The 144,179-nt window shown below is 43.7% G+C and overlaps 1 protein-coding gene across 2 annotated transcripts; it reads left to right on the top strand.

The window, feature by feature from the left end:
• Positions 1 to 60,529: 60,529 nt before the first annotated feature.
• Ly86 (lymphocyte antigen 86) lies at positions 60,530 to 122,233 on the top strand. 2 transcript variants are annotated; one of them, XM_041632807.1, is made up of 5 exons: positions 60,530 to 60,679; positions 89,850 to 89,936; positions 91,017 to 91,145; positions 113,722 to 113,774; positions 119,461 to 122,233. In XM_041632807.1, the coding sequence occupies exons 1-5, from the start codon at positions 60,544 to 60,546 to the stop codon at positions 119,542 to 119,544; spliced, it is 489 nt and encodes a 162-aa protein (XP_041488741.1). In that variant the 5' UTR covers positions 60,530 to 60,543; the 3' UTR covers positions 119,545 to 122,233. The 2 variants fall into 2 exon arrangements, with proteins under 2 accessions (XP_041488741.1, XP_041488740.1); XM_041632806.1 differs by lacking the exons at positions 113,722 to 113,774; positions 119,461 to 122,233 and adding an exon at positions 109,402 to 109,610.
• The last annotated feature ends 21,946 nt before the right edge of the window (positions 122,234 to 144,179 follow it).

Genomic DNA, 144,179 nt, shown 5'->3' with positions numbered 1-144,179 from the left:
CAACCTGCTATTCTGCGAGCTGCATGCTGAGCTGAGCTAGGAGCCAGGAGGGAGTCATTTTTATGGCATTTGAGTAGCACAAAATGTGAGTTTTCTCTTGAGAGGGCTTTTGAGAATTAGAGGGAATTAGTCATAGTTTCCAATGCGAGTATTTTAACAGTTGTGAAATGCTGACGGCCTGACTCAACAATTCCAGTGTTGCTATATGTCACTTCACTGTCTTGTTACTTAAAATTCCATGCTTCGGGAGACAGTGACTTTTTAAAGAACCCAACCAAAGCTGGAAAGAAGAGTGAGATGTGCAGACAAAGCATGGGGAAAATATAAAATTGCTGAACACTGACGAAGCTGACGAACAGTTCTGAGCTCATTAGATACATTTCCTTCTCTTCAATAGTGTGTTTATCTTCTCGGTGAGTTATGTAGTGGAAATGCGCTTATTAAAGTGTGGCTCCTTTTCAGTATACAAAACCAACCCAAATTGGACTGAATATGTTACTAGATATCTAAGTGGATCACACCTTCAGTATCCTTTTGAGTAGGTTTATAAAAAAAAAAAAGATGAATAGATCGTCACCAGACAAAGATGATTAAGCCAATTCAGGAGAACGCTTGTGCTGTTTTTTGGCCCCTTCATTAGGTAACTCCTCATTAACTACCCTAAATGAGCTACAAATAGCTTTCGAGTCCTGTCCTTTATATATGAAAATTAGGCCATTAGTAAGCACATGGCTCTTGGGGTGTTTTTTAAGGGTCTTGAAGGGTTTGAAGTTTTTCAAGCATGCCTCTATGTTTCTCTATTCAAAAGCACATATTTGTAAGGTGGCTAGCCAGGGTAAAGAATAAGCTAAAAGAATCCAAAAGAGATGGTTCTGATGATCTCGGCTGCTTTAACACACTGCAATAATTAGGTAGTCCAGCCAGAGCAAAGGCCATGATGGGAAAACTTAGAGTATAAATAGCTCCAGGAAATGTTAAATGCAAATCCAGAGGAGGCATCCTCCTCTCAAGAGCTGAACAAACTATTGAATAGGACAAGTCCCTGTGTGGACAGTCAGGAACTGTAAAGACAGGGGAATGAAGTGGGAGAGACAACTGAGCCGTTAGGAGGACTCATGGCTCTTGAAGAGGACATGGTCTCTAGCACCTCTGTCATGCTGACACTCACAACCACCTGAACCTCTAACTCCAGGAGATCTAATTCCTTATTCTCGTGGCTACAGGCACCTATCTCAAATGCATAGATCCACACCTAGACACACAGTGATATATGAAAGCCTATTATTGTGCAAACTTCAAAAACATACATATGCACATATAAAAAGAGTTTAAATGGAATTACCCTATACCCATGGATAGCACATCTCCCAGAAGCCGTTAACCACTGGTTCTCAGCCTGTGGGCCACAATTCCTTTATGGGTCATATATTTACATTATGATTCATGACAATAGCAAAGCTAGTTCTGAAGTAGCCATGAAATATTTTTATGGTTGGGGGTCACCACAACATGAGGAACTGTATTAAAGGGTCTCAGCATTAGGATGATTCAAAACCACTGTCATAGGCTAGCGAACAAAAAACTAGTGCCCAGTGTAGATTACTTCTCTTCATATTGGTGATCAGTATGGTAAGCTGATGCCAGTTCATGTATGCAGCAGCCCTGTTATGTCTGGAAAGCACTGTTTTGCTGTATTCGTTCTTATGATCTTTCTTCTCCCTCCACCTTGGGAAGGGGGCAGTGATATAGATGTCCCATTAAGGACTAAACCCTCCAAGGTTTCATTCTCTACACTTTGATCAATGTGGGTCTCTATACTAACCTCCATTTTCTGTGAGACAGAGCATCTGCAAGATAGACGCTTCAGTGAGGGTTGAACATTGCACTAATCTATGGGCATAGGATAAATATTTAGGAGGCAATTTAGTATTGTGTCCATTTAGCAGAATAATATAGTGGTTCTTCCCTGGGGCTTATCAGCTATCAAGTCTTAGGCTCTTGACTCAGTTCAAAGGACTAGACATGAGTTTCATCTTGTGGAATGAACCTTAAATTGAAGTTTGTAAGTGGTTGGTAGCTTTGATAATATTCATGTCACTATCGCACTAATGGTTGCGTCTTGCCAAATCACTTGGTATTGACGCTCACAGTGTTCACAGCTGGTTAAGACTGTTGATTACCTTCCTCCGTGGTAGTGAGCACAGTGCCTTCTGACACTATGAAAGCCAGCCAGTAAGGATGCAGCTGCCAGGTTGGTACCAAGTGAATATCTCCATGTTCTGTCATTCAAATATGTGAGACTTACCACCAAGTTCTGGGGGTTAATCACGATCAGTGGCAATAGTCTGTAATGTTTGGGATCTATCATATCCTGCTGACTCAAGAAAAGGTAACCCACACTTGTCACAGGACTTTTTGTTTGATAGCCTAGAACATTTGGAAGAGGTTATTTTTCCCCAACATAGGGTAATTAATTTTAAACTACATATAGATTTTAGGAAGTTTCTACAATAGCTGGTTTCCATATGGCCTTTTCTAAGTTCTTTAATGTTAGATCAATGGAAGTGCAGAAACAGCCAAGTAATGTTGAGAACATGTGAGATGACAGAAATACAAATGGAAAAGGCTAGAAAATTTTCAGTGACTATACATTTGGAAATCATCGCAATATGAAGGAAAATGTCGACTTTGTGACACATGAAAATACAAATCTAAATTAATTTTAAATCCAAACAAGACAACTAGGAAGCATGGTACATGCATTTAATCTCAGCAATCGGGAGGCGAGGCAAGTGGATCTCTGAGGTCGAGGTCATCCTGGTCTACGTAGTGAGTTCAGGACAGACAGGGCTACACAGAGAAAATCTTGAAAGATAAAAAATAAAATCCAGACAAAAAATATATTATCAAAATGAATATAATTTTCAAATTAACACTGAGGTGTATGGAAAGAACTCCAGAACACACAAAGTAAAAGAAGGTTGATTGCAACAAAATTTAGGATTTCTGTACAATGCAGTAACAATAAAGTTACTACGTTAAATAACAGGATGAGATAAGAGCTGTGCAGCATCCAAAGTGAATCAAGAGTTTATGGCAATATTATATGCAGGGTAATCCCTATAAATTAATAAGAGAAAATATAAGAAACTCAAGTTTTTAGTTTCCAATGACTAGGAACACAAAATTCAGAAGAGACCCAAACATGTAGGTGGAAAAAAAATTACCTACTTTCTTTGATATTCATAGATATATAATTTAAAAACTACCTTATTGCCATTTGATTGGCAAAAAATTGAACTTTGATAATACCAAGTGTTGACGACAATGTTGGTTAATAGGAGCTTCTTATATTGCTCATAGGAGAAAATATTGATTTCCGTTTTATGAATTTGTAGTTCAAATGTCTTTGATCCCTCATCCTGTGCCACTTCCATTTTTAAAAAAAAAACCGCATGTCCTGTCTTCACCGGGCTTGGCTGTGCAATCCATTTCCATCTCATGGTAGACTTCATGTGTCCTTCCCTGTCCCGGGACTTTAAACCTTAGCATGTGGCTGTCTTGGACCAAGATTGTGTTAAGAGTGGAGATGGAGCAGAGGTTTGAAATGTGATCGCATGTTTGGGCTTGAGCCTTCATGCCTCTGCATTTGCCATGAGAAGACCGTTCCCATTTATGAAACCTGAATCTGAGGAGAGACACGTGGAGGAACGCTGATCCACCCTGATCCTGACCTCCAGTCCCACGGGGCTGAATTTCCAGCTGCCCCATACATATATGACTGGTAATAACCTACTGTTTGGAGTCAGTCCACTCGTGACAATTTGTTTCTTAGTGATATTTTGGTAAGAGTTTATTGCTACAGCATTCAAAATATTTACACTATGTATATACAAAAGAATAGACATCACATATTTGAAAGTACTGCACAGCCTCTGCTTTTCCCCTACTGGCAGAATGTCCTCCACTTTGGTGGTGGGGGGAGTTCCAGGCGTCTTCTACCTGTTCTCTATTTCAACAAATGGAATTCTCGCCAGTGAGACCTGTTGGGATCTATAAAAAAAACTTCTTTCCCGCTATAAAAAAATGCTTTCCCGCTATAAAATGAGAGCTAGATGGGCAGCTGTAACCCCTCCTTCTCTGGCTTTGACTATGTCTGTGTGCAGTGTCAAGATCAGTGACAACAATCTTGTGGCCACTGAAGGACACAACACTGGCTTTCAGCAGACGATAGAACAGAAAGATGCAACCCCTGGAATCTTTACCAAGCCACAAAGCATTGAACATGCATACCAATGTTCGCAACCTGTGGACCACAACCCCCTTGGGTCACATATCACATATTATAATTCATAACAGTATAAAAATTACAGTGGTGTAGTAGCAACAAAATGATTCATGAGTGGGGGTCACCACAACAGGAGGAACTGTTGAAAGTTCACAGCATTCGAAAGGCTGAGAACTGCTAATGTATACTCTACAACCCCTGTACCGTAAGACCAGTTGGGATCTTATGACTGAGGCCATTTTTAACCTTCATGCTAAGAACATCCTTAATTACCCATCAATGACCCACTAATCTCAACTTCTAGGTATGCAAATAAACTTACAGCCTGGTGCTGGGTCCATCTCATTATTGCTTTATGATATTGATACTTGGAGGCCGCCTACGTGGAACCCAGAATAACACTTCTCCAATGAACTAGGTAATAATCAGAAATAGTGAGCTATATTCGCTTCAGTCATTTCAATGCATCATTTCGGCAACACAGCATGAAGAAACAAAAGCAGACAGTGGAATGAAAGCTACAGCGTGGTGCTATTCGTGTAAGTAAAGAATGCAGTCCCAAAACATACAAGTTTCCCAGCAATCCCCATACAGTCAGGGAACAAATACGGACATAATTTTAAAAATATGAATCCTATGTGGGTCTAGAAAGATGGTTCAGCAGTTGGGAGCACTGGTTTTCAGAGCATCCTCATTCCATTCCAGGCACCCACATGACTCCTCACAACTGTCTGCAACTCCAGAGCCAGGGACTCTGAGCACTCTTCTTGTCTATGCACCAGACACAAAAGTGGTTCCTAGCCATACAGGCAGGTTAAACACCATACATACAGAATTAAAATGCTAAGTGGCAGGTACTTATATTAGTTATTGCTGCGTAACAAATTGCCCCCCAGATATTGTTGCTTTGAGACAGTACACACTGATTGTCTCCAAGTTCACTGGGTTAGGAATTATGTATGGCTTAGTTTCTTACTCATGTTCTCCAGGGTACCAGAATCCAGGCTGGGATTATGATCCCATCTGAAGATACAGCCATGAGGTGGTAGCTAGAAGCTTTCTTCTGCCCCTTGCCAACATGCCTTTTTCAGAAATCTCACAGCCTCGCAGCTTGATTTCCTCAGAATGAGTGACAGAGTGGGAAAGAGGAGGTGTGAATTTGAAGATATTCTTATACTTGCCACAGTTAATTTACTAGAAGCAAGTCACTAGGTCTGGGTCACGCAGAAGGAGAGAGGATGGCATGGGTGTACATGGACCAAGGAGTAAAATCCCTGGGAACCGTCCACAATGTTCCCTGTTCACCCTTTGGTGTCCTCAACTGCAAGGATGATATAGAATAAAGAGAGGAACATGGCCGATTCAGCTCTGTTACCCTAAGTTTTTTTTTTTTTTAAAAAGGCACAAAAGAACCAGGTTGCAAAAAAAGCAGTGCTGCTTAGATAGATGCCTGTAGACATGCAGCCAAGACACAGCTAATTGACGCTAAGTAATATCTGATCAACTCAGTCTCTTTTTGGAGCAAAATGCTGACTCTGTGTCTGAAAATATCAAGAAACACAGACCAAAAATTAAAATATTATTTAAGATCAGATTTCAAGAGACAGAAATAGGCTGAATGTTAATATGGCTTTTATTGAAATGTAATATCTCAGATCTAAACTTACTGTTAAAAAAATATAATTCTAAATGTCTTGGTATAAATTCAGGTAACATTGTAATAAGGGAAGGCTTTTAAGATTCCCTAGTTTAATAGGTAGGAAATCAGAGATCCAGGTGGCCCTGATTCTCTTAATCATGGCAAGCTCCTCCCCAGACCAGAAACTCTAACTACAACTCACCTACCAAAGTGGAAATGTAATCTTTACCGTCTCCAGATGACTTCTAAATTGACAGTCTTCCTTCCTTTCCCAAGTAATACACACCAAGGAGTTCATTTCATCAACTGGTTCTGTATTTAATGTCAGTCCGCTAACAAGCAAAATTTCAAGTCTCCGTTTTTCTGTTTGGAACTAGGGGAAGGATTCTTTTATTTATTTTTTTTCTGGAGCATTCTTTTCCTGAAGCTTTCTCTCATCCTTTTCATGCTTCTCATCACAGCGTAAGTTCATGAAAAATTAACACCCCTGTTCAGCAGGGAAGCTAGCTCCTTTTAAAAGAATGTTCTGGCAACACCAGGATGCATGTCTACAAGTCTACAAGTAGACCTGTCAGTGTATTAGAGATGCTTCTTCTAGGACAGCACAGGCCTCAAGGGCTGTGGCGCGGGTGACAGTCAACCACACACCCACTTCTCTGCTTCCTTGGTCCTTTCATGGCACAAAATATTTGGGATCTACAAATTTGGAAAATCAAAATAATCCACCATGAGGGAGGAGCCATTTTACTTTGTCAGCCTCCATGACTGTTAAGGACAGACCTGGTATCTTCAAGTCCAAATTCTACAGACTAAGTGATGTCTGCAGTTGATGACCAGAGCAGCAGAGTTTGGGAGGTAAAGTATTCTGCCCATGAGAGTCCTGGAAATGTGTGTCAATTAGAAAACTACATAGTGAAACAAGGACAGGAAAGATAATTCCAGCCAACGAGTTGATAGAGCATTTTATGAAAATCAAAACTACTGGGGGAGTCCCTAAAAATATTTTAAAATATGTTTATTCACAGTTACAATTGAGTATTTGTATTCATATTTTTTCACTGAAAATTGATTAGAGCTCTCAAATTATGTAATATTATTGAAGAGTTACTCTGAATAATTGGCTAAGTACTCCAGCAGATGTTAGTTGATAAATTTGATCCTGGGACTCAACTAGATCCCAATTCTGCAGCTTCATCCATTCCTCTTCCTTCTCCTATCCAAGAGATACTTTGACCTAGCTTGATTCAGATTCATACCTATTGGGAATCATCTCCTAAAGCCACAAAGCAGTCAGATGACTCAACAGCTTTAAGACAACAGAACATGTGATCACGGGGTGGCTGCCAAAACCTTAATCCAGTGCAAGTGAATTTTTCCCCAAATGCCCTCTGGCCATGACTTCCATCAATATCATATCCCACTGGGCTCAGCAAATGTTGTCTCTTCCATTGGCCTTCCATCATTGCTTCCAAGGCTGAAAGCTCTTCAAATTGAGTCCTCCAGATCAAATTAGAAGCCTAGTTAGTAAATGGCCTTTCACTGTGTTTATGACCCCTCCCTCCCCACTGATCCCCTTCTAGATCTGATATTCTATATCTCCTGTTACCCAGCTCCAATAATAACACTCAAATTCAACAGCCAGTTCTCGGGTCTGACAGACTCACTGAGTCCCTAATGCCTCTTAAGATGTCATTGTAGCCCAACACCACAGAATGAATAGTATAAAATACATGGAATATGGGAGTCACCTTCACATTTAACATCCAACATCTATCTCCTCTCTAAATATTTTGCTAGGCCATCTTCTCTTGCTTTAGGTTTTTCAGGTAATAAAAATGAATGAACTCAAGATGTTCATGTCCACAGAGAATGCACACCATAAAAGAATGAAACAATGGGGGTGATATTGTCTCCTTCATGAACCAGACAAGCCATCCAGAAAACATTAAAAGGCCTCCTCTCTCCCTTTCTGGGGTTGCTCAGCAGAGGCACAAAATCCTTCACAATCAGGTCTCCCTACCTCATTCCACATACAAAGAACCGATGTCCCTTCAGCTGTGTGTAAGGTCCAGAGCAGATGTTAAAGTAGTCACTCCAACCCCATGTTGCATTGACCCAGCTATGCTGTCCATGTCTGCCGTGTGTGTGGTCTTAACAGCAGCATTAAAGAGCTGGAGAAGAAAAAGCCATTCTAAACACAATTTTTAAAAGTGATTTTTTTTTTTTTAGACAAAAGCTCCTTTGGCCTAAATTCACCCTAAATCACTCAAAGATTCAATAGAAACTCAAAGCAAACTGCATGTTAATGGATTCTCAAAAGAAAACACATTATAATTGAACTGTCCTATTCCTTGGCGCATACAGCAGCTGGTCTGACCACACATGGAATATTATGCTCTGCTCTGGCACCATATTTTCAGAGGGAAAATGACAAAGTGGAACACAGGCAGGAAAGTGTTCCACATGATAAATGGTGGGAGAAATGAGTGATCTATAATCCTCCTTCAGGGGAAGCAGGAGAGCTGCCCGCGTGAGGGGAAGTGGCTGGCAGGTGGGACTGGGATTATAGGGGATTGGAGAGAGAGACATTTATCAAGCAAAGAGTCTAGTCAAATGAATGTGAATTAAAGAAATGCTGAAATGCTATTTCCTCATTCTTTAAGCTCAGAAAATTGGGATATATACGCATATTATTTTCAAAGCAGGTATCTGTGGCTGTTCTGGTAGAGGAAGTGGGGAAAGCATTCTTCCCAGTCAGTTTGTAAACAGAAAACAGAAGCTTAAGAATCATATATAGCTTCTCAACAAAATTCTTCCTCTGAGCTTATTTTAAGAATGAAAAATGTTTTCAAAGAAGGTTATAAATGAACATTCATCAGAATAATAATTATGCTTACAAAAAATGGGTAAGCTAGGATCTGCAAAATGGCTCAGCAGGTGAAGATGTTTGCTGTGCTAGCTTGACGGTCTGAGTTCAAATCCCAGAACCCACAAAGAGATAGAGAGAGCTGACTTCATAACGTTGTCCTCTGACTCCCACAATACATCTAACACATGCACACACACACAATAATAATAATAATAACAATAACAACAACAACAATAATTTAGAAGTGGAGAAACTAGCTAAATACCCATCAGAAATCTCTAGAACTTTTCCAGTAATCGTTGTATGCTGTTTGTAGTGTTCCAGTCCCTGTAGACTCTCTTGCTCATAGCTCCTGTAATGGCTTGCACAACATGGGCAGTTTTTGTCCAGTCTTGCAGGTAAGGAAGTTAAAAAGCAAAAATGCTGCATTGCTCTCAGTTCTCTGGGGATGTATAGCCAAGCTGGAACTCTATCACGAGCATCCAGGGCTCCGGGCTCCACATCTGTAATCTCATTAGCAGGATTAAAAAGTTACATAATAATGGATATTGGTGTTGGGGAATATAAGGAAGAATTTAAGGCCAGTCTTAGCTAATGAGAGAGAAACCCTCACAACCTGCTAATCCTGTCTCAAAAAAGAGAGAGAAAAGGAGGATATTGGTTAATATTGTTGGTTAAAATGCACCATAACTGTTTTTAGGAACTAGCTGTGTACCAACTCCTCTCCAGGCATTGTCTACTCTCCAGCTTCCTGTGTGTGCCCTGCAGTTCACCTCTGGTCCATAGGGATGCATTCTTCCAACACAGCCAACTGCTCAGTAACCAGGAACTGAGTTGCCATCTCTGGCTAATGTTTACTCTTCTTCATCATTTATTGCACTGCAGGATACATGGATAGAAGGTACTCGAAAGCCTAGTTTTATCTTTGTACCACTTAGAGGAGAAGTGTTTTCAAGAAAATATTCAAAAGTTGGAGCTAGGGAGATGACTCAGTGGCTGAGAGCACTTGCTGTGCAGGCGTGAGGACCAGAGTTCAAATCCCTAGCACACACATAAAAACCCAGGCAGACTGAACATCTATAGCCCCAGCCTTGAGATGTGAAGGTGGGCAGAGCCTGGAATCTTGCTGACACCTGATGAAAATTGTTAAATGAAATGAAAAATTTAAAGTTAATTACTGGTATTACTTTTTCAATTCATTTTAGAATAATTGGGTGGTTGGTGTAATTACCAAGAAAAAAATTCAAAGCAACAAATGTCAATCTCAGGTACCTTTCAAATTAAATCGAAACCTTTATCTCTTTTTCACACTAACTACTTCCTTGAAATGTGTAGAGAGGAATAATAAATACCTTGGATTGCTTTTTCTATTTTTGAAAACATCTTCTTGCAACCTTGGGCTCATTTGTGAATACAAACCAAGGTTTGAAACTCTCACAATTTTTCCCAAGTTCTCATGAAAAGAAAACTCAAAATCATAAATAGCCAGATGAAGAGTTGAGAATCTGTTTATATAAATATCAAGCAGACACAAAAAATACATAGATGAAATTGTCCCCAACAATATGAGGCAAAAAAGTTAGCCAGGGCCACAGGCGTGTCACTCTGAGTCTTTTTTTTTTTTTTTTTTTTTTTTTTTTTTTTTTTTTTTTTTGGCCTCTGACCAAGCTCAGGAGTAGTATGTCGACTTGGTTAACACCAGAAATCATGGGCACCTTCGGAGAGGCAAGAGGACATAAGAGTTTTCAACGGTACAAAGAGTAGTCTGTATACTTCATTCTGAAGCATAGCGAACATCAACTTCAGGGATCCTGGCCACAGCTGAGCTCAGTCTCTAAGCGGTGACAGAGTATACACAGGAACAAGGTTCTTGTACATCAGCTGGCTAGTCCTTAACCCTCAACTAGTGAGCTGCATCTTGGGCGCTCTCGGCAGGAAACACAAACATATGTGCCTGGCGGCCCTTCTAGCAGTCTTTATGTAATTGTCCTTACCATGGGCGCAAGGCCCTCCTTCGCAGCCTCCTGGGTTTTGCGTTTTGTTTCAGCTCCAATTTGCCACAAAGACATCCATTTTGACTCCGACAGTTTCACAAGTATTACGGGAGAAGCTGACAAGAATACTCACAATCACCCTCAAAGAGGCAAGTTTGATTTATAAACAGCTGGTAAGAGCTGAGGGTTACCGCCTCTCTTCGTGCCTTTGACTCGAGAACGCCTACCAAGATTTGTGAGCAGTCTGATGCCGTCCCGGGGTGTGCGCTGCTTCCCAGTGGAAATTCATATCCTCACGGGAACCCCAGCAAGCAGCAATTCCGAGTTAGCTGTCACCCTGGATCACATCGGTTCTCCTCCACGCTGCTTCAGTTCTACACCAGATCAATTCAGATGTGAAAATAAAAGTGTTCCCTCATCATCAGGAAAACACAAAACCCAGAAAGTGAACAATGAAACCCGTGCGCACACTAGCGCTCTGCCTGGCAGACTTCATCCGGACTCTGGACATTGGGAAACACTAGGACCTTTGTGATATATCCTACTGAAAGATATACAACGATACAAACTACACAAAGATAACTGGGTCCGAAACCCCTTTGGTCACCTCCCTGCCATCACTGCTGGCATCTTTCTGTCTTCTTCCACTTCTCTACCTTTTCTCAAAAAGATGTGAAGGTTCAGGGCAGAGTATGTAGCACTCTATTGTTTTTCTCCTGTTAGCCCCATGTGATCATAAATTATATGATTTAAAAATAAAACAAAATGGAGCCAGTTCTGCTAGCAAGAATGTAGCTATTAAAAAGATTTCTTTTCATGCCACTTCTGTCTGAATCGTGAACTCTCAGAAGATAGTTAGGACAACATTTTATAATTAATTGATCGTGTGTGTGTGTGTGTGTTTGTGTGTGTGTGTGTGTGCACGTGCGCGCGTGTGGTTTATCTGTGTGAGCAAGTGAGCCACAGCCTCTGTTTGGAGGTCAGAGGACAGTGCTGCAGAACAGGTTCTCTCTCCTTCCACCACAGAAGGATGGAACCCAGTCAATGGGCTTGTATCAGTCAGTCCTTTTGGCACAGAACCATCACCCCGTCCCCATGGTTCAGTCTTAACAAGAGAGAAGCTGGAAGACAGAAGCAGAAGTTGAGGGATGAAGGGAGGAAAGTGAGCAGCTCTAAGGTACCAGGTTAGCAGTGGCAAAGTTAGCTAACAATCTCTTTGCCATCCCATGATGCTATTTGATTCGATCTTAGTGAGACAGCCGTAGAGGAGTGATGCATTTTCTTTTAATAACGCAAATACTAAAACAAATAATCAAGGGGCAAATTATTTACTTTGTTGATTGTGTTGAAGGAAAGTAATGCAGCTATTGAACACTCTTAGAAATTTTCAATCATCAAATATTTTTGAGCACACAAATATTCCAAGTTAGGTAAATGCCTTGTCTGACCAATAACCTCTTTGCATCATGGCCCTAAAATGCCTTCCCTAACTTATGACGATCAGTGACATCTATTCCCTCATGACTCTTCAAATTTATGAACGTTCACCCTCATCTCAGTCTACCCTGGAACATCAAAATGTCTTAGACACTGAGTCAATTTGTTGGCTGATGAGCAAAACAGATGTTTAAATTTTTGTTCATTCGCTGTTTATTTATCTATGTATTTATGTGCTGTAGCACTATTTGTAAGATTTTCCAAAGGCTAATGCAGCATGATTGCCAGTTGCCTAACAAAGTTAACTATGAATCGATATTGATGTTACCAAACATATGGTCTGTACCTATCAAGGCAATCTTAATGCTTTTCACTTTTAATTGAAAATGAAAATTTACAAATAAAAATGTTTATCCTTAAACCAGTTGTTACGCTCCAGTTATGACCCAATGTGATTATGTTTGTTTACACAGCTAGGTTTGATTTACTGGTATTTACCCTTATTTGTGTCTTCTAACCAATCCAGTTTTAGGGAGAAAGTTTATTAGAAGATTTATCTGTGTCTCCTTGACCTTTGATGGCATTTTGCTTTCTATGTTTTTATATCTGTCTGATTACAGGCATATAAAATTGACTGCACCAGTGTTCATAAATGAATTCATACAATCTTCATCCAATTCTGGAAACAAGATAGCACTAACCAAATGGAATAAAGCTCCTCTTCCACTCTTAGGAAGAATTTCTATAATGTATTTCTTTCCTTTTTGCAAAACATCAGTCCAATCTAGGGAATGGGTCATGCTTAGTTTTTCCAATTGTTTATATTGAGCTATATATTTTTCATCACTCCCCTTCTTTCCTCCCTCCATCCCATCCTACCTTCCCATGATCCCCACGCTCCCAGTTTACTCAGAATATCTTGTCTTTTTCTACTTCCCATGTAGATTAGATCCATGTATGTCTCTCTTAGGGTCATCATTGTTGTCTAGGTTTTCTGGGATTGTGAATTGTAGGCTGATTTTCTTTGCTTTATGTCTAAAAATCACTTATGAGTGAGTACATATGACATTTATCTTTCTGGGACTGGATTACCTCACTCAATATGATGTTTTCTAGATCCATCTATTTATCTGCAAATTTCAAGATGTCATTATTTTTTATGCTATGTAGTACTACATTGTGTAAATGTACCATGTCTTCTTTACCCATTCTTTGGTCAAGGGCCATTTATGTTGTTTCCAGATTCTGGCTATGACAAATAATGCTGCTATGAACATAGGTAAGCACATGTCCTTGTGGCATGATTGAGCATTTTTTGGGTATATAGCCAAAAGTGGTATTGCTGGGTAGGTAGGTTGTTTCCTAATTTTCTGAGACAATCACCATACTGATTTCCAAAGAAACTGTACCAGTTTGCACTCCCACCAGCAATGGAGGAGTGTTCTTTCTACTCCAGATCCTCTCCAGCATAAGTTGTCATCAGTATTTTTGATCTTGGCCATTTTTACAGGTGTAAGATGTAATATCAGAGTTGTTTTGAGATGCATTTCTCTGATGGCTAAGGATATTGAGCATTTCCTTAAGTGTCTTTCAGCTATTTTAGATTCCTCTGTTGAGAGTTCTCTATTTAGGTCTGTATCCCATTCTTTTATTGGATTATTTGTTCTTTTGATAACCAATGTCTTGAGTTCTTTGTATATTTTGGAGATCAGCCCTCTGGCCAATGTGGAGTTAATGAAGATCTTTTCCCATTCTGTAGGCCACTTTTTTGTCTTGTTGAGAGTGTCATTTGCTTTACAAAAGCTTCTCAGTTTCAGGAGGTCCTATTTGTTAATTGTTGTTCTCAGTGTCTGTGCTATTGAGGTTATATTTAGGAATGGGTCTCCTGTGCCCATGCATTGAAGGCTACTTCCCACTTTCTTTTCTATGATATCAGTGTGGTTGGTTTTATGTTGAGGTCTTTGGTCCATTTGGACTTGAATTTTGTGCATGACAATAGATATGGATCTATTTTCATTCTTCTACGTGTTGATATCCAGTTATGCCTGCACCATTTGTTGAATATGCTTTCTTTTTTTTCATTTTATATTTTTTGTTTTTTTGTCAAAAATCAGGTGTTCATAGGTGTGTGGATTGATATCCATGGCTTTGATTCAATTCCATTGGTTTTCTTGTCTGCTTTTTTGCCTATACCAGCCTGATTTCAGTACTGTAGCTCTATAGGAGAGTTTGAAGTAAGGGATTATGATGCTTCCAGAAGCTCCTTTCTTGTATGGGATTGTTTTAGCTATTCTTGGATGTTTTGCTTTTCCATATGAAGTTGAGTATTGTTCTTCTGAGGTCTGTGAAGAATTTTGCTGGAGTTTTGATGGACATTGCATTGAATCTGTAGATTGCTTTTGGTAAGATCGCCATTTTTACTATGTTAATTCTACCTATCCAATAGAATGGGATCTCTCCATTTTCTGATGTCTTCTTCAAGTTCTTTCTTCAAAGATTTAAAGGTTTTTGTCATACAGGTCTTCCACTTGTTTGGTTAGGATTACTCTAAGACATTTTATGTTATTTGTGGCTATTGTGAAGGGTGATGTTTCTCTGTTTTCTTTCTCTGTCTATTTATCATCTGTGTAAAGGAGAGCTACTGAATTTGAGTTAATTTTTTATCCTTTTACATTAACTGAAGGTGTTTATGAGTTGTAGAAGTTCATTAATAGAATTTTTGGAGTCATTTATGTAAACTATCATATCATTAGCAAATACTGAGAGTTTGACTTCTTTTTGGATCTGCATTCCCTTGATCTCCTTTTGTTGTCTTATTGCTCTAGCTAGAACATCAGGTACTATAGTGAATAGATATGGAAAGAGTGGATAATCTTGTCTTGTTCCTGATTTTAGTGGGATCACTCTGAGTTTCTCTCCATTTAGTTTGATATTGGCTTGTTGTATATTGCCTTTATTATGTTTAGGTATGTTCCTTGTATCCCTGCTCTCTCCAAGACCTTTATCATGAAGGGATTTTTGTATTTTGTCTAAGGCTTTCTCAGCATCTAATGAGATGATCATGTGGGGGGTTTTTCAAATGGTTTATATGGTGGATTACATTGACAGATTTTCATATGGTGAACCATCCCTGCGTCTCTGGGATCAAGCCTACTTGGTCAATGGTGGATGATTTCTCTGATATGTTCTTTGATTCAGTTTGCCAGTATTTTATTGATTATTTTTGCAACAATGTTCATGGGTGAGATTGGTCTGTAACTATTTTTCTTAATAATGTCTATATGTGCTTTAGGTATCAGGGTAATTTTAGCCTTTTAAAAAGGGTTCGGCAATGTTCCTTCTGTTTCTATTGTGTGGAACAATTTGAGGAGAGTTGGTATTAGTTCTTCTTTGAAAACCTTGTAGAATTCTGCATTGAAACAATCTGCTCCTGGGCTTTTTTTTTGGGGGGGGGGGGGGGACTTTGGATATCTGTGTCTTTTTTTTTTTAAGCAGTTATAGGTCTATTCAATTTGCTTGTCTGGTCTTGATTTAATTTTGGTAAGTAACATTTATCTAGAAAATTGTCAGTTTCCTTTAAGTTTTCCAATTTTGTGGAGTACAGGTTTTCAAAATATGACCTGATAATTCTCTGGATTTCCTCCCTGTCTGTTGTTATGTTTTCCTTTTCATTTCTGATTTTTGTTATTTGGATATTCTCTCTCCACCTTTTGGTTAGTTTGGATAATTTTTTTTTCTATTTTGTTGATTTTCTCGAAAAAGCAACTCTCTGTTTCATTGATTCTTTGTATAGTTTTGACCTATTAGAATTACACCTGACTTTTCAATGGAAACAATGAAAGTCAGAAGGTCCTGGTCAAGCATTATACAGACATTAAGAGACCACAGATGCCAGCCCAGACTACAATAACCAGCAAAACCATCAATCACCATAGACGAACAAAACAAGATTTTCCATGAAAGAACCAGATTTAACTAATACCCAGCCACAAACCCAGCCCTACACAAAGTACTAGAAGGAAAATTCCAACTTAAGGAAGTTAACTACATCCACAAAACTACAGACAATAGATGATTTCTTAGTTTTTTTAATGGGGAAATTTTTTTTTGTGTCTATGTTCTTTTTTTTTTTATTGAGAAAAGAGAAAAGAAAAAAAAACAAATTTCCTCCTCCTCCCAGCCTCCCATTTCCCTCCCCCTCCTCCCACCCTTCTCCCCCTCCCCCCACTCCTCTCCCCCTCCCTCTCCAGCCCAAAGAGCAGTCAGAATTCCCTGCCCTGTGGTAAGTCCTAGGTCCTCCCCTCTCCGTGCATTTCTAGGAAGGTGAACATCCAAACTGGCTAGGCTCCCACAAAGCCAGCACATTACGTAGGTTCAAAACCCCGTGCCATTGTCCTTGGGTTCTCATCAGCCCTCATTGTTGGCCATGCTCAGAGAGTCCAGTTTTATCCCATGCTTTTTCAGTCACAGTCCAGCTGGCCTTGGTGAGCTCCCAATAGATCAGCTCCACTGTCTCAGTGGGTGGGTGCTCCCCTCGTGGTCCCGACTTCTTTGCTCATGTTCTCCCTCCTTCTGCTCCTCATCGGGACCTTGGGAGCTCAGTCCAGTGCTCCAGTGTGGGTCTCTGTCTCTTTCTCCATCCATCACCAGATGAAGGTTCTATGATGATATGCAAGATATTCGTCAGTATTGCTCTAGGATAGGGTCATTTCAGGTTCCCCATCCTCAGCTGCCCAAGGAACTAACTGGGGACCTCGGCTTGGGTATCTGGGAGCCACTCTAGGTTCAAGTCTCTTGCCAACCCTAAGGTGGCTCCCTTAACTAAGAACCGTGCTTCCGTGCTCCCCCATCCAACCTTCCTTCGCCCCAATCCTCCCCCTTTCCCAAGCTCCCCCCCATTCTCCCCCTCTCCCCCTCTCTCCCCATCTCCCCTTACCCCCCTCCCAGCCCACCCCCAAGATCTCAATTTTCTCCCCGGCAATTTTGTCTACTTCCCATAGCCAAGAGGACAACTATGTGCTTTTCCTTTGGTTCACCTTCTTACTTAGCTTCTTTGGGATCACCAAGTGTAGACTCCGTGACCCTTGTTTATGGCTAGAAACCAATTATGAGTGAGTACATCCCATGTTCATCTTTTTGGCTCTGGGATACCTCACTCAGGATAGTGTTTTCTATTTCCATCCATTTGCATGCAAAATTCGAGAAGTCATTGTTTTTTACCGCAGCATAGTACTCTAATGTGTAGATATTCCACACTTTCTTCATCCATTCTTCCATTGAAGGGCATCTAGGTTGTTTCCAGGTTCTGGCTATTACAAATAATACTGCTATGAACATAGTTGAACAAATGCTCTTGTCATGTGATAGGGCATCTCTTGGGTATATTCCCAGGAGTGGTATTGCTGGGTCGAGGGGTACGTTGATCCCGAATTTCCTGAGAAACCGAAACACCGATTTCCAAAGTGGTTGCACAAGATTGCATTCCCACCAGCAATGGATGAGTGTTCCCCTTCCTCCACAGCCTCTCCAGCAAAGGCTATCATTGGAGTTTTTTATTTTAGCCATTCTGACAGGTGTAAGATGATATCTCAAAGTTGTTTTGATTTGCATTTCCCTGATTGCTAAGGAGGTTGAGCATGACCTTAAGTGTCTTTTGGCCATTTGAACTTCCTCTGCTGAGAATTCTCTGTTCAGTTCAGTGCCCCATTTTTTAATTGGGTTAATTAGCATTTTAAAGTCTAGTTTCCTGAGTTCTCTATATATTTTGGAGATCAGACCTTTGTCTGTTGCAGGGTTGGTGAAGATCTTCTCCCAGTCAGTAGGTTGCCTATTTGTCTTGGTGACAGTGTCCTTTGCTTTACAGAAGCTTCTCAGTTTTAGTAGGTCCCATTTATTCAATGTTGCCCTTAAAGTCTGTGCTGTTGGGGTTACACATAGGAAGCGATCTCCTGTGCCCATCTCCTGTAGGGTACTTCCCACTTTCTCTTCTATCAGGTTCACTGTGTTCTGACTGATAGTGAGGTCTTTAATCCATTTGGACTTGAGTTTTGTGCATGGTGATAGATATGGGTCTATTTTCATTCTTCTACAGATTGACATCCAGTTATGCCAGCACCATTTGTTAAAAATGCTTTCTTTCTTCCATTGTATACTTTTGGCTCCTTTATCAAAAATGAGGTGTTCATAGGTTTGTGGGTTAAAATTCGGGTCTTCTATACGATTCCATTGGTCAACTTCTCTGTTTTTATGCCAGTACCACACTGTTTTCATCACTGTAGCTCTGTAATAGAGTTTGAAGTCAGGGATGGTAATGCCTCCAGACAATCCTTTATTGTATAGGATTGTTTTGGCTATCCTGGGTTTTTTGTTTTTCCATATAAAGTTGATTATTGTCCTCTCAAAATCTGTGAAGAATTTTGATGGGACCCTGATGGGGATTGCATTGAATCTATAAATTGCCTTTGGTAGAATTGCCATTTTTACTATGTTGATCCTCCCAATCCAAGAGCAAGGGAGGTCCTTCCATTTTCTGGTATACTCCTCAATTTCTTTCTTCAATGCCTTAAAGTTCTTGTCAAATAGATCTTTCACTTCCTTGGTTAGAGTTACCCCAAGATATTTTATGCTGTTTGTGGCTATTGTGAAAGGTGAAGCTTCTCTGATTTCCCTCTCTGCTTCCATATCCTTTGTGTATAAGAGGGCGACTGATTTTTTGGAGTTTATCTTGTATCCTGCCACATTACTAAGGTGTTTATCAGCTGTAAAAGTTCTTTGGTGGAGTTTTTGGGGTCGCTTATGTACACTATCATATCATCTGCAAATAACGAAAGTTTAACTTCTTCCTTTCCAATTCGAATCCCTTTGATCCCCTTATGTTGTCTTATTGCTATTGCTAGAACTTCAAGTACTATACTGAAGAGGTATGGCGAGAGTGGACAGCCTTGTCGTGTTCCTGAGTTTAGTGGAATGGCTTTAAGTTTCTCTCCATTTAATTTAATGTTAGCTGTCGGCTTGCTGTATATAGCTTTTATTATATTTAGGTATGACCCTTGTATCCCTAATCTCTCCAAGACTTTTATCATAAAGGGATGTTGAATTTTGTCAAATGCTTTTTCAGCATCTAATGAAATGATCATATGGTTTTTTTCTTTCAGTTTATTTATATGCTGGATTACATTGATAGATTTTCGTATGTTGAACCAGCCCTGCATCCCTGGGATGAAGCCTACTTGATCATAATGGATAATTTTCCTAATGTGTTCTTGGATTCGGTTTGCCAGTATTTTGTTGAGGATTTTTGCATCGATGTTCATGAGTGAGATTGGTCTATAATTTTCTTTCTTGGTTGAGTCTTTGTGCAGTTTTGGTATCAGAGTAACTGTAGCTTCATAAAAGGAATTTGGCAATGACTCTTCTGTTTCTATATTGTGAAATACATTAAGGAGTATAGGTATTAGGTCTTCTTGGAAGTTCTGGTAGAATTCCGCATTGAAACCATCTGGTCCTGGGCTTTTTTTGGTAGGGAGGTTTTTGATAACCTCTTCTAATTCTTCGCGACTAACAGGTCTATTTAGATTGTTCACCTGGTCCTGGTTTAACTTTGGTATATAGTATTTATCTAAAAAAGTGTCCATTTCCTTTACATTTTCCAGTTTTGTGGCATATAGGCTTTTGTAGTAAGATCTAATGATTCTCTGAATTTCCTCTGTGTCTGTGGTTATGTCCCCCTTTTCATTTCTGATCTTATTAATTTGCAAATTCTCTCTCTGCCGTTTGATTAGTTTGGATAGGGGTTTGTCAATCTTGTTGATTTTCTCCAGAAACCAGCTTTTTGTTTCGTTGATTCTTTGGATTGTTTTCTGTGTTTCTATTTTGTTGATTTCAGCCCTCAGTTTGATTATTTCCAGTCTTCTACTCCTCCTAGGTGAGTCTGCTTCTTTTTTTTCTAGAGCTTTCAGTTGGGCTGTTAAGTCTCCAATGTGAGCTTTCTCTGTTTTCTTTAAGTGGGCACTTAGTGCTATGAACTTTCCTCTTAGGACTGCTTTCATAGTGTCCCATAAGTTTAAGTATGTTGTTTCTTTATTTTCATTGAATTCCAGGAAGACTTTAATTTCTTTCTTAATTTCTTCCTTAATCCAGGTATGGTTCAGTAGTTGACTGTTCAGTTTCCATGAGTTTGTAGGCTTTTTGGGGGTAGCATTGTTGTTGAATTCTAACTTTAATCCATGGTGATCTGATAAGACACAGGTGGTTACTAATATTTTTTTGGAACTGTGGATGTTTGCTTTGTTACCGACTATGTGGTCGATTTTTGAGAAGGTTCCATGAGCTGCAGAGAAAAAGGTATATTCTTTCCTATTTGGGTGGAATGTTCTATAGATGTCTGTTAAGTCCATTTGATTCATTACCTCCATTAATTCTCTTATTTCTCTGTTAGGTTTCTGTCTGTTTGACCTGTCCATTGGTGAGAGAGGAGTGTTGAAGTCTCCTACTATTAGTGTATGCGGTTTGATGGCTGCCTTGAGTTTTAGCAATGTTTCTTTTATGTACGTGGGTGCTTTTAAATTAGGGGCATAGATGTTCAGAATTGAGACTTCATCCTGCTGAACTGTTCCTGTTATGAGTATAAAATGCCCCTCTCCATCTCTTCTGATTGATTTAAGTTTGAAGTCAACTTTTTTAGAGATTAGTATGGCCACACCTGCTTGTTTCTTAGGTCCATTTGCTTGATGAGCCTTTTCCCAGCCCTTTACTCTGAGTAGGTGCCTGTCTTTGTGGTTGAGGTGGGTTTCTTGTAAACAGCAGAATGTTGGATCCTGTTTTCGTATCCAATCTCTTAGCCTGTGCCTTTTAATAGGTGAGTTGAGTCCATTGACATTAAGTGATATTAATGACCAGTGGATGTTAACTCCGGTCATTTTTTTAGTTGTAGAGTTTGTGTGTTTCCCTTCTTTGATTTGTGTTGGTGAAGGGTCTCTAGATGTCTGAGTTATTGTGGTCATTGTTGGACTCCTTGGTTAGTGATTTTCCTTCTATTACTTTCTGTAAGGCTGGATTTGTGGCTGCGTATTGTTTGAATTTGTTTTTATCCTGGAAAATTTTATTTTCTCCATTTATAGTGAACGAAAGCTTGGCTGGGCATAGTAATCTGGGCTTGCATCCATGGTCTCTTAGTTTCTGAAGTACATCTATCCAGGACCTTCTGGCTTTCATGGTTTCCATGGAGAAGTCAGGTGTAAGTCTGATAGGTTTACCTTTATAAGTAATTTGGCCTTTTTCCTTTGCAGCTCTTAATATTCTTTCCTTATTCTGTATGCTTTGTGTTTTGATAATTATATGGCGAGGGGATGTTCTTTTTTGATCCAGCCTATTCGGTGTTCTGTATGCTTCTTGAACCTTCATAGGTATATCTTTCTTTAGGTTGGGAAAGTTTTCTTCTATAATTTTATTAAATATATTTTCTGGACCATTGAGCTGCACTTTTTCTCCTTCTTCTACTCCTATTATTCTTAGGTTTGGTCTTTTTATTGTGTCCCATATTTCCTGAATATTTTGTGATGAGAGTTTGTTGGACTTGCTGTTTTCTTTGATCAGAGTGTTTATTTTCTCTATGGTATCTTCAGAATCTGAGATTCTTTCTTCTATCTCTTGTATTCTGTTGGTTATGCTTGTTTCTGTAGACTCTGTTTGTTTACTTAAATTTTCCATGTCCAGCCGGCCCTCTGTTTTTGTTTTCTTCTTTGCCTCCATTTCAGTTTTCACGTCTTGCACCGTTTCCATTATCTGTTTGATTGTTTTTCCTTGGTTTTCTAGGGTATCATTCACTGATTTATTCAGTTCTTCAAACTTTCTGTTATATTTCTCATCCATTTCTATAAGGGCATTTTTTACATGCTGTTTAAGGGCGTCAATCACTTTCATGAAGTCAACCTTTTCTACTTCTTCTTGATTAAGGTGTTCATGTCCTCCCGTTGTGAGGTCGCTGGTTTCTGGTGGCTTCATGTTGCTTTTCAGCTTGTTGGGCGAATTCTTGCCTTGGCGTCTACCCATCTCTTCTTCCAAATGCTCCCTTATGGATCTTCTTTACCGGATCAGGTCTCCTTGCCTACCCAATGCTGGATCTCCCCAACGTTGTCTCTCCCCAATGCTGGGTCTCCCCAAGGCTGGGTCTCCTGGCGCCTAGAGATCAGGCCTCCGTGCTGATGGGCAGGTGGCAAACAAAGCGCCTACCCTGCTTGGTGCAGGCAGGCCAAAGAAACAAAGGAACTCCCGCCTGCTTGGGTGCCCCGAGGATTCGGACCCAGTGCCCAGACAGGCTGGGCTGGGTGATGTTATGTGCAGAAAGAGGGCGGTGGGACAAATTGGGGAGGGTTCTGGATGGAAGCTGGGTGGGCTAGGAAGAAAGAGTAGGTATGCAGGGAGTGGGGGCCCTGCCGAGAGCTCAAGAAGGATAGGGGGCCAAGGAAGCTCTGAACTCCCCTTCCCGGGCTGGCGCCGCAGGGTCAGAAACTCACCCCAACGCTGGGTCTCCTGGTGCCTAGAGATCAGGCCTCCGTGCTGGTGGGCAGGTCGCAAACAAAGCGCCTACCCTGCTTGGTGCAGGCAGGCCATAGAAACAAAGAGACTCCTGCCAGCTTGGGTGCCCCGAGGATTCGGAACCAGTGCCCAGACAGGCTGGGCTGGGTGATGTTATGTGCAGAAAGAGGGCGGTGGGGCAAATTGGGGAGGGTTCTGGATGGAAGCTGGGTGGGCTAGGAAGAAAGAGGAGGTATGCAGGGAGTGGGGGCCCTGCCGAGAGCTCAAGAAGGATAGGGGGCCAAGGAAGCTCTGAACTCCCCTTCCCGGGCTGGCGCCGCAGGGTCAGAAACTCACCCCAACGCTGGGTCTCCTGGTGCCTAGAGATCAGGCCTCCGTGCTGGTGGGCAGGTCGCAAACAAAGCGCCTACCCTGCTTGGTGCAGGCAGGCCAAAGAAACAAAGGAACTCCCGCCTGCTTGGGTGCCCCGAGGATTCGGACCCTTAATGGGGAAATTTTAAGCTGCCAGTTTTAATCTTTAATAATGACTCTAGGATGCTATTTTCCTTCATTCATTTTGGTTAGACATTCTAAAAAAAATCAGAAATTTTATCCTAATTTTCTGATTACCAGCATGTACTTCATCATAGAATTTTTTTCAATCACATCTCTTTTATCTGTGACCATATTCTTTTTTATTACCAGTTGCCTATTTGAGCCACCTCTCATTTTGATAGCACAAGTTTATTGGATGTTTTCTATATTCCTAAGTTTTCAAGGAACCAACTTTTGACACTGTAGGTTATCCCTGGTATTTTTTTGTTCATTCCTCTTCTTATTTTTCCTTCTATTTCCTCGAGCTTCCTTGAGTTCCTGCTTTCCCCATTCACCTTGAAACTTAAGTTACTCTTTAATTCAGTAATTCTAAATATTTCTCTTTTGTCCATATGGGCACTTAGATTCTCCTCTGGTTTTTTCTTTAGTTTAATCCTTGGGTTTGATTAATCATTATTTTCATCTGATTTTGTATTGTCTCTCTGGGTGCAAATCTGAAATTTTCACACATTGGATCATCTAGGGGCATATAGATAGATAGATAGATAGATAGATATAGAGATAGATAGATGATAGATAGATAGATAGATAGATAGATAAATAGAGACAGACAGACAGACAGACAGATAGATATAGAGATAGATAGATAGATAGACTCTCGAGAGTTTTCCTTAAAGTTCGTATTTGGGCAATAGTACCCATTAAGTTGGATTGTTTACTGTCTTCAAGCCTTCTCTACCTTTATTTATGTTTTCCTAACCAATCCAATAGGGGATAGATAATTTAATGGAAGATTTGTTTCTCTTTGACCTTTTGCTGTGTTTGGCTTTCTGTGTTTGTATCTATTTTGCTAGGTGTATATAAATTTATAATTGCTACAAACTGCTGGGGAAAAGAATCGTTTAACATTTCCTAGTTACCCTCTATGTTAGACTGTCTCATCTCTTGCTTGATGTCTATATTAATATCCCGCTTGTCATGGACTTTTTGCTTGTTTCATTTGTCTGGTTTACCCTTTATTTTTAAGCAGTGTCTTGATTATACGTTTATTGTTGTCTAAAGAGTAAACTTGTTTTTTTGTCTCTAAAGAGCAAATAGTTTGGTGTTTTATTCAACCTGATAAAGTTCTGCCTTTAGGTTGATAAGTTTAGTTCCCCTGTGCTTATTGTGAATGTCGAATATTTAAATAAATTCACTCTATTTTGACCATAGTACCTGTGCTTCCTAATTCTGTTTAGCAGCTGAACATTTTCTTTAACGGCTTCTGGACTGAGTTTCTTTCTCTCTCTCTTCATCTGCCCTCCCCTTCCCTCTATTTTCCTACTCCCTACTCTTCCTCCCATTGTGTCAATTTTCTTCTAATTTGACAATGATGACCCGTCCTTTTGATATTTTTAGTAATGTACATGTGGGTGAACACATGGGTACCCTCTTTGGTCAGAAGAGGAAGTAAATTTTACCATATAAACATCGTGCCAAATTTAATTCAATCGCTATTCTCCTCAGAAGTACAAAACTGCAATGCATTGCTTTCCGTCGAACTTAGATGCCATTAGCACAGTTTCGTCTAATTTTTCAAAGCCCTACTAATCCAGAAATACTGATGTTGATGCTTTTAAAAGAATCCTGTTATGGGTCTTCTTCTAGGGCTCTTTCCTTTTTTCTAAAGTAGAAGTTCAGAGTTTCATTTAGTGCACACCTCTTAGCAGTAAGCTTTGACTATGCATGCTTGCTTGAAAACAAAGGGGGTTTTATTCTGCCCGTTTCTGTAGTCTTCTTGTGGTTAGAATCTTGCGCTTGTCTGTTTTTAATACTCATATTTTCTGCTCTAGTGTTCCTTGTTTTCCACTAGTTTTAATTTAATTGGATTAATTTAATATTAATCACTCCCTCATGTTTTGGAAATGATCTTCTTTTAATTGCCTTCAAGATTATCTCTTTGTTTCATACTACAGTGATCAATAAAATACTACGATGACATGTATTTTATGGACCCAGCCTGGCATTTCTGCCCTGTCCTGTCTAGTCTCTCATCTGAACTCGGATTAGGCATGCGTTAACCTTTATATTTCATCTTCAGCGCCTGCATTCCTGTCTCCTGTGATTTTCTAACTCTTTGCTGTATGTGGAGAGCAACACCCTGGGCTTCTCCCTAGCTCATGGAGTCTCTTTAGGATTTGTAAGAAATATGGCACTGAAAACGTTCATTCAATTCCAGTTCAATGATACATACTTTTCCAGAAGTTTTATTTGCATTTGCAAATTTTCAAGTCTTATTTAGTCATTGCTAAGAGCCTTTTGTTTTCTCATTCATTTTGGTGATTTTTTTTCCTTAGGGATGTGAAGTATATCTTTCACTCATTTTGTTTTACTTTGTATGAGCACTACTTGCTCTGTAATTCAGGCTGACCTGGAATTTGCAGCTATCTTCCCATCATAGCTTACTCACTGCTAGGATTGCAGGCACGTACCACCGGGTTCCATGGATATTTCCTGTTTTCTCTCTAAAGGATCTAGTTATGAAAAACTATTTCTGGCCTAATCTCACCAGCTACGGCCTACTTTTTTGAGCATTAATACATTCATTTTGGATTTATATGTAATTGAAATTGTCCACGCGGATTTAGAGGGACTTGCAGAGTGGTCTTCTGAGCTGAGTGTTTTATGTCTGTGTTTGTGGGGTTCATGGGAGCCGTATGCAAACACTTGTCATGATTCCTCAGCTCACTGCCAAGTCCTTCTGTCATGTTTGCTTACAAACACAATCACACTTCAGAAACCTTTGTTGTTCCTCTTTCTCCATGCATTTCCTTCTCACTCCTGCCTTTGACCCCTCCTGGATGAAGGTGGGAAGAGGAGAATGGGGAAAAGAGTCGCCCAAGCAGCAAGACTATCTCTGTGCCAGAAATATTGCTGGACCCTTCCTCCTCTCGTGGGCATTCCCTGTGTGCTTCATAGATTCTTCTGGAAAGGTTTTGGTTGGATTTTTCCAACTGATGAGCCATGAACAGGAATTTAGAGAGAGAGAGAGAGAGAGAGAGAGAGAGAGAGAGAGAGAGAGAGCAGTTTTAGGTTGACATGAAATTTGAAAGGAAGGCATAGACATAGCGTTCAATTCAAGAAGCCAAGGAAGTGGTTCCTCTATGTCTATATCTTCTCGCACCTCATCAGACCCGCCAGAGTGAAACATCCAAGGGCCTACAGACTCCAGCTCTTAGTGTTGTGCCTTCTATGGACTTTGACATGACCCAGAACCAGCACCACACCACAGAATAAATTTCAGTGCCCAGAAAAATTCTCTGTGCTCCACAAGTTTATCCCTCACTCTCTTTTAAGCCCTGGTTACCTCTGTTTTTTTCTCTGTACTCGTACTTATGCCTTGTCCAGAGAATCATATTTAGAATCATGTAGTAAGAATTGAGATTTAAGAGTGACTTTTTTCACTCAGTAATATACATTTATCTTTACATCCTCACATGACTTCTTAGTGCACCTCATACACCATTGTCTTTATTTACCACATTTTATTCATTCACCTCTTTTTTATTGTTTTGTTTTGTTTTGTTTTCTGAGACAGGTTATCTCTGTGTAGCTTTGGAACCTGTCCTGGAACTCGCTCCGTAGGCCAGTCTGGCCTTGAACTCACAGAGATCCACCTGCATCTTCCTCCAAAGGGTTGGGATTAAAGATGTGCACCACCACCCGGCTCCATTCACCTCTTGATGGACATCATAGCTACTGCCAAGTTTGAGCAAGTAAGAATAAATTTGCCGATAATGTCAATAGCCTGGGGCGTAGTTTTTTATGAAATTAAAATTTTACCTTCTTTGACTCCAAACCTACCAGAAGATTTGACTTTTAGATTGGTGAAAACATGCTAGGTTTTGTGACCAATTACCCCCACCATCTTCCAAAGTTTCTAAAGCAGTGATAGCCTTTTGACTGAGCTTCCCTCAGCCTCTAGTATGGGCAAGTTCCTAAGTCACGTGGATGGACTCCATCATCTCCTCGACTTAGACCTATCTGTCCAAGTTCTTGGTCCAGCTCTCCCTCCCATTTGGACTACATCAGTTTCAAGGGGTAGATCTTATGATTCTCTGTGGAAGCACCGCTCCCTTTCTGACAAGGCAGCAACTACCCCTGTTCCACCTCTCCAGCCGGCACCTCTGATCCTCTGGATTATTTGTCTGATATTAAATACTATGGACTAAATAGTACCTCCTGTGGCATTAAAATATGTCATCTTTCTCCAGGATAGTTGTAGGTGATTACAGGGGGGGTATATAATGCCAACAGATAGGTGTGTGTGTGTGTGTGTGTGTGTGTGTGTGTGTGTGTGTCCTAGCCAGACTGGAGACTCTTGCAGCCCACGTCCCATATGGTATAAGGGTGGTTGTCCTACGTTTGCTTGTTCCTGTGGATTGGTTTGCAGGACTCAGCTGACAATGAGGGCTTCATAAGGCTCCTCCCCCTTGGCAACCAGAACTGCAAGTTATGTCTACCCAGAACTACAAGCATGCCAAAATCTTGGCTTAGCTTTTAAGCCTCTTGACAGCTGCTTTTATTTGGCTTCTTGGCGTCTCACTCTTCGCATGAATAGCTTAGAGACTGAGAAATGGTTTGGAGAGAAATTGCATGCAGACTCCATTTTCTTTGGTTCCCTTCTCTCTGTATTCATGGTCCATCAAGTCCTGGCAACCTTGTCTCCTGAACACCAATTTTTTTGATGGAGGCAAGCAATGATCTGTCACTCTCTGCTTTGATTCCACACCCCAGTGACAATACATGACTCAGCAAAGGTTCCCAGGGCACAAGAGAAGCTATGAAAGGACTCACTCAGATGCATTGCTCCTATGCCACCCTGGTCCCTCCAGTCCTGCATCTTTGATAGCTCTTTGATGTACTCAGGCTACTAGTTTATTCTTTTTGTTTTGTTTTGTTTTTTATTTGGCCTTTGGTTCCTTAGTATGAGGCTTATTCTTCAGAGCCAAAAATGGAAGTCCTTCCTCTCCCCCCCCCCCTTGACCTCCAAGAAATACACCAGGTGGCACATTCTCTTATTTGATAAAAATGTCTTTCTGGTGGCTTTAAATGTGAAAGCTAATTTAACAAACAGCAAATATTCACAGTTCACAAATAACACCTCTTCTTTAAAAATCCTGTAGCTGTTGCTCCATCTTTAATTTGTCCACTTCATGTTTCAGAGGGGAACCTAATGTAGGCTCAGTTTTTGTTCTTTGTAGCAGGTGCTAAAATTAATTCAGTTAAACCTCTGAGCAAGACAACAGGAAAGCATGAGATAAGCTACCAGGCTCAGCCCAGGTTTTTCAGAGTAGAAAGTAGAAAGGAATTCCACAGTCCTGAAACCCCAGCCATAGACCCCAAGGAAAAGAGGATGTTGGGAGGTGGGTGATGTAGGAGGAGGATGCTGGGGGACAGGGATGCTTAGAAAACTGAATCCCACACCTTCCCATCTTCCTCCCTTCAAGCACTGGGAGGTGAGATGAAGGGCCAATGCAGACATCACAAGATGTTTCCACCTTTTCCTTTTCTTCAAGCAGAGTCACATACAGGTCCAGAACACCTTTAACTGCTATAGCTCAGCCCTGTCTAGAACATTGCCCTCAGCTCCTCGTTCTCCACCCTCCACCTCCCAGGTGCAGGAATTTCACCCATGTGCCCAGTTCCATGTGGAGATGAAGGAAATTTTCTTATTATGACCTATTTATTGATGTTTATTGAATGGCGATGTTTTTAACAATATGTCTCAATGAAATTAAGTGTGTACAGAAAAAAAAGAAAAAAATATACCAAGACTGTAACTCTGGGTGAATTTTTAAAGTTGTCTTTATTTCCTGCAAACTTATAAGCATGTGCCTTGACTTTTTAAATGAAAAATTGTATTTTTAAATTACCTCCATACACAACAGGGTGTATGTTATGTTTGTGTGAATTTTAAACTTACAGCTATGCAAAAAACAATCCGTGTGACAAAAGACCTGGCTGACCCACAGTCCTCCCCCACCCACCCCACTCTGGAGGGGGGTGTAAAAAAAAGGTCCTCAGTCTAGTGATTTCTCCTGATATATCTGTATCATATTTTTACAGAAGAGGACTCTAAAAGGCCAGCTTCGGACCTAAGGCAGGTCTACCTATCTGCTGAGGAGTTCCAGGCATGCACCTTGCACCCGTCGGCCTGTATTCCTCTCCAGAACTCAGACCCCCCCCCCACTCTTCCTCATCCTGTGCCCAGCTGTTGGACTCATTCCCTTTCAGCTCCTCCTGTCTTCCCCATGTCTCTCCTTGAGCCCCAGTTCCACTCACAGGCAGCCCCACGAACCTGGCCCTCGGCCCACATTCGACTGTTTCATCTCCATTTTGTGAGTCTGACTCTTCAGAGGCCCACAAGCTCCCAGAGGGCGGGGCATGAGCACCTTCGAGCTGCTTTTCCAGGCAGAGCCCAGGCAGGCTGGCTATTAAACTAGACAGGAGCTTTTCCTCATCCTGCCTTCCCCACTTGCCCAAGGCTTGGAAATGAAACAAAGCCAAGCAGACCAAGACACGCCCTGCGGGGACGAGGGGATCAGGAACCCACGTCTCCAGTCCATCTGTAATTAGAGCGGTGGGGGAGGGTCTATCCTTGGCACAGACAGGTCCTTAATGGCTCCTGCCCCAGAAACTGCCTTCAGATCGACAGCCAAGGGAATCGCAATGAAAAATTCATCAGCCTCTTCCTTTCCGCCGCCCAGCTGCGCCTAGCAGATGACCTCGGCGGGAGCAAGCCCACTGTGAGGCACCGTCTGGCCGCTTCGAGGAAGCCCAGCACAGACCCGCGGGGAGCACTGCACCGCTGGGCAGTGTGCACCAAGAACACTTGCCTGCGGGGGGCCTAGAAAGGACCACAGAGGTCTGACAGCTGGGGACCCAAGACAGTCCTTCTCCGACCTTTTGATGCAAGTTCCTGGGACCCAGAGGGTCTCTATCAGGCTGGCACCTGCGGTCCACCTCTTTCATCGTCCTGAAGCGTGCACACACTGCCCCTGACAAGGCAGGATCTGCTATTCTCTGCAATACCAATTGGGTGGGCACCTGGCATCCTGTGAGCTATAAACAGTCTCACCCTGGTGATTAGTACTCCGAACTAGGCCTCTCTTTCATGCCATTGTCTCCCATCTTCCAAAGCCCCAAGCTGCCCCTCGAAGTTCCAGAATGGGTAGAGCCCATAGAAGTCACAGCTACCAACCGTAGTGGGGTGGCCAGGAAGGGTGACGGGAACCAGAGTTGGGGGAATGCTACTGAGTTTTGGAGGCCTTTCCAGCCCCTGCCATCTGGGCACTGCAGACAGACGCTGCGTGGGTCCCTGGAGCTTGCCACCTCCGCGCCACGCTGCCAGCCATACCGCTGCGGCTGGAGAAAAGCACCAGGTCCGCGATTGCTAGACCGGAATGGGGGGGGGGGGGGGAGACACTCCTGAACTCTACATTTTGAAGTTGTTTTCTTGCAATCAAACTTTAATAAGCGCCGATGTTTGGCCTGCAGGCCCCGCGATGTGGTGGGATGCCATGTTGGCCTCTTTGGGATCCGCAGCATTTTTTGTGCTGTTCTGCGGGGGAATCAAATGTGGTGATTAGGGGAGTTTTATATTCAGGTCAGGCTTTCCCGGGACTGGAGAATGTGCTAGATCTTAGGCCAACACCGCCATCTGGTGGTACGATCGACAGGCGCGAGCTGCTGCGGGGAGACCAGAAGGAATGATGTCATGGTCCGCAGTTTTTCTTGGATGGGAGGGGTGGCTCTCTATGGAACTGGCGTGGCCCTGTGCTTTTTTTTCTTGGGTTTGCAGTTTCGTATTCACAGGTGAATCACCAGGTAGGCGAGGGTTCTTTCTAGAACCAATGCTTTATGTTATACTCCATTGTAGAATTGAGTTTAAAAGGAAGAGTCAATGGCTTTGACAGCCTTGAAGCAGGACTCCTTATGTGATCTGTCCTGGGGCCACTCAATTTGGTCTTTTGGCAGCCCATCCCCCAGGTGTTTCTCCCTCCCAAATTCAGCTGCAGAATTGGTTTTGTGTTCGGTTTGTTCTCACATTCTTCTAAGCACCAAGACTGAAAACAAACTTCACACTGCCTATAAGGGCAGGGACCCATTCTCAGGAAGGTCTCCCCAGCTCCCTCAGACACTCTTCCTTTTCTTACCAGATCTGGATAGGAAGTCCATCTCCCAGCTCCCACATGCTTCTTCCACGGTGTCTCTTTACCCTTTGCCTCTCATCTTATCTCTAGCAACATCTGGCAGCAAGCACCGTTCTGTCTTGCTCCTCACCCCACCCGACTAAGTAGAAAAGATGACCTAAGGCTGAGCTGGCTGGCTACACATTTAGGCTTCAGGTGAGGCTGCACTGCAGCGTGGTACTGTGAGCCTGTGTTGATTCCTGCATTGCAGAGTTCAGTTTCCTTCTCTTCGTTAGCTTTTGCCTGTACAAAACTAGGCTATTTCAGCAGCAAATCCTCCCACTTTCCAGACATCCCTTCTTCCTCAGCATTGCCTCTTCTACTTTCCAGTATGTGTGTCATCCCCTTCTGTTCCTTCTACTTTAGAGGAGGGGGAAAAAAAACAAAAACCTTTTGTCTTTTACAAACCCAGGGCATCTGCTTTTACCTGCAATATAAACTATTGGTTGAAAGTAAACCATGGGTGGGGAGAAGAGGTTCCTAAGACAACACAAGGAAGCGCAGAGGAATTGCCACTAACATTCCCAGAAAATGGATAAAGAAACACAATACATATGCATTTAGAAGTATATATGCACAAGAAAGGGAATACTCAGGAGATGGGAGGCATAGAAAAATTTAATGATAGTAACAATAAAAGACTGAAAAAAATTAAAATTCACATAAGTTTCCCAGAAAAAAAATGTGATTAAAAGGCAAAAAGATGGGCAACTTTTAACAAAGGAAAAAGAAAACAATATCAACCCGCGAGGCAAAATCAGCTGCACAACTTGAGGAGAGCAAGACAAAATAAGAGCACTCAAATGGGGTCCTGTATTTTAAAGTCTTTGGGAAGGTTAGTGTGTAGGTACACACCTGTAACCCGAACACTCAGATCAGCCTAAGCTACACAGCAAAACCGTCTCCAAAACAAAAGTCTTTCATAATTCAAAGGGACAAGAGTAGAGCTTAAACCAGGGGTGGGACCAGTCGACTGAGAGCAGCAGCTCTTTGGACCCTCTCATTCGCAGCTCCTGGATTTCAGCATCCCATAGAGGGGAAATTCCCCACATTCAAACTGAAAACCATGTCTGTTGAATTAACAACCATGAGAACAGAAATCATTCTAGCTATTTCAAAGTGAAGGAGATTTGGCATGAACTAACAAGTTGTTACAAGATATGATAGTATACATAAGTGACCCCAAAAATTCTACCAGGGAACTCTTACAACTCATAAACACCTTCAGTAATGTAACAGAATACAAGATTAACTCAAAAAAAAATCAGTAGCCCTCCTCTATACAGATGATAAATGGGCTGAGAAAGAAATCAGAGAAACATTACCCTTCACAATACCCACAAATTATCTTGGGGTAACTCTAACCAAGCAAGTGAAAGGCCTGTATGACAAGAACTTTAAGTCTTTCAAGAAAGAAATTGAAGAAGACACGAGAAAATGGAAAGATCTCCCATGCTCTTGGGTAGATAGAATTAATATAGCAATCTTACCAAAAGGAATCTACAGATTCAATGCAATGCCCATCAAAATCCCAGCAAAATTCTTTACAGACTTCAAAAGAAGGGTACTCAACTTCATATGGAAAAGCAAAAATCTCAGGATAGCCAAAGCAATCCTGTACAATAAAGGAACTTCTGAAGGCATCACAATCCCTGACTTCAAACTCTACTGTACAGCTACCGTACTGAAAACAACCTGGTGTTGTCATAAAAACAGACAGGAGGACCAATGGAATTGAATCAAAAACCCGGATATCAATCCACACACCTATGAACACCTGATTTTTTACGACAAAGAAACAAAATGTATAAAATGGAAAAAAAGAAAGCATATTCAACAAATGGCGCTGGCATAAGTGAATATCAACATGTAGAAGAATGAAAATAGATCCGTATCTATCGCCATGCACAAAACTCAAGTCCAAATGGATCAAAGACCTCAACATAAAACCAACGACACTGAACCTCATAGAAGAGAAAGTGGGAAGTAGCCTTCAATGCATGGGCACAGGAGACCACTTCCTAAATATAACCCCAGTAGCACAGACACTGAGAGCAACAACTAATAAATGGGACCTCCTATAACAGAGAAAACAAAATGGAAAGGTGATGTTTCCAGAAATCTTAATCTAAAGAAAGCCCCCATCCCATTTCAGGAGCCAGTGCTTGGGGGAGGCTGTTCCTGTGACTCTCCACTACTGATCCAGAGCTCCAAGCGTTCATAGTTTGGGGCTGACTATAGCACACAGGAGCTCAGTGCTGCTCAGGACACTGTGGGCACTATTCGCAGGGCCCACTGAGCAGAAAACAATGACACTTGTTTGGAGAGGCCCTGCCAGAAACATAATGGTCTATGATTCCAAATTTTAAAATCCTATTAAGGCTGGAGAAGTGACTTCGTGATTAAGAGAACTTTGTGTTCTTGTAGAGAACATGGGTTTAATTCCCAGCAGGCCCATCGTGGCTCACAATCATCTGTAACTCTGGTTCTAGGGGATTTGATGTCCTCTTATAACCTGCTTATGACAAGACATGTACATAATGCATACAGAGACATGAGGCCAGAACGAACACTCATACATACACAATAAAATAAATAAATCTATTCTAATAACTTCAAAGGAGGTGTGACTTCTAAAAAGAAAAGCCTGTGAATGCCTATACTGGAACACCTAAAGAGAATGCAGTTGTCAGGTGCTCTGTAGAGGCTCTGTAGAAGCAAGCTTCCAGGCCTACCGGTGAAAGGAGACTATAGAAGACTATACAGGTCCTTCTGCAGGCTCTTCCCTGGAAGAAAGACGTGAAATGAGCAAATGTACTTGCACTGGGAGAATAGTTTCTGGCTATACAGGAATAAATTACTAATGGTGATAGGGAAAGCTAGAGAAGCAACACAAATTGAAGGCTAACTCAATAATAAACTCCTAGAAAAACGAAAAGTTACACAATAAAGCAAACATCATCATAGTACACGGTTCAGATTTTCTCTGAAAAATGTTCCTATTGTTATAATAATATAAATGTTGAATATTAACTTTAAAAAATTGTGAGAAATTTTATTGCATTGGTGGAGCAGTTAGGAGAATTGACATAACAAAGATTGGTGGGTTTGGGTTTAACACTTCATTTTCCACAATAGAAACTGAATACAGAAGTACAAACATTAATGAAGAAGCAATTAAGATATAGAAAATAGGAGCTCAACAGTTAAGAGCACTGACAGCTCTTCAAGAGGACCCAGATTCAATTCCCAGCACCCACATGGCAGCTAACTGTCTGTAACTCCAAGATCTGATACCCTCACACACAGGCATACATGCAGGCAAAATGCACCTTAAATAAAAATAAATAAATAATTTTAAAAAGAGAAATGAGAAATGGCAATGTGAGTAGTTATTCATATGTTTTAAAGTACATCCTCAAAGAAACAGCTTACTAGTTAAAATAGAAGTAGAATATGGAAATAGAGCAGAAACAGTGTAATATAGAGTTGTAAGTTATAGGGAGCTACATAACTTTTCTTAATGATGAATTCATCCTTGTCTGTCATCTTATACATAAATTCCAACATTGTCAATCACATATATACAATTTGTATGTTGTTGCACATAAAACCCAATAGGAAACTTTACCATCACAAGTAGGGAGAGACCTTCACCAGAGCCCTCTTTCTCATAGAACATCCATTAGGCACACAAACTTATGGTAATGATAAAATGATGGTGTCTTTGCTGTCAGTGCAAAGCAGTGGATGACAGTACTGAGCAGCATGATTTATTCATGGAGAATAAAGTTGATTGAACAACAATCAATTACAATTCTATTTACCAAGGCATTTTTTTTTTTGAGACAAGTTCTTGCTATCTAACTTAGTCTGGCCTCAAACTCGTATCCTCCTGCTTTTATCTCCGGAATCCTGGGATTATAGCTGTGCATGACCACATTTAGAATTAGGCATCATTCTATACCACAAAATCATATAAGTGCAGTTATTTGGTGGGGCTGGGCAATTGAGAGCCCAGACACTTTCTAGAAGGCTGTCTGGAGCATGTAGATTCAGATCATCAACCTTGCTGAGACTGTTGGATAGCCTTGAAATCTCCATCAACCCACTGGAGTAAAGCTGGTTTTGGACAAAGATACTATCTGCTAAACATCCACCCTCTTAGAGTTCACAAGGCTGTGTGACTTGTCCAAAGCAACAGAGTATGAATGGAAGTGATGAATGTCCCTTCTGAGCCAAAGCACTTAGAAGCTGAGCCCCTTCTGTCCCAGCTATGAGGATGGCTGAGAAGAGAGTACTTCACGGCAGCGGTATCATGGGTTGCTGAGTTACCACTGGCAATGCTCAACTCCTAAGATTACACATCACTCAGGAGACACAGAGTAGTTGCCTTTGACCTTTGAAATGTTGGTATGTGTGTCACTGAAGCCCAATGGATCTATCTTGGCACAACACCTTTTTTCTTTTCTTTTTTTTTTTTGTTTTGCTCATTGGATTTTAATATGAGCTACTAATGAAAGCTATTTTACTAATCTACCACCACAAATTCATAGCCAGGTGTATCTAAACTGATAATGGGTTTATGCTATCTATCGCAGAGGATACTAAGACATTTTCCGTTCAGAAGGTTGATAGGAGAGTACTCAGTTACTTTGGACTCAATAACAAAGTACCACAAACTGAGTTCCTACCATATTCAAATCTGAAATATCCCCCACAGTCTCATGTGTTTGAATAGTTTGTCCCGAGAGATGGTTCTATTTGGGAGCTTGTGAAACCTTTGGGACATGGGAGCTAGCTGCAATGGAGCATTGGGTGGGAAGCCTTGACAGTTCTGTCTGTCACTGCCTCATGGTCTAAACCATGTGGAGAAGCCCATCCCTCATAGACTAAGCCAAGAACAAACACTGTCGTGCCTTCTCACTGTGTTGCTATGCTCACCAAAGTCACAAACCATGCTAATTCCTCCAGGTATTCAGGACAGCAAAAAGTAACCAATATAGCACCTTGTACAGCAGAAATTTCCTTCTCATAGTGCTGGCATGTATAAACGTGGCTGAGTTCAAATGAGGACCCTTTTCTGCTGTGCAAACTACTCTATTGGGTCTGTTTAGTAAGAACACTATCCACAGAGGACTCCGTTCTCTGTATCATTTCCTAAAGGGCCTCCATTTAGGAAGGGAAATTCTTTAGGGAGAGTGAAGATTCTAGCACATAAATTTATGAAGATATATTGAATCCATAATGGAGGAGATGAGGTAGATGGTCACATTAGGGATCTTTTCTCTGTGTGAAGTTAATTGACCTTTCGGGGAACTGAACCCACAACTGAACACCATCGACATGACTCACAGAGGAAGCAGAATGAAATGTGGGTAGAGACGGCTAGACCAGTGGTTCTCAACCTATGGCTCATGACCCACTTGGGAATAAATGAACCCTTTCACAGGGGTCACCTAAGACCGTCAGAAAACACAGATACTTACATTATAATTCATAACAGTAGCAAAATTACAGTTAGGAAATAGCAACGGAAATAATTTTCTGGTTGGGAGTCAACCACCACATGAGGAACTGTATTAAAGGGTCACAGCATTAGGATGGTTGAGAACCACTGTGATAGGCAGTACAAATCGAACATTGCAAGCATCCATTCACAACATTGATTTAAAGAGTGGATGTCCAGTGTGTTTGAGCCAAGTACAATATGAGACTGAAGGGAAAGAGACAATGCTTCGAATTTCCTCAGCATAGCAAAGGCCAGCCACTGTGGAAGCAAAGTTAACAGACCTGCATAACCATATATCAACAAATGTGTATTCTCCCAATGCCACACATGTGTGAGGCCAAGCTACAAAAGCAACTAGAGATGTCTCTCATTGAGAGAACTCTCTGACATGCTCTTTCTGTATTAATTGAATTGAAATAGACCACTGAATAGCGAATGTGCCAGGTGAAAAGCCTGGTACATAAGAAAGAGCAAGCAACACACAGACAGAATGGGACGAGAGCTTCCTGGTGGCGAAGACATTGGTTGGCGGTGATGTCAGTGTAAGGGAATGAGCTTGGCAGGACCTGGGGGATCAATCTCTAGCATTAAATAAAATAAAAACAAACAACTTTGAAGCAAAATAAATTAGTCAAATAAAAAAAGAAAGCTGGGGTTGAGGAGAAAGGAGACACATTTACCAGAACCGAGGTCATAGCAACTTCTGTAGCCATTAAATAGAAGTGATGGCTCAGGATAGACAGTTTAAGTATTGTTCTTCAAACAGTTGGTGGGACAGAGTCTGCCTGGGTGGAAGACATCAGTAGCTAATTACCACCGTAATCAAGAGAAGTAGAGAGTATAACACACATGCCACCCTGATGACTCAAGAATGAGACTGGGTCATTGTGCAAGCAGAAGCCACTGTCCCCAGCAGAGCAGGGTTGGGAACAATGGGCTGGCCACGTGGAAGCACAATAGGAAAGCTACAACCCTGTCACAAGATCAGAGACACAGGAAATATGTTTATTTGTGGAGTCATGTATAAGTCTCCATCCCCATCAAAGCTCCTGGAGAGATCTAAGTATCAATTAAACCTTGACTGTATCCAGTTCAAGGAGACATGAAAGAACCTTTGTCCACAGTTCCTGCAGCCGAAGGGCAGTGACTAGAGCTGGTGTAAACCACACATCCTCCAGGCAGCTCTCCAGCCAAAAGTGGAAAGGTGTGGTCTTAGCCATTCACAGCTTCTGATCAATTCATTGTATCCAGTATCTCTCCTTGTCATAACAAAAGAATAAATCTGCAAAGAGTTGATGAATAATCTCCTGGCAAGAATTCAATCAATAATGGCTGGCAAGATGATTCAGAAGGTAAAGGTGCCTGTTGATGAGCTGATGGCCAAGTTCAACTTCTGGGACCCACATGGTGGAAGAAAGAACTGACTCTCATGCTTCTCTGACATACTCACGTGGTGTGGGAGGTCCTTCTGTCTATGTGTTGCTTTTATTGGTTAATGAATAAAGAACTGCTTTGAACCAGGCAGGGAAGAACAGAATTAGGTGGGGAAAGCTAGGCTGTAGGCTGGGAGAAAGCTTCTAGAATGACTCTTAGAAGTGATAAATGGAAGAGGTAGGGCATTCTTCCCTTGCAAAACAGGAGTCTTATTGAATCCCCCAAATAAAGCATTTCATGGGGGTAGACGCTTTGTTTGAAAACGCTGCTGAGATAATTGCAGATTCAGATGCACAGATAAGCAAGGATCAATATAGAGATTAGTGTTACTACTTATCAATAATTAATTACTAACCAAGAATTTTTAAGAATAATTATATAAGAAATATATAATTTTCACATCTTTATACATACTTATTATATATGTATTTATTCTTATTAAATATTTATCTTATTTATTTTATTATATATTTATATATAAGATATAGAATAAAAGTAAGAAAAATTAAATTTTAATTTTAATAATATTTTATCTAATTCCTCTAAGGTTACATTTTTCAAAACCAGAGTACAATGTGATAGCCAGTATACAGCTTCTTTATCTTGTTTAGATTTCTTTGGTTTTACTTACTGTTCTCTGGGTGTGAGTATAATATGTAGGGGGGTGGCGTTTCCATATATTTTATCAACCCATATATCCCTGTCTCCACCTTAACAGTTAAAATACTGAACATCCCCCAACACTATATGCTCCCTCCTGTTCCCCTTGCTTTACCCTCCTCTTCTCATCCCCTCCCCAACCCAAGACAAAAGTGGCAGCCACCCTGCTCCACTCCTGAAATTTTGCCACACTACATAAATGAATGTGCAATGTTCTACAAATGTTATATAAACATTGTATAAATGTTCTGTTACATCCATGACTGGCTCTGCTGTTGTTACTGGCATCAAGAATATTTATTTATATTATTATTGTACAGCTTCCTACAAGGCTCTGCAAGCATCAGTAGTGCATGCTTTGGGGTTTCCACTGGTGTTTCAGTTTCTGTGTACCACCTCAGAATGTTTAACTATCCACCCGCTGAAGTACATCGTGGATGATTGAAGGACTATTAACTTGCCATGAGCATCTGAGTGGCTAATACTTTTAGAGCCAGTGGCTGAGGACATTCTGCCTATGCTGCCTTGCTAGCTCTGGGTTCCACATGGCAGGCTTGTTCTTCAGGGCCTATACCCAGTTTCTAATAGTTTTTGAATATTGGGTTTTGAGAATTCTTTACAGTGTTTGGATACTAACTCATCTTTAGATATGTGGCTCACAAGTGCTTTCCTGGGCGTGTAGCTGATATTCTTATCTTCACCACCCAGACATTCACAAGTTAAATCTTTGTTTTGATGATGGGCAGTGTACCAATTTTTCTTTGAAGAATTGTGCTTTGGATAGCAAATATAACAGTTTCTTGTCTACCCCTAGACTCCAACAAATACATAAAACTTTTGACAGAAGTTTAACATTTAATAATTTTAGGTTAAATTTCACTATTTTGCTGATTGATGCCCAGCTTCCCCAACATCATTGTTGAGAGACTCTCAGACAAGTTTGTGTGACCCTGTCTGCAGGGTCTCCCCTCAGTTCCATTGATCTGTAGTTGCGCCCTTCCAATATCACCCTGGGTTTGATTACCTGCTACGCGGTAATATTGGCCACCAGACAAGAGACCCCCCTTATCCTCGTTTGTCAAGGTTGTTTCACCTATCTTAGGGACTGCTCTCTCTGTTTCAATTTCATAATAATCCATTTCTATTAAAACATTGCCCTGCTAATTTTGACCAAGGTGCCATTAAAACTGTAGGCCCCATTGGGAAGGATGAACGTGTCTGTGGCTTTTGAGAGTTTTTGCTCTCTGTCTTTAGTTTTCAACGTTTTAAGAGAGGGTAATAGAGGGAGTATAACAATCAACATACATTATGTTCATGCATGGGAATGTCATAATGAAACCCATTTTGGTATGCTATCAAGATGTGATAATAAATATTAAAGTTCCAAACAGGGCTGGAGAGATGGCTCAGAGGTTGGAAGCACTGCCTGCTCTTCCAAGGGTCCTGAGTTCAATTCCCAGCAACCACATGGTGGCTCACAACCATCTGTGATGAGGTCTGGTGCCCTCTTCTGGCCTGCAGGCATGCACGCAGACAGAATATTGTATACATAATAAATAAATAAAAAATATTTAAAAATATTTATTTTTTAATAAATAAATAAAAAATATTTAAAAAAAATAAAATAAAGTTCCAAACAGTGTAGCATATATTTCTTTTATTGTTTGAGGTTTTGTCCTTATCTTGGATGTATGACTTAGTACATTTAGGGAGTTTTTTAATCATTATTTCTTCAAATCCTCTTTTTGACCACACTATTTCTCTTCTTGTATTTAGTGATGTAACTGTTACTCTTTTCTTCTTGTTCAACAGATCTCCCACCTATCCACTCACACACACTTACTCTTTTCTCTCCATTCTTGTCTTCTCCCTGTGATCTGTACTGGGTGGTTCCTAATATCCTGGCCACACAGTAACTCTGTCTATCCCCTGTTGACAAAGCACTCCCCCTGGTGGCCTGTTGTTGTTAGGACTCCTCTCCTCCTTGCTCACCTTTGTGATTACAAAGTCAGCATCTCTGGTCCAACTTCAGGGAGCAATGAGCCTTCCTTGGCTACCTCCTCTTGCTGGGTTGGGGTTTGGGAAATGCCAGAATATCAGTTGGGAGGCAACCTGAAGTTCCTTTGCCTATGTCCTCCCCCCTCCCTCCGTACTTCTAAATTCCTCTTTCATTGTACCCTTGTGTTGTTTCCAGAGTCTGTGCTCTGTTTCAGGGATGAAGAAGAAAAATAAAATGGTCCTACATCATCTCATCTGGATAAAATATCATACATGTTCTCTAGAAGCACACAAATCTTCAGCATCATGAAAGAGATGCCTCTAGGTCCCATCTGTCACACCCTCCCCATCAGACTTGTGGGTCTGAAGAGTCACATATTTGTGGCATGAGCAGTTGTTCCCATACTTGAATCAAAGATGGTCGGACAGAGAAGATGATTAAAAGTGATCTAGTGGCCAAAAAGCCATTGACTGATCAGTTACAATAATAGATCTAGAAAAAAAGAGTAAATGAATTTTAGCAGACTAGGACAGGGAAAATGCCATGCTTATAGAATTAAACTTTAACAGTTCTATCTGCACTATTTGTCATTTCCAAACAAGGAAGGGGGGGCCACTAAGACCAGTAATAGCCTCTAAGATGCAGAGTTTGGCTTTCAAGCCCATTCTTCTTTATTAGCATCTCCTCAGCTCTTGTGAACAGACCCATACTGTCTTTGAGATCCACTAGAGGTGGGCACACTTACTGAGGGCATGGTTAAGATGGAATCCTGGAATCTCACTTTCAGGATCTACTTCCTTGATCGACTTTGGGAAGCACTGAAGAGGATGACCTAGGATCAGAATGGAGGATGACCCTTTCTTGTTCTGGAAGGGAGGACCGAGGACATGCGCTGTCTTCTCCCTGTCTGTGTACGGCACCCACACTTCTAGACTTGCACCAGCATCGTGAGCTTCTCTTCTGTGACTCTTCTGGCTTCCCACTCTCAGAAAGGTGGCCCTACCTTTGATGTAAGCAGAGGAATTGAGTGATCTTGGGTTTGGGTTGACAGTCTCAGAAGTCAATGAAGCCGGGCCTGGGGAAGAGTGGGAGGAAGGCTAAGTGTGTTCCTTGCTGTTAGACACTAGGAAAAGCTTGACACATGGAGACAAATTCTCTTCCAATTCTCATCTCCACTAAGCCAAAATTGAGACATTTATTAAAACTGAATTTAAATTTTTTTTAAGATTTCATCCTGACCGGAAAAAAAAAAAGGCACATACTGCTGGTGCACCCTATATTGCCAGCTCAAACTAACACTGAAAGCTCCGAGGAGGATGGCTGCAGTATGGCTCGGCTGCCCACACTTCTGCAGGCTCCGAGCAGGTTGGATGCAGTGCGGCTCGGCTGCCCCATCTCTGCAGTCTCTGCACAGGGTAGGTGCAGTGCAGCTTGGCTGCTCTCCTCTCTGCAGTCTCAGCTTCTCAATAAAAAATGCAGGTCTGAGCAGCGACTACACAGCTCAAACCCAAGGCCACCTCCGGTCACTTCCTCTCTTGTGTCTGTGCCTGAAATGTTCCGTGGGTGTCAACTTTTGGAAGAAATGTGGCATTTTAAAACTCAGTTCTTCCGAGCTTGGCTATAAATCTTTTATGGAAATTAAAGATGAAAAATTACATTTCTTTTTCATTGGTCTCATTTGTCTAATAAATGCCTTAGGGACTCACAGCTCAATCAATGCTTCCAATCTCCTGAAATTAAATTATCCTCCTTCCATGAGCTGGATAAAAATGACTTAAGTAGGTGGAATAATTTGGCTCTTATCTTGGTGTTATTGGGTGAGTAGCATTATCATCGGTGTTTTTCGCTGCCTGTCATGCTTATTTCAAGCACACTGTGGTGTTTGTGCACAGAAAGACACCAGGACAAAGAGACAAAGATAATTTCAGTAAATATGTTTCCAACACAGTTATTTCAGTAAATAGAAGGTCTCACACTTACCCTTCAGAAAAGGCCACAGACCCACAACAAATGAAAATAGATTTACTGCCCCCAATCAGAGATTTGCCGTACATTTACAGTATTTTTACATGCGATAGGATGAGCATGCAAATTAGAATTTCCAAAGAAACAGCAAATAGATTTCTACATCCCTTGGTAAGAATAGTTTATCTTAAGCTGGATATGGTGGTTCATGCATGCGATCTGAGCACGAGGGAGGTAGAGAATGGAGGATCAGGTGTTCAAGGTCAACTTCAGCCACATAGAAAGTTCAAGGCCAGCCTGGGCTATGTGAGATCTTATGATTAAAACAAATTAGCAATAGAAGGGCCTTCTCTTTGTGAATTTCACTTGTGTGATTGTTGTATTCTTGTTTACCTGACAATGGACATGCTGTGTACTCACATTTGGTCCTGTGGATACAAGTACAAATAATAAAGGAGCCCAGAATTCACATAGTTCATGGATGGAGAGATACACACATAAACATATATTGTTGACACAGCACAAGAAGCTCTGGTGGAGATGAACAACTGGGTGCTAGATGAAAGAGTTGCAAATGGGGGTCCACCAGGGAGACATGGATTCTCAAGGAGCATTCTCCAGGGATGGAAATAGTAAGACTTGTACTGCACTTGAAGGCCACATGATCATAAAGGACTGGACACTGCCCATAGCATTTCCTTTTCCTTTGCTTTTGTGGCTGTACTGCTCTGCTTTGGGCTACACAGTTCTAAAGACCTCCTCGGTTCTGATTCGTAGGTGGAGGGCAAAGCCCCAGATTTGGCATCCTGGTAAGCTCCAGGTGATGCTGATGGTACCGCTACACAAATCTCACTGAGAGAAATATTGCCATTGGTCAGTGTGGGGCTGACAGGTGCCTTTTGCCATAGATAGACTTCCATTGCTGTCCCTTCAGATCCCCAAACCAAAGCCCCTGCTAAGATCTGTGTGTGATGTGACAAAACCAAGGAAACTTTGGGAAGTTAAACTGTGAGTCAATTCTCTTGTGTAAGTGGGATACACACACACACACACACACACACACACACATATATATAATGTGTATATATAGTATATATATGTATATATATACATAATGAAATATATATAATGAAAATGCCACTTTAACTGCAACTTGAAAATTTGGACTTAATAAAACAAATGAAAAATTACCAAATCCCAATTTGAATACAAAGTATCTATTGCAGTCACTATTAAAAAGCTAAGGAAAAAATAGAGCTTAAAATTAACTGAATATAGTTAGTCAGAAGCCGTAAGTGTGCCATTCAGTCAATAGAAAACATTTAGGTATTGAGAATAAAGTTATATCAAAAAAAAAACTTTAAAAAAAAATTATCCAAAAGTGGTAAGTAGCTAAGCAAAATAAAACGTTTGGAGGGGAATAAAGACCAGTCTTTGGGGGATGCAAGATCCTTCCGTTAATGAAGGCTGCATCCCACGAACAAATGGGGAAAGAATGATGGCTGGGAACCCGGCAGTGACAGCAGTGGTGATAACCTAGATAATACCTAGAGAAGCCACTTAATGAGGGTCTTGGTGACAGAACAACTGCTCAGTGTTACCAGTTAACAGTCATATAAAAAAAAAGTTTACAAACCCTTACTGTCCTTGTGAAAAAAAACTCAACAGATATAGGCTTGAGTTTCACCAGAATCCAAAAATTAATAACTAATTGGGAAACTAAAATATTCTTTTGGTAAGTCATCAATAATAACAGTTCAACTAGATCAATAGCACTACTAGAAACTGAATTGTCTTCCTAGTCCTTACCTGGGCATATGCTGCAAGACTGATACCTGAAGACTAGGAAGCCAAAAAGGGATCCAGGTGAGACAAAAGCAGCAAAACCAGATTGCCGAATGAATGAAATATGATTGTTATGTATTTTGCAATATTACTAGGACTTGTTGGTGTTTTGAGTATAATTATTTTAAGGTTAATGATGTATTTCTATCAGTTTAAATATTTATTGTATTTGTACTTTTGTACTTTATTTTACCCAAGAAAGCTCAGAAGTTGAAACATTCTAGGCTCCACTGAGCATGGGCTTGCCTTGCCCATCCTCAAGTGATTGTGCAGCAAATTGAAATAAGGCTTCTACAAACAAAATGAACTTAAGAGATTCTTTATTCACTATGGCGCCTCAGTGCCCAACACACACATGGGTTCAATAAAAACTCATTACAGAATAAATGGCCAGCAAATCCCATATTCAAATAGTATCAAGCAATTATCCAAGCTGAGCTACAAGCATCAGGGGAGAGTTGGGGGGGTGGATCTGGGAGAGCACTTTGCTCCCACACCCCATTTTATCTCTCCTAATTAACCCAAATGTGTTGATCCTTGGAGCACTCTAATGGTGCTGAAGTCTCAAGCCAAAAGGGACAGTCTTTCAAAGAGTTCTAACCCAGAGATGGAGAAGAACGCCCGTGACACAGAACTCCATTTTTATTAAGCACTGAGCCATGAGTCTGGTACCACAGAGGAGAGGGAGCACCTTGCATGGTGCCTCTTGGGAAGGTATTGTGCTCCCCAGGATAGCCTTCCTAATGGTCTCTATATATTAGATTTTCTAACAATTGAATCACATACTCAAACATCGGCTGCTCAGAGGCACTGGCCGCCCCGTGGCTCGACTCCCTGATGGTACAGTGGAAGGATTGTTGACTGGAGCATGGAAGGGGCCTGATCCAGTCCTCATTTTGGGGGCGTGGAAGGGTGTGTTTGTTTCTGCAGGATATTGAAAACCCCATTTGGATTCCTGAATGGTGTATGTCCTATGGATGGTTCTCCTGACCATCAACTACAGTCAACAGGTACATGGGCCCTGGTCAGGAATCTGCTGGTGCTGATGCTGGTGGGCCTGGGTAGTCCCGTGTGGCTATGTTTGATTTCCATTGATTGGGCTACGGAACAGCCAGCCATTTCCGTGGATTGGAGACATAATAATGTTATTGGTATGTGGAAACTATCTGGCAGTTTGTGTTTTATTTTTGCTGAATTTCCCTTCTCCTTGTGCTAAATGTTGGTTTATGGCCAGAGCACATTATTCATTGTGGTGATGGGGACCGCGATCACTTTACGACCCTATTAGCAAGGATTCTCAGGAGTTTCGTTCCCGGAATCCAGCCCAGTGTGGTGTAGTGTCTATCTTCACGGGATAGTATCTCTGTGGACTTCGTGCCTGTTTAAATGGTGGACCCTTGGCTGTGCAGGATTCTACCTTGTTTAATAGCACAGTAAGACGGAAAACCAGAGCCAAAATAGGACTTCTCATGTGGCTGTCTATGGCTAATTATACCTTGAATGATTCTACCCTTAACTGTTCTCAAGTTTTGTGTCTTTTGAACAGCTGTATGGCTAACAAGATGACTGACACTGTGGGCCAGGTTCCGGGCTTGGTTCCTGCTCTGAGTCAACTGGTGCTGAGCCTTCCAGGCCAAGACTTCAGGATCACCGCGGGTGGCTGCTGTTGTCACCACTGCAGCCTCCAAGACAACCAGAATTGCCACCAGTCGGACAACTGCTGAGGCTGGCCCTGTTGACCCCTAGCCAGACAGGCTGCTACTGCCTTTGAGATCCAGAATTCCCTACATAAATTTCGCTGGGGTATTTTTTGGTTTGACTTATAGACCTCCTTTTATAAGAGCAGTTGGAGTATATGGATGACTGTTCCCTTTTCTTTCATCATATTTGTGCCGTGCCCATGCCAATCCAGCCATCCCCATATGGCCTAGGCTTGCTGGACATCTGGCCTTAGGAACTCCTGTAGCTGGAGGGTTTCTCTGCCTCTACAACAGGTGTCAACAGCAGCAACAGAGGTGTAAAATCGTTATTTGCCCAAGAAAGTGGGCTTCCTCTGAGAGCAGTATGGGCTAGCAGGCTATGGAAAGACCAGTGAGCCAGAGACAGGTAAGACAGGAGCCTGTCCACAGTCAACCTAAGACAGAGGCCTCGCGTGCTGAGGAAAGTGTTTTTTATGACGGGTAAGATGTGTCTTTTTAAGTCTCCTGCTCAGTTCTCGGCTCGCGTACCATCCTGTAGTGCAGGTGCTACAGGAAGGGTTCACAGAAACTGCAGCAGAGAAGAGAAAACGAGGAAGAAGAACAGCCAGGATGCGGGGCAGCTGAACACATGTCCTGCTGTGAAAGGGGAAGTGGATGCAAACCACATGCCAAGGCAGGGTGACCCCGATGTGCCACTGCTTTGGAGCAAGCAACTCTAAGCTGTGAGGGCCAGAACAAGATGTACAGCAGCCCCCTGAGTAGAGGAAAACATTCAGAGGGAATGGAGAGAAAGCGAAGCTCAGAGACAATATGTAGTGGGGTGCAGAGCACCTTCTCCTTGTTGCTCAGAAGACAACTTTAAAAGAGAAACCCTAGACCAGTTGTTCTCAGTCCATGGGTTGCAACCCCTTTGGGGTGGAATGGCCCTTTCTCAGGAGTTGCCTAAGACTCAGAAAACACAGATGCTTACATTACAATTAGTAACAGTAGCGAAATTGCAGCTATAAAATAACAATGAAAAATAATTTTATGGTTGGGGGTCACCACAATGTGAGGAACTCTATGAAAGGGTCACAGTATTAGGAAAATTGAGAACCACTGAACTAGGCAGAGACCACACTGGAAGTGAATTTGCTGGCTCAGATGCAAAGTCACACAGCCCAGGACTGAAAAGAAGGCATGTAGAACACAAAATGGTCAGAGCCAGAAGACCAGGTTGGTGGTGGCGGTGGCGGTGGTGGTGGCCGTGGTGTGGGTGTGTGGGGGGGGAGGGTGTTCTAACATTCTGAGTCTGAAAGTACACAGTTTCTCAAGGACTAATTCGGGTCACTTTCAGACAACACTAGAAAACAAAGGTGCTCATCTTTGTCACACACTTAGACACTAGCCTTTGAGGAGCAAAGATGTCCACCTCTGGTACTAGGCTTCCTTCGGGGGTTCTCCACAAGCCTATCTTCCCAGTTCCTTTTCCTTTCCACACACCACACTGACTACATGATCAGAGTTACATAAACAACAGAGAGAGGCCCTCCAGAGCTACAGTGGAAGAATTCAAAACTAAACGGCTCTGCTGTCTTCCAACACTCACTCAACAAAGCACTTCTCACGGCAGATGGGTGGGGTTCCCTCCCCACGGCAGATGGGTGGGGTTCCCTCCCTGCATCAACCAAGCAAGCACCCAGTGAACAGCAGACTGTCTCAGCTGGGGACAGTCCCCAGGTTGAGGCCTTAGCCTCAAAGACCTTTTCCTCCGCTTCCCCATGTCCCCGACAAAGCCCTCATTGAGTACTGTCCTTCTGACCCACTGGCTCTAAATCAGAGAGCTCACACCCCCCTCCTTGAGCTCTGTTATTGTGCAGCTCAAGGAACTCGGGAAGACATATTTACCCAGTTGTTCTGGACGATGCTGGAAAGTCTACAGATGAGCAATCAGATACAAGAGATGCATAGGCAATGTACGCATTAGGAGCACAGGGCCTCCATGCCTGTTCCTTTTGTGTGCCACCCTCCAGAAACTTTCACAAGATCAGCTGTCCAGAGGATACCACCTTCAAATATGGCCTTGGCCTTTGATGATCTCGTTGGCTATGGGTGATCCAGCTTCCTTCAGCTTTTTTTTTCCCCCTCCGGAGTGAAAAGTTGGGACTAAAAGTGCCCATCTTATTCCTGTGTTGGTCTTACTGGTAAAATAAGTTAACCATTCATCATCCATCCTGAAAATACCCAGAGGTGTCTAGTCTTCAGTTATCCACTTTCATGGAAAACACATCCACTGCCCTTAAGGTTCCTAGGATTTTAGAAGCTGTATATAAAGAAACAGGGACAGGGACCAGCTATCTATTTTACAACATCCTAGGCAGAAAGAGGAATGACCCCTTTTAAAGGAATCTTTGGGAGGCAACATTTCTCCTTCAGGAGCTGGAGTCCGGGTTCTTTCTCCTTGTTTTCTCTGGGCTGACAAGTAATTTGAGGCCCGGGGCTTTAAAAGAATCACTCCCCAGCTGCCTGTGACATTTTGAAATCTGTTTCCAGTTTGGACAAAGTGATCTCTTTAGTTCTGAGATGTGAAGGCTATTCCGTAAAGGTTATGGGAAACTGTTTATCTCAGCTTTCCATTCCTTATTGCAACTGATTTTCTAGGCAAAAATACTCAATAGAAGCAGGCTTCTGCTGCCTCTGGGGAGGGCACGTCCATGAGATATAATACCCAGCTGTTAAAAGGTGACAGGCTCATGTCTGAACTCCCACAAAGAATTGGCTTCTGCCTTTCTCTCAAAATGACTGTCATGGCCTCCCCCAGTGTTAAACTATTAATGTACAAGTAATTTCTCCTGGATGTGTCGTCCACTTCCTTCAAGAGCCTGGACCATCATCTTCGCAGAAGGTTCAAACCCTGGATATGCACAGGAGAAAATATGCTTTAGCTCTCACATCTGGCATTGTAGCTTCCATGTGAGTTTATTTCAGTGTTTTCTGATGTGGCGGTTAGCATCTTCCATCTGTTAAAGACAACTAGCCACAGCTAGGAAGCATCAGCATCCTCCACAAAGTCAAAGAAAACTGGCCCCCATGTTTTCCTCTCTCCATGGGAAGTGTTAAAGACAAATCAGAAAGGACGATATTGAAACAGGAAGCTGACTTTTGAAGCTCCGGGGAATGTTATTTAAGGTTTGAGGAAGTAGCATTTAAAATGAAAGTGGCAATCTCTACTTGGTGCCAAGTTGAGTTCTATTTTGGGATTTTCTTTTCCAATTGCACAATCGCTAACTGGATAACTGTGAAAGATGCGGATGCTGAGTGCCCTGTGGTGGTTACTCTATACTGTGGGCTGGACTGAACATGGGGTTATCAGGGAGATGCACCCCAGGGCATGTCAGGCAGGGTATTTCTAGAAATGCTTATCCAAGGAGGGAAGACCCCTCATCAGCATGGACAGCACTGTCCCATGGGCTGGTATCCTAGGCTAAACAAAAAGAAAAAAGTGAGCTGAGCACTAGAGTTCATCTCTCTCTGCTTCCTGATTGAAGACTCAATATAACCAAACACCCCAGGCCCCTGCGAGTAAGTCTTCCCCACTAGGATGCACTGGATCTCTTCAAACTGAGAAGCAAAAATAAACCTTTCTGTCCTTAAACTGCTTTGTCAGGGATTGGTCACAGCAAAGAAAAAGGAACTAACGCATGTGCTCCTTTCACTGCATGTCACAGAATATCAGATTGTAAGGAACATAGACAGATGACATATAGGTAGGTAGGTAATAGGTAGAGATAGATAAGTGATAGATAGATAGATAGATAGATAGATAGATAGATAGATAGATGATAGATAGATACATTGATAGATAGATGACAAAAATAGGGTTCAGCATAAAATATATGCATTATGCACATAGTCCATGGATAATATAAAAAAAAATCAACCACAGTGCCTGGTGTCACTTTTGGCTCTGTGCTCCCATGAACTGGCCCTGGTGCCATCACTTCAGTCAATACCTTTTTGAAATGATTAGCTGTGGGTCTGAAAATTCTGCCTATATACATAAAGAGGTGCAGGAAGCACAGTTATCAAATCTAAGCAGGGAAGAAAAATAACAACATAGATGCCAGGGTAAGTTTGCCAGTTATGTCGAGTCTACTGAAAAAACACCATTCTTCCCTTGAGATTATTTTGCTTTGTTTTGTTTCAAGACAGGCTTTCTCTGTAGCTTTAGAGAGTGTCCTGGAACTAGCTCTTGTAGACCAGGCTGGCCTCGAACTCACAGAGATCTCCTACCTCTGCCTCTGCCTCTGCCTCTGCCTCTGCCTCTGCCTCTGCCTCTGCCTCTGCCTCTGCCTCTGCCTCTCAAGTGCTGGGATTAAAGGCATGCACCACCACTGCCTGACTTTCTCTTGAGATTTTTAACTCTCTTTTCTGCCATCATAAGTAAAGTGACAGCCAAGTAGTGATAGCAAAAGCCTTTAATCCCAACACTCATTCCAGAGGCAGAACCTGGTCCACAGCGAGTTTCAGGATAGTCGTGGCTACACAGAGAAACCCTGTCTCAAAAAACAAAAACAGTTAGTTATAGTAGTTTGGGCTTTCCTTTTCAATGTCATTTTTTGAAAACCAAATTTGGTCTCTTTTTTTCCAACATTTTTAGGTGTATAATTTAGTAATAATGACTAAGACTTTTCCAGAATTTTTTTCTTACCCTAAATAATGTGACCATTAAACAATTCTCCATTCCTCTTCTTTTAAGCCTCTAGTAGCCATGTTTTTAATTTCTGTCCTCATTCTTCTATTCTAGGTACTTATGCTGGCTAGTGTTATGTCATCTTGACAAAGCTGGAGTCATATTGGAAGAGGGAACCTCAAGAGATAAAATGCCTCCACTAGATTGGCCCCCACCAGATGATTGGCCCCCACCATATTGGCCCCCACCAGACTGGCCCCCACCAGATTGGCCTCTACGAGATTGGCTTATAGTGAATTTTCTTGGTTGATGACTCACGTGAGAAGGCCCAGCTCACTATGGCAGTACCACCACCGGGCTGGTGGTCCTGGGAACTATGATATGCGTAGTTGAATAAAGACCCAAAGCGTAAGTGGAAATGCACTGTTTCAAGTTTCTTGTGAATGTATACTATCATCCCTAAGAGAACAGGACCCAACAAAAATGCAAGGTCAACCACGAATCCAAGTTGTTTAGGACTTCACATTTTCTGGCAGTCATGCTGAAAGCATAAAAGAAAATAATTATAGCATAATATTTTACTTAGTCCAGTGTGTCCAAGATATTGCCATTTCAGCATATAAACCAAATGGGAGAAAAAATCACTAGTGAAATGTTTTGTATCCTTTTAGATGAATTCTCTAGAAGTTGTGGTGTGGTTAAGCCGTCGGTCACCCCATCTCAGTTCCTTTTGGTGACTTTTCAGTTTCTAATGTAATTATGGCTATTCCATTGATAAGCATAACAGCAGCAGAAAATGCCAGTCAGGAGGTATAGCTAAGAGGATAAGACAACAATGGGGTGTTAACTACCAACTTCTGCAACCCCTGGAATCACCTGGGAGATTGGCCTCAGCGCTTGCCTTTGGAGATGATCCTGGTTATGTTCATTGAGTGGCCCTGGCTAGGACTCTAGACTTTCCAAACGGAGAAAGGGAACTGACACCGGCCTGCATTCATTCACTACTCTCCGTTCCTAATCTTAGGTGCATTATGACCAGCTGTTCCTGGCCCCTGTTGCCCTGACTTCCCGGCCAACATACGGACAATCATCCTGAACTGGGAGCTGAAATGGATCCCTTTCCTCTCAGGTTGCTTTTACCAGGATATTTTTTTATCACAGCAAGAAGAAAAGAAACTAGGACAGGGATGAAAATGAAATATTTCAGAAATAAAATGTAAACACAGCCGGCAGGAAAGAAAAACAAGCAGAGACTAGATAGGAGAAATAGATGCACGGGTGTGGGCCACTGATCTTTCATCATCTCTAGCTAAAACAGGCCTAGGTAAAAACTCGGTGTGAAGGCTGGAGTAGCTAGTTCTGTGGGAAAGAAACTGAATCTAATATTCGTCCCTGCATTTACTCCTTTCCACGTAGCTCATCTACTTGTTTATCCATTCACTTGGCAAAAGAGAGTTCTGTGGTGAAGGGCACACCTTGAAACCTACAAGCCCAGTGCTTGGGAGACTGAGTGGATGGACTGATGCAAATTTTAAGCCAATCTGGGCTTCGTGGTGAGTTCCAATTTAGCCTGTGCTACAGAGCAAGACCCTTTTTCAGGAACAAAGGGCTACCAGGGTTTTAGTGCCAAATTGCCAACAAATACTCTCCGTACACACTTGGCTCAAACCTGAAAACTGTACCGTGAAGCTGACTCTTGTCTGCAACATGAAACTTCACAGTACAGCTGTGGGACCCGAAGCCACAGAGGTCTCAGTCCACCACCTTTGCAACCTCTTCCTTAGAAGCATCCTTCTTCTTGAGGCTTTTTTTGTGGGGGAGAAAAGCAACTGTTGAGCAATAGTTTTAGTATTTGTTCAAGAGTAACCAAGTTGGTCACGTGCCTCATGCGGCTCTTAACAATAGTCCAGAGGTTAGGGAGAGACCAGGCACTGCAAGCTGCCAAGTAAGTGTTTTCTAGTCATCAAAATTGTGCTCACTGACGAGAGTAGCAGCTGGAGCAATGTCTCTGAAGAAGTCAACTTTTCCCATGCAGCTTCTCAGTTAATCATGTTCAAATAGAGAGGGTGATCCAAGAAAACATAGCATCTTACTTCCAGAATTCTTCATTTCATATATAGAGATATCTATATAGATACATAGCTATATATACACACATGTATATATTACATGATATATAACATATGTACATATATTATAGACATATATTATATATTATGTACATATTATATATAATACATAAATACGTGATAAGCACTGTGTGTTTTGTTAACAGTAAACTTGAGTCTTAAGGAAACCTCAGATTTTCTATGCTCGCACCAGACCATAACAGTTTATTGAGGGATGAGGAGCACTGTGCAGGATGGAGGGGTGATAATGCTTGTTAATGGGATTCTCATTAATTCCTAGTTTTTATTTTTTTTTCCATTTAACTTAACATACGAGGAAAAAGGAATCAATGGCACTGTATAAGAATTTACAAAGGCCGAAGTACAAATCAATGACCAGCATGACACGGTGAAAAGATGTTCACTTGTATGACTGCTGAAAGAAATGTAAATAGACGTAAGGAGACACCAATGTTTGTCTACTAAAATGGCCAAAAGAAATCAACAATAATACACAACTGCTGGGGGGACTGTTAAATTGCCCAGGGTTCTTGGGTGAAAATATGATCATATGTGTCAAAAGCCTTCAAATGTCTGCTCATTCTTTTCACCAAGAATTTCACTTTGAGTAATTTACTCTGAAGAAATAATCACAGCTAAATTCAAACATAGCAAAGACATCCCCCTCAGCATTAGCTTCTGTTATTTTTGCTATTGACGGCTAGCTGAGCATCCAAAGTACAAACAGATGCAGCTGCACAGCAGCAGAGCACACGGTCACTGAGATTCTCTGATGGAAGGAGGCAGATCACTGATGTAAGCGCTGTAGGACAATTATGTGTGTGCGCGCATATTCAAATTAATTTCTCCAGTCTCAGCAATGGAGATTGTGGGATGTTGAGGTTTTCGGTGTTTCCTTTCCCTTTTCCTTTAGCCTCCCTGCCTGAGAACTTCTTCAGTTAAAATGCATGAGAAACAAAAAGAGAAAAAGGAAACTGGCCTACTTTTAGAAAAAGATGACGCTACACTTTGCTAATTTCTTGGGGTGTTACAGACTCTTCGAAGAGGAGAAGTTACTTGTCTCGCCTGGTTTTGTGATTGCCAATAGAGTCTGTAAGTCCACAGCCTTGGCCAAAAGACAAGCTTGTTGGGCCACATTTCCTTGGAATCTCATCCATTCAATCTAAAACGTATTGTTGAATACTTATTGAATGGTAGGCGATGAGCACACAATAATGAGAAGGAGAAACAGAAAATAGCAGAAAGTGTGAACGAGTAAAGATTCTGTGCTGGTTAGTTGTTTTTGTTATTTTGGTTTTTGTCGACTTGGCATGAACTAGGATCATCTGGGAAAAAGGAACCTCAGTTGAGAAAATGTCTTCTTCACATTGGCCTCTAGGCAAACCTGGAGGCATCTACTGATTAATAGAGTAGGAAAGCCCAGTCCACTGTGAGCAGTGTTATGTCTAGACAGGTGGCCATGGGAGATAAGAAAGGTAGCTGAACATGAGCCTAGAGAACAAACCAGTAAGTAGCATTCCTCCATGGCCTCTGCTTCAGTTTCTGCCTTGGGTTCCTGCCCTGACTTCTCAGTGATGGACTTCCCTCTTGTTCATCAGGTCTTAAGTTCAAGTAGAGAGGTGTTGGTTACTGTCAAGGTATTTATGTCACTACTACAGCTTAGATTTATAGTACCATGCTGTCCATTGTTGTGGTTCATTGTTGCTTCTCTCCTTTAGATGCTTTCATGGAAACTTCTGGTATCATAAAATTAGTCCTCGAGGAGGAGACTTTCAGGTTAGTTCAAGCTCAGGAGTCCTGGACCCCGTGTCTGAAGTGATGTTTTCAGCAATAGAGACTTACTTTTGTGGGGCAGCCAAGGGCAATAACAATAGCTTATAATGTTTGGGAAGACCCTTGGACAACCCTGACAAACAACTAGAAAGAGGGCTTCCATGCCTGATGTTGGGGTAGGAAGTTATTTTATCCCTGCTACCATCTTCCAGTCCAGCATCATAGGCAGTGCAGAGACTTGACTTACATGTGCCAAACACCTAGCTTATAGTGATATCTGGAAGTTCTGAAGCCAGCCAGAGTTGGAGGCATACACAGAAGCCAAAGCCCCAGGCTCTAACTGCAATACCTGCCATGTAAGAACCATCTCCCCACTATCTGCCATGCCTCAGCCTTCTCCCCATTCTTTACGATGCTTTTAGTTTCCCATAGGATCTCTCCTTGAACTTACTGAAATTCCTTCAGTCTCATCAGGATGAAACCTTGAAAGCATTCTCAATTTGTGGGGCAGAGTTTTGGCTGCAAATTGCTAATTTATCCCATGCTATAGAGTACAATAATTATCAGTCTTCTCAAATGAGACCTCCATGCCCTGCACATCTGAGTAATTTCTTCTGTTTTAATCAGATGCTGCAATGTGTTGCCCTTTAAATCATTGGGAAATTGATCTAGCTGATGTATAGTGCTTACCTCTTCCCTTGAATAGCAAATGTATTCCTCAACCAAAATTCATTTCTGCTTAGAGTTTGCTATAGAATTTATAGATTCATTTAGAAACAAAATACTTTACATATTATGTTCCAGGAGTAATTAGACATTAATAATGATAACAAATGTGGCAACGATAACAAAATGAGGAGATACTGGCATTTCATAGAAGCCTGCTATGGTTAATCCATTAGAGAAAATGGTTAATGGGAAAAACTTAATGAGCTACTAGGCTTGGAAAATGTGATAGTTTATTGTATATATGCAGCAGCAGAGATGCATAGGATATTTCGGAAGTTCTATCAGAGAATCCTACTTTTCAGTCTTCAAATCTCTTTCTCAGCCAGGAATGGCAACTCATGCCTGTAGTCCCAGGACTTGAGAGCAGTTTACAGTTTTCATTCAGTCTAGAAGTCTGAAAAACCTGCCTCCTCCAACCATAGTGTGACAGAAACCAAGAGACAGGACACAGCGAAAAGGTGCCAGGCTCAGAGAAAGATAGACATTCCACTTGATAGGCAGTCATGGGCACTTAACAATGGGACATGCTCTGAGAAACATGACACAGGGAACATTGGACTACTGTGGGACCATCACAGAGAATGTGACACAGATCTGGATAGCACTGGGGATTGGCTTCACCAAGTAAATGATCGACCATTTCCAAAACTCCTTCCAAAATGCCTGGACATAGCCCTCTAGACTCTGCTCACCGGGCCAAGGTCTTCCAATCTTTTTAAGCTACTCAGAAACAATAGTAAATTCAAAGAATTTGAGTCCAGGCTTTTCCTGCAACACTGAAAACAAACTTCTGGTTTTGACCATGACTGTCATAGTGATAGTGATACACGCCTGTTCTTCCATCCCAAGCTCTGGATGCTTCTCCATATCTAATGTAGACTCTCTTTAAATTTCCGTGACTTTCATTGCTTTAGTAAAGCAGGTCTTTCAATGGTCTCCTTTGATTTTATTCTTCACGCTCACACCCATGGTACAATGGCACCTGACAAAGAGGCAGGCAATGACCACTGAGTTTCTACCTCTGTTGCCCTTAACCACTTTGACTTTGCTTTCTAGGTCAGTTGCTTCATGGGATCTCTTCCTGGCAACATTAGCAGTGGATTCTGTCAGGGTCACAGTGAGCAAGGCAACTTAAGATTAAATTAACACAGAAAAAAAAAAACGATGCAAGCCAGCAGTGTGATAAACAGAAGTTGTACTGCTGGCCACCTTTGTAAGTATGGTCAGTTGTCAACCCATATGTGGTCATGCAGTTCTGGACTGTAATAAGTATCCTAGGCCAGTTAGAGGTGGACAGGCACCATTGACTAGAAAGAAGAATGAAAGAACTGCTGATGGTGAAATTAGTCTTAGTGTTCAGAGCAGCACGTAAGAGGGAGATAAAACTGATCTAAACCACCTTCCTTGTCCTAAAAAAGTACAATATCCACACTGAAACTGAATCGCTTTCTCAGGGTGCTGGGTTCCCATGGCATTAGCCTCTAACTTCACAGGAAATTGATTCAAAGGTGAACCTCTTCCCTTAAACACACATACAGAGAGGGGGGATATGGAAGATGATCTAGAGGGGGCTTTCACACTGCACAGCAAAAAAAAAAAATAGAGCGTATTTTGTTATTGTCTGGCTAGGGGGGGGGCAGTTATTGTTTTAAGAAAGGATCTCATGTAGCTCAAGCTGGCCTCAAAGTCCTAATGTTCCTGCATCAGGCTCTTAAGGGTGGAGACTCTGTTCTTAGATATCTTTGGCTCATCCCGCCCATAGACAGGATGCTTCAGCCCACTCAGCAGCCTCCCTTTCCCAGCTCACCTTGCCTCCCTTTCTCCTTCCACGTGTTGCTGTTTCCCTCTCCATCTTTAGACACTCTTTCTTTGCACCCTGCAGGAAAAGGAGGGCATCCCTCCCAATATGACCACTATGAAAGGAGCACAGTGGGAGACAGAGGAAGAGGGCTGTCAAAAAGCAGAGGAGGAATGCCGACAAGAGCAGAGACACAGCCTTTTTAGCCACCACTTGCTAAAGGGGAAGATGATACCAGAGCCTGGCAGCCTGTTCGGTTACCATTTACATATACATAACCATATTTTAAATAGCTATCATAAGATGATTCGAATCTTATTCTATAGTAAGGAACAGGACATTCTCAAAAGAATTTTTGTTGTCTTTATAAAGTTTCTAGTTAAAAACTTGTCTTAGTCACTGTTCTATTGCTGTGAAGGGATGCCATGACCAGGGCAACTCATAAAAAAAAAAGCATTTAATTTGGGGGCTTGCTTATAGTTTCAGAGGTTTAGTCCATTATCATCATGGCAAGCAGGTATGGCACTGGAGAAGCAGCTGAGAGCAACATCCTGATCCATAGGCAGAGAGAGAAACACTAGGCCTGGCATGGGCTTTTGAAACCTCAAAGCCCACCCCCAGTGACACACTTCCTCCAATAAGGCCACATCTCCTAACCCTTCTAATCTTTTCAAACAGCTCCATTCCCTGGTGACTAAGCATTGAAATACATGAGCCTATTGGGGCCATTCTTTTTCAAACCGCCGCACTTGTGTTAGTCAGCTTTCCATCACTATGACACAGTGCCTAAGACAAACGAAAGGAGGACAAGTGCAGTTTGCTTCATGGCTTCAAAGGTTTCAAGGCAAGAGCATTTGACTCGATTGTAGTGTGGGTTGCAGTGGAGCGTGTTAGGATGAGGTTGCAGGTGGAAGAAACCTGATCGTCTGGTGGCAACTTGGAAACAGAACAAAGAGAGGAAGAAGAAGGGTTAGAGTCCCAATATCCACTCTAAGGGCCAATCCTTGATGACCTAATTTATAGGTTCCACTAGCTCTCAGCAGTTCCACAGGCTGGAGACCAAGCACTTAGCATGTGGGACTCCATGAGACAGCTAATATTCAGACCATAACAGAACTCAAGATTATGTCATTAGGGATTGCTTTCTGAAACAGATGGGTCACCACCAGCGGTCAGGGTCAAGTCCTGCTTCTCAGCGCTCAAAACAAGGACGTATAACTCCTTAAAGGCTCTCTCCTCTTTCCTATCAGGAAAAAAAATGCCATCTGTCATGCAAGAAGATATAATTTTTTTAAGAAATCTTCTAAAAATACTTTGTACATTCTCAATGGAATATAATTCATCTCCTCCTGCCGTGAGAAAGTGTTCTCTATTGCTCTGGAGCACTGTTGGCCTTGGCCATGAATCTGAGAACTATGCAGAGTGGGGGTGGGGCTGAGAGTAAGAAAACTCGCCCTTCTGAAGTAGAACAACAGAGTCCGCAGAAGAAAGAACCTTCTTGGCTTTGAGAAGTGGCATCAATGATCCCACCAGAGACCAACAGTAGAACTAGCCTTAATGGAGGCCACAGGCCAATGAGATGACTCAGTGAGTAGTAAAAGCACATACCTCATCAGCCTGGTGACCTGGGTTCCATCCCCAGAAGCTACAGGGAAAAGAAAGAATTGAGTCCCAGAAGTTGTCTGCTGACCTCCACGTGCGGGCACACACATCCACACAGAGAGCCAACACGTTCAGAGACATTCTGCAAGGCTCCAAGGGCCAGGTCCTGTTCTCCTGCTGGATAATGTACTGCTGACTCCTAACCTCAAAGCCACAGCCAAAGCCAGAGGGGAGCCAGTACAGGGAGGGCAAAAGCCTCATTCCAGATCCCAAATGCTATATACAACCCTCCAATTGCCAAATGTGCCTGCTGGCTTCATCCAGCTCTGTCTTCCCTGTCGGAGCCCTTGTGGATCCAACACAGATTCCCTAACTCGGCTGGAACGGAGTCGCGAGGAATAAAACTGACACAGCTTACACGACCATCTTGGAAAGGCCAGATCTCTCTTCCAAGATCTCTCATTTATTCTCCAAACAGCTTATATATCCTCACATGAGTAGAGCGGGAACACATTAGGCCATCTCCTAGGCAACCAGGTGCATGGGCTCTGGTCACATCCGCATCTAGCAGTCAGGTAGGCCATGAATTAGCATCTCTATAAGACATCCTCCAAATTACAAAGGAAGGAAGCACCAAACATCCTGACCAGTTTCAGTCAACACCTCTCTTCTTCAGGAGATCTACATTTCTAACAAAAGAAGCTAGGAGCAGCACATCCTGGGTATTGTTAAGGTAGAGACAGTTTGTCTGCAGAGCTATGTGATCAGCTCAGACCGGGCTAATGGCCTTTGTGCCATACCGAAATATGGGCCTACACTTCCCTCAGGAGCCTTCAAGGATGCACGCTGATGGAAAACACATGGTGGCCTGAGTTTATAGCTCTACTGGGGAACTGGGACCCTAAGGAGGGCTCTTCTGAGCAGTCATGGCACACCTCTTCCTGCAAAAGCAGGAAGTCAGCTTTCAACCTAACCCCCACACACCTACTATTTCAAATGAGAAAAAAACCTTCTGGAACAGTATTCAAATGCCCCTCTTTTCTCTCTGCCTTTGGCCTCTCACCTTCGATTCCCCAGAGCCTAGTATTTGAGAAGTGAAACTGAACATACCCCCCTTTTCATGAGGGGGGAGAAAGAACCTTGGAGGCCTTTTCATTGGGCTTATTTAGTATTTGTCACACACAACCCTTAACCATGAACAGTGTTGCGGCTGCACTCCTTGTGTGGACTCTGACCTCTCCCAGCAGCGGTGGCCATGGCAGAGGGGATGCTTGGCCCACACACCGGGCCTGCAGCAGTGGGGGCTTGGAAGTATTCTACCAGAGTTGCGGTAAGGTCTTGTGAAATGTTTGTTTGGGTTTATGGGGAAATTAAGGCCTTGTGATGTGGACAGCATGAGTACGAAGTAGGTATGGGTGAGGGACGAGGTGCTCAGCAGCCCTGGGCTCTGTCCAGCTGCAATGAGTCTTTAAGGGCCATGGGCAGCTCTTGGGAGCTGTGAGAAGGGAAGGAAGAGGAAGAGCAGGACAGCCTGCTGAAAATAACTAACACACACACACACACAGAGAGAGAGAGAGAGAGAGTGAGAGAGAGAGATATTAACAGTCTAGATGTGTATCCTGGGCCAAGCGCTCAGCCCCGACAAGAACAAATGATCAGCGATCTTCCAACAAGCTTTTATTCCTTTTTTCCCCCAAATCCTGCACCTGGGCTGACTTTCCAGGGTACCCATGGTGTCCAGGGACACAAACTGAGTAAGCGTCAAGTCATTTTTTTTCAAAAGATCTCTGTTCCTCAGCTGCCACCTCCGGAGCACTTGTGATGTGTGCTGCACCGCCCATGAAAGCAGCAAGCACTTTGGAAGTAGCATCCAGTGTCAGGGTTTCCCTGGGAATCAAGCCAGCGGGGGGGGGGGGGGGGTGCTATGGTTGACCGTGTCCTGAAGCATGAATTTGAAACTTGGTCCTCAGTGCCGCTGTTTAGAGAGGTGGCACACAGTGAGAAGGATTCCCCTGAGAGGACTCTTGCTGTTGGCACCACGAGCCAGAAGTCAGGAGCGGGTTAGTTATGAAGTCTGTGGTGCCTCCCCTTGCCTTTTTCCTTCTGTGATATCATGACACAGTGGGGAGAAATGGGCCTTAGGATCCATTTTCAATGGTGAGTAGAAGAGCTGGTTTGTAGAAAGGTGGACTTTAGGAAACCTATGGGGAAATGTGGCCTGAGCTGAAGAGTGTTGGGAGGAGACACTGAGCCCCAGTGTTGATCCCACCGTAAGCTGGGAGTAATGAAAGAAACTCTCGGACAAATAGCTGATCCTGACCTCTGCCACCTAAGGATCTGGCCTGGGAGATACAGAGGGTTAGGGTTAGGGTTAGGGTTAGGGTTAGGGTTAGGGTTAGGGGTTAGGGTTAGGGTTAGGGTTAGGGTTAGGGTTAGTCTGGTTTCTGGGGTAGGCTGTTGGACTCGTTTGTTCCTTTTAACAGGAACACTGAAGTACATTCTAAAAACTAAAACTAAGAAAAGGAGAATGACTGGTTGGATGGGGAGAGAGTTCACCTTGTTATGCTTGCTGTCTTCAGGATAAATGGGAGCCTAGACTGCCGGTGACAAGTTCATTTAAGGTGTGGATTGACACCAAGATCTGAGACACATGGACTAGTTGGGATTTGATTCTCCAGGTCACTCAGTCTCGTGTGATTGGCTAGTCTGTATCCCAGATGCCCCCTCAGACTGCAGCCAAGCCTCCTGTGTCTTTTCACTCACTGAAGAAGAGGCAGGAACATTAGGCCTGCTGGGGGGGAAACGGGGACATGAGGGCTGCCTCACTGTCTGGGATGGAGCATCTATCTGGAGGTGGACCTTCTCAGCAGAGTAATTAAATCTCAAGATAAACCCTGGGCACTTGGAACAAAGGAAAGGAAACATGTGGAGTTTTCATCCAGGAACAGTGGGTGCATCAGCCAATAGAAACCAAAGGATAAATGCTTTTTTGGACGGGATGTCTCAGAGGCAGGGGTCAGGTTCCAGGGGACATGTGATTGGAAGCGAGTAAGTTTTGGATCACCTAACATAAATTTAAACTTGAAGAATGATAAAGGTAGCTGGACAAAACCTTTGAAGGGTCTGCCTGTGTGTGTCAAAGACGATGCCTAGTACTTCATTCGCATGATCTTTGCTTTATGAGTCTAAACATGGGGCCAGAGTTGCTAGCTAACTTTGCAAAGGCTCTCCAGCTAATACTGTACAAAGTATGCTCCTGGGTGACAGAGAAGACAAAACCTCGAGTAAATATTTGTGGAATTAAAGCACATCAATCACTGGCCTCTCTAAATCCAAAAGCCGTGCTCTTAATTAACCCTGGTGTGCAGAATTCTGTTGCTGTGTAGAATCGCACAGAGGAGCATGGAGGAGAGTTCACAGAGAGAACTGCGTGGATAAAGGCAAAAGAAGCCGTGGCATGACCAGGCGGAGTTCAGGGAGCTGAGACAATGATGAGCCCCAGACAGGGGAGCTGTCTGTCTTTGGCTTTGAGGAGCACCTACTTTGGAAAGATCCCTTGCCTTGAGTGGTTACTAGGGATGTGGTATTGCCGTGGAGCCTGATTGTGGCTGAAAATAGGGTTTGGAGCTGGGAGTCATGACAGTTCAGGAAGAAAACCATGACCATGTGAAAACCACTCAACGGGCTCAGCAGAAAGGCAAGTTGAGCGCTAGGAGCTCCTGCAGGGGTGGCCCTGACTCTCTTCTGAAAGGACACTTTTAGGGGTTGACTGTCTGTACACTCCCAGATGCAGAGAGTCTCCCACTCCGCTCCTGGGTTTGTAGGGCAGCAGCCTCATTCAAAGGCTGCCTGGAATTACACTCTGGCCAGCAAGGTTTTGAGGCAGTGTTAGCACCTCAGGGGCTTCTGGGAGCCAACTGTGAGGCCGGAAACGTAGTTGCTGTGATATTCTAGGGTCATGTTTCATTTGTCTCTATTTGTTGCAGTTGTAATTTTAGTTCCAAGAGGAGAGAACTTAAGATAGAAATTGTTTTCTGAATCATTAAAAACAAAATCCTTCAAGAGAAAGAGGGACCATCAGAAATGGTTTTTGAATGTTCGGTACAAACTAAGAAGCTAGATGTGGTGGTTCGTGCCTCAAATCCTAACACTTGGGAGGTAGAGGCTAGAGGATGTGGAAGTTCAAGGTCATCCTTGACTTCGTAGTGACTTTGAGATCAGTATGGGCATACATAATAATACAATACAATAATAATAATAAGTAATTAAAAATAAAAATATCTAAACAGGAAGCGAGCACATTTTTCTGAAAAGCAGAAGTCCTAACTTGTTCAAGTAAGAGAACTGCAAAAAAAGAAAAAGGAAGAAGAAGCCAATGTTGTTTAATCTAAATGCAAGACTATGCGGGAATCTTCCTACATTAATTCATAAAATAATATTTTAAAAAGCCTAGTTATGTGGTACCAATACCTACTAGTGTGTTTACTCATATGCAGCCTTCATTAACACAAACAATATGTGGCAAAGCTCTCCACTTCCTTCTTATGAGATGTTTGTATGAGGGTGACCTCCCAAACACGAGATTCCTAACAGCGATGGCCATGTCTCTGACCATATACCATAGTAGCATTCACAGGTTCCAAAGATGAGGACATAAATATTTTCAGTGACCATTTTCAGCCTACTTCGAGAGACATAATATTTTACCTCACGCAGCCTTGGGTGGATTCAGTGAGAAGGACTACAGGAAAAGTTAGTTCTTTGCATATACCACATGTTTAATAAATCTTTGCTGTTGGTAACTTTATATGGTATGATACAGCCAATAGAACAGTGGCTCTCAGCCTTCCTAATGCAGTGACCCTTTAATACAGTTCCTCATGGTGTGGTGACCCCAACAATAAAATTATTTCACTGCTACTTCACAACTATTATTTTGCTACTGTTATGAATCATAATGTAAATATCCGATATGCAGGATATCTGATATGTGACCCTGAGAGGGGTTGCTACCCACAGGTTGAGAATCACTGCAACAGAAACATCTCTGACTATAGGCTTAATTAAAGGCAAATGAAACCAGGAAGTGACATTTCAGAAATTAACCAGTTTTCAAGAAGTTCAACAACTTTGCCGGATTCTGAGGTATAAACCATGAGAGAAACTTTCCCCCAAATAGCTAGCTTTCTGGATGGCATGTCTAAGCAGTGCCACTGTCCCTTGGTGTAGATGAAGGCCTGGAATCAGGACACACTGCCAAGAGCCATTGTAGAACCTTTTTCCCTGTATGCAGCATTCAGAGGGGCCAGCTCATTTCAAAAGTTCGGTTGTCATAGAAATAAATGAGCCATTCACACCCCCAGGAAATCCTCCGTAACTATTGTTGAGGTGGCTGTTGTGGAGTTTGCTAGAAAGTTTTTCATAGGGGTCAGATTGCAGGGGTCTCAGTGATGCTACCTGGCAAAGCTTGAGAATAGACTCCAATCTTGCTGCTTCACATGCTTTTCAAGGACTTATTTAACAAGGAGGCAGAGGCGATGAGAGGCTCTGTGTCCCGGGCCTGAATAGCTCCATGCTCCCTTTCGTTCTCTCTAATACCTGCAGACAGCTTGGCCATGGAAAATGTCCTTGGAAATAGTCTGCATCAGGGGACTGCCAGCTGAGGCCTGCAGGCCAAATCTCACACTTGGCCTGTGAACTAGGAGTTACTTCTTCGTTTTTAAATGATTGAAGAATTCGAAATAAGGATAATGCTTCTGGTACTATGAAAAACACCTGACATGATCAGCCTCATAAAGGAAAGTTTATCTTGGCTCCTCGGGTTGATGTTTCGGTCTGTAAATGTTTGTGCCTGTTGTTTTGGGCCTTTGGTGAGATGTTCTTCATATCAGGACTGAAGAAAACAGACCACGGCACATGCGGGAAGTGAAAGGGTGAAAGAACAGACCAGATTTCTCAGTTCCCTCTGAGGGCCACCCATGGCCGCCCACGGACTTCTAGTGACAGTCTTCTTGGGGAGACGAACAAACACCACGGAAAGGGAACTAATGACAGACTAGAGTAACCATGCCACCAAAGTCCAGTTTAGAGTCTCAATGAGTGTGTTGGGATTACTCATAGGTGTGTGGGTGAGAGGTGGCTTACAGGAGCCGGGATCACTCAAATGTGGTTTTCACCGAAAGCCCATACCAACACAAGTGAGACTCACAAAAGCTGGTACCCTGGATCTGCCTGCACCACTTGGAGGCAATCCGGTAGGTCAGAGGCTCATCTCCTCAGGGATCCTTACTGCTTACATGACCCTGGGGGTTGGGGGTATCTTGTACATCTGGTAAATTTCAGAAACTTTCTGAGATTTTTTTGAGTTGCTTCTCCCTGAGTCTTAAGGAGCTTCCCTTTAGATCTTTCTGAGTCCTGATGAGCTTCCTTCCACAACTGAGCCAATTATAAGAGATTACTGTACAAATTCCTACCAAGCCCCACCTCTTAAATGTTCTACTACCTACCACTAACTCCACATCAGTGAACAAACCGTTGGCACATAGGACATCGGGAGACATTTAAGATCCACACTAAAGCACTGTGATACATGAAGACTGCATGAAAATTAAATGTATGCCCATAAGTAAAGTTTTACCGGCATGCAGCTTCATTCATTCTTATATGTGTTGTTGATGGTTATTCGTATGCCATAACAGCAATGCTGATTGGTGTGACCTTGACCATGTGTAGCACACAACCTTAGATACTAACCATCTTTATAGACATGGTTGACCAAAGGTGGGAAAGAATCTCTCAAAATTGCCACTGGATCAGATCATCAAGTTCTGGAACTTCTAGGTGGAGAATGGCTGTATAAACAAAGGAACCTTAAAACTACCGTGTTAGTAAGAAATCAGTAGGCTCCCTCTCAGGGAACCATCATTGTTATAATAATCTCCCTCTTAAGTCCCAGCTTTTATGAGTCTAACCCATGTTGGTGTGGGCTTTTGGTGATGTAGCTGCATTAAGTATGTTCTTTTAAAACTAATAGTCACTTAGAATGGTAACCCTCATATGAAAATCCTAGAGGGAGGCTGGATGCGGATCTCCATTTCCAGGTGTAGAAACTGAACCACATATATAGTGAGTAAACAAGATAATATGACTGAGCTTAACACAAACCTAAGAGTTCAAACTCACCCTCTCCTGGCATTCTATTAGGCAAACAGCTAGGAGGAAGAAGAGGAGGAGGGAAATATCTTCTGACTAAAAACAGTTTTTCCTCTCTCCCTGACCTCTATGGGAATTTTTGCCAGCATGAATGGTGTGTTTGCCAGTCAGGACCCTCCTGGGCAGTTGGCATGGTTACATCACAAAGAAGCCTGTTTCCCCCCCATAAACAAGGTTTCCCCGTGGAGTACTCAGTGAAAAAAGGAGGATGCTCTATCATGGGCAGTATGTCGTGAATGATCCCATGGAACCCAGCCATCTCCTGAGAGTTTCCAGGGTCTCCGGTTAGTACTACATCTGGTTCTCAAGCTTCAGATTCTCAGTCAACTTCTACCCTCCTGTCCTCCAGGTCAGTGGTTCTCAACCCTCCTAACGCTGCAACCCATTAATACGATTTCTCATATTGTAGCCACCCCAACCAGGAAATTATTCTGTTGCTACTTCATAACAGTAATTTTGCTACCGTTAAGAATCATAATGTAAATATCTGATATGCAGGATATTTGATATGTGACCCCTGTGTAAGGGGGTCACAGCCCACAGGGTGAGAACCACCACTTGGAGACAACCAGCCTCATTCACATCTGTCTACATAGCTTTTATAAGTTGTTGAAGTTTGCTTTGGGGTAGCAATTTACCTGACCTCCAAAATGTCCCTTAATTATGAAAATCTAAATCCAATCACGCGCATGCACCTGCATAATCCATCAAGGTAGTCAAACAGGACGATTAATCAGGCTTTAAGAATGCAGAACAACGCTGGCAAAATCCCCTACTGAACAGAGGGCAAACTACGAATGACCTACCCCAGAATTCAATGAACAAGGCATAGGGATAAAATGTTCATCAGAAAGTTTTAAGGTGCCCTGGGAGGCAGAGAATAAGGGAAAGGGGGCTGCTTTCCCTAGAACCTGATAATTCTGAATTAAACCAATACCAAAGAAACAATGAGAATATCAAACACCCGAAAGAATCACAGGCCGTGTAATCATTCAGCAATGCTTTCCAACCCTGCACAGAAAGTCATCTCTTAGCTTATGCTGTGTGCAATTAAGGACAATATTGAGAGATGAGAGAGAGAGAGAGAGAGAGAGAGAGAGAGAGAGAGAGAGAGAGAGAGAGGGAGGGAGAGAGAGAGAGAGAGAGAGAGAGAGAGAGAGAGAGAGAGAATATGAATCCCTGGCGATAAGTTTGAGCATGCAGGATGCAGACTGGACAGAACACTACCTAGAACAGGGAGCTGACTTTTCTATCAAAATTTAACGCAGGAAGTTGACTTAGAAAATACAAGAGGCTTAGTAATGAGATGAGATGCAGCTGCTTTTTTTGAGAGCTAGTCAGGACAGATGCTGGAAGGGAAGCAATCCCTATAGATAGTTCCTGGGAGCTCACCACTGGGACCCTGGAGTTGAGTGGTTTCATTTCATGGAAACCACTTAGAAGCCAAGCCTGCAGGGCGGTACAAATTCTCCTGAGCACATTAAAAAGGAGATACTAAGTCACTCAGCGAACAGAGGGGAAGAAAGCCAAGTCTGCGGTTCTAAAGAGGCCTCTTCAGCGGGCAGGAAATGAGTGTTCTAAAGGCTAGCCACTGCCCTTTCCAGCCGTATGAAGTACCCAGAGATGCCTGGCTCTGTTCGTGTTTAGGAAGGAAACTCTTGGGAGAGGCTGAGATGGGAAAGGCCGTGGTGTTCACAGTCAGCAATTCCATCCCCTGGCACCACAGGCAGCACAAGGGCCTGGGCATGGTTTCCGTTCAGGCCTGGGGCAGGTGTGCAGGGCAGGGGACACCAGGGTCTGAGAAAACAGCCTTCAATGAAAACCCCTTTGCGAGCTCCATCTGCACAGTGATGAAGGAACATGCAACTGACAGAGGTTATCTGGACTCTATAGACAGTGGCGTCTGGGAGATCCAGCAACGGGTGCCCCCTTAAGGACCAAGCAACAAGGCAGGGCTCTGTTTGGGAAGAGAAAGATGGTCTGCTCCATGATTTCATGCACTCTGGGTTGGTGCTATGCCTTCCGTAGACTCCTCCTAAGGTCAGATTCTGGATCTATACCAGGTAGCTTGGTGCTAGGGGACTAAAATACCAAGCAGGTACCGGAAGTGTGCTGCAGCCGACCAGGAAGCAAGTGTCTGCACATTTGCATGAGGCTGATGAGTGAGCAATGCACAGAGAACAATGTGCAAATTACCAGGTAGAACAAGTCCCTTGGCCTCTTAACCATGTGGATAAAGCGCCCAGAGATACCTTTGAATGATGGTCAAGAGTATTGTCTCCTTTCCCAATAGCTGAGGCCTTTCTTATCCAAAAGACTTCTCTGCATGCTAGTGACAATTTAGTCCTTTCACTGTGTTTGAAAAATACCCCATTAAACATGGAGCTTTACTTGCACAACTGCTAGGCTAACATTTTGTTCACTTAATGAGTTTTTACAGATGTGCACATTATCCACAAATTTATCAATAGAATTTCCTCAAGTGTTTGGCAGGATACAACCTATTCTTCCTGATTGCTTTAGGACATTGAACAGCAGAAGAAGTGTGTAGCACTTTCACAAAATCATTTCAGTCCTATTTTCTGAAGCTTGTTTCAAAGCATGGGTTCTATGGGCCTAGTTTTTTCTTTCCATCTTTGTATTCACAACTATTCATTTTCTTCTCTTTCTTTTCTGTTTAAAATTTGATATGAAGGCTCACTAATGCTGCCCGGGGATACCCATGATCTCTTGATCCTCCTGCCTCAGCTTTCTGAGTGACTGATGTTGCGGATATAGACTACAGCATCAACATGGTTACTCTTATCTATAAGGCTTATACTTTCCTGTAGTCGTAGAGGTGTGTGCTTGAACATATGTGTATCTAGCATGTTCCAGCTTACAGAATACATGCTTTTGACTTACCAACTGGTTGATTCGGGGCTTGATGGCCAGTCATAAGGTCGAGTTCTCTTTAGGGCTTCCTTCCACTACCTGAAGACCCTTCCCACAAAGCTCCTTCCACTTGGCCACTTTCTCTTTAAAAAGCATGCTGAGGTTTGCTGGGTCATTGTTTTGTGATGCAGTCCCCTGCCATTATCCTATGCCTAGAAGCTTCTGCCTACTCTGGACATCTCAACAACAACAAAATAAATAAATAAATAATAAAAGACAGGAGGTCATTTAGAGGAGAGAACGGAGTTTCTCTGCATGATTAAGCCTCATCTTTATAAAACAGAGCTGACTTGTGATTAGCATTAAGCTGTCTTTCTACTTGTATATTCTGTGACTGCTGGTGATAGTCCAGCTTTCTGTTGACTTTGGGGAAGTGTGCACTGGGGAAAGAACCCAGAGCCTTGTGTGTGCCAGGCAAGCACTTTACCCTTAGCTCATCTTCTGGATGTTTAGATGGGACTACTTGCGCCGATCCAGCCTTCTATTTTTTTCCAAGGCTGTCTGGCTCATTCACAACTCTTTGTCCTCACTCCTACTCATGTACAAAGATAGAGAAAACTTTGTAGTTCTCCCTGGTCTGCCCATATGGGTAAAAGATATTCTGAATTCCAAATAACTGAGAACAGGGCTTCAAGGCACATGAAGCCCTTCGGATGTGACCCAGTTTCCTTCCCGTCTTTGTCGTCACACAGACATGTTTGCTAAGCAATTCCTAGAGACAAAACCATGAGAGGCGAGATCTCGGAGACATCAGAACAGCAGTGTCGTCTTTCATTAAGCACCAGCGACTTTTTATCTTCTTAACGCCATGGCCAGGATCAACAGAGGAGAAAACCCTGCACAGTTTTCCTGACTGGCGTTCTCTGTTTCTGACAGGCATAGCAGGCCGTGCTAGACCACCTGAAGCGCAGATATACAGGACACTGGTCTATTCCATCATCATGGCAGTAGGGAGGAAGAGAGGGAAGCATGCATGGGATGAGGCATCTGAGCAGCTTTGGGGGATCAATTTAGTGTCTCCAGAGGCAAAGCTGATGGTTTTGGCAGTCTGTCTGGGGCTGCTGGAGAAGCACTAAAGTGTGGGAAAGTCTTCACTTGATGACTAATTTCCCCCAAAGTCTGGCATTCTTCAGGGAGGGTCAGTCTTCTGCCAGGCTCTCTGGTAGTCAAACCAAGCAGTCTCTTAGGGACTAGAATAAGGCTGGGCTCTGTAGAGCCTTGGGGATTCCATCTAAACTTGCCCTCGTTGGAAAGAGGAACCTCTCAGCCAGAAGGCAGCATGTTTGAACTGTGCTCACCAAGCCAATCAATGGAAGAACCCAACAGGATCCTCCTGAGCAAGCTCAGCTTCCTCTTCAAACAGAAAACCACCAAGAGAGCTTGCCCAGGTTCAGATCGGAGATACCACACAAACCAAGACCAGAGCAAGGTCTCCAAAGAGCAAAATGTCCTCTTTCCTGGCAGCTCATCTTGTAAAACAACTTATCCAGGTCCCTTCCTGCATAAGACCCTAGAAAACATGAAGTTTTATAATTGCAAATGATCTGTGGACTCAGCTCTAGTTGAGAGCACTATAACCGTGGACTTTACATGAAATGGAATGTGTTATTTCCCCCTTTATCTGTGAAGGACACATTCTGAGATGCCCAAGTAGGTGGTTGAAGTCATAGAATTGTGACCTTTATGTATGCTTGACTTTTTCTACACATGTGTATCCATGACGAAGTTTAATTTATAAATAGCCTGGTAAAAGTGACAATAGGCAACTAATAATAAAATAATTTTAATAGCATACTCCAATAAAATTGCCTGCAGTTCTACACTTGCACATTAGGGCCATCACAAAGTAGGATGGCAATCATTTGAACACAAAACACTCTGACTCCATGACAACCAGTCAGATAGCTGAATAGCTACTAAGCGGCTGATGTGTGAGTCCCATATACAGGGTGGATATGCTGGACTCAGGTGGGACCAAGCCGGATAGCACGAGAGTTCATTGTGCTGCTCAGAATAATGACAATTTAACAGTTCAGAAATGGTTCGTTTTTGGAATTTTCCATTTAATATTATTGGTTCATGACGGTGACAAATTGTGAAACAGAAAGCTACAGATGGCTAAGAGTTACTGTATTTTTCATTGAGCACCAGGAGGGAAAACGCTTGTTTAGAGTCAGGGCTGCCCCGTCTGTGACAGAAACCTCCTTGCGGGCCTCACAACCTAAAATAAACACACACTGTGTCAGAGGACATCTGTGAAAATTATTACAGTGGCTTGGACCCCTGGAGCCTGAAAGTGTGACACCGGAGCCTGCATCTTCTGTTCTTCTCTCCATATATGGAAGAGCTAGCTCCTGACAACCAACCTCAGACATCAGACAATGGCACCAATGCTTCTCCCACCACTGCCCCCTCCCCTGGGGTCATGAGCCTTCGGTCTGAATCACCAATGGAAGATGTTCGAAGAGGGAGACTAACTTCCAGCCAGACCCACACTGAGCCGTTCAAAATCCAAGCAGAGTAGAATAGGCAGGCGGGTCATTTTCCAGTGGCCACGGTGGCTTTTCCCACCTCACATGTGGATTAAATTTTGACTATTAAAGGGTCTCCATGGATAAATAGGGTTCGTGTTTTTAAAACATGCCTCAAGAGAAGACCGACAGTCACTCCTGATGTATTTGATCCAGTGGCTGAACAGAACACAGCTGGCAGGCAAGGATCAAGGGTCCTACCAAAATTGTGAGTGAGATTTCAGAACCTGTAAGCTGAGGGAGCATGAGGCGCCTCTGTGTGTTATCTGATGGCAAGCTTTCAGGGGACTTCCTTCTTGGGGCAGTAAGCCATGGAGGATGGCCAGCGTACAAGGGAGAGCTAGGCAGCCATGGCTGCTCTCCTGCTAAGCCATAGGTCATCTACACTTCACCTCTGTCAAAGGAGGTGGAGCTAAAGGTTTGAAACCTAAGTGTTATCAGCTTGACAAAGTTAGGAATTAAACCATGAATTTTCTCTTTCCTGGTCTAGAGATAATGGATGTGCTACCCTCTCAGATGAAGGGAGGTGGCAGTGAATTGCCAGTCAAACCACAGGTACATGGAGAATGATTCTACAGTACACTCTGTTGCTAAGCCAGGGTACTGATAGGCTGGGGGTATTCCATACATTTTCAACTTCTGATGAGTCTGTAAGGCTGTGGCCCTATTATAAAAAGGGGTTCACCTGTAATTAATGGGGAAGGCTAATTGTGATTTCCAATGTGAAATCTCAGGCACTCACCTCATCCCTAATGGGACTCTGATATGCGGCTCCAGATAAGAGCTATGTGTAGTTGCGAGGTTCGTGATGCCCTATTTCCTAATTTTTTTCAAAAGAAACCAAGACACAACCCACAGATACAATACCCTAAGTTACACAAATGGAAACCATCCTGGTTTTGAGCATAATGAGAAGCAATAAAATGCATCCAAAAGCCTCTCACAAACAACACTGGGTGCCACCATTTGCAGACTCTAGTAGAGAGGGAAGGGTTCAGTGGCGCCGAGCCCTTCTGTACCACACGCCCTCCCTGCAACTCACCCATCTCTGAGGTCTGTTCAACATCTCCAAAAGCCCCTTGACCATCACTCCATCCTTCATATCAAGCAGGCCTCCACATAAATCTTCAAGGGGTCTAAACATAAAATAGCTATGTATCCCTTGTCCAGTTAGCAAGAGTCTCACCAGCCTAACAGCCCAGTGTTCAAGTCTGTCTAGTTCTGTCCCACCCAGATACCTGGAATTACTAGTTAAATTTAGTACTAATTTTAGCACAAATCTATTAGAAAGCTTCTCGATGTTTACGAATGTCATTAAATATTTTTCTTTCCTTTTATTTTTAAAATTAATTTATTCTTTGGCAATTTTATGTATGTATATAATGCACTCTGGTCACACTCAGCCACCTCCTCTTACCCCTGCCAAAACACACTAACTCTCCCTCCTGCCACTAAGTCCCCATATGCCATTTTTCACAGCTTTTGTTTTACTTCATAACTCACCAGGTTTAACCACAGACACTCTCGTAGGCACAGCTGTGAAGCTAACCACTATAGCAGAAATAATCCACCAGTAGCTACCATTACTAAAGACAATGACTTCTTTTTCCAGTAGTCTATAACTGCTAATTGCTCCCCTGTGTGGGGCTCTGTCCCGAGTACACCTACCAACTATGGATGAATGTTTGAAGGCTCAGTATTGTGCAGACCTGGCGTAGGCAACTCCAGTTTGGAGTTCATAAACGGTCAGAATCTTGACATTCTCATAGGACAGCATTTCCATTTAGCAAAGCAAAAGTAGTATGTTTACCCCTAGTACCATGACCTCCCCAGCCATAGGCCTTTGAATAGAGGTCTTCAGTACCAGGCAGGAATTCTTTCTTGTGGAGGGGACCTCTGAATCAATCAGAAATCAGTTGGTTTACTCCATAATCATGCCGCTATTGCACCAATGGGCACATCTTGCCTAGAAAGTGTGTGTGTGTCTGTGTGTGTGTGTGTGTGTGTGTGTGTATCTTTAAAAGAATAAAATATAAGAAAGCACCATAAATTATGCTAGAGATGAACCACATCTGACTTATTTTAGAACAAAATGCACAGCCTGTACTCGATATAAACCAGAAGGATTGGCTTGAATATTGCTGGCGTTAAAGGTTTCTCTGGTCATGACTGCTAAAAGAAGGCGCTGAGTACAGACTGTTTTGAGAAATGGTCCCTAGGCAACTCCAGGATGAGAATGAAGAAGTGAGGTATGAGAGAAAACGAGGGCAATGACGTGACCACTATGGTAAACAAATCGCAGTCCTACTGAGGACCTCAGGAAGACCCTGTGGATGACACCTCAAAATGTCACATCTAAACTGGAAGAGTGGGGGTATTGATCTGTCAGCTCCGAAGAGCTAGTTCCAGAAGCCTTTGCTCCCTGCCCTGCCACATTAACTAAGTTAATGAGACAGGCTTACTCCTATATGAAACAGAAAGTCCTAGGAGTTTGCAGAAGAAACCCTTGGTGGCATTAAATGCTATGTGCTTTAGGTCACTCAAGCTACTAAAACAAAATACGTTAGATTGGGTAATTTATGGGCAATAGGATTTTAATGCTTGGTTATAACTTATCCAGTTGGGCATAAACTCCTTTCTATGGAATGGGCAGCAAATCTGATCAGAAGTCAACTGGTTACCCCCATCACAATTACTCCACCACTGTACCAACAGGTACGTGTTTATTTTATTGAATAACATTGGTTAGATAGATATGATGGCTAAGAATCCAAGGTAAAAGTAAACTTAACATCTGATGAGCATTTGGGCTCAGCTTCATAGATGCTCCCTTCTGATATTGGCCTCACTGTGGAAGGTGGAAGGGGCATACAAGTTTCTTCGGGCGTCTTTCCTAAAATGCTAACCAATCCCACTCACAGGAGGACTAACAACCCCCTAGCGCCCTCAACTTTCAGCACCACTGCCTTGAAGGTTAGCATTTAGACTACAACGCTCTGCAACAATGCCCTTGAATTTCTGAATTGCACACTGAACTACTGAATACACATGAATATATATGTTGATGAACAAGATACTGGTGAAAGAGAGATTGCATCATTCACCAAAAAGATGATCTGCCCACAGGAAAACTGTGTGCAATGGGTAGTTTCTGAAAGCTGGCATAGAAGTCTGTCTTGCTGGATAATACCTGGATACAAGGGATGCCATGGAGAATAAATCATTTTTAATGCAGTGCTGAGTTTGTATTGAAAGGACGAGGAGAGGGCTTCTTCAGCAGCAACGATTTATACAAAGTCAAAACAAAATGCAAAACAATAAAAAAAAATTAAAAAGCAGAGCTAAGAGAGGATAGTGGTGCTCTGAGTCCCCTCCGAGAATGGGGCGCCTTCCATGGACTAGAGCCGAGGTGAATGACTGCAGTAGTTTTCAGCAGAGACCCTGCAGCGCGTAAGACAGAAAGCTGACCCTTCGTGAGCACCCAACCTTCTAAGTGCAGTAGCCGAAACCTTGTTTCTAAAAATGAGTAAAAACAAAGTACTACCAGACAAGGAAATGCATCTTATTCTTCTGCGTCCACTCGGGAAATGTGTGTCTGAGAGGGTGAGCAGTTCCAGATATGATTCCACACGGGCTTGGGCCCAAACGTGTATGTACTATCTTTCTGGTTCGGGAAATGCCAGGACCAGAAGTTAAAGTGGCTCTTGATTGGGAACATCTGGAGTGTATTGGCAGGGAAACAAACATCCTCAGTTTATGTTTCACTGGTATGCAAAAGATTCCATGAGCTCAGAGTCCTAAATCTAAAAACAGAAGGCAACAAATTACGGTTGGCAGAAAACTCAAATGCAAGAAACCCATCCTGAGAAGTATTATAATTTGGAAATACAGACATGTAATATAAATAATAGTATAATTGTTTAAAGAATTGTAAGTAGGAATTTCAGAATATGAGAGACTAAAAGTGCAATATCAATAAATCTCAGGGAAATTTGACAAAATTAAGCCCTTTAGCATGGGATATTTAATTGCTGGAAGAAAGAATAATAGCTAAGCTAAAATGGAGCTTTAAAAACAGCTGGATAGACGTTACCTTACTAAATGGGAGGTGTGCAGAAGCATGTTACTGGACATACATCATGGTGCAACGGAGAGATGGAGAATATGAGCTACCACGAAAGGAACTAAGGAAAAGGCAATTGCTGGGCAGAAACTTGGTTTCTTTTCTAGAATACTGAAAGGTATGCATTTTCCAGTTCAGCACACACAGCAATTCCCACGTAGATTCACAAGAGGGATGCCACAGCCTGCCGAAGGGAAACAAGTTACCTGACCATAAATTACAATTAGGCTGAGATCAGACTTATAAATAGTATTAGCAGCATCTCAGGAGAAGAAAGAAAAGAACCTCCAGCCTAGAATTGTATACACAGTTCAATGAGAGAATTAAAGATCTTTTGGACAAACAAAATCCAGAGTGCATCCCCAGCAGTGACCCTAGAAATCAGTTCTGAGGGAAAGATGCATCGTGATAAATAAAACTTGACCAAATTAATCTGATTTTTGAGAAAATACCCAAGAATACTAGATTGCCTTGTTGAAGTTATCTATTTGTCTCCTAAAGAAATCTATCTAAGCTACCATTCTGCAGTGGGCAATATGTTTGGCAGAACACAAAAAGCTTCTTTAAGATAAGAAAAAACAAGGCAAAATGTCCACCATCGCTTCTATCCAACATCCCACTGAAGGCCCCTACCAAAACAGTCAGATGAAATATGTTTATGGAATTGAGAGACAAACAGAGCATATAGAGATTTTATAATGTGCCTCCAATACGACTGTCCACATGGAAAAATCTAGCTCACAAATCACTGGAGTGAATGGGAGCTGAATTGATGGTTGCTCTGGAGACTGACGTGTTATGCTTTTCTGGGGACACAGAGCATGTGCCCCAAGGTAATTCCTTCTCAGCTGTAGAATATGTTGTTACGTGTACAGGCTACAGCTGATCCTTCTCTTGATTGCACGTTTAGACTGCCCAAGCTGGTGTCCATATAAACTGCTGTGAACATCAATAATTTGTTTCTTTTTTTTAATTGTTGTTTTAGTTGAGACAGGGTCTTGTATGGTCCAGATGTGGCTGGAACTTTCCATGTAGGCCAGGCTTTCTTCAAACTCATGGTCCTTTGTCCTGTCTCTGTAGCCCATGCTTGGTGTGAACAAGCTATTTATGTCTGTTATATCAGAAAATACTTCCTGACCCAGGGATTTGCTCTCTCTGTTTCTTTGCAGCAGAAGGTGGGACAAAGGTGTTTAGCTAGGATGACATAAGACTTGTCTGGTGATGTTCTACACATCCTAACAGCTTCTAAGTTATACCCTGAGAACATATGAACAGATGGCAAAGGAAGGCTGAACAATATCCAAACGGTCACAGAAATGATGTTGAGGAAACAGTAGAAGTTGTCTGGCTTCTTGCAACTGAACTGTGAAGGCAAACCCATCTCCAACTCCTATCGTGTGATTAACTGGGTAGGGTGTCCAAAAAGGTGGGGCTGCGGTCTGCAGTCATTCAATGGGGCAGAATTCTCCTTGGTTTATCTGAGACTCGGCTTCCCAGGTTCTTTTCTGTGGAAGCTTTCTATCTTTCCATGTAATTCTTCATATGCATTTTTTAGCAGAACCATTCTTTTAATCCTGTAAAGAGGAATAGAACGAATAATGATAGAACTTGTTGGTTGGAGAGACAGAGAAATGAGTCTTCTACTTGGTAAGAATTTTGTTTTGCTGGCAGAGAAGCACAGCCTCCAGCAACTGTTCTTTTCCTCCTCCAGCACGGACTTGCAGGAGCTTGTAATCCTGTATACGTCCTGCCCCTGGGACCTTGTTCTCCATGCACTTTGCTACCCCAATAGTAAGATGCAATCAGCAAGGCTAGTTTCCCGGGGAAGCATCTTTCCTCCCTGGAAGGAAGACAGCTCTCTGACTGAGTCAGACATCTGGTGGATTCAGTCTGCCTTGTTTTTATTGAGGTAAGAGATGCAGGAAGAATTCATTTCCCCTGATTTCAGTTCATGGTATCCTGAGAGGAGTTCCCAGAGGACATCTTTAACTCCTCTGGAAAGTTGCACCGTAGCTGTAGGAAGCCTGGGAGTCTACACCTGGGAGATCCTGGGCTTTTATCGGCTATGTCTGCTGCTATGGTTTTCCTTGAATCCAGGGTTTCTTAAATCAGAGGCAGCCATGTTCACAAGCAGCGTCCTCACTGGGCCTCTGAGACACGCTAGCACAGAAAAGGAGCCTCTCACTATGAGTCATCCCCATCAACAGGAGAAGGTGTAAATTGATCTTTTTCCTCCTATGGGTCAGCAAGGGGATTGGAGACGGCAGTGGACAATTCATTGCCGGACATACAGAAAGAACAGAAAACACATCAGGCTTGACCCATGATAGATGCATTTTGGAAACACAACAATTAACACTCAGGCTTTAGACCTTCTCAGAGTGAGGCCAAAAGCATGTCAGAGCCCTGAATACAGCCACGAGAAGATGGCTGCCTGCTACCACGGTCACACTTCTTCTGTGCCCTGCAGTGTTAACAGCCAGTGGCGTTTTAGAGGCAGCATTGAGCTTGGCTCTTCAAGAGCTGAATGGGCATGGAAGCTTCCAAGCCTACCCCGGATGACAAGACTCTCTTGGGAGCCCACTTCTCTAGCAAGGGTTTCTTTTAAGTGGACCCTGCCTGTGGGAGCCTGCTAGAAGGCGGTTTTCAGATGCACTGCCACTGTGGAGAGTAGCTAGGCTGTTTCTAAGGCGAGTGAACACACACTTGCCTGATGACTCAGAAATCCCACTCTTAGGCATTTATTCCAGAGAAATGAAAACAACAATATAAAAACCAGTATGTGAGTGAATGATAGATTTATCGGTAGTAGACAAGTGGCCAAATATCTTGGCCTCCAGAACTCTTCTGGGAACTTTATGGACCCTGTGCAATGTAGATCACTGTCCTCTGCACATTAACAACCCTAGCCTTCTTCATCAGAGCAACTGCAACTAGCTGCACAAGAAATCCTGAAGACCAATCTTATCGACCTACTTTCGTAGTAGGAGAGGTTGAGGAGGAGCAGCAGAGCCTCACCTGAGCTTCAAGCCATCACTCTCCTACACTTCCCTCCTAGTGGTCCATAATTCTGCTTACGTATGTGTGATTTCATGATCTTGGGAGGTGACAGAGGACACATTGTGGAAGGCTAACTGAAGAAGATGGGGTCCATTCACACTGCTATGAAGACATCATCATCTGTGCTGGAGTGAGACTTTTCGGTGATGTGGTTGCTTTGGGGGTCACCTAGGCTCCTCTAAGGAACCCTGTAAACAAGGGTTGCATGCTTTGTATGTAAGCTCAATAAACTAATTAGTTCATTAAGCAGAGCTTGGATGAAATCACTCTGGTGGTGTGTCAATGGGGCCCTACCTTGACTAAGTTCACACGACAGTGAGTGTTTGTGGTGGCGGTTATCCACTGTCAACTTGACTGCATCTGGAGTGAACTGCAATTCAGAAATGGAGGGGACACCTGTGAGAAGCTTTTTGGGGGAATTGGGTTTTTTTTTTTATGCTTGATTTGAAGTGGAAGAATCTACTTCTAGTGCAGTCCTTTGAGGTAGAAGACACACACCTTTGATATGGCTCCTGAGGCAGGAAGACACACCTTTAATCTGGACCATCCCTTCTGCTGGAAGGATATAGGAAAAGGAAACTTTTTCTCTTGTCCTGCTTGCCCTCGCCTTGCTGACACATCCATTCTCTCTGGCTTTGGAACCCACTTCTTTGGGATTCCAACACATACTGAAAACCAGCTGAGACATCTAGCTGGATTCTTGAACTTTCTGTTCACAACCAGCCAATGCTGGATTTGCTGGACTGCCTCCTGTAAGTCATTCCAATAAATCCCTTTTATAAGAGAGAGAGAGAGAGAGAGAAAGAGGTGCATTCTATACGTTCTGTTACTCCAGCCAGCCCTGACTGATACAGTGTCCAAGCAGACACTACCTACCAGTTGCTGCTCTGGACTCAGAGGCCCTGACGAGCTGGGAACACTTGAGGATGACTTAGGCCTCTCCAGTTTGTCTCTGCCAGCCCCCAAGCCTCACACTGCCATTTGCCTGAAACCCCATGACTGCTTCATCTTCTCTGCACCGGGAAGTTCTTACAGATGCATCCCCTGCTGCATTACTCACCGCCCTCCCTTGAGTCTCATTATTTCTCTAATTCTGTCTTCTCCCTTCCTGGAGCAGCACGTTGGGCCTTTCCATAGCTGGTAAGACACTGCTAGAGAGCTGATGCTCAGAAAGTAGAAAGAGAATTTTTACAAGAATTTCACTTAGGCAGAGCTGAGCCTTTCTTCGAAGAATTCTGGAGAGGCCGTCTGGGTAATTGCTGGGAACCCAGTGGCTTGTGTTTAGCTTAAGCTCCCAGACACTGAAACCAGAGGAAATACTGTTTCTCTAGAGACAAAAATCAGTGAAATAAACAGAGAGGGAGAAAGGAAGCTGGGTCTGGGTGGGACCATATGAAGCTCCTTAAATCTTCATAAATTCTACAAATCATAGCATATGGTTTGCAAAGAGACACATTAGAATCTATTCCAAGGTTAAATTTTGAACCTGCAGTGAACCATGGTCTATCTTAAGACTTGTATGCATGATCGTACACCAAGGAAATTAGCAAAAGCCCGTGTGACTTAAAACAGTGGCTTGCAAATGAAATAGGTAGTTGGATCACCTGGGGACTGCTAAACATCTCAGTGCTGAGGCAGCACCCAGACACGGTGAGTCAGACTGGCTGAATAGGACTCAGACATCGGCATACTCAATGATGCTCACTTGGTAGGCGCCATTGGTGGGAGAGAGCATTCTGAGCCAAAAATCATGCCCAATGCAGTCCTCTTTCGTTTCCTCTCATTAGGGAGTATGTTCTAGAATCCTCCAGTGGGTGTGAAGCAATGGAAAATGCTGGTCCTGTGTACACATGCTTCATTCCTACATGGATCCTAGTCACCTCAGCATGTGGTTTCTTTTCTGTATGAAGGTGGCTCATCTTTTCACATGAACTACTCTACAGTTTCTCTGTGGCATGCCTGAACTTTGAGCACTTTTGCTCTTGTGCTTTGAGGTCATTATTAAGTCAAATAAGGGTTATTTGAACAGACTACAGTCCTGAGACAGTAGTTTTTAGAACTAAGGGAACTGCTAAGTGGTGGGTTGTGTAGCCAGTGTGGATACGCCAAAGAGCCAATTCACCTCCCAAAAGGAATGCTTTGAGATTCCACCGCAGAACTCATGATGGCACCAATTTGAAAATTACCTATTGTTCACTTTGGACGTTTTTCATTCAATAATTTTGAACAGTAATTAATCATAAGTGACAACCACTAAAATCAACACTACAGGAAAAGAGAGACCACTATATGATAACCATTCCCTCGCCTGCTGGGAGAAGTCCAACTTCAGTTACTTTGAGGAAGTAGGTTCTAAGGCCGAAAGAGCTGTATGTATTCCTCCCCTTTTCTGTCATTAAAAGGCTATTACTAATGAATTTCATTTCATTTTATAATTGAAAGGACACTAGCAAAGTTTCCAGAATTTTCTATTAACCCAAACACACCTTGACACTCAAAAGCATTACCAAACAGCCTGGACAGCATTGGAGTCCTTAAGCCCTCGATTCACTTACAGCACACTCTGATGATGCTAATGCTGTTTTTATTACATTTGATGCCAAGACTCTTATCTAAGCATCTCCAGATCTCAGTTGAAAACACAAGCAACTGCATTGGATGTACAACTTTGAATGAGTAAATTCCCTATGAGACACTGGGAGAAGAGACTTGAATGGGACTAGAACTATTATTTGAAAGTGAGCCACTGGGGCCCTGCTGTGCTAGTCTCTAATAATGAGATTGGACAAGGGGGAAAAAGAAGAGATCGGGAAAACACAGCTAGATACGTCCACCCACACTATACTTACTTTATATACTATAGTGAATTGAAGAGGGGAGAAAAAGGGGGGTGCAGACAAGACAGTAACTTTACAAACAGAAAAGATGAAAGTTGACTTTGAGTTGCTGTGGAGGCATCATCGCCACTGATGGACCTACGATGACCCTCAAATGCTATCTTGTGAACTGATACAAGAGGATTAACCCCAGGATCAAAACCACCACACAAGAAAGGAAACTTTCAACACACACTAGATTCTAATCATAAACAGAAACACAAGCTTGCAGAATTGGTCACCAGCCAGCCTGGAGGACAAAGTATATCTAAACAAGGTCTGTTATTATCTGGGGAAATAAAACTCAAAGATGCAGAGGAAAGTTTGCTACATCTCTCTTTGGACTACTGGCTGTCCAAGCATACCCAGAAACTCCATCTCAAGCACCAAAGCCAATATTCCCATTGTTCTCAAGAAAAGTTAATTCACTCAAATCTTCCCGGATAGACAAACTGGCAATAGAGATAGCGACCAGGGGCCTCACAACCAGGCCTCTCTTGTAATCATTAGCATCTGCTGAAGTCAAGGCTGGGAACAGAACTCCATTGTCTAATACTTTCTGCTCTCGTCAAATTGGTTGGCTTTCTTGTTTTTCCATTTACATATCTAACCAACTGATATTCTTGATCATGCCCACCAACATAGACAATGGCTCTTTGGATACGAATAAATAAAATACAGTTCCTAACCCGTCACAGCTTATACCCTGGAAGCCAGTGTGTCCAACCTTTGGATATCGCAACAAAATTCAGGTTTGAGAATGGCACAGTTGAGTTACAAAAAAAAAAAATCACCAAAAACTCCCATAGTGCTTAAATAAGTGTATGAGTATTTACTGAGCCACTTCCATAGCTATCTATCCTGAGCCAAGAGGAAGAGCAACAGAGCCTTAGCTTCTATACTGATTAAGGATGATAAAGGTCTGAGGAAGATGCATATAGCAGGCTGTGGGAAGTCAGAGGAAGGACAAAGTAGGGACCCTGAGGGCATCCTGGAGAGGTGTGGCTGAGCCAGGTATGAAGATGTAGACCACGGGAGAGAGATAATCGAAGTTTTCCTATGTAGGTTATAAACCTTTCACAAGTTTATTTATTGGAAATTAGCCAAGCACATTAGCATCCTTGGCCTTCACATTAGCATTCTCCTGGGTCAGCCTGTTTTCTGCTAACGGTGCAGGCAGGAAGCAAAACCAGATCTTAAGGTAAGGTGAGCACTAGCAGGAAGATTCAATCCATTAGGGGGAAAGTTGGTGTTTAGGGCCTCAGAGTGCAGTCAAATAGAAGCCCTGGAGAGGGCATGTTGGGGAAAAGGAAAAAGAGGCAAAGAAAGGTAGATCAAAGGGAGGCAGGGAGCAAAGTAGGATAAAGAAAGGAAGGAAGAAGAGGAGGAAGGGAGTGAGTCATTGCCTTCCCAGAGGAGGTAATGCAGAATTGAAGCTGGCTGGAGACACAGCATGAGGAAAGGAGATGGAGGCAAGGTAGAAGGGCGCTACCCTTCTCATGATGACTTTTTTTCCCCAAGACATAGTTTTTTGTGACTTTTTAACAAGAATTCTTTCCCAGTGAGAGAAAATTGGCCACTTTCCAACAGGGTTTAAAATCCAAGCAATAGAACTAGAGGTAAGGGCCGGTCATACCAACATACACACACACACACACACACACACACACACAAAAAAAAAAAAAAACCTAGGGAATCACCTTGGGGAAAAGTCTCTATTCAGGATAATCTAGATTAGGCTAGCCTGTGGCCATGTCTGTGAGAGATTGCCTTAGTTTCTGTGTTGACTAAATTTACGTCAGCTTGACACAAGTTAGAGTCACTAGAGATGAAGGGAGGCTTAATTGAGAAAATGTCCCAATAAGATCAGTCTATAGGCAGGCACAGACCATTTTTTAAACTAGTGATTGATGGGAGAGGGCCCAGCCCTTTGCGAGTGAGGCTGAGGTTTCATAAGAAAGCAGGCTGAGTAAGCACCATGGGGAGCAAGTCAGTAGGCAGCACCCCTCCATGGGCTCTGCATCAGCGCCTGCCTCCAGGTTCTTGCTCTGTTTGAGTCCTGGTTCTGACTTCCTTTGACGATGAACAGTGATGTGGAAGTGTCAGCAGAGTAAACTTTCCTCCCCGAGTTGCTCTGGTCATGGTGCTTTGTCACAGCCATAGTAGCCCTAACTGAGACAGTTGTCAATTGACTCATTCCACTGTGGGTGGCACAGTTTCGGGAGACAAACCCTGAATTATATCAGAGTTAAGAAAGCCAGTTTTCCAGGAAGTAAGCAAGTGAGGATCCACTTTGTTCTTTCTGCTCTTGGCTGTGGATGAGCTGTGACAAGCTGCTGAGTCTCTGCCTCGACTTCCCCTCAGTAATGGACTGGAATCTGGAACCGAAAGCCAAATGAACCCCTTTTCTCTCCTGCATTGCTTTCGGTCAGAGTCTTTACCATAGCATCAGGATGAAACTAGCACACTGGAGACCTTTGAGTGAGTTCTAAGGACTTGAGCTACCCAGCAGGAAACACAGAGGCTTCAGGAATGTCACGGAATCCAAGACCTGATGACACACATCCACTGGATTGCCTGAGACAGAGCCAACTAGAAGCCCAAAGGGATACCTCCCTACCACCATCTTCAGCTAAGAACTGCATCTCCAGAGGCGTTCTTACTTCTTCCCACCAATTCCAGTTGAAAACCCATCTCTCCCGAACACACACTAGCCAGGAAGTATCAAGGATGTCAGCTTCTAGGCCATGACCCCAGAAAGTACCAAGGCAAGGATGTTGGCTTCTGGGTCACCACCTCAGAAAGTACCAAGGCAAGGATGTTGGCTTCTGGGTCACCACCTCAGAAAGTACCAAGGCAAGGATGTTGGCTTCTGAGTCACCACCTCAGAAAGTACCAAGGCAAGGATGTTGGCTTCTGAACCATCACCTAGTCAATTCAGCTCAGGAGATTCCGGGCAACTAAGAGAGTATACGGCATGAGAAAGGCTCATCAAGACCTTGTTATCTCTAAGCCCCACTGGTTTCTGCAACTCCGTTCCACAAACATGCCAGAATGAAGACAAGATACCATAGTCATTCATAGTTCAGTCATAGAATGAAGAATATGATATCGTTGGCCTTCATGAGTCAGATAGATGCTGTGTGGGCCATCCACTGGAGCATGGAAAACCTACCAATGCAGTGTCCCTGCAGAACGAAGCTCTCCTGGTTGAGAGCAGTCTAGATTTTGGGGTGGAAAATACTAAGAATTGGATCTGCACCAAGGTCTATGATCTCTTCAGCCACGGGCTTTTGACAAGGAATACAGGACCAAACCTGAAATTCTTCCCAGTGGACCAGCCTTCAAATCCAATCAGAAAGTGGTTAGTTCCCCCAATACAGTCACGTCGCTATTATCCCAGTAGGCACATCTTCCCTGGCAGGTCAGTATTGCAGTATGGATTCCAGCACTAGGTAAGATACCAATGTCTTTTCTCTCCATCGGCCTCTCTGGTACTCCTCTCCAGGACTACGAAAGCTAGCTAAACACCAGGAAGGGTGTTTCCTGGTCAGTTTGGAGCTGATTTCTCTATGACTTGCAGCAAGTATGTGATGTCAGCAGCAGTCGGGGTCCTACCAGGTGGATAAGACGGATAACCAAGGGCAACAGTCTGTTCTGTCTGGGAGGCCTCTGCGGTTTCCCTAATCAACAATTTCTAAGGAGGTTTTTCCATACCTTACACTGAAGTCCTACACTTCTCTGGAGGAGCATTGTCCACCAGGGCAGGGTAGTTCTGCTTGAACTTGCAGTGTTAAGTTGAACTTGGAAATTATCTTCCTAACTGGTGGTTTCTATGGGGCTTCTTCATACATCCTTAGCTTTGTTTGGGGGTTGTTGTTGTTGTTGTTTTGGTTTTGTCTTGTTTTTTGCTTTGTTTTGGTTAACCCACCTATTCTCCCTCCTCTTTCTCACCACCTCCTCCATCCCTGTTTAATGTCTTAACCCTCAGCGTTTCCTCTCTTCTTTCTTTGCATATGTGTTCCACTCTCCGTCCACTTAATCTTTTAAAGTTGGGTTGTGAGGTAGTAGGCTTCAACATGGCTTTTCACACCCATTTTTTTTCACCCCAGTTTCCCCCATGCTACCTTCTTATGTCTTCCTGCCCCTAGGACTCCACCTCATGCCCTCTGCTTCATCTATAATCGCCTATTCCCACTCTCTTAACTTGCCCCACAAAGGTCCCTTTCCAGAAGAAAGTAATTCTTTTAGTCAGTGCTACTTCACTAGGGGTAAGTTAGTACCTTGTGGGGTGGGGTGAGGGACGGGTTTCAGAAGTTTCTGTCACATTGTGAATTGTCATAGGGATGCTTTATCACACGGAGAGCAACTGGAGATGCTGACTGCCATCCTGTGGTACAAAAAGGATTATGTAAGACTAAATGTCAATAATCATGAGGCTAAGCTTTAAGGTTGTCAATGGCATTATTCCAAATAACCTTCAATATCCCTTCTTCCAATAAGTGCTAGTATCACATGATATGGCACCCCCAGTTCTGAGAACCCATGCCTGGTAGTGGAATGGCAGGGTATGCAATATACGCAACACAGAGCATACTCCGTGCCCAAATGTTTCCATAAGAATGTACAGGGTATTAACACGGGGTGGGACTGAAGAAAGTGACGTCACCTTTTCCTAGAGGTCTGGAGACTGCATACTTATATCCAAAGACACCACTCTTGCATATAAACTTGAGAAAATTGCCAGGGATGCTCATAAAATCCCTAAGTACTTTTAAAATAATCTTTGTTTCCCTATACATTTCCGTAGAGAGAGGAGACAAGCCACCTGCTGATCCCTTTGTGACTTTGTGTCTTATTAAAATTATTTTTCTAATACTAGGAAAAGGCTTTATTTCTTTCTTCTCCTTTCAGTTATCCTATGCACATCTTTAAAATATTGATAAGCTCCCCCTGGAATTCTGTAACTGTGAACTGAACAATACATATGCCTTTTTTTTTTTCATTTTGCCTTGGATGGCAATTTAAATTAACACACAATTTCAGGGTGCGCTTTCCTAAACGTCTGTTGTTTAGGCGGCCTCTGTTGTCTCGCATGCTGAGTGTGAAGTGTGTAGCCGGAGCAATGGGTTCTTCCCTCCCCATCATTTTCCAATCTGAAAAGAAGTCCTGAGACAGCACGAAAATGTTGAGGAAGAAGTCATGTGAGCATGAGAAAAGAGGGGCATTTTCCCCTCAGGGAATTAGAGAGCAAACCAAAAAGAGTTGGGTGAGAGGGTGCCTGTGTTAGCTCTGCCAGGCTGGAACCGCGTAGGGGCCAATTCCATCACAAGCCTCAAGGACAAGCATGCATTTCTCAGGTCAGTGTGTGGATGGTAGCAGTACTGTCTGCATCATCACCCAGAAACTCACAGTGGAAGCAGGTATGAGGTTGGATTACCCAACGCCATGTACCTGCACAGAAAATATCCCAGGCAACGCTAAGAATGAAATTAACATACATTTCCTCGGATTGACTTATTGAGTACAATGCACAACACTTACTGAGCAGCAATGTGGGTTTGTTTGTACTTCTATTAACACTGAGTTTACATCTTGACTCAGGCGCTTTCTATGTCGGGATCTAGTTAAGTGGATAGAACATCTCTCAGTCTATATGCTGCATTCTGTGCAAGGAAGAAAGCCACACCTACTTCCCAGATTGTTCCTTATTCTACCAGTCTGGATCCTATAGAGGAAGTAATAACCAATCAATTAAATGTAATATAAATAATTTAATATAGGTAATTCACTAATTGAATTGAAAAATTAGACAGACCAAAACAGCAAAATGAGGGTGAAGACGAGTTGCCTCCTTGAAGACTGGAAAAGCGAAGGGCAAAAGCTAGAGGGATGAAAACTTGAGCGCTCAGACCTTGTAGTCTAAGGTGGGGGAAAGGGTAACCAGTTCTGAGACACTATTTTTCAGGGGTCTGGGAACACACAGGGCTGAGCCTGGCTGGCTTAGGAAGGTGCCAGAGAAGCATATATTGGAACCAAGTACCACTGAAACCTGATGAACAGCAAGGCCAGCCCCTGGCTGCAGCCTCTGTTTCACTCTGGTGCCCTGACAGCACACAACAAACAGAGGGGTGATGGCAGAGGTGTAGCCTCACAAGGCAAAGTACAAAGGCTGGATATGGAGCTGGGGTGTGGATAACTGAAGAGACGACCCATACTGCTTTGCACTATGTGCATCTGTGGGGTACCTATCTACCGGAAGAGTGGAGTCATGGAGAGACCCGAAACATAGACTGAAAATCCCTAAAATGTTCTCAGCTCAAGGTGGCTCTCCTCCCTTAGGCCCAGTGAGAAGCAGAGTGGGAAAGGAAGTGAAAAATAGTTCCTGCCTTACAGGGGTCAAGTTTAGATTAGGGGCTGTAGGGTCGAGACACAGAGCAAATCACCAAGTTGGGTTCCTATTGTACAGTTGCCATAGCCTCACATTCAGCCAAAACCAGATCTAATGCATTTAAATATGAGTACACTGAGCATGTACAGAGTACTTCCTGTGCTTCTCGAGCAGAGCAGGAGAGCAATGAGTCACACCGCCTTTGCCTTGTGCCACACGATTGCATCACACTTACGACTATTGTAAGTCCCCTAGGAATGATTTAAAATATCTGGGGGGCGCGGAAGACATGACTCATCAGTTAGAGAGGTTTGCACAGAACCTGTATTTGATTTCCAGTACCCACATGCCAGCTCACAACTGCCTCAAAACTCCAGTTCCAGAGGATCCAACTCCTTCTTTTACCCTTCACGGGCACCTATGTGGTACACATACATACATGTAGGCACTCACACACACTTTAAAAAACAATGACTATATACGCAGAAGGGTTCCATAGGTCCCATGAAAATATGATATCTTGCATCAAAAATTTAGCATCTATCGATTTTGGTATCCATAGACTCCGGGGGGGAGGGGGGGAGGGCAATCCTGGAATAGATATTGAAGGATGACTAGATATATTTATACAGTTTAAAGAGTTTTTCAGGCACAACAGGGTTTATGAATTCAGAGAAGCAAAAGACAATTTTCAAGACAATGAGGAAGCCTTCGCAGAAGGTGAGAATTAGCAAGACGCTTTTGAAATGAGCAAAAGTATACAAGCAAATCAGAGGGCTGGAGATTTGTACTATGTGTGTGTGTGTGTGTGTGTGTGTGTGTGTGTGTGTGTTGCCACCTGGCCTCAAGTCCACAAAAATGGACTCCGGATGTAAAGCACAGCTTGGGTTGAGGAGCAGTAGGCTCTTTTTGCTCCTTATTCTGGTTCATAAAGAGCTGTTTAAATAAGCAAAAGTTATATGTAAAATACAGTATCTTTAGCTCCTGACTGTTTAGCATAATGCCTTGCACAGAGCAGAACATTAAGAGGAGATGTTCTGTTGGATAGGATGGGATGGCCTAAGATAAAGCAGAATTGTAAAGGTACATCTTAACTGAGTACATACCTACATCTCCTTCTGTTCGCAAGATGAATGTCAGGGACTGAAAGAACTTAAGCAATGATGAAAAATGTAAGTAATCAACTTGTCATTCGTGGACTGACGCGTGTCATCAGAGTGAACGTGACAGTGACTGTGGACAGGCTGGGAGGAGCTGCTGAAATGTTTCAGGGGTTTTTAAGTGCGGGTTCTTCAGTGAGTACTGTGAAAATCGTTAGTGCAGATTCGCCGATGAGTTTGCAGTGACTAATCTCTTGGTGTCCTCTTCGGCAGATCCCCTACAGGATTTTGGCCTTTCCATTGACCAGTGTGCCAGGCACATCCAACCATCCCTCAACATTAGATTTGGCATCATTCTGAGTAAGTAGACGTGATTACCTCAACATGAAGCCTAACAGAGCCTCCTCCCCTGCACACACAGTGACTGACGTTGATAGCACAGCAAACTGCACCATTATCCCACCTTCATCTCTCACATCCCCTCTCTAGTTAATACTCAGAGTCATCGACTGCTGTGCTGTGGTATTAAAGAGACTCTGGGTGCTCATTTCAACACTGACAATCCCTGGTCACCGTAAACAGCAAAGAAGCAATTGTCTTGTCCACAGACAAAAGGTTCGCATATTATACCCAGACATGCTCCACCCCATAGCAGCATGATTTGTCACTCGCATTATTTTGCTTCCCAAACAATAATGGAAATTCTTACAATTTGGCAAAAAAAAAAATTTAAAAGGGGGATCTTTCTTCCTACCCTAGACTGTGAGACCACAAACTTCCTGGTCCTTGCTTGGTTGGTCATGCCATTGGAGTAAGCCAGTATGTTTGCTGGTTCCTAAAGTATCTCCACTTTTATAAGACCAGTTTTCACACAACAGAGCAGAAGCATTCAGTAACCAAGAATCTAGGATTCTTCTCAAAGACCAAGAACTCTCATGTGACTGAATCTTTCTAGAACTCTATACAATATGTGGTCTCACAGCATCTGGAGAAATGCTATGGGCAGGGAATCCAAGAGGGGGAAAATGAGTAGAAGACAAAAGAAATGAATAGGAAAAGGGACCAGAAAGAGATGAAAGCTGCCAACAGAGCTTCCTGAAATTCTGTAGGAAGCCAGGAGCAGTATCTACCAGGCAACAGTAGTGGGAATATGCAGGCCCAACCATGCCCTGCTACCATGACGCTATGGAACTAAGGAACTCTAAAAGCCAGACTTGTAGACGTTCCATTGATGGGCAGAGCACTGAGCGTCAGTAAGGAAGTGTAGCCAGTGAGCCACCTTACTCAAAACAGGTAAAGCTTAAGGCAGAAATGCTGCTCTGTCAAGAAGAGACATGGCCCACATCCCTCGCTTGCATCAGGCTCATTTAGACAGGTCTGTTGAGCCTTGAGCGACCTTGCAGGGCAGACAAACAGTGCTGAAGTTGTGCATGTCTATAGGAGAGGACATCAGCAAGCTGTTTCTGGACATAGCTCTTGTCTCAGGAGGCTCCTCTTTTCTGAACTTCTCCTATCCCATCTGTGAGGAGGATCTGCCCAAGTTCTCTTTCTGCGGAAGAAGAAAAGGAGGTAAGCCACCTGCTTTGCTGACTGCTTGTTCCTGACACCAGGGTTTGGGTGGACAGAACTCTGGCTCTCCCTGCTCACCTTTGGGCAACCCACTCCCCATCCATCAGCACCCATTGCATACAAATACCAGGTAATTCTGCTCAGAGGGCCTCCCTTAGCCAGATGTGAGCATTGATAGAAAAGGTACATGGGAGATAGTTCCAATGGAGGCTTTTCCTGCATATATAACAGCATCTTACTCAAATGGTTGGCAGCAGAAAGGGCCGCTAGTTTCCAAAAACCCACAAGGGGTTGGCGTATTTCCAGGTTTCCTCGTCTTCTTTGACTATCATTGTTACATACATGTTTGTATGGGCATGTGTGTATGCTTGAATAAATATAAATATGACCTGCAAAGTCCATTAGTTGGTGGTGTGTATATGGTTTATTTAGGTTGATTACTCTTCAGTAAAGAGGCTCATCCCTGGGAAAGGCTAATTCTCCTTTTCCCAGCAGTCATTAGTTGCCTATAATTCTTTATCTCGGGGTGGGACCCCATGAAATTTTCCCCCTTCTATGTTAGCATGTTTAATGATACTGCCATCATTCCAGGCTTGTTTGAACAGCTGTTTCCCTGACAGGCTTTTTCCTAGCAGACTTCCTGACCTTCTGAATCTCACAGTCTTTCTGCTCCTCTCCCTTGATGTTCCCTGTGCCATAGATACAGGAGCAGTGATGTAGATAAAACAGCAGAGGCTGGGTTCCCATTGGTCTGTTGATCACGGAATTGGGTCCAGCTGTGGTTTTCTGTGATTGTTTGCTGTAAAGACAAGTTTCTCTGATGAGGGGTGGTACCTACACTTATCTGTGTTTAGATAAACTGTAGTCTGCTTATCAAAGATTTAACAACTAGTATCCACATATAAGAGAATACACACAGTATTTGTCTTTTGGGGTCTGGGTTATCTCACTCAGGATGATTTTTTTTTCTAGCTTCATCATTTGTCTATGAATTTCATGGCTTCATTTTCTTGCCTCATTTTTTAAATTGTTTTTATTGAGCTATACATTTTTCTCTACTCCCCTACCTTTCTCCTCCCCTTCTACCCTCTCTCATGACCCCCACACTCCCAATTTACTCAAGAGATCTTGTCTTTTTCTCCTTCCTCTGTAGATCCATGAATGACTCTCTTAGGGTCCTTTTCGCTATCTAGGTTGTCTGGAGTTGTCGACTGTAGGTTTTTTTTATTCCTTTGCTTTATGTCTAGAAACCATTTATGAGTGAGTACATATTATATTTGTCTTTCTGGGTTTGGGTTACATCTCTCAATATGCATGTTCTTTTTGCATGCAAATTTCAAGAAGTCGTTATTTTTTATCATGGTTTCATTTTTAACAGCTAAATAATATTCCATTTTGTAAATGTACCACATTTCCATTATCCATGAATCTGCGGATGGACATCTAGGCTATTTCCAATTTCTGACTAATCCAAATAGAGCAGCAATGAACATGAATGAGCAAGTGTCTCTGTAGTAGGATACAGAGTCTTTGGGTACATGCCTAAGAGTGGTATAGCTGGATCTTGAGGTAGATATATTCCCAGCTTCCTGAGAAACTGTCACGCTGATTTCCATAGCATCTGTTCAAGCTTACACTCCTGTCAGCACTGGCTAAGTTTTTCCTTTCCCACATCCTCACCAGCATGAGCTATCATTTATTTTATTGACCTTGACCATTCTGACTGGTGTAAGATGAAATCTCAAAGTAGCTTTAATTTGCATTTCCCCAGTGACTACGGATATTGAACACTTCTTTAAGTGTTTCTCAGCCTTTTGTGCTTCATCTTTTGAAAATTCTCAGTTCAGTTCTGTGCCCCATTTTTTAATTGGGTTATTTCCAGCATTGTTCTCTGCTCAGGATTGCTTTGGCTATCTAAGAATTTTATTTCTAAATGAATCTTTAAAAATTTTTTCAGTGTCTGGGAAAAATGATGTTGGCATTTTGAAGGGGGCTTAATTGAGTCTTTAGACTGCCTCTGGTAAGATGGCATTTTCACAGTATTGATTCTCCCAACCCATGAGCATGCGAGATTTTTCCATCTTTCAGTGTCTTCTTCAATTTCCTCTTTGAGAAATGGGCCGCTTTGGGGTATTTTGAAGTCTTCATTATAGAGGTTATCTCTTCCTTCATTGGGTTTATTCCCAGATAGCTCACACTTATGATGGCTGTTGTAAATGGGACGGTTTCCATCATTTCTTCTTCAACATGTTTGTCGTTGGTAGATAGGAGGGCAGCAGACTTTTCTATGATAATTTTATATCTTGCCACTTTACAATATTAATCAGCAATAAGAGTTTTCTGGTAGAGTCTTTGAGATCTCATGTATAAAATCATATCATCTGCAAATAGAGATAGTTCGACTTCTGTCCTTTCTTAGTTGTATATCTTTTATTGGTGCTTTTTGTGCTACTGCTCTAGACAAGACTCCCAACACTATATTTAAAAAGTGGGAAAATAGATACCTGTGTCTTGTTCCTGGTTTTAATAGGAATGCTTCAAGTTTTTCCCATCTAATATAATGTTGGCTGTAGGTTTGTCATATATAGGCTTTATCATGTAGAAATATGTCCCTTCTGTTTCAAGTTTCTCCAGGACTTTTATCATGAAAGGATGTTGGATTTTGCCTAAAGCTTTTTCTGCATCTGTTAAAATACCCATGTGATTTCTGCCCTTGGATCCTTTGCATCCACTATATGATGTGTCGCGTTTTAGTTATCTTAACTGCCTTATAGTTATCCAAATCCTCTTACAAAATGTTTAGCTATATTGATATACATGTGTTGAGCCATCCTTGCATGCTTGAAGTAAAGCTGGCTTGATTGTGATAAATGAACTTTCTTATTTTTTTCTTAAATTTCACTTGCAAGTATTTTATTGAAATTTTTTTCATCTAATCCTTTCTACCTGCCCTTGTCGTGGCTACACTTAGCCAACTCCTTCCCTCTATTTCTTCAATCCCTTCTCTTCCCCATCCCTTTCTTCCTCTCTTTTGTGATCCACTCTGTCTTCTTCTGGCTCCATTCCTCCCTGTCTCCCTTCCCCCTTCCACAATGATCAAGTCCCTTACTTGGTGCCAAGTGCTCTAGGGAACCTAAGATGAACGAAGGATGTTTTCTGACTTCCAGGACATTATTGGCTTGAGGAAAGAGATTTATAAAACCGGTTCAAAGTTACCACAAGTGGTGTTTACACTGAGCAGAAATAAACAAAATGCCAGGTCAGCCTATGAGGTAGCTCATCCCCAAGGTGTTCCACCTCTGAGAACTCGAACAAACTAGGGAGCCGAATAAAGAATTGCTTGCCTGATGCCTTTAAAGTTATCTGAATCCTGTAACAAGGTGTTCAGCTATAGGTATTCATGTTTGAATAATATTCCTTTGTGTATGGGTCATATTTTCTTTATCCATTCATCTGCTGCTGGAAACATAGGTTGATTACAAAGTCAATACTCTACAATGAGCAACGTGCATCATAACCTTCACTGCCTTGCATCTCCCGTTGCATCCTGTCTCATCCCCCATGTGCACCTTCAGCATCTCAGCCAAAGGTTACCCCTTTCTGACCACAGTCTGTGTGCTAACAGGTGCCATGTCTGGGGGTCCCTTTGGCCTGTATCATCTGCTCCCATTTGTCTTCCATGCCAACTTAACCCAAGAATCCTTCCTCCAAACCCAACCAGATTAACTGCTTTGTGTGTATGTGTGGGGGGGGGGGAGCAGATGGCAGAGAGGCTGATTAACTATTATGGGGGTGCATCTCGATAGGAAAAATTACTGTTTTGTGATAGGCAACAATTTATGGTTCCTACTTCTGTTATTGCCCCATCTCAGCTTCAAGTGTGTGTGTGTGTGTGTGTGTGTGTGTGTGTGTGTGTCTGCACTCCTTGAAGGCATGATTATTTCTGCTTCCTGTCTCTGTGAACAGGGCAGAGAGCGCTATATCATAAAGAGATAGCGAATGTGTGTTTTGCTGAATTTGGTGTGGGCAGAGGATAGGCTGGATAGGAGGACACCTGTGAACATAGATGAGAGTGTGTAAGGGTGGTTCTGCATGACTAGACACGGGAAGCTCATCGGATCCTCCCATGGAGGAAACTGTCTTGGTTCTCCATGATTAAGAAAACCTTACTATTTATCCTGTGCATGGTTTTAATATAATTAATAAAACAGGAGAAATATTGTTCCCTCAAACAGTTTAAGGAGTCTAAATCTGTTTAGCAGCTCAAAAAGCTTGCCTTATACCTATCTGAATGCTGGGCAGGCAGCCCACAGTCATTTACTTTCCTTATTGCTATGGGGACAATGACTGCAGAGGCAGGCAGAGGGGCTCGCATTTGGGGAATTGCCCGGAAATTTTATTTAGTATTAAACAACCAAATAAGGGATACGCAAGCGCTGCACAAATTATTATGTAAATTAAATAAGCCAGAAAAGTGGAATCTTAAAATTCAGAGGTCTCTTGGGTCATTGTGTTTTTTAACCTACTGCAGAAAGGGCAGTTGCAGTGATTAACACTGGGCTCCGAAGCAGCGAATGGCACCAGGGAAGACCAAAGTCATCAAACCCAAGCACAAGCTGCTGTTTACACGGCAGGCACGAGTCTAAGTCCCTAAGGCCTTGCAGTTCTTCTTAGCAGAGAGGGAGGAAAAGATGCCATCCACTGTGGGTGACACAATCTGCTGCCATCTGCAGGTCAAGGGCTGTGTGGTGCTTACCACACGTTCTTCAGCAACTGGATTCCTCTGGCTGTTCTCTAAGCCCCCAGTCCCTAAAACAGCTGTAATGAATAAAATGTACTGTTCGTCTTCTCTGCTCTGCCTCAGCTACTACGGCAAGAGGGGTGCTTTGGAGCAAAAAGCCAAGTGACAGCCCTTGAACCCAGGGATTCCAACGACTGCCCATTGTTTATGCATTTGGGGGGACGTGTTCTCCTCCCCCACAGAAATCTAAGAGAATCCAAAGAGAAACATGGCATAGTTCAGATTCAGAGGGGTGTGGAACTGAACACAGACACAGCTCATTTTATCCGATCTCATTTCATGGCACTTGGCAGGAACTGTGTTGAACAAATTGAAGACTTGACAGCCCTTGACCGTCAAGTCTCTTGGCACCATTTCTCCAACAGCATGTGCTCACTTTGTATGTTCACACTTTTTTGGCTATAGGGATTTCTAAAGTAAAGTGCATTCATCTTTTTTGTAGACACAGGCTGTTGCACATTGAGCAAATCACAATGCAGTATAAATGTAACATTTATGTGCATCCAGATGCCGTGGTCTACAATCAAACCAGCTGTTTCCAGGAACATCTGTAGAAAGTTCTCAATCAGAGTCAAATAGACCATCAGGGGATCATCCAAAGCCAGCTCCTCTTTCTTCTCCTAAGATCCCTGAACCCCTTCATCCAGGCTCTGAGCTTAGGGAGACAGAAACAAGGCATGAAGCATCTTCTGTGCCACATACTCTCTAGCTTGGGTAACATAAATTCATTTCCGTTCAGTGCTTTGAGACAAGTTGCAAATACTCAATATCAATATTTAAGACTAAAGTGGGTTTGGAAGCATGCTCCTAATGACCACACCCAATTACTGACCTTGGAGACGGAGACAAGCTGGAGAAGTCCCCACCACACTCAGGGACTGTCACACAGGTACAATGTCCTGCCATTGGGTAGTTTAACTTTGCTCTTATCCATATTACTTATCACGGTCACCTTAGCAGATATTAATTTGGGCTGTATTTTAGTTAGACCCCGGCTGCCCTGTGCTGGGATCACAAGCCGCATATAGTTATTATGTATTATTATGCTATCTGAGCTGCAGTATGCCATAAGTCTAAAGTGCAGGCCCATTTTTTAAAAACAATATGACAGAAAAGCATATTATATCATCATTGTTGTGTAGGAGGAGGGAGTGGGCTGTATCCACCGCACAGCTAGCTTAACCCCCGAAACAACCACACAGAAAATTGTATTAATTAAATCACTGCCTGGCCCATTAATTCTTGGCCAACTCTCACATCCTGATCTAACCCATTTCTACCAATCTGTGTAACACCATGAGGTTATGGCTTAATGGGAAAGATTCTAACCAGCATCTGTCTCGGGCAGGAGAACCATGGCATCTGCCACACTGCCCTTCTTCCTGGCATCCAGTTCTGCCTTCCCCACCTATCTAAGTTTTGCCCTATCAAAAAGACCAAGGCAGTTTCTTTATTCAACCAATGAAAGCAACACAAATGCAGAAGACCCTCCTACATCACTTCCTTTTTTCTGTTTAAAAAGGAAAGGAAGGGGGTATGAGGGGGAAAAAAAAGGAAAGGAAGGCTTTAACTTTAACATAGTAAAATTACAAATAACAAAACAATTATCAGACAAGAATTACAATTACAATATTTATATTTATATCTATTTATACAATTCCCTGGAGTCAGAACCAAGCCAGGTCAACCCAATCCCCACCACAGCTGAAAAGCACTTTGTTCCCTTCAGGAAATCATCACAGGTAGCAGTCAGCAGCATCATAGTGCTTGACTGTACTAGGCACCTGCGCCAGAGGGTCATGTGTATTAACCAATGTACTGCTTCTGTCAACCTCACAAAGTATAGAAAGCTTGTTATTGCTTCTATGGTACTGCGTCTTACAACATGTATTCTCTATCCTCGGTTTCCAGCAGCTTCTAAAAGCTTTGTGACTTCCTGAGCCACAGAGGGACTAGGAAAACCTCTTTTGGCTCTATTTTTGTCATGAACAGAGCTACTACAGCCCTTGAACTCTCTTGGGTGACGAGTGTCTTTGCTCTACTGAAGTCCATCTTGGTTGGCTCTGTAGCTGCTCATCAGAAAGGCAGAGTCACATCACAAGCCAGGAACCTCCCATCCTGCCCACTTCTATCTCCTGATAAGGCTTAGGGGACTGACTTAATACCAAGTCATGTCTATGTTGGGGGAAAATGCCAGAAAGAGCCCTAAAGTGTGGGTGCAGGTCCCTGGAGGGCACTGTGCCAAGAGTAGACATGGAAACTCTGCCCACCTCTCCACATAGCCTTCTTTGTGTGTTCACTTATATCCTCTGTGATACCTTTCAGAGCAAACTGAGAAATGTCAGCAAGTATTTTCCTGGGTTCTGCAAGCTGTTTTCGCAAATTATCAAGCAAAAAAAAAGGGGGGGGGGGACTCAGATGAATGCCCTGGCTGCAGTCACAATTTCAAAAGGAAAGTGTGAATATTCTGAGAGCCTGCTGCTTATGGTTGGCATCTGAATGGAGGGGAAAGTCTTGTGGCATTGAGCCCTTCACCTGTGGGGTCAGCGCTAACTGATCAGTGCCAGAAAGGAACTGAAATGTAGGATGCCAGCTGATACTGAAGAAGTGGGTGGGGTGGGAGGAAAGCTCACACATTTAGCAGCCAGAAGTAGAATATTTTGAAGATATAAGAAGAGAAAAAGCTTCACGTTGTTGTTGTTGTTCTTAGCTTTATTTGAACGGATGAGGTAGGGTTTCAGAAAGCCCCCACAAGAAAATCCCTTAGTCATCTTCATAGAAAATCTCCCCGAGGTCTGGCTTGTTGGTTCCTCTCTCTCTCTCTCTCATTTTCTCTCTCTCCATGTGTGCGTGCGTGCATGTGCGTGTGTGTGTGCTTCTCCGTGTCTCTTCTCAGTAGGGTTAGTGTTATTCAATGAGTTTCCTAGACTATCCTATCTCAGGATGGTGAGAGTGGCATGTTAAATAGAGTCAAAAAATAATCATGGGCCTTAATGACCATGAAAATAAATTAGGTTGGAATATGAAGAGGCCTCCTCCACATCACACTGCACTCAAAAAAAAAAAAAAACTGGGAGAAACTTCTCAAAGGGGTATGGCAACTCATGTTCTTTATGTAGGACCACATACCAGCAAGTGTCTCTGCTGGAAATGAACATGGGATTTTGAGCAAAGGCCCAGGCCGAGGTCATGAAGTAAACAATGAGTGTGTGATTCCTCCGCTCCTGATAACTTGCACATCACTGACTTGGTTCTGGCTAAACCTCTGTGAAGTCTAGCCAGAGTAGCCAACATTGGCAATGATCTCACAGCACCAAGTTCATAATTGACTTTAGAAATAACTCAGTGTTTAATGAATTGATTTGTGGGTGTCTGTTGTATCCAGCTATAACAGTTTGCTTTAAATGTCTGAAGGGCTCCTACTTTAAAGGGTCTGTACTTTGAGTGGTGCTGTTGGTGCATAATAGAACCATTAGGATGTGGGATCTAACCGGTAGACCTTAGGTCACTGGAGGTGTGGAACCCCATTTCTCTTCTTTCTCTGGTTTCCTCACTATGAGTGAAATGGATTTGCTCTGAGCATGCTCCTGTTGTGTTTTTACAGGCCCACAGTAATAGAACCATCTGATCATGGACTTGAGCCTCTAAAACCCTGACCCACAATAAATATTTCCTCTTTCTTAGGCTTAACTAGATATTTGTTACAATGAATGAAATGCTAAATGCTAAAGCAGCAACCTATTCCCCAAACCAACGAAATCAAAATGTAAAAGCTAGGAGAGACAAGGGTGTGAGTCATATGTAAAGGCCCTGGGTCCATCTGTACACATAGACATGGGTCCTTTGGGACATCTCTAACAGATGCGGGGCACAACACGATGGACACTGAAAGGACTTAATAATGTCACTCTCAAGTTAGGAACCTAGAGAAGTGCTTGAGACGATGCTCACCCACAAGAACTGCTGATACGTGGGCCTTGTTCCTGTCCAAGACACATTTCATCAAAAATAAAGAACTGGAAGCTATTCCAAAATACAACAGATGTGAATATATGTCACTTTGTGCTCTATGAACGCTACAGGACAAAATGAGTTTGGATATTAAACTCATTAACTTTAAACTCTTAGAGTTTGAAATAAATACCACAGGGACATTTCTTGCAAAGTGAAGAATTCTTAGGCTCTTGGTTGTTTTGTAGGGTGTTTGTTTAACTGGTTGTTACTTGTTTGTATTTGAGGTGAGCTCTCAAGTATTCTAAGACATAGCTGAGGATAACTCTGAACTCCTTATTCTCCTGCTTCTCTCCCCTGAGTGCTGGGAGTACAGGCATGTGCCACCATGCCCATCTTATGGAGGGCTAGGGATCAAGCCCGGGGCCTCGTGGGTGCCCCACAAGCACTCCACCAACAGAGCCAAATCCCAAGTCCCTGAGTAGTTCTTGAGTCTAGAAAATAATTGCTCTCTGGCTTATCTTCTGCATAAATCAACTTTCCTATTTTAATTGTTTGTCCAATATGGTAAATACATCATAATTATAAGAATTTCAATATCCAGGAGATCCACTGAGAGCCATACATAAGGATGATATTGCCCTTGGGGCAGATATTAGCCCTGACAGCAGCTAAGGGCTTGGACCGTGATACTTACTGATTTTACAAATGCAAATAAGTCCAAAGTAGACGTGCACTAGGTGCTCCCTTCTGACTCCTTGTCTTCCTTTCCTTTGGGTCCCATGGTGGGGGGAGGTGTTTTCTGCTGTCCTGGTTCTCACTAAGCATCTACACCTGATTATCATGAGGATCCCATTAACCTCTGAGATAGATACCACAGCCTCACTGTCTATGCCTATCCAAAATTCATCTGAACGCTTCTACCTAAATCCACAGGTCAGAATCCATTTGCTTCTCTCGTGCCTTCATTACTTCAATTTCAGTGTGCTGCTTTTCTGGGTCTGTGAAAGAGGGGCCGAGCAATGCGAACGCAACCTCTTCATTGCCTAGATTTGGAAAAATTCCCATTAAGCACTCTCTGTAAAATACTTCCTACCCGCGCTGCTATAGTAGACGACAAGGCCAAAAAACACCTTCCAGGCAGTACATTGAAGAGCATTAATCTATGCTGACAACCTGACAACCTCCATGAAGCTTGCTGGAGACACAGCACGTCCACAGGCCTCATTATTCACTTGTTTAACAAATGCAAGCCCGGAGAATCTGGTCACTGCGTTCTGCCATAACAGAAGGAGATTAAGCAGCTCCATTTGAAGCCTCAATTATGAAATATGTCACCCCTGTTTTACACATTCACTGATCTGGCTTCTGGGGCCACTTGAGACCACCTGCTTTGGAAAACTCTCTTGCTGCAGGCTTCATGCTCCGATGGTCCCCACACTTTATTCTCAACCTCTCCTCGTCCCAGTTTCGAGTCCTGACCCTCATCAAACCTCTCAATAGCCTAAGTGACAAGATGTCTTCATTCCTCTTCCCATGGATGAACCTAGAAAATTGTCTGCTCTCTCCTGCCGTCCTCATCCCCGCTGTCATTTCGTCACTGCAGACAGCATGTCACCAAAAGCGCTCTTATTCTGGGACAAAGTCTTGCTCTCTGCCTCATCACCCTGTCTGGCTTCTGCAGAAGAGAACGGGGCCAGACTCAGCCCGGCAGCTCTCATTACTGAACAGGTATCAGCTTTGCTTGGAGGCTGCATGTAACTGTAGATGGATGGACCATCCTCAAGATTCAAGCTCATGAAGAGAATTCTGAGAACGTGCAAGCCTTGGGTACCACTGTGCCTACAGAGAGGGTACTCACCCCAGGTAGGGAACCCATGACAGACCAAAGAGAGGATACCTCCAAAATCCAACTTAGTGAACCAATAAGTTTTGGGGGATTGCTTAAAGAACTATGGGTGACTAGCTAATCTCAGGACAAAGAATGACTCAGCAATGCCTTTGTGGACCTTTCTTGAGAAACTGGTGGTGCTGGTCTAGGGACCACACCCTGAGACCCACTATCCTGGTGGACACTCGTGGGTTCTGGAGCCAGAACTTCAGAGTTAACTACTTACCAATTGTGTAACCTTGAACAAGCCACCTACTTTCTGAGCCTCAGTTTCCTCATTTGTACAATAAAGAAAATGAGACTGAACCCATTGGATGATCAAAGGAAAATGTGGGCTAATGTGTATGAACCTTGCTTCTACCGTAGGCATTCAAAATAGCATCCACGGCAGGTACTTGAAGCAGCTAATGACAGATTCCCAAACTTAGGCTAGAAATCCCCAGGGAACCATCAGTCTGGGAGTGGAAGTCTGCATCTTAACGAGGCACCTGAAGAGGCACTGGAAGCCTTGAGGCTTAGAAGCTGAAGTTCTTTTTCCTCACAGGGAGCAGGAAAAATGCCTTTGGTCCAAGCCGAGTACTCCCCAGAGGTCAGCTAAGCCAAGTCTCCCAGGTCTTCCTGTATCCCCGGGGAGAACTCCATTTGCATTTCTGTCGCCTTGCTTTGAACCCTTTCTTATCTTCATGTTTTATTCCTTGTCTGTAGACTTCAAGTAGCTCTGGGTTTCCTAGGCAGCCACTACTGCTGCAAATTCATGGAGAATCAACAGAAGCAATAGTCTTTTAATTGAATGGGTAGAACGACTTTACTCTTGAACTGCAGAGCACAGACCTAGGAATAATGGCCACAAAAGAGTGGACATGAGCAATGGCTAAGCAAAAGGAGACTCCTCTGTGTTAAACAAAATGAAAGGAGAGCCCCCAGTTGTTAAAGAATGGTGCCGTTCTGGTGTTGTGTCTCCGTCCTCAAATTCAAGTACCACTGTATGTGATCCAATTGTGGGTTAAAACTGTCCTTTAACATCAGCCATTTTTTTTTTTTTAGTTTGAGCCCAATATAGGAAGGCTAGCGATGGCCTAGGACCAGAAGCAATTTTAATTTTCTAAGACAACACTTAGCTTCTTTCCAAGTCCTTAGCCGGTTATGAGATTCCATAAATCTAATTCAGTGACTCACACACTTTCACGCAATAATCGTTTAAGAAGCTAATTTAAAAGGACAACTCTCCCTTCCTCCTCTACCCCAGGCTGACCCTAAGGTTGCTGGTATTTGCATTTTAACTAAGTAAACATTCCCTGAACACTGCTGTGCAGGGCCCCAGAGTCCCCCAGGCCAGAGACACCCAGGCCTCCTCAATGCTTATGCTGCATTCTCCATCACGACGACAAAGGACAACGTTCTTGCCATCCCTGCCCAGGTTTCTGCAGATCTCTTTACCTGGGAATCCAGGTGCTCCACCAACTGACAAGATTTATTTGAGTGTGATGCTTAGTCTCTACAGAAATCCAGGAATAGGACAGTAAGAGGAGAGAGAATAAGGATCCAGCCAAGTTCTCTTTGTTGTGCTTCTCGGGAGTTGGGTATTTCTCACATGGAACTTGAACAGCTAAAGCAAACAGAGTTGGGGGAGGAAGCTGCCAATGAGTCTCACTGCTCACAGGATCTCCTTCTCCATCTCTCCTTCATGACTGTCCACTGCAGTAGCTGTCAGCCACTGGGTCTGTGAAGTCCTTGAACTGTGGCCAGACCAAAGTGAGATGCATTGTAAGTGTAGCACACATAGTAGATTTTAAAACTTTGTGCAAAAAATAAAAAAGAATTATTAATGTAACTACCTCATTTTTATATTGGTTACACGCTAAAAATGGTAGTATTTTAAGCAACATGGTTAAACAACATATCTCATTCACCTTACTTGTTTTCCTTTCCTTTTTTGAATACGGCCACCAGAGAAGCTTAAACGGTCCATGGAGTTCACGTTGAATTTCTGTTAGTGTTGACCCAGAATTTCATTGTCCAGAAAAATCACCACAAATCATATGTGGCAGTTCAAAAATGGTTCTATTTAAGTAAATTAAATTCTGTTTAAGTAAATTAAAATGTCAACTCATCTGTTGGACTGGCCATAGTACAAGCTCTTATGGCCATAGGAGGCTGATGGCAGAATGTTCTACTGGGCCAATCTGACCTACTGCTTCATTTGGCTCTGCATTGCTTGTAATTGTCTGTTCTGAATTCATTGGTGTACTTTGCATTAGAAATCTTACTCCTCAGCCCAGTTAAAACCCTCATATTTTCTCTTGTACTCAAAGCCTAGAATATGTTTCTGTCATGGGGAGCACAAATGCAAAGAAGCCCCCACTTGTGACCCTGTCTTAGGCTGGCCACCTGGGTCCTTCCTCTGCTCTTAATCCAACACCACTGTATTGGCTTCCTACTGTCGCTGTAGCAAGTTGTCACAGAAGACACAAGTCATAGTACTGATTTGTTCTCTTGGCATCTGGATGCCACAAATCTAAACCCAAAGTGTTGGTAGAGCTAGCTGTATGCCCTTGGAAGCTTATGGAAGCATCTCTCTTGCCCATTTCAGTCTCTGGGACTGTTAACATTCCTTGACTCACAAGCCTAACTCTCCACTCTGCTCCCTCCACTCGGCCTCTCCTCTTCCTCCTCCCATCCTTCCCCCTCTCATCTTCTGGTTGCGCTGAGTCTATCCAGGAAACCTAGGGTCATCTCTCCACCTCAAAGTTCTCATTGAATTACATCTGCAAAGTCCCTTTGTCCATGTGAAATGGCATAGTCACAGTCTCTGGGGACCAGGATGTGGACATCTGAAAGGGACCACTGCTGTCCAGGCAATTCTTACCAAGAAAAAAAACAACACTTTTTCTGACTTTTGCTTGCAATGTCAAGAGCTCAAGTAGTTACGCATAATCCAAGGAACCTTGAGTTCCATGTGTCTTTGATTAAAATGACTTGTGAATGCCAAGCAACTGAGAACTCCCCAGACCACACACTTGCCCATATGCCCAGTGCAAGATATGAGTTTTTCTGTTTGGAAGCCAGAGCATTGCTTCATAGCAAAAGCTTACCTCACGGGGGCATTACTGTCACCCTTTCTCAACTTAATAACCACCTCTGCTTGCAATATTCCTTACCCAGAAGAAAAACAATTTGGCCTTAAGTCAATGACGTAATTCGTGTGTTGAAACCATTCCTAGTTCAAAACCAGCTTGCTATCTAAAAAGACTGATGATGAGCTTGTCTCTGAATCACTTGAGAGGTGTGAATAGGAGGCCACGACTGATTCAACCCTGGAGAATAACAATTTGACAATTTTGTAATGATCCCTTGCAAGTTCACGGTGAATGTTTTGGAGTTGCCAATAACATTTGATTTCTCTAGGTAGTACAATTCCTTAAGGCGGTTAGAAGTTTGGCTGCATGTGTAGGGGAAGATATCAAAGTAGAACTTACTAAGCCAAAATGAAAATAATTCATATAGGGGGAAAGTAACCATGGTTTCTGTACAGCTGTGGGCTCTAAAGCAGAACTGTGGTTTCACAAAGGAAGCCAATAAGTATTCCCAAGACACCTGACTACACACAGCCAGCGGGATAAGACAAAATACTGGGTATTAGCTGGGGGTGTAACTCAGCTGATAGCATGCACACCTAGCATATATGAGGCCCTAGGATAGATGCCTGAATGACATGAGTCAGGTGTGGTGGCACAAACCCAAAAACCCAACACATGGGAGGTGGACACAAGAGAATCAGAGGTCCAAGGCCATTCTTAGCCACAAAGTGAGTTCAAGAACATCCTGGAATATGTAAGACTCTCTCTGTCTAAGTTAGGGTTTTTTTACTGCTCTGAAGAGACACCATGATCATGGCAACTCTTATAAATAAAAACATTTAATTGAGGTGGCTCGCTCACAGTTTCAGAGGTTTAGTCCATTGTCATCAGGACGAGGGAGCATGGCAGCATGCACGCAGATGTGGTGCTGGAGGAGTAGCCCAGAGTCCTGCATCCTGACTCAGAGGCAGTAGGAAGTCGACTGACTATCACACACCTCTTAGTAATGCCACTCCCTTTGGGGGGCCATTTTCTTTCAAACCACCACACTATCTAGAAAAGAAAATAAAAATTTAAAATCTGAGTGTCACCAAAAAGACTTTAGAAGCAAAAGGCAATATGTTTTCATCATTGACCACTCATTTATGTTATTATTAAGGAAAATAATCCTCTCAGGAAAATTCTCTTTCCTGGTGTTTGGCTTAAAAGTCAGTGAACCAACTCCTCTCAGCAGAACCAGTTCCAAATGAATTAACAGCTGAGTTTCTTGGGCCAGCGCTAGCCTTGGTGTGTGAGCTGGCTAGTTTTTTTGTTTGTTTGTTTTGGGGTTTTTTTTGGGGGGGGGGGGGCTTGGTTTTTTTTATTATTTTCCATAAGCTGGAGTCATCTGGGAGAAAGGAACCTCAATTGAGAAAATGCCTCCCCACGATCTGCCTATAGGCAAGCCTGTGGGATCTCTGCTTGACTAATGATGGATGTGGCCAGGCCCAGTGCACTGTGGGCTGTGCCACCCATGGGCAAGTAGTCTTGAGAATGCAAAAAACAGGCTGAGACATCTATGGGAAGCAACCCAGTAAGCAGCGCTCACTATTCCATGTCCTCTCATTCATTCCTGCTTCCAGGTTCCTGGCCTGGTGGAGTTCTTGTCCTGACTCTCTCACTGATGGACCATTAACTAGAAGTATAAGATGAAATAAACCCATCCCTCCCCAGGTCGCTTTCAGCTCCATCATAGCAAGTGAAACCCTAAGATGGTGTACACAAGGAAAATAGAGCCGTGGTGTGGCCTGTTTTCTAGTTCTATAGCAGAGTCCTTGAACCTGGGTACTTCCTAAAGGAATTAGTTTGTTTAGATCGATAGTTCTGCAGTCCAAGTAAGGATGCCCACATCCGCTGAGGGCCTCATGTTGCCTCATAATGTGACTTAGGAGCAAGAAGAGATAATGAAAGGAACCACTCTGCTGTACTGCAGACGTGTTCTTAGAACAGCGCAGCTCCTACAGAGCCAGCGCACCAATCTCTTAAGAGGATGTTATATAACTCTGAGGACCAAATGCATCTCAAAGATCCCACTCCCTCTTGATATCACGACATCACATGGGTTTGGAGGGAAACAAACTATATGCAAAGCATAGCAGGTACCTTATACCAGGGTGTATACTGCATTGGAGATCCTCCCTGTGGAAATACAGAAATGAGGGACTTAAACTCAAAAACCTAACGTTAAGCAGGAGTGATGGAGAGTTGGTTGGGGGGAGGGAGGGAGGACTCAAGGAGGAGGAAAAGCTTGCCCTCACTGTATCATGGCTCTGATCACCAGTTTGGGGGAATTGCAGCCTATCTTTCAGGATTGTCCTTCTCAAGGTCAGGAGGCTCCTAGGTCAAGGGCATCCTCTGGGGTTTAACATCACCAATTTTCTAGTTCCTCTTCATGTCATCTCTGACACCAAATCCTATGCCCAGGTGGCAGTCCCTTGATCTGGCATGGCGGCTGGATTTCTGCTTCTCTCCCCCATCCTCACATACTCTGCAAGCATATGGTCAGGCCCCTACAGGCCCATCTGAGACTTGAAGCAGATGTGCAGTGGAAACTCCCAGGGTGCCCTTCAAAAGAAAATGAAAGTGGGATAGAGTGATGGCTCAGGAGTGAAGCTGCTCTTCCAGAGAGCCTGGATTCAACTCCCAGCATCCATATGGTGACTCACAACCATCTGTAATTCCAGTTACAGGGAATCTAACCCCCCCCCCCAAACACACACAGTCTGACCTCAACACACTAGGCACAAGTGGTACACAAACCAGGTAAAATACCCATATATGCAAAATAAAAATTCTCAAAAGTGAAACAGAAACAACTTAGGAGCTCTATAAGACAATGGTAAAATCACCCAGAAACATACAAGGCCCTGGTCTAATTCCCAGCATGCACATATGGGTGAACACACAAGTACATACACAGAGAGACAGAGAAACAGGTAGAGAGACAGACAGAGAGAGAAACAGAAACAGAGAGATAGAGAAGCAGAGAGACAGAGAAACAAAAACAGAGACAAAGAAACAGAGAGAGAAGGGAAGGGAATGGAGGGGAGAGGGGAACAAGAAAGAAGGGAATGGGAACAGATGAGAAAAGATGGCAGGGCAGAGGAGGAGAAGAAGAGGAGAAGAGAGGGGAGGGGAGGAGAGGGAAGGGGAAGAGAGGAGAGGGAAGGAGAGGGGAGGAGAGGGCAGGGGAGGAGAGGAGAAGAGAGGGGAGGGGAGGAGAGGAGAGGAGAAGAGAGGGGAGGGGAGAGGAGAAGAGAGGGGAGAGGAGAGGGGAGTGGAGGGTCTGGAGTGCTGGCATGAAGAGCTGTGTTGGAGGAGCCACGCTCAACCTTTGTCTAGATTTGGATCAGTGAATACCCAGAGGTAGGGAGAGGGGAAGGGTTTTATTCACAGCTCACTAGAGTGCAGTAACACACTCCCTGCCTACCCCTCCAGAGACAGGCAGTGTTTTCTTCCCTTAGTTTTTGTTGGGCTCCATTCCACTGTGCCCTTGGAGAGCAAAGGCTGTGTCCCCCAGACCCACAGGCCTCCCCTGCATACAAAGAGCTCTGTCGGATCATGGTCCTAAAAGCATCTCCATTTTTTTCTCTATAGTTGTACTGTAATCCAACCAAGAGAGTGCAGGAGTTCCCTTTCTTGAAAACAGCATCAAGTAGACAAGAAGTAGGAACATCAGCGGGTGAATGTTTCTACATTTCTACACAGTAGAGTGTTTCCTATCCTAAAGAAGGAAATCCCATCATTTCTTAAGACCATGGCTAAAACTGGAGGACAATGGGACAATGTGCCAAATGAAATAAGCCAGAGAAAGGACAGGTATGGCATGGGTCCCTTTAGATATGGATGCTAAAAGTTAAAAAAAAAATTAAATTCATCAACTAACGATGGAGAGAATAGCTAGGAACTAAGAAACAAAGGAATGGCATTGGTCCCAGGGCTAAAGTGAATTTCCTCACTGCTGTGTTCAAAAGTCAAACAAGAAAACCTTAAAGGGGAATTTCTTTTGGTTCACCCTTTAGGAGATACAGTTTATCATGGCAGGAAAGGAGAGGTATCTGGCCACGTTACATCCATGGCCAAGAAGCAGACCAAGGCCATGCTGATGCTCTGCCAGCTTCTTCCTTCTTCTTCGGCCAGAGATTCGGGACCACAGAATCATGCCACCCACATTTAGAGTGGCCACCTCCGTTAACTCAGCCTAGAAACTCCCTCACAGATCTGTCCAGAGGCCACTCTCCTAGTCAATTCCAGACCCTGTCTACTTGACAGCATTAGCCATCACAGGCACAGAATTCCAGCTGTAAGAGCAACCAGTTCTTGAGATCTGATGCCCAGGGAGGAAACTGGACTCCGTAGTCTTGTGCTTTTAGCCGGAAACTTGCTGACAGGGTAGCTCTTAGGTGTTCTTATTGATGGGCTGACACTGGGAGTGTTTGATTTCATTGGTTAGCCTGAAATGTCTTTGATAGACACTTTGCCAATAATTTCCTACAGCTTGGGAGAACCAGCTCCCCCTACTGGCCCAGCAGGATGGAAACTGCTTTAAAATACCAGCAGCTGAAGGGCAACAGACCAGCTCTGATATCCGCAGCCTGACTCACATAACCCCGACATGCAAACCCGCATCCTTAAGGACCTCCACTCAGGGAAAGCTAGGTCCTTGACTGTACCATAAGAAAGAATTTCAGAAAAGGTCAGAGCACATAAAAGTAAGTATTAAGCAGAGGTACTGCACACTGTAGATTTAAAAAAGAGGCACAAGGAAGGAGAAAGCTCACACGAATGTGGACTTCTCAAAAGAAAAGAAAGGAGTGTTTACACGTTATCCTGCTTTGCTCTCCGGTCATAAGCACCAAAAGCAACTGAGGGAGGGAAAGGTTTATTTCATCTTACAGCTTACAGTCCATCGTGGAGAGATGTCAGGGCAGGAATGCGGAGGCAGGAACTGAAGCAAAGGCCATGGAGGAACACTATTTACGGGCTTGCTCTCCATGCTCACGTTCACCTGCCTTTATTATATGCCCTGGGACCGTCTATCTAGTGGTGGAACTGCCAACAGTGGACTAGGCCTCCCACGTCAGTTACTACTCAAGAAAATGACCCCACAGACTTTCCTATAGGCCCATCTGATGGAGGTGTTGCCTCAAATGTGGTTTCTTCTTCCAATAGGACTCTAGCTTGTATATAGAGTTGACAAAACACTACCTGGTACAGCTATCTTCCCAGTGGATGTATTCACATAGCTATCCATAGATAACTTTTAAAACTCACTGCTGCAAGTTCAGAAGCCCACCTGTGTGTGGCAAACAGCTGCCCTGGCAAAGCCAGAGAAAGGGTAAAGGGCCAAGGCAGAAAGGAAGTATTTCAATGAGGGAAAGGAAGAAATGGGTGCACGGATCCTGGGGATCTTTTTATAGTATAAAGTGTGAGAATGTTAATTAAAGGAATCTCAGAAACGAAGAGGGCCTGAGAAGGGAAGGAACGAGAGTTTAATTTTAGGTGTTGTTTTGTCGGGTTAACAACAAAAAGTCACTTCCCTGAGTTCCTCGTAGCTATTCTCAGGAACTTCATGGGCTCCAAAAAAGCTCCAGTTGAAAGTGTGAAGCATAGAAAACCAATTTAATGAAAACTTCTCGCAGAGAAGGACCCGTGAAGAGCGAGGAGCACAAATTAGCAAACCCTGGGGCACTAAGTGAGCATCGGAGAAGAGCAGGTATCACAGACACGGCATTCTTCACACGTGGCCATCTTTGAAAATGCGGGAAGGAAAAACAGCTCCTTCCACACAAGGCTTTCCAAAACTGAGGGACACGGTAGCTGTCAGAATGCATCAGATGACACTTCTCTGAGGTGACTGATAATCGCCTAATGGCAACTGACACTACTCTTCCTGGAGACCACACTCCGCCCAGTGAGACCACTGACAAGGACTCTAGTCCTCCTTGAACCCTGCAGGACATTTTTTTACTTCTGTTTTGTGAGTCTAGAAGCTGAGTTGGGCAAGATTGCCCTCTGTCACTTTCCTAGTGACCAAGAGAGCTGGGCCTTCTACCAATCTCTGCTTCCTGGCTCGAGTCATTTGCCCTGGGCCATCCAAGAGCATTAAAGTGGGCATGAAGTATGTATGCTACAGGAATCCAACCACACAGAGAGAAAGCATAGGGTGGAAGGGGACCAGCAGGAGGACAGGTGAGAAGGGAGGGAATTGGGGGGTAAATATTAGTAACTATCATAATGCATGTTGTAGGTATGCACCCAATTCCAGAGGGGCACCTGCTAAGATTTCAAGATTCCTGTATTAAGGTGCAAAGAACTGGACCAGGGACACTGCTAGCATTAGAAATGGAGACAACTAATTAGCAAGAAAGTTGGGGCTGGAGAGATGGCCCAGCGGTTAAGGGCAATTCTATCACAGGAACAGAATGTGGTTCCCAATACACAGAGCTGCTTACAAATGCCTATAACTCCAGCTCCAAGGATCCAATACTGACTCCAGCCTCAGTGGTCACCCTAGAGCGCAAGTGCACGCGCACATACACACACACACACACACACACACACACACACACACACACGTGTATACAGAAAGACACACTTAAATTAGATTTTAACATGAGAAAGAGAGAGACAGAGACAGACAGATACCCTAGATTTTGACTTTACAGTCATTCACATAACATCTACCTTTCCCTGCTTTTGGAAGTGTGTTCTCACACATTCTCTGTCTCATCCATGGAGCCCTGGTGAGGAAAGGTCTCCAGTCTTTCTGCTAAAGGCTTGGTTGTTGTTGTTTCCCATGCTAATCTTGATGTCTATAGAACCCCCCTCTCCACCTAATTCCTACCACATGTGTGAAAGCAGACGTGTCTTCTGGGGATGGTGCACCTGCTGTCACAGTACTTAGAGGGCTGAGGCAGTGGGATCAGAAAATCAAGATCATCCTCAGCCTCTTAGTAAACCCAAAGCCAGCCTTGTCTCAAAATAAACAGGAAAAAAAAAATGTCACTGTGGAACCCATTGTTTTGTATACTGACTGAAAACAAACAGCCGGCCTGTTTTAAAATGGTTTCTTTTTAATATAGGAGGTCTTCATGGGACTGAGACAGGAAGCCTCTGAAGTGGGTCAGAAGAAAGATGGGTCTTTCAGCATAGGGAAAATACTCGGTGTTCTTAATTCAGTGACGCAGTGCGATGACCAGTAAGACAAGCACCCCTATGTGAGGGGCCAGAATTCTCTGCTATTCTTGTCTTCATAAGAAGACAGCCAGTAATTCACCTCTCCTGAACATGGCTAGACTTATTTCTAATAGACATAGTAGAAATGACATCATGTGAACGAACCCTCCAGCAATTAGCAGCAGCAATCACCGTGTTTAGAGAAGAGAAAGTAACAAAAGTGACTACAACCCAACACTTGCCTACAGTGAGCTAGTGGATGTTCTCCCTGGGACTGGGTCTTTGAGTTTCTGGCCACAAACCTCACAACAAAGCCCTATCAGCACTTTATAGGAATTCTGCTGCCACTCAAGGAATGTCCTTGGAACACTGGAATAACTTCCTGTGCCTCTCACCACCCAAGGCCTTCTGCCTCCTTGTTCTGCCTGTGACCTTCAGTGAGAAAACCAAACCAGTCAGGCAACCTGCCTTGATTCTTTGGCCAATTTACAAATCAGCCTACACTGAACTTCTCTGGGTTGTGTTTGTGCTTCTCTCCAGGACAAAGCCCTTCCCTCCCATCTTCATGCCTATTATTCCTTCTCCTCTGCCATTCAGTCATTCTCTTGACTGGCTTTGCTACTCCCAGCTTCTGGATGCCAGAGGGTTTCCCGGGTGCTTCTGGCCTTCCGTCCTCTGTTTAATTCTGTCTTCCTTGAGGGCTTCATCCTGTCTCGTGACTTTATAGGTAGCTACATGATAATGACTCAAATATTTATAGCTGCACCCCTAGTTCTTCCCCCAAATTCCAGGTCTGGTATCCAACTGCATTCAAAGACCCTTCATTGGTCACTTTAGAAATCAAGCCCTTTCATCCCCAACACAAATTTTCCTCCCCAACTCCCTATTTCCTCCCCGACTTCCTATCTTTCCAGACGCTCAAGCCACCTCCATCTCTGTCCTTTGCTTTCTCGGGTGATTTTCCTCGTTGTGCTTTTTCTTTATGCTGTAGCTTTAAATTTCTCTTTCTTGTTCAACTAATCAGTTGTCACCACCATGGAGATACCTCCCTCTGACCAACCATCCTGTAAAACTCAGCATTCCCCTCTTCCCAGATGTAGCAAAAGTTTAGCACAGGCTGCTCTTCAGGCTTTGAGTTCATTAACCCTGCATTCCTCCAGGCCTAGGAAGCAGACACAGTTCTTAAATTACAGAACCATCTTTGGAACATCTTAGGAGTGTAAAGAGCAAACGGCCGGTCAGACCTTTAGAGCAGATGGCTTCAGAGTTCCACCCTGCGTTTCTCCTGCATCCCAGCCCCAGTGTGGACTCTTGACCACTCAGTCAGTCTGTCTTTCTGTGACCTCCACGCTTCCTTTCAGCTCTTTTCGCTCTCTGGGCAGCGCTCTGCTCACATCTTTCCATGCTGGCAGCCTTGGCATTGGAAAACAAGTAACATGCAGACAGAGACTGTTGTTCATAAATAAGTGAAGATCCATTCGGAGCCAGGAAATTAAATCTTTTATATCAGTGGCTACTTTTGTTTTATTACCCAGACTTGATCTACATCCCTGTGGCCACAAATAATATAAACACATTGTTTGGGGGTTTGATTTAAATAAATGAATGATATTATATCTATGCTTTATGTATTTTCAGAGCAGATATACTATGCTGGCCCTGTCAATAATCTTGGATTTGATGTTCCACAGGTAAGGTTTGGGTTTTCTGTTTTGTGTTGTTATGTAATATTATGTCAAAAGATGAATCTTTAACTCTTGGAAGAGAAGGAAGAAGATGAAGATGAGGAAGAGGAGGAGGAAGTGCAGGCGAGGAGAAATTTACTTAAATAGTTGAAAGTGTTAGCACGTACCATAATTAGGAGATATGCTTAGCATGCTGGCCTTGTCCTTTTGATGCTTCATATTGCTGTTCTGTTGAAGGCTTTGGGTTGAACCAGAACAGACCCAGCTGAGAGTTGAAATGCTGGCATCTTGTCCACTGGATTGGGGATGTGTCCATGGGAACCCTGTATGGCCAGAGTTGGAGTGTATCTGTGGGGACCCCGTATGGCCAGAGTTGCTTAGGGTGTGTCTGTGGGGACCCAGAATGCCCAGAGTTGGGGTGTGTCTGTGGGGACCCCGTATGGCCAGAGTTGCTTAGGGTGTGTCTGTGGGGACCCAGAATGCCCAGAGTTGGGGTGTGTCTGTGGGGACCCCGTATGGCCAGAGTTGCTTAGGGTGTGTAGGAGGCAACTAACTTCTGGCAGAAAGAACAGTTTCCAAACCACAACGGCTTCAATGTCTTGCTATGTCTTCTAGGATTTTAGTCTGCTTCTATTTACCGTGTAATGTATAAACAACAGGTATAGGGAGATCACTCAGCTGGGAACATGCTCACCTTGCAAATGTAAGGACCTGCATTTGCTCTCCAGAGCCCACATTAAAAACACCAGACGAGGTGGCACAGGCTTATAATCTGAAGGCTGGAAAAGTGGAAACAGGCAGACCCCTGGGACTTGCTGGTCAGCCAACCTAGCAAGTTTCAGGTCAATGAGAGAGCTTTACTCAAAAAAAAGGAAAAAGGTGGATGACACATGAGGAGTGACACCCAAGATTGTCCTTGGCCTCCACAGGCATGTGCACACAAAATTATATATGTGTGTGGATGTGTGGTTTATATCCATACATACACATAATTACATATATATGATTTATATATAATAAAATTATATATGTGTGTGTATGTGTGGTTTATATCCATACATACACATAATTACATATATATGATTTATATATAATAAAATTATGTATGTGTGTGTATGTGTGGTTTATATCCATACATACACATAATTACATATATATGATTTATATATAATAAAATTATATATGTGTATGTGTGGTTTATATCCATACATACACATAATTACATATATATGATTTATATATAATAAAATTATATGTGTGTGTATGTGTGGTTTATATCCATACATACACATAATTACATATATATATATATGATTTATATATAATAAAATTATATGTATATATAATTGTCTGCACACACAAACATGATCACATATATACACGTACACAGAAGAATAAAGGTGCACCTAGCCCACCACTCCAGAGTGTTGAACATCTGGGGTAAAGGGGGAACATCTGGTGAGGATCTCCTTGCTGTTGAGGATTTTACAGCATCCTAAGTCAGTACAGGACTTGAGAGGACTAAAGGAGTCAAAGTGATTTTTATAATATACCCACTCCCGAGAAAACCTATTGACTCTTTACCCTATTAGTCTGTGAATGAAAGAATCCACTCAAGGGCAGATCCCGCTTGAAGGTTCCACTGTGTATGCATCCTTCTGTCTTCATGCTGAGGATTAAGTTTCAATAGACTTACAATGAGGACAGTCAAGCCACACCACGGTATCCCCAAGTAAATAAAGTGGCCTGTCCCGAGCATTCAGCAACAAGACTCAAAGCTAAGCTTAGCATTTCCCGTGAAGTCCTTTTTATTCAAAATAATGTTATCTCAGGAACGTGTGAATTTAAGCCATTCTGATGTCGCCATGCATTTCCCTCCTGCTACTGAAGAAGAAATGGTATGGAACACCCTGAAAATGGAACCAGTCAAACATCTTGCTTTCAGCTTCTTTTCTGTCATCTGAAATCTGAAGGAGACACGGCGTCTCTTCAGCTGTAAGAAATCCCTGCAGCTTTGTTTCAGCTCGGAGTTGGTTTCCCTCCTGTCGCACACAGTCTTGAACAGGCCCTCTTGGGTTTCCGTAGGAATCCTTCTCGAGGCTGAAGTCTCTAGCCCTTACTCTTGGGAACTCTCCAGTGATCTTCTCGGGCCTTTGTGTGAAATGCACAGCTTCTGCCAGGAAGGGAAATTCAATCTCTCCTCACTCCTAGCATGCACAGCCTAAACTCTCCCAGGGAGCTTTTCTTCAGATTGTTGCTACTTGAAAGCTTTTCCTTAGCTCATTTTTCTTCTAATACCCCACTAGAGACTGATGTAATAATTGCTAACAATTGGATTTCATTTTGCATGGCTGGCTTTTTAAAAATCAGTTACCCTTAGCAATTCCAATGAAACGAAGGGGATGGGGTCTTGAAGTCATAGATGCTCTTGGGCAGGAAATTTACCCCCCCAGACGTAAAGGGCTTTATAGATGCTCCTCGTCTTAACTCAGAGTTACAGCGCATAAACTCCCCATGAGTTTAAACAGCAGAAGTTGAAAATGCATCGACTCTACCCAGCCTCCAGAAAGAGCATCATGGCTTCACGCATGGTTCTCAGAAGAGTGCTGGCCGTTTGATCACGTATTCTCACGGCTGGGCACTGTGACTCACTGACGCTGCTCAGCATGGAAGGAGGTTTGAACTGCGTCACGCAGGCCTGGATGAAAATGAAAATTCAGGCTGCAAGGTATAGATCCTACTGAGTCCATTTTTATCTCCCACCATTGGAAGCAGAGCCGTTGGCAGCGGGCACCATATTGTCGTCATCTACAGTGCCTGCAGGATACTCCTTCCCTGCCTTCCTCAGCCAATAAACAGTTCTCCAAGAGACAGAATCCAGCGTAAGCCAGACTCGTGGCCAAGTGTTCTGGGCCTGGGCCTCCTCTTCTGGGACCTGCACCCGGGAAGCAGACACCTGGCAGACTCCTTACCCACATCCAGCCTGCAGACCCAACAGAGGACATAGCCTCCTGGGACACATTCTACAGAGGCCTATTCAGCACAACAGCTGGGGACCTTGATCCCAAGAGGGGCTAACCACACTGGTCACAAACAGCCACAGTGTGCTCAGGGCTTCCAGCCCATAGCCACACAGAGAGCTTCTGCTGCCCTACGAGCAGTCAGCTGAGAACATTTTGATGAGGGGCCTCTTCACACCCCCTGCTTCACCTAGATCGCTCTGGACTAATGAGAGTTCCTCTTTAGCCAAGATTCTTTCCACTCAGTATTTACTTTTCAGTACCCTGGTTATCTTTCCCCTTTTTGGAAATGTGTTTATTTATTTGCTTCTCTGTGTATGTGGTATGTACTTGTTAGTGTGAGTATATACACGTGTGTGCAGGTGAAGGATGTGTATGTATGTCTATAGAGACCTAAGGTCTCCATGGTCTTCTTGATCTCATCCCATCTTCACTTTCACATTTATTTGTTTATTGTGTGTGTGTGTGTGTGTGTGTGTGTTATGTACATGTCACAGTGCATGTGACACATCAAAGGACAACTTGCAGGAGTCAGTTCTTACCTTCCACCATGTGGGTCCTGAAAATCGAACTCAGATTGTCAGGCTTGGCCACAAGCACCTTTACCACTGAGCCATCTTGCCATCCCTGCACCTTTATTTTCTGAGACAAGGTCTCACACTGAGCCTGAAACACACCAGTTCACCTGGACTGGCTGGCCAATGATCTCCAGGGATCCCCTTGTTGCTGTGGAACAATCATTGTACACTGTACATGTGTATTACACTCATGGGTTAACAAAAGAACCAACTGGCCGATAGCTGGACAGGTAGAGGTTAGGCAGGACTTGCAGACAGAAACAGAACTAGAAGAAGAAGGAGGAGGAGGAGGAGGAAGAGGAGGAGGAGGGAGGAGTCTCAGGAGTTGCTAAGAGATGAACTTGCTGAATTTAAAAAAAGGTACCATGTGGTGTAAATAAGAAATATGAGTAAATTTAAAATGTAAGAGCTAGTTAGTAATAAGCCTGAGCTTGTCCTGGTGGGACAGAAAAGTCCACCTGCAACTTATCTCCACCCTCCACCCCCACCCACAGCATTAGGATTTTAGGGGCACACTGCCACCCCTGGATTTTTACAGAGATTCTGGAGATATGAATTCTGGTTCTTATGCCTGCACATCGGACTTTATGCCAACTAAACCGCCTCCCTAGCATAAAACATATCTTGTACTTGATGGATAGTAATTGGGTGTGTTTATAGAGTTCAATGTGACATTCAGGACACATGCATATATATATTGACCAGATCAGGGCAATTGACACCGCCATTGCTATCATTTCCTTGTCCTGAGAAAGGATAGCACCAGCTTATTTATATAAGTCCATCTCCACCAGCTTATTTTCCTTTTAACCCAACAACCTCTTGACCCAAATTAAAGTCCTGCATATAATCCTGTACTTCTCTGTGACTGCTCTCCTCTGAACTGAAAGTGGGAGATCCTTTGGTCTTCCAAAACATGAGGACACTTTCTTGGTACAACCTGAACCATAAATTGCCCCAAACACAGATACATCTAGCGCTCACTTTCAGTGTCCTCCTGAACCGCAGAAACAGACTGTCCCCCATCCATTGCCTCCTGTCTTGTAGTCCATGCCTCCATCTGCCCCCAGAAAGCCTGGCTTCCCTGAACAAGTTCACCCGTTATATAAAAGCATGTGTATCTTGTCATTCATAAGCTAGAGCCCATTCTTTCAAATGCTATAGCTTTCTTTAAGCTAATGACACAGCCTCTTTTAAACACAACATCCAGAGAGATCTTCCTAACATACCCAAGAAAACTGTCACACCTGAGTCTTTTTCAGACTGGAAGCAAATAATCCCATCGTGTCTGCCCAGCCCTGAGACTCTGGCCTTCTATGGGCTTCCAATCTTTCTTTCCCTCCCCCTGAAGTCCCATTGGCTCTTGTCTTGTCTTGTTTTTCAAATACAGTGACATCAACCCCACAGTAGCCTGGCACTCTCTTGCATCTCTTTCAGGTCTATTTGCCTAAAGGGCATCCTCTCTCCCAGGCCTCCCTTGGATCATCCTACTTGGAGTTGCAAGCTAACATCAATCCCACCAAACCCAGCTGTCTTTTCCACCCTCTTCCTGCACAAATTTCTCCATAACAGCTGCAGTTGCAGCGGTCCTGAGAGCTTTCCCTCTCTCCCAGTAAAGTACAAGCTATGCAGGGCAGGGGTTGGCTTGTGTTGTCTAATCTATCTGCATTCTGGAACCATGCCCAACACATATAAGCTGCTCAATAAATACAATTGTTCTTCAACAGTCATGGGGGATGGGTTCCAGACCCCTCAAACACCAAAATCCACAGATATCGACAGAAAGATGGCTTAGCAAGTGAAAGCTATACTCATCCTTGGGTTCACGTTAATCATTTCTAGATGACTTATAGGACTTAATGCCATGTAAGCTCTATGTTGATCATTATACTGGACTGTCCAGAGGATCTTAAAAAGACAAAGAAGTCTAAACGTGTTTGGCACAGAAACAACTTTTTATGCGTATTTTCATTCTGCGGTCAGTAGAGTACAGAGAGGCACAGCCCTTGGATAGAAAAGGAACTGGCTGCATTTATTAAGAGGTTGATTATATTGTGGATCCCGTGTCTAACACTTTACCTGTGTCCCTCGCAGGGAGAATACCGGGCTTTGCTGAAACTGTATAATGAAAACCATGCTATGGTGGCTTGTGCCAATGCTACCGTCATCTGCTCCTGACCACGACCTGCCAGAAAATACACAGCAAGCTCAGCCTCGGGGAACCCCAAGGTCCCCCAGACTCAGCTGCCTATAATAAGGGACACTGATGACCAAAACAGGCTCCGCAAAGAAATTCTGCATGGGTCCCTCTCACCCAGGCGCAGATGCTGCCAGACCCCACAGATGAAATAAAGCCTCCGGAATGATCTGGTTTTGATCCGAGGGCCCTAAGTAGACTCAGGGTCCCAGCTGTAATGGCTCTCCTTATATCATTACAGCTCATCAAACTTACGTCCTTGTCTGTTTTTTAGAAAGACTTTCTCACAGTTGCCTGGGATTAAAAAAAAAAGAAGAAAGAAAGAAAGAAAAAGAAAAAAAACTGACCCGCACCTGTTCATTGTGGCTTGCTCAATGACTGTTAGTACAGTCTGTGGTTAATAAGTTATTTTCTTCAGATAAAAGTGTTGGCCAGCTGGTGCGGCACAAGTGGCCCTCAGAAAGCCAAGAGGATGATGCTTAAAATCAGGGTTCTAAGACAATGTGTCATTGATGCTCCTGGGCCCCAAGACCATGATGGGGAGATGCTGATGGAACCCCTCCAAGAGCGACATCATCTCCCTCCCCCCCCCCAGTTGTCCACATACCCTTTCCCTTCTTCTTCTGTGCCTGTCAGCCCTCCATCTCTGTAACAAAGCCCTGCAATAACTAACTTAACAAAGGGAAAATGGATGCTTGGCTCACAGTTTCGGAAGTTTCTGCTGGTGACCGTGGTCCTTACACTTTAACCTGTGATGGAGTGTCACCTTACAGCAAGAGCATGGGACAGAGTAAAGGGAGACAGGATCCCACAATCCCTTTCAAGATAATAATTTCAATTACCTAAAACCTCCTAGTAGACCCCTTTTCTTCAAGGTTACATCAGTTGTAAATAACACCTCTCTAGGAGCCAAGCTGTTAACTCATCGGCTATCTGAGACAGTCAAGACTCAAACTTAGCATCCCCAAAGCCTGACTTTGCCTGCCCTCAGAGCACTTGGTATCTATTCTTGAATTCATTCACTCATTCATTCAGGCAATTATGTAAGGCTGGACACTTTACCTATGAGGTACTATGGTCTTAGGATACACTTAAAAACAAAAAGACGCTGGGCATGGTGGTGCATGCCTTTAATCCCAGTACTCAGAAGGCAGAGGCAGGAGGATCTCTGTGAGTTCTTGGCCAACCTGGTCTACAAAGTGAGTTCCCTGGGTAACCAGAGCTATTACACAGAGAAATTTTACAAATTTTTAAAAAAGGAAAAGAAAAAAGACACTACCCCTACCACTTCAGAATTATTAGTCCCCTGAACTACTTAGAAGTCGTGTCCAGTTGTGGGTACGTTCACTCACACCACTCACACGTCCCTCCTTCAGTACCTCAGTAAGTAAGCCAGTTGCCACCCTGCTTCTGGCTTCCCAGAGGCCACACCGTTCCCTTTCTTGCATGTACAGATGGCTCTCAGGTTCTGCAGCTGCTTTAGTCCCATCTCCTCCTCCCAGCCTCTCCCGGCAGTATTCCTGAGCCTCCTGCTACATGGTTAAAGGTAGGTGGACTTATCATCTGCCCATTCTTAACGTCTATAAAAATGTCTTTGTATCGGATTAGAAAAGGAAAAGGTTTCCCAGCCAAAAGCGTGTTGATTGCTTTGAATTCCTGTAGGTACATAATTAAATCTCTGAGCACGGCCAGCCAGACATGCCCAGTGTCTGTCAAATGATTTATGTTTATTTCCCTTCCCCTAAAAAGACTTTGCTACTGTTCCAAAATCACCAAGGAAAGCGCCAGGAGTTTGTCCAACCTCTGAAATGCAAAAAGAAAACCAGTTTAGAAATATTTACATCGTTCGCCAGAATCCAAGGCCTCTTTGGGACTCTCTAGATGTCACCGTAGTCCCTACCAACCCTTCTTTATATTTTGAGAGAAATTTCAACCTCTGTGCATAGAATATTATTGAAGTATCCTTTAAGGGAGTTCAGTGCCCTGGGGAAACTGTAAGGCACAGGTCTGGGTCAATGTGATCCTCTTCTGGGAACAGTCACTATGTGTCTAAAATGTAGGGGGACCTGACTGTCCCCTGTGATTACTGACACCCCAGGGTCTGCTGTAGTTAGCCCTTACCTGCTTCTCTTCCCTACATCTCTTCAAGCCTACCTGAACATGGGCTTCTTTCTCGGGCAGCGTCGCCTTTCAGAAACTGCACACTTCACACACCAAACTGGCCAAAGGACAGAAAACAGGAGCTGATTTGCCTTGAAGACTGTTCTTTGTTCTGATTGGGCTGGCTTGTGTCACATGACCATTCAGTTTGCGCCAGCACTGGTTGGTTCAGTTCAAGTCCCATGCCTCCTGAATCACAGCTAGTTCAAGTAGAAACTACACCTCCACCTAAGACTTGTTTCCAGGATTAAAAGTGATGTGGGAGTGTCATATATCAATCTTTTGATTTCATTGGTTAAGTAATAAACAAACTGCTTGGGCTCATAGCTTAGAACATAGGTGGGTGGAGTAAACAGAACAGAATGCTGGGAGAAAGAGGAAGTGAGGTAAGACGCCTCAGAGAGACCCCGTGCAGCTCTCCCCCAGGCAGACGCCATTCAGCTCTGACCCAGGATGGACGTAGGCTAGAATCTTCCCGGTAAGCGCACCTTGGGGTGCAACACAGTTGATTAGAAATGGGCTAAATTAATATGTGAGAATTAGCCTAGAAGAGGCTAGATAGAAATGGGCCAAGCAGTCTTTAAAAGAATACAGTGTCCGTGTAATTATTTCAGGTAAAGCTAGCCGTGGGGGCGGCCGGGTTCCGGGGACGCAGCCCCGCCGCTCCTATTACTACTATTAAGAGAGAAGTAGAAAGATGTTAGAACTTGAGAACACGTGTGAGATTGCAGTCGTTTCTACGATCATGGATGCTTCTTCCTCTGCTGCTCATTGGGCAGATGATCTGTGTCTCCATACTAAGATTCTACCTGTATCTCTTAAGTGTAGCCATGATATATGCGTGCCCTGTAAAGATTGAATGAGAACTAGATAAACAGATACATGTTATGCTGGTCACTTTCTGTCGCTGAGAACAAACTGCCTGAGAAAATACACCAAACAAGGAAAAGACTGGTCTGGTTCACAATCTTGAGGGGAAGGGAGGCTCAGCCCACAGTCACTTGGTCCTGTAGCTCTGGTTCCGTGGTGACCCAGGGCACTACAGTAGAGGTACATGACCAAAGGAGTTGCTCACCTCCCGGCAGCTGGGAAGCAGCAGGAAGGCAGGAAAATGCTTTTCCCCAAAAGATAAACTGAAGTCTCCCCCAAAATGGAAATACCGTAACCAGGCCAAAAGGATCTTTGGAAGAAAAGGTGTGTATATTTTAATTGAACTCGTTCCCTGCGAATAAAGATGCACCTTGAAGACGTGAAGAACCAAATGTAGCAACTGCCAGTTTAACAATTACTTAACAGCCAGAAATAGCTGCTGAGAGGTGGGAAAGGTTCTTAGCCTCATTATGACACCAACCACCTGTCATCTGGGCAGTTGTGGCTCAGATGTAAACCAACTGGACGTTTCCCATCAGCAAGGCCAGTGCCTCTGTCTACCCCCTCCATCACTGCATCAGGCAGGGCCCTGTGGGAGCTGAAAAGGAGTCATTTCCCCCTCTAGTCTGCACGTAGCTGCAGTTATTCAGCTTGGAACTAAAAGAAGCCTCCCACCACTTTCAAATGCATCTATGTGATGTTTTTCCCTCCCCACCAATATAGTTGTCTCTCAATATGTGCTTTGGTTTGGTACATGCACGTCCCCCAAAAGTCCATGAGTTAAAGGCCTGGACCTTAGGTCTTTTTATGCTTTTGATAGGTATGCTGGTGACTTTAAAGGGCCTTTAGGTCATCCGTAGCATGTCTTGGGGGACTGTGGGCTCTAACTCTCTTCCTCCCTTTTGCTTCATATACTTCCACCATTATATGCCAATCATGAAAGACCCAAAGCCATTCAATCCATCCATCATGGTCTGGACCTCCAAAACAGAGCCCAAAATAATCTTTTTCTCTTTATAATCAGATGGGTTGTGTGACAAATGGGTATGTTCTTTATTTCAATACCTTGGTCTTTTTGCTCCTGAGGAAAAAAGATTTCTATATCAACCCAGTTTTGTGTGCTTGGACACAAAATAACGCTGTTTTGAGAGGTCTGTGACATTTTTAAGAAGTGGAGCATAGCCGGGGGAATTAGGACACTGGTGGGTGGGCCTTGAAGTTATAGCCTGCCCCTATTTCTTGTCTTATTTTTGCTCCCTGATCTACCCAGATGTGAGCTAACAGCCATCAGAGCCACTCCCAGCTATTGTATCTTCCTTACTGTAAGAAACTGAACATCAAATCTGGGGTCTTCCCAGTTGACTTGGAGAAGGGCTAACACACATACAGCATTCTGTGGGGCACCCACTGATAGGTGAGTAATGCATGTTACATGAATCTGGGGGTGAGGGCCACACAAAGAAGAAAAGGGATAAGCCAGGCCTGAGCAAGGGTGCAAGGCTACTTCCAATAAAGACACCAGCAATGAGACCTGACCTTTAGGGAGCTTCAAGACCTTGAACAACAGCCTAGGGAAGAGGATGTTAAAGGACAGAATAAGAAGAGTACTATTATGATGGCATAAGGCTCCTAGGGACAGCAAAGGTAGAAAGTGAAGAGCCCCTAAAGATGTTCCATGACATCCAGGAGAGTAAGTGACAGCTCAACGGCCGCCCTTGTTCAAGAATCTTGACAGCAACCATAGACTACAAGCACATCTGAAATCCCAGCGTCCCTGATGAATGGGATTCCCACCCACCCCACTTGGATCTCCAACAGAATGAGGATCCCATTTCCTCCCCATGTGCTCCACTGCCCCCACCAGCTCCTCCTACTCGCCCCTACTGCCATCTGGAAGTCCACTTAAAACGCCCACACTGCTGTGCTTCCCTCTGCTCTGAGGCACACAAACTTCTGTCAGAGCCCCTTCCTCCCTCTGCTGACATTAAGCCTCAGACCTGATGATTTGTGCTGCTTTGAGTCGAAGGGCACCCCAAGTCCTATAGTCTGTCCCCTTACCTCACTCCATATCAATCTGTGAGGTGGAAGAAGAAATTTCAAATTTGGAAAAATTTACCAAGTATTTAATTTTAAGGATATGACAAGAATGGAATTTGGCAGTTTATTTTATTTTATGTGCATTGATTGGCGTGAGGGTGTTGGATCCCCTGGAACTGGAGCTACACACAGTTGTGAGTTGCATGTGGATGCTGGGAATTGAACCCTGGTCTTCTGATAGAGCAGCCAGTGCTCTTAACCACTGAACTATCTTTCCAGTCTAAAAATGGAATTTATAGAGAACTTTGTAGACAATATTTATAATAAACATTGTTAGCTAATTATTCAGAGAATCATTGTGCCCCAGACTTCCTATGCTGAAAAAGAATGAAGGAAGAAAGGAAGGAAAGAAGGAAGGAAGGAAGGAAAGAAGGAAAGAAGGAAAGAAAAGGAAACATTACAAAGAAAGGAGATAGATAACCCTGGCCTTATGTGCATGAGTCAAAAGCTATATGAAGGCTCAGGCCATAGACAGTCAAGACCTTGAGCAGGGAGAGCATTAGGAAAGTTACAGGTTCATGGCCATACACAGTCATGTGAGGCCTGGAGGTAGAGGAGCAATAGGAGAGTTGGGGCATTGCACTCTAGACAGAACATTGGTGTCCTGAAAGGACAATGAGAGGTCTGGCTCCCATAGGTTTTCTGTGGATGGGGTAAGAGTGGGAAGACCGAGTGGGCCAGCTCCATATTCTGTGACTTGTAGCACATAGGATAGAGGTCATATTGTGATGAGAATAAAGCCATAATTCAAGGTTACTTTGTGCTTGCTCACAGCTGTAAGGGCCATAGTGTGCTTTAACAACTCTCTGTCCCAGAGGGAGCTGTGGCAGGCTGATTTCTGGGGGAAATGATGCTAGCAGGTCTGTGATGTAAAACAAACTAACATAGGTGGCATATTAGAGAAAGGTGACCCTTCTATGCAGACCAAGAGACACCAGCATCTAAATTACTGAGCATCTAAATGGTACCTCCAGTCAAAGAGATGTTTACCAAGATACACAGCCTGACCAGGTAGACTCCAGGCCTTATACCATCTGTTGGCCAGAGGTCCTAGGCAGTCCTACACAGCCTGTATCTCTTCCCCAGCAGCCCAGATCAAGCTCTGAAATCTCTAATCTCATGGCACGTGCTGATGGATGGGACTAGGTGAAGAAAACGGTCTACCTTCAAGAAGTCAGTCTGTCCTGTGATTCCTGCTCCTTGACCTCATCACCACGCTACTCTCTCCTAGCCCAAATCATCACCCAAGTTTTCATAAGGAAACATCCTAATTAAAAGTTTCTCTCTAGAAAACACTTGAGTAAAGCAAACACATCAGCTTCTCTTCTAACCTTCCCCTTTACCTTCCTTGCCATCTTTCTTTAGATTTATTTGGACCTGAGATTGGTCTGTTATAACAACAACAACAAAAATCTTCTCTCCATTGACCCCATAAAAGTCTTTCTCTTTTCCCCTCTTTGTAAACACCTGCTCCAACTCATGTGGACAGTCCTTCTGGGAAACTGTCCTTCCCTGATGTCCAGGCTGGACCATTCTTCTTGATTCCCACAGCATTCTGCTTTGCTTTGCTTGTACTGAGCAGCCACATCCCACTGTAATCAACATCACTGTAAAAAAGATGTTGGCTTTTTTTCCCCCTCTTTGTAGGTGTAGTGATTTACAATTTAATCCATAACATGGTTCTAACAGCAACAGTTCCTATCTCCACATCACCTCTAGGGACCCTCATGATGACGGCTGTCCCATCTGGGTAACCCAGGATCCCCTGAACATCCAAAGTTTCTTTACTATATAAGTAACAGGCACCAGGAAGAGGGATTTGGCCATTTGGGAAGCCATTCTGTTTTGTCACCAATCCATACTGGCAGATTCAGGCCAGAGGAAGGGCTAAGCTCTTGGAAGACTCTGCCTAGGTGTTCTAAAAGGAAATTCTTTTCAAAGTCCAATTAAAATATTTAATATCGTTGCTGCTAAGAGCCATCCAAATAAGCTTGACTGTGTCTAGTCCAGGACAGAGAAGTGGTGTCTTTGTCTGAAGAGGTAGAGTAAGCATAGAAATCTTTATACGGTTCCATTCCTGGGAATTTACCCACCCCCTCATTAAAATGAAATTGGGAACATGAACAGTCATTTGTCCCCTCCTGTTCATGGCAGCATTATAACCAAAGGTAGAAGCAGTCACTAGTGATGAAACTAGCATGATATCTGCATTCAATGGACAGTTATTCTTCCTTTAAAAGGAAGGAAATTTTGGTATATTCTCAGAATGTGAATCTTGAAGACAATGTGTCCAGAGAAATAAGTTAGACAAAAAAGAACACATCTGCTTGCTCCCTCTTCTCTGTGGTATCCAGAGTACAGCAGTGAGGGCTAGCATTTAACTCAAAAACAATGCTCCTGAAGTCAGCATTTTAAAAAAAATTCTTAAGATTCATTTTGTATGTATGAACATTTGTCTGCACACACACACACACACACACACACACACACACACTGCCTACAGAGACCAAAAGAGGGCATCAGATTCCCTAGAAGGGAACTACACATGGTGGTAAACAGCCACAGGGGTACTGGGAACTGAACCTAGGTCCTCTGGAAGAGCAACAAGTGCTTTGAACCCCTGAGCTATCTCTCCAGCCCCAAGTCAGCATTTATTTAACCCAAGTACAGATGCAGCAGAAATTTCCCCCAGCAGAGCTTAATAAAAAAGAGGAATCAAAGTTTGTGTCTCTGAAAACTGGACCAACAAAAATAAAAAGTCCTGTTTACCCTGCAAGAGAATAAAAGTCCATGGTCATTTATCAGCATTCCAGCAGGGCGCTGGTTTCTCACACTACAAATGAGGATAGGGGCTGGAACTCTGGGCCCTTGTGTAAAATGGGAATTGAGATAGAGTGAAAATTTAAGTCCCAACCTTGTCATGGACATGATACCTTAGTTGGTATGTTAAACTGGTAAGGTCTCAGATTCTGGGACTAAATTACACCAGGGCAGTGGTGGCGCACACCTTTAATCCCAGCACTCAGGAGGCAGAGGCAGGTGGATCTCTGTGAGTTCAAAACCAGCCTCATCTAAAGAGTGAGTTCCAGAAAAGCCAGGGCTACACAGAGAAACCCTGTCTCGAAAAACCAAAAACCAAATTAATTAATTACACCAATTATCTCTTCAAGCATTTCAGCCACGAGCAATACTTTCCAAGCAAGTAAATGAACCCAACATTCTAATTTTATGAGTAGTCCTTTCCACAGTTCAGGGAGGACACTTCCTGGAGCACTAGCTATTCCATAGAAAATATGAAATTTTAATTTCTAGATGTATCATCCCAAAAGCAGAGTATCACCTCATGGAAAGGAGCTGGAGGCTCAGACCTTTGGTCTCTGAGTTCTCAAATGCATGAGCTCCTCACCTTATTTGCTGGATAAAACTCAAGTCAAACTCCAATGTGCAAAGACTGCTTGAGTGTTGGAGCAGGGGGCTGATGAGTTATGCGCTTTTATAAACCAAAGGTACACTGTTCATTTATGATATGAGTGTCTCCAGGCTGCAAATTTATACTCAGTCTGATTGGGTCTGTACAGTCTGAATTTCCCTCTGAGTTCCCTCCATGTGGCTCCCGGTTCAGCCTACTTTTCTATCTGAGTAGATACAGTAACTGCAGCAGCCCCTCTGGGGTTCATTTAGAGGGAAAGTCTGTCTCATTTTCCATTGGTGCAGAGCCTCCCCGACAAGATGGTATCTAGTGCACATCTCGGTGGCTTTCTGGTATAAAATGAGGCGTGTCTAGCTTGGCTTGGTCTAGCTGGCACTAAGACAGAGTTGACTTGGCCTTGCCTACTGGCTCTGTCAGTTGAGGGATGAAGTCTGAGGCTCAGAAACCTGTGACCTTTCTTCACAGTGTGCTCTCCTGTTGAGTTGGGGGCGGGGTGGAGGGGTCAGGAGTTATACATTTTCAGAAACACAAGCTTCCACCAGCTCTCTTAGTTCTTGCTGGTCTGTAGAGTTTGAGTGCCATGGTAGATCCTCTGTTTTTCCTGTCAACATTTATGCCACACGAGAAACAAGAGCAGCTTGGAAGTGTCAAGAAGACTTTCACACACTAAAAATAAGTCACATTTAAAGATTAAAGAAAAAGACTCACTCTCAGGGCTGCCAAGATGGCTCAGAAGGTTAAGAAACTTGTTTCCAAGCCTGGCATCCTGAGTTCAACTCCTGGGATCCACATTATTGAAGGAGACAAATGACTCCTACAAGTTATACAAGCTATCCTCTGACCTTCACACACCCACTGTGGAGCTACACACACACTCATGCACACACACACAACGCACAATGAATAATGCACTTTATAAAAATGAAGGCTCATTCTCTCTGCACATGGCATGCTCCCATGTTGGTTCACCCTACTCCGGCATAAGTCCTTGCACACCGCCGTGTCCAGTGTTATAAGCAGTAAACACAGGCAGCTTAGTTGATGCCCTACATGGTCTTGTTTTCTCCTTAGCGGACTCCATTGCTGTGTTGGTAATCTAAGAATAGCCTCTCCAGAGATTCCACAGTGCTCAGTCCAGAACAACATTTTAATGATCAGCTCACCAAGTTTCCGAATTTTCAACACTCAGATGCCAGGAACTGATGGAAACCAGTGGTGACTCTCCTCTCTGTGCCGCTCTCCACTTCTGAAGCAGAGACGGAAAACTGCAACCTCCTTCCTCCCAACAAGATGTCCAGCCTCCTACTTCCCAATAAATTGCCCCTGGTCTCCCAGTGTAAACGGCTGCATTTCCCCTCTTCCACCCAGAACAGCAAGTTACACAGCCTAGAAGAACATCTTTGCATTAGGGCATAGATTGGAAGATGTGCACTCTGCAGAGTTGGGTAACTGGATTGGGATTTTTGTTTTGGAGTGTGTGTGTGTGTTTGTGTGTTCTTTTGAGTCAGGTCTGTTTTCTGACTCTACAGAATCCATTTAGCATTTCTTTTACTCCTAAAATAGCCAGTTGTTTCTTTTTTTTCCCCCTTAGAATCTCCTTTGTTTACTGAGACTGTCTTTCCATTCATTTCAGGAAAGTTTGCCCTTACTACTGAGAACCTTTTCCTAGTCAACTCTAAAATCTTTGTCAGATGGTTCCAACTCTGTGACATGGCTGCTTTAGCATTTCTTGCAGGTCCCTTCATCGCCCAGGGAAGTTGTGTATTAACAAATGTTAGATGGTCACTAATTTGGATTCTCTGCCACAGGACTCTAGATACTATTTAAACCCTTTGGACCATACTGATTCTTTCACTTAGACAGGTATCTTAGTTAAGGTTTCTACTACTGTGAAGAGACTCCATGACAACAGCAACACTTAACAAAGGAAAGCATTTCATTGGGGTGGCTCGCTTACAGTTCCAGAGGTTCAGTCCATTATCATCACGGTGGGACAGGCAGACATGGTGCTGGAGAAGCACCTGAGAGTCCCACATCTTGCAGGCAGCAGGAAGTGGTGCAAAACACTGAGTGTGGCTTGAGCATAATGAGACCTCAAAGCCCACCTCCACAGTGACACACTTCCTTCAACAAGGCCACACCTACCAACCATGCCACTCCCTTTGGGAGCCATTTTCTTTCAAATCCCCACAGCAGGCAAATGGTTTTGTTCAGCTGACCATGTTGGATCTTGGCAGCCACTTCTGGCCAGCCTTCCACAGACGTGATCTCAGGGTCAATACCATTTACAACCGATTTCAAGGAGAGCTCAATGTCCAAGGTACATATCCCAGGCACCCAGCGGTGAGTGTGTGCTGTGGGTGGAATAATGGTCATTGGTCCTGTCACTTGTATCATTTTTAATAAAATGCTGATGGCCAGTAGCCAAGCAGGAAGTATAGGCAGGGCCACCAGGCAGGAAATAGAGGCAGGGCAATGAGAACAGGAGAATTCTGGGAAAAGGGAAGCTCAATCTCCAGTAGTGACCCAGCTGCAAAGGAAGCAAGATGTGACTGCCTCACCAAAAATGGTACCAAGCCATGTGGCCAACACAGACAAGAATTATGGGCTAATATAAGTTATAAGAATTAGTTAATAAGAAGAGCCTGAGATACTGGGCCAATCAGTTTATAACTGATGTAGACCTCTGTGTGATTCTTTGGGACTGGGCAGGACAGAAATCTCGGTCAACAAGTGTGGGTCTCAGACTATGGTCTACACCACAGTTTGCTTCTCAGAGTCTACAGCAGTCTGAGAGAATCAACTGCAGGCATGAGGAACCGAAGAGTTGCTACTCAGCCTTATGAGTCTGCTTCCCGGAGCCACCCCCCTTTCCCAGCCACAGTGGGGGCCCCCTGGGGTTCCCAGTCTCCAGATGGAAATGTGGGACCCTGATTACCTCAATTTCAGCACATGTTTGCTGCCTGCAAGCCCATACCTGAAGCCAAATAATGTCCAAATTGTTTAAAGCAATGAGGGGTCCTCCCCTGTGCTGGGGACCACAGCTCCTCCTCCCTCAGCACATGTTTTTCAGGACTTTGGGCTTCTCTAAGCCAGAGCTGTCAACGCTGTTCCTACTGCCCCCACCCCCAGCACTCTTCAGACGAGACTGCAGCCTTTTTTAATATCAGAAATACCTTTCCCACTCATCGTACTTCTGGATGGGCCTCAGCCCAGATGCTCCTCCTGGGTTGCGGCTCTAATTAAACCCAGAAAACGTCCTCTAGGAGAAAGAAATGGAGACATGCTGGTGGCTCCCCAATATTTCAAATCCTCTCTTCCCAGTCCATCTACTGCTCTTCACTTTCCAGGGTCCTCACGTGGCTGACTGACATCAGTTCTGCCCAGATTTTCTAACTGTTTCGGGAGCAGACACAGGACTGAGCTCACCAGAACACTACAATCACATCAGAGAGGTCTTTCTGAACCATAAATGTGGTCACGTCACACCCCTGGCCCCTCCCTCATGGCCCTAAACCCCCATGTTTGGCATATCTCCTTTCCTTTACAGCTCCCGGCCACTACTCTTGTCCCCAGCAGTATCACTGAGCCATGAGCCCCTCCCAGAACACTACACTTTCGGGAACGCCAGCACCAGTGGCTTCCTTGCCAAGGATGTGCTTTTCCCTTCTGTCCCTGGCTACTGTCCCAGAAGTCTCAGGAGAGACAACCCTTCTCTAGGAAACTGTTCTTCACCCCCATCAATGGATTTCTTTTCCCTGCCAAGGGCTCCTGCCACATTCTATTCTAGCCTGTGGTCACTGTGTGCAACTAATTATTTAGTCCCCTGCCTTTGGCACTAGCCAGTGAGCCCCATGAAAGCAGACACTATGTTTTCTCCAGCATCTAATAACACATGCTAGGTTAGCAAGTGATGCCTACAGAATTGAGTCTGAGTACCAGCAAGGCCTGGGGGAAGCAAAGGCCCTGTCCCTAAACACAGCCTCCTTAGATAACAGCCCGCCATGTCTCTTGGTTAGCGATATGCCCACTACAATCCAAGATGATAACAATAAGACCCCACCTTGGATCCTGCACCTCTGTCTGAACCATCAGCTCTTCAGTCTGTCTTTAAACTCCTGGGATTAAGCCACACTCCCTAAAGTGAACATACTGTGACCTCAGGCAATGGGGTTGCATTCTATTAATGCCTACAACACCCTTTCTGGAAGCAGCCGCGGCCTCCTTTGTCTGATTCTATGATAATCATGAGATATTGGTAAAGAGGACTGTGTTGTCCTGGCTCACCTAATCCCTCTTCCCATGCTTCCCCTTACCTCTAACCCATCAACCTGGGCCAGTGCTTTCCCAATTCGGTAACAAGGCACCGAAGCCGTAATTTTCTGGTAGCTACGTTTAAAAGTAAAAGTGGGTAGAATCACTGCTACTAATAAATATTAGGAGTAGCATAGTAGGTTAAATATGGATGAGAAGACAATGAATATTCCAAAGGAGGTAGTTGGGAGGATTTGGAATATTCTCAATAGTCTCCATCCAAAGAAATAATAACTATCTGAGGAGATGGACATGGCATCACACTCTGAGCACATGGATTGACATGCTCCATGAACATGAACAATAAGTATGTCAATCAAAAATGTCAAATACATACCAAATGTCAAGTACATTTTATTTAACCCAGTGACTCAGCGCACAGTCATTTCAGCATGCAATCAATATTTTTGTAAAGCACTGGCAAACTATTTCACATTTTTCTTTTTGTGCTAAGACATCAAACTACAGTCTGAGATGTCTCAGCACTTTAAGAGCACTGGCTGCTCACAGAGGACACAGGTTCAGTTCACAGTACCCATGTGGCAGCCTAAAGCTGCCTGTAACTTCACTTCTAGGGAATTTGATGGTCTCTTCTGGCCTCTGCTGGCAATACACACACACACACACACACACAGTGCACACACACAGTGCACACACACAGTGCGCACACACACACACACACACAGTGCACATACACAGACACACACACAGTACACACACACAGTGCACACACACAGTGCACACATATACAAGCAGGCAAACAATCATGCACACGAAATTACAATAAATAAATATTTTTCTAAAAGTTTCAAAAACAGAATCCCAGGTCTCTCTGGGTAACTCTAGTTGACCTGGAACTTGCTCTGTAGACCAGGCTGGCCTCCAACACAGAACTTGACCTGCTTTTGCCACACAAGTGCTGGGATTACAGACTCGCATCTCCATGGTCAGCTTATATTTTTGATTTTTTTTCTCACACTTTTGTTGTGTTTTCTGGAAGGGTCTCATGTAGTTCAGGCTGACCTCCAACTCAGTTTGTAGGCAAAGATGGCCTTGAACTCCTGACCCTCCCGGACCCACTTCCCAAAGGCCAAGAACTCAGGCACGGACCACCTATACAGTGTTTTAGATTTATAGCACACAGCACTTGGGTCTAACCTCACTTCAACCTCAGTGGTTACAGGAAGCTAGTAGTTGACAGCACTTTGGATAGCCCATGGCTAGAGGTTGAGCATTCCTATAAATAACACCAGTCACAGCTCATGATTACTACATACTTCCAGTGTTGCTACATACTCAGAGCCTGCCTCCTACTCTACTGACCACTCAAGGCTTTGAGTGCTCCTCAGACTTAATCTTCATAGTGATCGCCCAACCTGGGGACTATTCTAAAATCCATACTCTAGATGAGGAAACAGTCTCACAGAACTAAGAACTAAGAACTCACCTAAGGTGACACAAAGAAAGAAAGAAAGAAAGAAAGAAAGAAAGAAAGAAAGAGAGAAAGAAAGGAAGGAAAAGAAAGGAAGGAAGGAAGAAAGGAAGGAAAGAAAGAAAGAAAGGAAAACAGGAAGGAAGGGAAAAACAGGCAACAGAGGCAAGACTAGATCCAGACCACTGGCTCACGCTGTTTCTCACGTCTCAGTGCGGTTAACCAATCAGCAGACTTCAAGAGCTTGACGACTCCAGGTAGATGCACTAAACACACATACATTAGCTGAACATTTCATGAACAACATAATCAAATGGGGCTTCATCTTGATTTCATTTCGCTTTTCCAGGGCTCTGGTGCATTCTGGGCGAGCACTCTGCCACTGACTTGCGTGTCTCCCCCAGCTCAAGCCAAGCGCTTTGATGGGTAAACTCGTGTTTTGAAAGTCATCACACAGGAGAAGAGCATCCTTTCAGGAAATCACCCACCCTGGACCACAGGCCAAGAAAATGGCACCGGTGGGGTTACTGACAAGCTAGAGCTTCACGAAGAATTAGTTTAGGCAAAGTTGGTTTTCTCCAGTCTTAAGGGACAGCTAACATCAAGCTTCTTTCCATCTCCTCTTCATCCCCCTCTCTCAAACCTGCAGGGCCAATGTTCTCAGCCTGACTGGAGTTGGGGGCTGTTTTTATCCTAGGCCTCCTCTGAAGTCTGGCTAGGAGGGGTCCTTTCAGCGAGAGGAGGGAGTGGACTAGCCCCTTCCGAGTAGCACAGGCATAGCAAACACCATCTCCCAGTGGCTGTTCTGGGCACTTGAACTCTCCTTTTTCTTTCATATGTCTTTTCTTATCTCTTTCAGTGCTAGGCCAGGCTAAGCAAGCTACTCCACCAGTAAAGCCTCATCACTGGCCGTCAGCTTCTGATCTGATGAGATTTACCCTCAGTCTCTCCAAATGAAACCTTGATATTTCCCCCCACTTGAGAGAGCTGCTATTGCAATAAAAACGTTAGCTCTAACTTAGGTAGTCAGTCCATAACGGGCCCCCATGAGAGGAACTTGAGGTTTGTTGGGGGTGAGAAAGAGGAGGAGCAAGGAGCTATGTCTGCATCCCTAACACGGTTCAGAAATTTGTCCCTGCACTGCAACACTTTCATCATTAAATAGAAAACACATTTTTTTTCCCAAAATGGGACCTAAATATCTAGAAAGGCTGCTTCCTGTCTGCCAGTGGATGAGCATGAGATGGCTGCTGTGCTAAACCTTTACCTAACAGAATTTACCTTCCTAGAGGGTAAGTATGGCCCAGTGTATAAAATCAATACCAAATGATAAAGGGGGCAGGTCCTGATAAACTAGCCTGTCTCCATCTTGAGCTTGAAAGTCATTCCTGTTTATGACTGGAATATTACCCCACTTGCAATCTTGGCTACAAATAGTTTGGTACTGCCCATCCCATGAAATGACAACCATGCCTGTTTCAAAAGGTTGTTACGACCACATTGTTATGACAACGTTGTTATGACCACCTTGCTTCAGGCTAGCCTGCTGTAATTTCAGTCTTCATTCCTATGTTTATTACTCAAGGATCAGTGAAAGATGCCAATAAATATTCTATCTGAAAAGTAATTCTCACCATTTCCTGTCGTGCCCTTAAGAACTTGTGGAAAGCTGGGAGAGAGAGAAGCATTCTTGGTTTACCCGCAATGCCCTGTAGTTCTCAAACTCTGCCAGGAGATGGCGGTAGTAACCAACGACAAAATCCGGTTGCTCGGCCTCGTCAGTTTCTCATTGTCCTGTGGACATTTCCTGCATCTAATCTGATGCTTATGAAAACTATTTCCTCCTTTCAAAAGCACAAGCCCAAACAGAAACTAACCTCACCCTGCGGATCAAGGATGTTTGTGCCTTTCCAGTTGTCGAACCCTCCCAGCTGTGGCTTGATTGTAAAGTATTTTCCCAGCAGCTACTTGTCCGTTCCAGGAAGCAAAGTGAGAAAAGACTCTGGGCTTCCTCTGGGCTGGTGGGAAGGTGTGTCTAGGGGCAGCACCCATCCAGCCACTACACAGATCTTAGCTCCGGGAAGCAGAGCGGGCGGGAAGGATGCTGCGGTGAATAACCGATTCTGTGAGAGCGACTTTCCCAAGACCTGAACTGTTCAACCCAGATACTTGGCCTGACGCAGTACTCCGCTGTCCTGGGCACGCAAACACGGGGCTCATAGCATCACATCCTTGCTGAGAGATGGAGTTTAAATGGCTCTCACAAACTGAAGAACAGCTGCGGGGCAACTCAGACCAGGAAGGTTTAGAGAAACCGCGGTGAAGTGTTCAGACCTTATTCAAATTCAAGCATTTGCGGGGGGGGGGGGGGGGGGGGTCACAGGATCAAATTAACTTAAGAAATGACCATGAAAAGTCAAGTACGTTTTATCCTTGAGTCTCAGCATTTGGGTGTTCCTATGGAGCCTCTGATAGTGTATCATGAAGAACGCTGAGGAAGTCTGGACTACACTCAAGTCTCTCTCTAGTGCAGGAAGGACCAGCAGGAGCCCAGAGGACCTCGGCTTGGGGATTTGAAAAGTCAGTGAAAGCTCTGGAAAGTCCATTTCCTCATTTCCTTTTGCATATTAATTAGAGATGACAGTCTTGATTGGCAAACTGTCAGAGCAAACTGGCCACCAAATGATGTTCGAGCCAGGCGGTTAGAAGATAGATCCTTGTGCTTGTAATCTTGAAAATCAGACTTTGGAAAAAAATTGTCAGTAATGCTACAAAGACCCTCTATATACGTTTACAGGTTCTCCAAACATGAAATTACAACAAAAGCGTGACGCAATGATCAAAATTAGAAAATAGCATCAATTTGGGACTGTTACCTAACCTTCAGACCTCATTTACATTTTACAAAGTGTTCTTTTCTAACTCAGGGTGAAACAATGACTATTGTCTGATCTCTCAAATCCTCTTGAACTGAACGATGCTGGGCCCTTTTTGCTCATGATCCCGACACTTCTTAAGACTGCTACCAGTCTTTTTGTAAGCTATGACTTAGTTCAGGTGTATCTGAGGCTTCCTCTTGATCAAATTCAAGTCAGGAGACCTTGCCTGGAGTCTGACAGGAGTGAGGTTCCAGCATATCACATCCTAAGGCTCTTGTTCTTGGCTTATGCATGACTAGTGATCGTTGTGGTCACTTGGTTAGGTCCTCAGCCATAATGTTACACACTGTGTAAGGGTCTCGATCCTCACCATACATGCGCCCTCTGATTTATGCCCATATTCATAATCTCCACCTAAAATAGTTACTACCATGGTAGCTACCAAATGGCTTTAAAAAAAATGCCATAGAGATTTGTACTTAAAAAATACATTCTACTGATTCTGTGAGGCAGTTTTCAGAAGCTGTGTGTGTGTGTGTGTGTGTGTGTGTGTGTGTGTGAGAGAGAGAGAGAGAGAGAGAGAGGAGAGAGACTAGAAATTGGGCTACACAAGTGGGCTATCAGCAAGCTACATCCCCCAACTTTATGATTTCTTTATAAAATAGGTGGCGAATACTGGGCCTCCCAGAGTCTCTAACTCTCACTTCCATTTGGTGTTTTTATTATTTTACAAAATGTTTTATTTCATGTCTTAATAGGTCTTGGAGGAAATTGAGATTATCCAAATTATAGTGGTGGTTTGAAAACTCACTGGGCACTCATTTAAGCCCCAAGTCTATTCCATCGCCACTGATACTAGCACCTACACACACACACACACACACACACATGCCCAGGCACACACCACAAACACACACACATGCACACTCACACACACACACACAGGCACACGTACACACACTCACATAGATGCCCAGGCACATACCACAAACACACACACATGCACACTCACACACACACACAGGCACGCGTACACACACTCACATACATGCCCAGGCACACACCACAAACACACACACATGCACACTCACACACACAGGCACACATACACACACTCACATACATGCCCAGGCACACACCACATACACACACACGTGCACACACAGGCACACAGGCACACACTCACATGCCCAGGCACACACACTCACACAAACAGGCATGCACACACATACATGCCCATGCACACACACACACACACATGTACACACACAGTTACACACACACATGCATACACTGCACATGACATATACAAAGATACAACCTCTCTCCCCTAGTCAAGAATCAGCTGCCCTCCCATTCCGGAACCAGTCCCCCATCCCACACACCTTCGCTAACTAAGACTTGCTAAGTCTTGCTAACACGCCTTTGCTTCAGCCAAGAATTTCTGAGACCCCTTTCTCTCCGCATGAAAATGTGTTAGAGCACCCCTGGAGTGCAGCTTCTCAAATTCAGCTCCTGGGGGTGGCCAATTCCAAGCTCCCCCTGAGCAAGCCTCTCCTTTTGTTGTGAGCTGAGAGAAGTAACCTGCTGACACGGATAAGCATCACTAAGGAGTGTTTGCTTCTAGGGCGCCAGGAGCCTCAGATTTAAGGGAAGGATGAAACGGTATTTCAATTGGCAGGCAGGAAGGGGGTCCTGCCCAGGTCAGGAGGAAGGTGAGAAGTCACACGGAAACCCACAGGACAAAAAGCCATTCGGGCTAGACTCCAATTTCACACCTGTTACCGGGGGAATGACCTTGAACCAGTCCTGGGTGGCATTTGCCAGTGAACTAGGTGAATTTAGCAAGTCTTGCAGTGGGGTGGCCTGGCTCTTACCCTGAAGTCTCACGGGAGCTTGTACTGTTTTTGAAAGCCAAGACAGAGTGTGTCTGCCTCCACCCAGGCCCGTTCCCAGTGCCTTTACGGGCTCGGTGAAGCAGGAACGGACCAGCTGTGCCGTCTGTGCAGAACCTCCAAAACGTCCCGAGTTCTAAAAGGCCCAGTTGTCCAGGTGCAAACCCGATTCCTTTCATACCACATGTGCAGGTCTGGCCGTCTGCAGCGTGCACTCGGAAGTAGGTGTGGAAGGTGTGCCCTTTGAAGAATGAGCCTGGGGGAGGGGGGTTCCCAGGAGCTCCTCAAAAGCCAGGAGAAAGAGTCCCTGTGGTCACGGGAAAGCCCTGTGCATTTGGGGAAACTGATTCACTTGCAGAATGCCTAGATAACCGATGGGGAAGAGATGGAAGGCGCAAAGAAGCCCAATCTAACGCTGAGGATAACGACACTGTGTAAGGGTTCTAGTGTGTGTTCGTGGTACACAGTGCTGTGTGAGGGTTCTAGTGTGCGTGGTACACAGTGCTGTATGAGGGTTCTAGTGTGTGTTCATGGTACACAGTGCTGTGTGAGGGTTCTAGTGTGTGTTCATGGTACACAGTGCTGTGTGAGGGTTCTAGTGTGTGTTCGTGGTACATAGGGCTGTGTGAGGGTTCTAGTGTGTGTTCGTGGTACACAGTGCTGTGTGAGGGTTCTAGTGTGTGTGCGTGGTACACAGCGCTGTGTAAGGGTTCTAGTGTGTGTTCGTGGTACACAGTGCTGTGTAAGGGTTCTAGTGTGTGTTCGTGGTACACAGTGCTGTGTGAGGGTTCTAGTGTGCGTGGTACACAGTGCTGTGTGAGGGTTCTAGTGTGCGTGGTACACAGTGCTGTGTAAGGGTTCTAGTGTGTGTTCGTGGTACATAGGGCTGTGTGAGGGTTCTAGTGTGTGTTCGTGGTACACAGTGCTGTGTGAGGGTTCTAGTGTGTGTGCGTGGTACACAGCGCTGTGTAAGGGTTCTAGTGTGTGTTCGTGGTACACAGTGCTGTGTGAGGGTTCTAGTGTGTGTGCGTGATACACAGTGCTGTGTAAGGGTTCTAGTGTGCGTGGTACACAGTGCTGTGTGAGGGTTCTAGTGTGTGTGCGTGATACACAGTGCTGTGTAAGGGTTCTAGTGTTCGTGGTACACAGTGCTGTGTGAGGGTTCTAGTGTGTGTGCGTGATACACAGTGCTGTGTAAGGGTTCTAGTGTTCATGGTACACAGTGCTGTGTGAGGGTTCTAGTGTGTGTTCATGGTACACAGTGCTGTGTAAGGGTTCTAGTGTGTGTTCATGGTACACAGTGCTGTGTGAGGGTTCTAGTGTGCGTGGTACACAGTGCTGTGTAAGGGTTCTAGTGTGCGTGGTACACAGTGCTGTGTAAGGGTTCTAGTGTGCGTGATACACAGTGCTGTGTAAGGGTTCTAGTGTGTGTGTGTGGTACACAGTGCTGTGTAAGGGTTCTAGTGTGTGTTCGTGGTACACAGTGCTGTGTGAGGGTTCTAGTGTGCGTGGTACACAGTGCTGTGTAAGGGTTCTAGTGTGCGTGGTACACAGTGCTGTGTAAGGGTTCTAGTGTGCGTGGTACACAGTGCTGTGTAAGGGTTCTAGTGTGCGTGGTACACAGTGCTGTGTAAGGGTTCTAGTGTGCGTGGTACACAGTGCTGTGTAAGGGTTCTAGTGTGTGTTCGTGGTACACAGTGCTGTGTGAGGGTTCTAGTGTGTGTTCGTGGTACACAGTGCTGTGTGAGGGTTCTAGTGTGTGTGCGTGGTACACAGTGCTGTGTAAGGGTTCTAGTGTGTGTTCATGGTACACAGTGCTGTGTGAGGGTTCTAGTGTGTGTTCATGGTACACAGTGCTGTGTGAGGGTTCTAGTGTTCATGGTACACAGTGCTGTGTGAGGGTTCTAGTGTGCGTGGTACACAGTGCTGTGTAAGGGTTCTAGTGTGTGTGCGTGGTACACAGTGCTGTGTGAGGGTTCTAGTGTGCGTGGTACACAGTGCTGTGTAAGGGTTCTAGTGTGTGTGCGTGGTACACAGTGCTGTGTGAGGGTTCTAGTGTGTGTTCGTGGTACACAGTGCTGTGTGAGGGTTCTAGTGTGTGTTCGTGGTACACAGGGCTGGCTATCATGGGGACATCACCATAACAAGATGCACTGTGCTTTGGCCATGCTCCCTATGGACCACTTCATCTTCCTCATCCTCTCCTCCCTCCCACGGGTCCCCTTCCTGGCTCTAGGCCGTTTTGCAACTATTTCCTGTAGTATGTGCTCTCACGATTGTGTATATTGGTGTAAAATCTGAGCTCCACAAATGAGAAAACCTGTATAGTTGGCTTTCTGAGCATAATTTGGTTTGTACCACCTTTTGATCTCCACTTACATCCATTTTCTTGAAAATAATGTGGTTTTATTCTTCCTTATGACTGAATAATGTTTCATGGTGTGGAAGACCTTGAAATTATTGAGGTTTTGGGAAAACAGAAAGAATTGATGGGAGGAAGGGCGTGAGGTTCCAGGGGTGTGGAGGGGTGACCCTGAAGCTCATGACTTCAGCAATGAGAACCAGAACATCACAGGGAACAGGAGAGAGGTTGCTTGACTAAGAAGCCCACAGGCGCCAAATCCCAGGTCTGAAAGCACCTTGTAGGGAGGTGCTTTAGGCTCTGCTCTAATGCCATTGCCCAGAAACTAGAGGGTCTCTGCAGCCTCCTTTCTTCAATGTGGGTTTCCTCAAAGCCCAGGCAATGCCACTAGCCAGAGACGATAGAGGCAAGGCAGTGGCCATATTCAAAATAAAGGTGCAAATCAAACCATTGGGTCCTTTTGTGGAGAACATTTGTTACTTTCAGGATGTGGCAATAACCAAAGCTCATCATAAGGCCAGAAGGTCCTGACGCTTCTTTAGGCTCAGACTTAAGCTGCATGGGAACTGAGGTTTGTGGGAAGCATGTCCAGATGGAAGTGCGATCTAATTTGTTTTCCTAAAGGCAAATGTGGTACACATACCTGCACCTGACACCAACACTGAAGTGGACACATTGTGTAAAGACACTCACGGGACAAATCGAGAGCTAAAGGAATGTGGATTCCCAACCACAGGTCACTCAACATGCAAGCGAATGGGCCAGGCTCAGGGACAAAAGTGTTCTTACAAAACTTATACCAAGCCATGCAGGGTGGTGTAAGCCCCTCATCCTAGCACTCAGGAGGCTGATGCAGGAGGATCATGTACAAAGTTCTAGGCCTACCCTGGCTTGCAAAGGAAGGAAAAAATACTTCAACGACATCCCTGATATTCCACATTTTGCAATAGGAACATTTTAGTTTTTCTTATCATCTCCCTATTTATTGACTTGTTTGTACACTTATTTTGACTCTAGAATATGGTAGTTTAACAAAGGCTTTACCAAAGAAACGCACAGAGACACAGTCTGACAGCTCCCTCTCACATGCTTGCAAAAGCATTGGCAGTTTTCCACGAGATTTCAAAAATAGCTTAATGGCAAGATGGCTCCTATATTTTTCCATAAATATATTAGAAACAGACTGATAACTATTGAAACATAAGGCATAAACCCTACCACATCCCATGGACTCTAAAACTCCATCTGGAGATGCTGCTCTTGCCTGGAGGTGCAAGGAAGGGGAGATGCTGATAGAAAACCAGGTGTGTCACACAGCTTCCTTGGTGCTCAGAATTCTTCTTTTCAATGTGTTGGAGACCAGGGCTAAATAAAACTTTATTGGCAGAAAAAGTTGCTTGCCCCTGAGCTTAGTGATGGGGTTTAATTCCCAGCCTCATGTGACGGAAGAAGAGGAGCAATTCCTGCAAGTTGCCCTCCGACCTCTTCACAAGCACAAAATAAATATGCACACACCTATGCATGCACATACACAAAATAAATAATCATGTTGGACCTTGATTGTAAAAAATTTTAATTATGTACCACTCTCTGCATATTCAAAGGGGGAAAATAGGTAAACAAACAGGGCACCTTGTACCTAAGCCCCTTCCATTCAATCTCTGTTGAGTCACTTTGAGTTCATTTTTATTCATGTCTTCCCAGGCACTATTGTGCTGTATAGGAGCCATCAAGAGCATACTGGAGACTTTTAAGAAGGCTGTGTGTCTTTGTTAAAATGATCCACAGTGACCCCAGAATTTTGGAGCCATAGACAGGATGGCAAATTCAAAGATGGAGAGCAATAGAATGCTCTTCGGGATTTCCTTCCAAACCTGTGGCACCAGTGCTCAGGGTTTAATGTTCCCAGAGGGCCAGTAGCAGCTCCAACTACATCACAGAGAATGTCAGGTAGAAAGAACTATAGAGTCTTCAGACCGTGAAAGCATTCCTCCTACCGTGAGTAGACAGAACGCTTGTGTTCGACAATCTCTCTCGCCTTCTACCTCTAGCTCCCTGCTTCCCTCCAACCAGGTACACTGATAAACTCTAGGGAGGGAGAAAAACCTGCCATCCATAATCAAAGGTGGGAAGAATCAGAGACAAACCCATGATTTCAGAGTGTCATGTCTGGAACTCTCTAGGATATCTCTGGCTCACAGGCAGTGCAAGTCAGCTGTGCAGGAAGCTAACCGGCTGTAAGAAGCCAAGGAGGCTCCTCCGCGGGGGTGGAAATAGCACAGGCTAGGGTGGGGCTGCCCAGTGACACTCAGCTCACCTCCCCTTGCTAAAGTCTCGGGCTTCCTCAGTGTGTGTCTCACAAGACTGACTGTCAGAAGGGGTTAGTAATACATGTGAACGCCATGAATACATGCCAAGAACATTGTGGTCCCCCCACTTTTCCCACGCTCAAAATGCAGTGCCAGGTATCACCCTGAGCACTGAAAGAAAAACAGAACCTAAGAGGGAGCAGAGGTCCCAGCAGAAGCTTGCCTGTGTCTAGCTCCCCGGGCTTCACAGGTGGGAGGGTACACTTTGTCTCGCTAGCTGTATTCTCTTTTTCCCAATACGTACAGAAGACAGTAGCTTAACACTGGGGGCAATTTGGGTATTGTTATTCTTGCTGTCTTTTGCATTTGACTGCAAACCGGTGTTTTAAAGAACAGTATTTGAACAAGACTGAGCCCTGCCCTATGCTATTGGTGATGGAGTCGCGGGAGCTTCTGTGGCAGAGGCAAGCCCAGTCATGGGAAGAGAGAAGGCAGGCACTCGACCCACCACACCCCAGTGCAGCTTGCTCTCACAGCTCCCCTCCCCTCCCTTTCTCAGACATGCCAACTGCTGCTTTCTCCTCCTGTCTTGTGAAATGTCCCGGGCCACTGTAAGGCGTCCACATTCAAACCCTCTGCCTTCCAGGAACCTAGCAAACCATCTGGCCTGGAGTCAGATCCAGTAAAAGGTGGGGTCAGGCCACAGCCTCCGCCTCTGACACAGGCCCAGCCTCAGCCACAGAGAGGGCGGGAAGCCCAAATTCAGCAAGATTTTCTCTTATGGCTTTGGCAGATCAACCAGTCATTTCGCCTCGGTTTCCCTTCTCTCTAGTGGGAGCTGCAGGTTTACCTCCTTTACAGGCTGTTG

The sequence above is a fragment of the Microtus oregoni genome, unplaced genomic scaffold (assembly GCF_018167655.1).
Source record: "Microtus oregoni isolate MIOR12 unplaced genomic scaffold, Mior012 000042F_ref0000377, whole genome shotgun sequence".
Classification (NCBI taxonomy): domain Eukaryota; kingdom Metazoa; phylum Chordata; class Mammalia; order Rodentia; family Cricetidae; genus Microtus; species Microtus oregoni.
This window is presented reverse-complemented; position numbering and strand designations above follow the sequence as displayed.

Bases quoted from the DNA above. Each gene is read 5' to 3' on its own strand.
- Ly86 (XM_041632806.1), top strand. From the start codon at position 60,544: ATGAACAGTGTTGCGGCTGCACTCCTTGTGTGGACTCTGACCTCTCCC. The intron at 60,680-89,849 runs GTAAGGTCTTGT...CCTCTTCGGCAG, and splicing joins AGTATTCTACCAGAGTTGCG to ATCCCCTACAGGATTTTGGC. The intron at 89,937-91,016 runs GTAAGTAGACGT...GCATGTCTATAG, and splicing joins TAGATTTGGCATCATTCTGA to GAGAGGACATCAGCAAGCTG.